This window comes from Girardinichthys multiradiatus, chromosome X, assembly GCF_021462225.1.
Source record: "Girardinichthys multiradiatus isolate DD_20200921_A chromosome X, DD_fGirMul_XY1, whole genome shotgun sequence".
NCBI classification, from domain to species: Eukaryota; Metazoa; Chordata; class Actinopteri; order Cyprinodontiformes; family Goodeidae; genus Girardinichthys; species Girardinichthys multiradiatus.
Window position 1 is genome coordinate 34265942 of NC_061817.1, and position 109320 is coordinate 34375261.

The window sequence follows — 109320 nt, forward strand, 5'->3', positions numbered from 1 at the left end:
CAGTAAATACTGCGGAAATGACAGCTAGTTATTTGGTTCATGTAACGTCTGATGCTCATCAGTGATCACAGCTATGTTTTGTTACCTTGCTCCATAAAATACAAAATCAGCAGACATTCATCACAGGATTGTTTGTTTTTCTGCTCAGGTAGTTCAGTCCTTTAGTGTGAGAAGATATGAGATGAGTAATATTATTATAGGAATGCTAAGTAGAATCCCAATCCCTGTTGCGATGGAGATGATGCCGTACTTTTTCGCCTGCTGCGCGTGTCTTTTTGCTTCATTTGGTCTGTTTGTGTATTCGGCCTGGGGAAAAAAAAAAAAACAGGATTTGTAATCAAAAGCTGAAGAAAGACTATTTGGAAGTGCTGCTGGGAATTTTCACTTTCATCTGCTGTGGTTTATGAAAATGGTGGCACCCCGTCAATCCTGGGTTTTATTTAATAGACCAACTGAAAGCAGTACATAACTGGAGGTGAAATGACTGCATTCAATTTATTTTTAGAAAACTCTGAATATGTGGTGTGGATTTGTATTTAGCCCTCTGAATACCCCTAAATTGAATCCAGTAAAACCAGCTGCCTCCAGAAGTAACCTGATTGTTAAGATCTACCTTGGATTAAATAAAGCCGTTCTGCAAAGGCCTCTGCTAGAGATCTTTAAGGAGCATGAAACACCAGACATGTCAGATAAATATTTTAAGCTGTGCTTTGTTTAATCCATCTGGAAAGAGAAAGAATATGGCACAGCTGAAAACCTACTTACAAGTGGATGTCTGCCTAAACTGAAAGGGATGCAGCCAAGAGTCCCAGGGTAACTCTGGAGGAGCTGCAAAGATCCCCTGGATGGGAGAATCTGTTGACAGGACAGCTATTATTTATGCTCATCACAAATCTATCCTTTGTGGAAGAGTGGCAAGAAGGAAACCACAAGACGTCTCGTGCAGTTTGTCACAAGCCATGTAGGAAACATGTGGAACAAGGTGCTCTGAACAATTTAGTCTCATCTGACCTGCGTCATGCAAAACTTTATGTGTGGCAAACCATCTTCAGGTTAAGACATGGTGGTGGTAGAATCATGTTGTGGGGCGTATTTCTTCAGCAGAGGACAAGGAAGCTATTTAGGGTTGATGGGAAGAGAGATGGAGCCACAGAGGTGTGAAAAATTGTTTGCCCCCTTCATGATTTTTTTTATGTTTGTCACACATAAATGTTTCAGATCAAACAAATGTAAATATACAAGGATAACACAAACAATCAGAAAATGCTGTGTTTCAATGAAGGTGTCTATTATAAGGAGAAAAATCCTAACCTGTATATGGTCCTGTGTGAAAATAACTGGCTGAGCCGCGCTTAGCAGCAACAACTGCAATGAAGTATTTGTGATAACTCTTAATGAGTCTTTTGCACCCCTGTGGATAAATGTTGGCCCACTCTGCTTTGCAGAATTTTTGGAATTCAGCCACATTTGAGGGTTAACGTTTTGTACGTTTGGAGTTTTTCCCCCTTCACAAAAAACACCTTCATTGAATCACTGCGTTTTGTGTTTACTTATGTTTTCTTCGTGTAATATTTAAATTTGTCTGATGATCTGAAATGTTTACATGTTCCAAAATTCATGAAGGGGACAAACACTTTTTCTCATCAATGTAAGTACACAGCAATCCTGACGAACAAACCTGGCCACAAGACCAAAGACTGGGATAGAGGTTCACCTTCCAGCTGGACAACCACCCTAAACATACAGCTAGAGGTGTGGTTCAGATCAACAAATGTTTGCAGGTTAAAATGGCCTAGTCCAAACCTAGATCCAATTGAGAACTGTTTACGGATGCTCCTCTCTTAGTTTTACTGACCTTGAACAATTTTGCGAAAAAGAATTAGCAAAAGATTTTGTACCTAGATTTGTAAAGCTGGTAGAAACATACCCCGAAGCAGATGCTATTTAAATTGATATTGATATAAATAGATATTTATTGGTAAAAAAATTGGAAACTATCCCTGTCCTTCCACTTTGTATCAATTTATCACATAAAATCCTAATGAAACAAACGTAATCCAAACGACTGTTAGGATTTAATGCAGTGGAGGCTCAGTATAAATTCATGCCACACTTTTCATATTTTTATTTATAAAGATAAAATTAACCATTTACATGAGATGGAGTTTAAAAAATGTATTAATATGCACGGCAATACAAATAAATTAGAAATTTATTTGTATTACCAATAATATTGTTAATAACGGATCCAAGAATTGTGAAGAGCTTTCTATGCAGTTTTGCTTCTGGATAGTGAAACATAAAACCAACAAAAACTGGATGTAAAAGGTAGAAATGAACCTAAGCAGTCTGAATCTGGATACCCGATCAACAACTGATGTTAAACATTTGGCAGGAACGTCAGGAGAAAATAGGAATACCTTCAGTGAATTTTCCAGCGCTTTGTATCCGATGCAGGAGCACCCACAGACGATGCTGCAGACGGCCAGTTTCCTGTAAAACTCTGTTTTTGGGTGATTGTCACAGTTCTGATTCCAATCTTCAGCTGACCCAGGTATTGGATTCAGCTGCAGCATGACTTCCCTTGTCCCATTCTCCACATTGTACAACGACATACCTGCAAAACAAGACAAGTTTAGGTATTTTGACTTGCACCAGGGGTGATGAAGAACATATCATTTAACGTATCATTAGCGTATCTAATTTCTATTGGATGCACTAAAAACCACCTAAAAATCTTTGTAAACTGTTTTGATGCATTTTTGTATCCAGTTCACTTGGATCAATGTGCTTGAGTTGCAAATAAATGTGTTCTGCAAGCCAAAGCATGTTCCTCAAAATGATCATGGGAGCTTTTGAGGTTGAGGGAGTTGGGGGTTGACACAAGATAGAAAACAAGCTGACAAACTTGAATGATAGCACCTTCTTACTGTCCAACACAGCCTGTTGGGCTGGTATGTCGTCATGGCAAAAGTGAAAACATGAATTCCAAGTTAGTATCTAATCTGTGCTTTGATCAGAGAACACAGGAACGCAACAGTGTTCTTGATCTTTTTGTTTGTTTGTTTTAAGAAAATGTATCCATAGTTCTGCTCTGAAATTGTATAATATTAAACAGTCGTGAATCATTTGTCATGAGACATAGTAATGTTGTGGCTTCTGTAAAAGTACTAGTAGTCTTTTACTACAGTGAACACAAGCCTATTCTCCAATGAGACTATTGTTTTTATTCAGCACTGATTTTCCATTTAAAGCTTCAATTAAATCACAAACCTGGTCAGATTTAAAGGGTTGTATCTTCAATGCACTCCTTAAGCCAAGTTAGTCCAATGTAAACAGATCAATAAAGAAAGATTGCTGATTTCCTCCTACAGGTGACCACTGCTGCTTCAAGTGTCCTCCTTCTAATGGGGAAAAATCTCAGCAACGTTTCCTCTCACAGACAACTGAACGTGATCAGTGTTGTGAAACCAGACGTCTCCTTGGAGGGTGACTCGTCTCTCTGAGAACCGGTGCCGTATGAGCAGTGGAATGACAGGAAGGGGAGCCTGGACTGAAACTCAGCAAGACACGTCAACACCTTCTTCACAGCCCAGACTTTTGCTTGCCTCTCGTCCACCCACACGTACACTTGTCACAATTTCCCCCTCTGACAATGTTGCATTACCACCCCTGGGTCTTCCCTTACTTCCTGTAAATCATGTCAGTTGCTGTGAAGGTACAGCCCTTTTTCTCCTTGTTCCACATTCCAGAGGCAATGGGAGAGGTGTGTCAGTACTTGTAACACCTTAAGATGAAACAGTGTACCTGGCCGACCGCGGTAAGGTTTCAAATGAAATATTTCCCATCTTTCTCACCAACCTTTTTCACTTTACAAAGTGCAGTGGCAACGTTTTCCTGATTTCGTGTCATTTATCTGCTCTCTAACCTAGAGATAAGATACTTTCACACCCCGTTGACTCAGTTATGACAAAGAGTCCGACTTTTGATAGACCGCTGTTCTATCAGGTAAACATTAGCATGGGAGGGACACTTATTAATCAGTTGCAGCCGGATGGACCAGATTCTACTGTCAGGTGGAGTCAGCTCTGCTTTGAAGAAAACCGCAAGCTTGTGCTCTTCAAAACAATAAAAGTTCTTTCGAAGATGTTTGATTGTTCCTACCAACAAAACTTGTATTGCCTTTCATTTTGTCACGTTACAACCACAAACTTCAATGTATTTTGATGGGATTTTATGGGATAGACCATCACAAACAAACACGTAGTTGTGACGTGGAGGGAAAATGTCACATGGTTTACTAAAAATAGAAATTTAAAAAGATAGTGTGCATTTGTATGCAACCCCTTTACTCTGCTTCTCCTACATAAAATCCAATAACCAGCTAAATGGTTATACTGGGTTACATTGCATGAAACAGTACTCCACAAATGCAATACTGCACTCACTGATATTGCTACGATGAATATGAATCAGATGATATGAAAGACCTAAGCCAAGTAGTGCATAACTGCAAAGTGGAAAGGAAATGTTACTTTTACAAATAAAGTTCTGAAAAGGGTTATGTGCATTCGTGTTTAGCCCTAAAGACTCAGGATTTTGTAGAACCAGTAAATGTTTTGTAGAAGGAGTTACAACTGCAGTGTTTTGTGGTACACCTCTAATAGCTTTGCACTCCTTGAGTCTGAAACTTTGCCCAGTCTTTTCTCTAAAAGGCTCCTGTGTGTCAACGTCAATTTTCAAGTCTGGCCACAGAATCTCAATTGGGCCATCCTAAGGCATGCATACCTTTGACCTAAACCATTCCATTGTAGTTCTGGCTGCCCGCTTTGGATCATTGTCCTGCTGGAAGGTAAACCTCCAATGCCATCTTAAGTCTTTTGCAGCTCTAACAAAATTTCTACCAGTATTGCCTTGTATTTACCTCCATCCATTTTCTCATCAACTCTGAACAGGTTTGGTGCCCCTGCTAAAGTAGAGCATCCCCACAGCATGACGTCGCCACCACTGTGTTTCACCGTGATGGTGGTGTGTTTAGACTGATGTGTAGTATTAGCTTCCTGATACATTTTGCATGTGGACCAAAAAGTTAATTTTTGGTCTCATCTGACCACAGCACCTTCTTCCTCACATGTTTTCTCTATCCCCTGTGTGGCCTCTGTCTCTATCTTTAAGCTGGGCTTCTTGATCCTTTCAAAAACTATTTTCTTTTTGCCACTATTGGCTGTTCAATAGAGCTGTAGATCTGTGCAGCTTCTCCAGAGTTCCCATGGGCCTCTTGGCTGCTTCTCTGATTAATGCTTACCTTGCCTGGCCTGCCAGTTTAGGCAGGCGGCCATGTCATGGTAGGTTTACAGTTGTGCCATACTCTTAATTAATTTTCAGATGATTGTTTGAACAGAGCTCTGTGACACTTGAAACTTCGGTACAACTCTCTCCCTGACCTGTCTGCCATGGTCCTTGACCTTCATGATTCTGCTTGTTTACTAATGTTCTTTAACAAACCTCTAAGGTCTTCACTGCACATCAGCGTTGACATTTACATTTGCTTACATATAAGTCGACATCTTAAGGCAGCTGGCTCCACTGGATTCTATTTCCAGAGAAAAAGGGGCTGAATGGAAATAAATATGAAAACATTCAGGGGTGTGAACATTTTTGCAGAGCACTGTGTGTATGAACACGTTGAGGGAAATGTTAAAATCTAAGAACTGGTAAAAGATAAAAGAATGTGTTTTAAAAAAATAGCACATTTATTACACTGACAGTAGACTGTTTCAGCATAACTCGCTCTTGTTTAGATACCAAAAAAGGGGCTCAAACCTCTGCCTAACATGGTAACCATGACGATAAAAGTTGTATAATACTGGAGTCGTTGCTTTTATAAATATAGTATGTTATGGGACGTTTTTCTGTTTCCAGAAAAGGTCCTGCTTCCTCCTTCTACATTCATTCTGAAAAAGGTCTTAAATTACCATAGGTCCTTTTAAAATAACAGTATTTATTAGTTAGTTAAGTAAATATTAGCTAATAAATAAAGATGTTTATTGGTTAACATTTTAAGAGATTCAGGGGATAGATCATGATGAGTGAGCAGCAATTTGGTTTCATGATATAAAGAGGAACAACAGATGTTCTATTTTGCTTTGAGAGTGTTGATGGAGAAGGTCAGTGGGAACTACGCTGTGTGATTGTGGGTATAGACAAAGAAGATTATAAACTTTCAAAAGTGGAACTGTAGTACTGTACAAGGTAGTCATGTGAGGGTTGTGCAGTGAGACAGTGGTAAGGCGTGTGGTAGGTGTGATATACGTTCATGGTAGGAGTGAAAATACATCAATCCTGAGCTCCATCTTTTCTGCAGGGAGGGCGGATGGACAGGTTCACAGATAAGATATTCCAATTGTTTGTGATGTTTCCAGATGATACTGTGATCTTTAGTGAGTAGGGAGCAGGTGAAAGAGAGCCTGGAAAGATGTAGGTATGAAGAGAGAGAAGAAGAATGAAATATGATAAAACATTTTGTTCCTCCTAAATGTGAAACAGTTAGAGGTGAAAAGTTACCCAAATAACTTTTACTGGTGTCTAAATGTCACTGAAAGATGGTTGGCTGATTTTCAGAGTTAATGAAAGTCGCTATTCCCAGCTAAATGTGGTAATAAGGATTTTTCAAATTAGCATGGACTTTTGAAATGATGGACAACCATGAATTTTCTCATATTTAGCAATGGGTATGAATAATTTTGGACATGTTCTTTTACATAAAATGTAAGGCAAAGGCAGAAATTGTAATTTTATTTTTTTTGCTGAAATCTATTGTACATTGTAGTATCATATTTCTAAACACATCTATATCTATTAAAGTAAGAAGAAACATGTTGATCAAGTTAAAAGATTACTGTAGATCTAAATCTGCCAGGAGCATAAATAATGTTAGGCTTAACTGTACCACATAATATACTATGTTGTAATATGTACACATTTTATGTATCACACTATTTTATATCTCTCACTGGTTTTGGAACTCACACATGGATTTTTATTTATTATATTGACATTTTTTATGTTATTTGTTTAAAATCTCCCATGACCAGCTTTAACAGAGCTAGTTTTCATCTGATTATTTGAGACAAAAGAAGTAAAATCTTAGTGAGCTGCGATTCTTGGGGATTTTCCGATGCTTTCATCATCTTGGAAATTTATATTAAACAGGAAGGAGATACTGAAAACAGAAAGAGAAAGTATCATCAGCGTCCCGCTTTTTCATTTAGCTTTCTACATGTTGTGCCTTGATATCTTTCAAGTACTTAAACATTCGAATACAGTTTTCTTGAAGAGGAAAAGGTTCACAAAATTGGCTGCTGTTTTGTCAAGTGCTGCATTGTGTTTACATATGTCTGTGCATGCATTGGGTGGAGTGCATTCATTGTCACATAGTAACAATCCTTCTTTGATCAGTAAAAAAATGCTAAATATACACTTCTGTCCTTCTCTGTAATGTTCCTGCGAATTGCTCCCAGGACAAACTGTCTGAAAATCCGTTATTATTATTTTATCTCCAACTTTTTTGTTCTATCAATATTACTTTAGTACTACTCAAAAAAACAAGTGTGAAGTCCCCAATAATGCAAAACATACCACACAAGCAAAATCATGTCAAAAAACACAGAAAAATGGCACCGCCTTCCTTCTAAACAACCTGTTAATGTGACTAAAATGTAAACGGTGACAAGTTGATTATACAAAGATGTCCAATGATGTCTAACTGTGAGTGAAAAGCTGCTTTGGACGTCAGTTTTTAGGCTAAATTGACTGAACATTCAGCTTGAAATATCCAGAAAACAGATGTTCAGAGGTGCTCGGTAACCAGTAACATTTATTTTGTATTTTGGTCTTTAAAATGCCAGAATGTGCTCATAATTTTAGATTTTTGTTTGTCTGATTCCATAATTTTTTCACAGATTTAATCAGATGTTATGATCAGTTACTCAAGACCTGAGAAGCCTTTTGGCCAAATACATCTTTTCTCCAACTTCAGTAACTTTTTGGATGGCTACTTTTACCTGAGTAAAGATATGTTGTAGTAATGCGACTTTTACTTGAGTACAATTTTTGGCTACTCTACCCAGCTCTAAAGACGTCCCTAGTCCAGCAGTGCTGTCCTCAGAAAATCTAGTTTTAGTCTTCAAGTCAATTGCTTTCCTCAGATAAGAGTTGATATCTTTTTGGTAGTCCATGTCTTCCTAACATTCAAGCATCGATAGATCTTTCTTTAGGCTGCATTTAATTTGGCTCAGAAGTTGGAATGACGTAATGTCCGACTAAACTGTGTTGCCGACTGCAGGAAAGAACAAACAAACAGTTGGATTTGCTTAATGTGGATTTGCTTAACAAAGTTTTCCTTTATATTTTATTCATTTAAACTCAAAAGGAACATTATAACATACAGACGTTATGCAATGCTATGTGTGTGACTTAATTGATTTAATAGGATAAAGAAATCAGAATTACATCTAAAACCTTAATATCTGCAACATTCATGAAGTTTTATATACAGACATATTTTCAGACATGGGTTTTTCTTAGACCAAAATAGAACATCTGGTTTTAAGTGCCGTTTATTTGATTTTTCCCAAATGTAGTTCTGGAATTGAAGAAACAAACATGCAAACAACCATGAACAAAACCAGCAAAAATGGAATAAATGCTATGGTAAGTAAATAAAATAATAATCATTAGATAGATATAATAAAATGCCATAGAAAATGCATCACTGAGGAAATGGAATCATAAATGAGGAAACACCAGAGACAATAAATAAAAACATTAAAACTCTTAAATTCTAAAAACACCTAAAATGTTTACCCTCCAGACAGATAGAGATAAAACATACAGTAATATTTTATTCATTATGAAATTAAAACAGGGCTACAAACAACATAAAAGATAAATAATATTAAAATCATATTTAAAGCGCCATAGGACAAAGCAATGATAAACTTACTTGGAATTTTGTCAACAGAAAAATAAAACTGAATAAAAGACTCATCAAACAAAGCATGACTGGCTAATTTAAGGTCATGTCACAGCATCTGGACTTTGACAAGGCCACTTCAACACCTTATCTCTTTTTGGAGTTGTTTTTGGGTCCTTCAGATGTATTGATTTATAAGATCTTTTTACCCTACTTCGTGTTGTCAGACTGGTTCTGTTTAAGTGATTTTTTAATTGTACAACTCTGGCAATAAATACTACTGGATGTGTGTGTGGGGAAGGGGCGATAGTTTGAATAGATTGAAGCAAATATTTCTGGGGAAGTGCAAACTGTTTTTTTTTTTTTTTTGTCTCAAGAACCTCTTTGCCAACTTTTCAGCTCAGAAGATAATTACAACTAAATGAAAGAAGAAAAAAACATGAAGTGAAAAATACAGAAATGCATTATTTCTTTTTATTTTGTGCATTTGTTTTCTTTTAAAAAGCTTATTTAGTTCAAGATTCATTTAGTTTTACTTTCACAATCAATTTTAAAAAATAAAGGATAAATCCATCATTGTAAGGGGTAAAATTAGAGCAGGAACATATGAAACAAAACTTGAAATAAAACCTGATTTCACAAAACGTATTTTCCTTTTCCTGCAGGAAACAGCCAAGTTTGCTTTTTCAAGCCCCGCCTTCCTGCTCCGACCCACCAATGAGAAAAGACGGCGGATGTAAACACGGAAATAGCATAAAAGATCTCAAAGCAGGAGAGGATGACACGTCGACAATGAACCAAAAATACTCTGTGTCCTCCCGAAATCACATTAAATGTTATATATTCCAGTCATTAACAGATTGTAGTATCTACTCCCAACTGGTCTCTCCTATAAACCTGCCATGGATAAAAACGCAGGTTTGGTTTTAGCCACAGAAAGATACGGCCGTGGTCAGGCTTGGAAGTATTTAGTAAATGATGGAGTGTTGGAGAGGAGGAGGGATGGGAGTGAAGCTGGATCAGGAGGCGACTACATTGTTGGACTCTTTAAAGTAAACATCTAATATATATGTATTGTGTTGTTACGTTTAGTTTACTTTAACTGAAATCCTGATGACTTCCGGTTGATTTCAGAGCGTCTTTCTGCCTCAAGGCTACCCAGAAAGTGTCAGTAGTGATTACCTTCAGTACCAGTTCTGGGATACTCTTCAGGTAAAGTAAATATTTCCAACCACATAGATTATCCAGAGCTATCAGACTGAAGCTTTCTGTAATTCCAGGCTTTCTCCAGTTCCCTGTCTGGGACTCTGGCCACTCAGGCTTCCCTTAAAGGCGTTGGAGTTGGAAACCAGGAGGCGACTGTAGCTGCAGCCACAGTTACCTGGTTATTAAGAGGTGCAACTTTAACATAGATTACTAAGAAGTCATATTAATTATTCATTATTCATGTTATCTTTCTGTCTTATTAAACCATTTATCTGCAGATGGAACTGGCATGTTGGGAAGAATCCTCTTTGCCTGGAGAAAAGGGTAGGTTAAGATTTGTGCTTTTGCAGCTCAACAAATGTTTTTGGAGCTTTAACTTAATTTCTTCCCTACATTCCAGGAGTAAACTGGACTCTGAGGCTAAAAAGTGGAGGTATAGACCCAACTTAAAGCACCTAAGCTCCCATTTGATAACAGATTTCATTGTAGTGATGGTTTCGTGTTGTAATTCCTTTCCAGGCTTTTTGCTGATGTTCTTAACGACATTGCAATGTTCATGGAAATCTTGGCTCCTCACTTTCCGGCCGGCTTCACTTTGATAGTTTGCACTGCAGGAATATTCAAGGTAAAAAAAAAAAAAAGTATTAATTTCAAGCCAGTGAAGCATCAATTTAATTTGCTGTTCTGTGATGTGCGGGTATCCAAGTGAGTAAAGCTTCAGGTTAGATTTGCTCAGCCTGTGCCACACTTTAAAATGTATTATTATTATTCTTTATTCTCCAGAAAGATATTACTGATTATTTTGGCTTAAAAATATATACTATGCGTTATGCGTATGTAGCTTGTCCTCTTCAGGTTGGAGGGGAGTTCCTGCCTCATGTGGAGGAGTTTAAGTATCTCGGGGTCTTGTTCACGAGTGAGGGAAAAATGGAGCGGGAGATCGACAGACGGATCAGTGCAGCTGCCGCAGTAATGGGGGCTCTGTGCCGGTCCGTTGTGGTGAAGAGAGCTGAGCTGAAAAGCGAAGCTCTCAATTTACCGGTCGGTCTACATTCCTACCCTCACCTATGGCCATGAACTTTGGGTCATGACTGAAAGAACGAGATCACGGATACAAGCGGCTGAAATGTGCTTCCTCCATAAGGTGGGCGGGCACTCCCTTAGAGATAGGGTGAGGAGCTCGGCCATTCGGGAGGGGCTCGGAGTAGAGCCGCTGCTCCTCCACATCGAGAGGAGCCAGTTGAGGTGGCTCGGGCATCTATACCGGATGCCTCCTGGACGCCTTCCTCGGGAGGTGTTCCAGGCACGTCCCACCGGGAGGAGGCCCAGGGGACGGCCCAGGACACGCTGGAGGGACTATGTCTCTCGGCTGGCCTGGGAACGCCTTGGGCTCCCCCCGGAGGAGCTGGAGGAGGTGACGTCTGGGAGTCTCTGCTGAGTCTGCTGCCCCTGCGACCCGGTCCCGGATAAAGCGAAAGACGACGAGTACAAATACAAATATATACTATGAGCCTAGGAATAGGCTTCATATTGGAAGTTTGTACTACTAAAGCTATTTTGTTATATCTGTTTGAGGCTGGGAGACATTGGGAGCTGGCTAATGAGGCTTTTTCCACAAAATAGTTAATCAGAGAACCCTCAGTGGTCCTTCATCATTTCCAGTTCATGTATGTTGTGTAATTCATAATATCTGGTTTTGAGTTTAGCTCGGGTTTTAAAGGGAAATAAATAAATTAGTTTACCACATTAGCTTGCTGCTTTAACTCAGACCAGTAACTCTACTTCGGATGCATCAGGATGCCTGAGCCCAGCAGGTATTTAAAAATCCCCACCGAATCAGTTATGGATACGTTTATGTTTCTTGACCAATAAAATTAAAAAGGGACTTCCTTCTGGAGCACAACATGGAAATAAATGTACAGTTCATGCATTGTGATTGGGTACTTTGTAAGACATTAGGCAGGGAAAACTGGGAATCTTCTAAATCCTGGAATCTTTGCCATGAATGGGACACAAGAAATAACTTGTTCTCATCAAAGTAAAATGAAAAGCTGGTACTGATAAACATGCAGAACTTACAGATAGAGAAAGTGTAATCTATTAGTCATAAACAGAACTTTCTTCCTGAATTGAGTTTGCTTGTTCTTGTCTTCTCAAGTCTATTGTTGGCGTCGCCGGAGGAGCGACTAGAGCTGCACTTACTGTTCATCAGGCTCGCAGGGATAACATGGCGGATATCTCTGCCAAAGATGGCAGTCAGGTAACCTCTGCTTTGGAAAAATCTGAATCATGATCAGATATGATGAAAATAAACATACAACAAACCAGTTTTTTTTTACTTAGGGGAAGGTGATAAATGCAGGTGAAGGTAGGAGACCTCATTGCTGGAAGGGCTTTTGATTCTTTTTCATAAAGATAGATAAAATTGTCTACACTTGTATAGGGCTTTATCAAGTCCGAGGACTCCAAAGTACTTTACACTACAATCAGTCATCCACCCCGTGACAGCGGTAGGCTACGTTGTAGACACAGCTGCCCTGGGGCAGACTGACAGATAGGACTATGAGTGACACTCCTCCCAGTCATTGTGTAAAGAGTGGTCCTGTTGACTACATTTGTTCTGATATGATGAATTCACAAATGTGATTTCAAAATTAAAAACTGCAGTGCGTCTGGAAAGTATTCACAGCGCTGTACTTTTCCACATTTAGTTATGTTTCAGCCTTATTCTAAATGGTATCAAATTACTCTGTTTCCTCAAAACTCTACACACAATACCCCATTATGATAATGTGAAAGATGTTGAGATTTTTACAAATTTATTCCAAATGGAAAACTAAGAAATTGATTTTACCTAAGTATTCACAGCCTTTGCCATGAGGCTCAAAATTAAGCTGAGGTGCCTAACTAAACGTGGAAAAAGTGCAGTGCTGTGAATACTTTCTGGATGCACTGTAATAATAAAAGTTAATGAACATAACATATTAAATTCAATCACTTTGCAAATACTTTCTTCACAGTGCCTTGTGAAAGTATTTATAAAATCACATTTTATCATGTTGTAAGCACAAACCTCAAAGTGTTTTATTGGGACTTTATTGTACTACTTAACACGAAGTAGCGCATAATTGTGAAGTGGAAGAAAAATGATTAATGGTTTCAACATTCTGCCCTAGTCTCAAGTCTTCTCCAGGATAGATAGATAGATAGATAGATAGATAGATAGATAGATAGATAGATAGATAGATAGATAGATAGATAGATAGATAGATAGATAGATAGATAGATAGATAGATAGATAGATAGATAGATAGATAGATAGATAGATAGATAGATAGATAGATAGATAGATAGATAGATAGATAGATAGATAGATAGATAGATAGATAGATAGATAGATAGATAGATAGATAGATAGATAGATAGATAGATAGAGTAACATTATAAATAAGTCTGTTTGTTTTTCTCGTGTTTTCTCCAGGAGACTTTAGTGAATCTTGCTGGACTGCTGGTTAGCCTTTTACTCATTCCTCTTGTCACTGATAATCCAGTGTAAGTGCTGCTGTTACTGCCAACATTTGCACGTTATGTGTCTTTTTAAAGGTTAAATAACTACCTTTTTTTTGCCTTTTAGCCTGACTCTTACCCTGTTCTTCCTCTTTACCATCCTTCACCTCTTCGCCAACTACAAGGCTGTGCGTTCGGTCATTATGGAAACCTTCAACGAGGCGCGGCTTTCCATCGTGTGGCAGCAATACCTGAAGGACGGACGACTCCTGAGTCCACTTGAGGCAAATCAGAGAGAACCCGTATTCCTACGTGTGTTTAAAAATAAAAAAAGTTTTTATTTTTGCTTTTGGAGCTGATTCTTGTAGTGTGAAAAATATTTCACGTGTTTTTCAGAGTTTGGAAACACCTCACAAATTAAACTTGGAGTTCGGTTACAGGATGTTGCACAGAGGTGACTACAGATATCAACCTTGACCACACACATTAAAAACTCAGACTAGTTTTTAGTCACTTTGTGTGTTTTGCAGCCCAGAGGAGCTGAATTTGGCTTTAAAAGAAAACAACATGCCCTTCCTGTTGGGAGTCAGAAATGGTATTTTACCTTCTTCCTCAGAATGGATCCTTGTTTAACTAAATTTCCAGTAATTTATTATCCTGTTTTGTTCCTTGCAGATTGTATTTGTGTTTGTTTGGGGACAGAAGCATCAGTCCATGATGAAATCAGAGCAGTGTGTCAGGCAGTGTGTATCAGCAACATGCTGGGTTGTCCAACGGCCACAGTACCAACATCTCAGAAACCAACGCAGCAACGTGAGTTAGCTTTTACTGTGTTGCATTTGCATTAGAATGTGTTTAAATACTTCACATTGCATTTCTTTCTGTAATTTAAGGTTTGTGGGAAATGGTGCATGAGAGTCACAAGCTGTTGGATGCACATTTCTCTCCATTTCTCAAAGGTGAGCTTGCACAGAAAAGTTTGAACTTGTGGTTTATTATGAGCATGATTTGTTAATAGATCTATAATATTTAGGTGTTAAAGCGGCAGGATGGGACACAAAAAGGACTTTGCTGGACTGGGATGAGTGGAGAGTGGAGTGGAAAACAAAAAACAGCTGAGCTGCTTTTGTAGCTTATTTTTTTGTTAATTAAACAGCTGTATTTCTACATGTTTTATCATTCTTTCCAAATGAAAATATAACAGCTTTGAGTCATTAGTGTGGGAGAAGGTAAATATTTTTGTATAATGGTAATTTGTTATTAAAAACTAAAAATTGAACAATTGATTTGTGATTTATTTCATGGCTTCACACACATATGTACAATTCCCGGCAACCAGCTAATCATGTGCATGAGTACCATATTTATGTAGGGTTTTTAATTAATTTTCTTAACCTTTCTGAACAGCTGTGATTTTTAAAAAAAACAACAAAAAAACTGGATGCGCAAGTTTGAATTCACGGTGGGTTTTCTCTAATCCACAAAGTCTCAAATATTTACACACATTCAGCTGAATTTTTAACTAGAATGTTCTTGGAGGTCTTTGAACTTGAAAAGACAGAGGCAGCTAACTTCTTTATTGTAAGAATGATTGAAATTATTCAGATGTGTCACAACTTTAGCAAAGTCTGAAAAAAGATCCAAACTGATGAAAGCAGTTGTTCATGATGTTCTGGAATGACCTGAAGAACCATCATGGCTCAAACCTACCATGTACTGGGAGCTGCAGGAACACCAGCGAAGAACATTGTGGTGAAGCTGGTTTGACATCACCATAGACTGAGAAGGTGCTGACCAAGAAAGGAGCCATCCATCTACTTTCTCAACCCACTTTATCCCTGTATATCCACAGTGGAACTGGTGCTTATCTCCAAAGGTCCCAAGGAGTCCTTGACTCCAAAACTGACACTTCCAAGTTTGACTGAAATTAGATGCTGCCAATCTCAACAAATGACTTCTGGAGAAACGTTTTGGTCTCAGATCAAACAGCATTTGAGCTATTTGTTCAGAAGAAGCATGTTTGTAGGAGTTAAAAGGAGGCTTTTAAACTTATTAGCCTCTACTAACATTTTCTAAAGAACACATTTAAAAACATGTACCAACTGTCAAGCATAGTGGTGTGAGTATCAGGCTGTGGGGCTCTTTCACTGCCAATTGTACTGGTGCACTGCACAGAGTGGATGGTGTAATGAAGCAGGTCGACCTTCAAATTCTGTAATTCCACCTCGAATCAGCAGTTAAATAGTTTAAAAAAAGAGAAACATTAAAACTGTTCTTGGAATAAATAAAACAGGCTAACATTTGATTTCTAAAAGCACATTTCCAACGCTTGAAACCTTTTGAACTAAGCTTAAAAAATGGGTCTGCGCCAAAAAACCCCAAAAACTGTTCAAACAATTCTGCTTAGATGATAAGCTTGTTTTATCACTTCAAAAAAATTGTATAATTGAAATGCAACTTGATTAGCAATAAAACGTATGGGCACATTTTTGTTTTTTTATGTTGTTACAGTTGCAAATTCCACCTCGACACAAGAACGGTCTAAAAAAATCATTAACGAGAGTGCGTGTAATTATTTGTTTGCTGCGCAGACGAAAAATAAATCTTTTAGTCTCTAGATGGCAGTGTTAAAGTATTATACAAGGCATAGAACACGAGGAAGAAACAACAGCATCCTTCTGTAAAGTTTTCATGTTAAGCTAACAACATCCAAAATGCTACAACAATAAAGGCAACCAGCTGAATTCAAGAAACACAATAACTACGATATTGCTTAATTCAAAGTATAAATTCCTCATGATTTTTGTCGTAGTTTTTTTCAGGAATATGTAAATATTTTGTTTTTTTGTCTTTTTGCTGCTGACGGTTATCGCTTTTATTTTGAAAATGTAAACCGGATGTCGAGTGTACGTTCTTGCCAATTTACACTTTTTCGTTTCTCATTTGTTAGCATTAGGAAAACTATAAGTTTTATCTGAATATTAACTCTATGCTGTAATAAATGGGAAGGTATAAGTGTGCCTACAACTGCGACCACTCAACTGACCCGGATGTTAAGTTCTTTAAGTGAGTTCTCAGTTTAAGAGAGTTTTATTACGAATAAACAAATAGCATGTAGCTAGCTGCTAAAGGTAGTTAATCCATTAAGATTAACATACAATCGTTCGTAACATTAATTAATTTGCTCCAAATGTAGTCTTTCCAACGTTATCTTAATCTGTAGAATTAAGACAACATGCATGTTTTCTTGTAGTTTACGAGGAGTTTAGTTGAGTTATGTAGTTAATGTCTCCAGAAAATCCTTTTTAGTTCGAAACCAGACAAACAGGCATGAAATAAACGACAGAATCAGTTTATCAGACTAAAAAATTTTATTTTAGCACCAGCGAGTGAGTCAGGAATACATTAAGTACAGCAGATGGAATTTAGCTGAAAAGCAAAGCATCTGAAGCAGAACAGAAAGAAACCAGACTGCTTCACATTCTCAGTGTTTCCCTACCTAACTGCACAATGCACTGCTGGACCGTGTCCCTACAATGTTTCACACAATTATAATAGTGCCACGTCAAATATTTATTTCTTTATTATGTAAAACGTGTTGCATATTATTTATGTTCTCATAAAGTGTTAATTTTGCATTGAAATCTCATTCTGGTATGCATTGCTTGGTCTGTAGTTTGAAGCATCGTGCATTGGAGAAGATGACCCTCATCCAACCATCTCTAACAATCAATCAATCAATCAGGTCCCGTGTCAAATCTTGGCTGTATCCTCTCTCCTTTCTCTTGAAGATGACGACTTACAGGCTGTTTATCTCATATAAACAGTTTTTTAGATCTGGTACTTTTACTGTTTACTTCTATTTTGTGTAACTGTAATTTTCACACTGTGTAATATGATCAGATGAAGGAGCTGGACAGAAATAAGTGACAAATCAGCTAAAGATCCAAGGAAAGACCTTCAGAAAGCCTGGAAACTATTGACCAAGACCTATTTAACAGCCTACAGGAAAGTCTCATGAAATGAAGTGTGATCCAAAATTTTATTAACAGTTTTACCCCCTTTTTTTTTAAAGAAAAAATACATTTACACATTATTCAATAGTCACATGGGACCAGGTAATATCAAGCAATGTTGAATGAAAGGACAATATATTCAATCAGCAGTAATGTGACTGACTTGCATCCAACTAACCAGGCCAGCATCTCAGGGGACTTTTCATGCTTTTTATGCATCATCAAAATGGAAGCATCTACTCAAATTTTCCCTAACTATGTGCTGTCATTTTATATAGTGGACCATTATACAGTTAAGGTTGTTCTAATGGCCTACATGTTACTCCAGGTTTCCGCTGTACAATCCCAGAAAACTTAGAAAATGGCTCTCCAACATGAAGTGGAAAGATTGGGCTCCGACTCGCTTCTCCGTGCTGTGCATTAATCACTTCGAGGAACAGTACATCGACAGAGCAGGGAAGTGTGTGACACTTCGAGAAGACGCGGTTCCCACGATATTTTCACCTCATGACAAACCGCAGAAAAACAAGGTTTGTGTGCACTGAACGTCTGTCAGATCAGATCTTCTGGTTGAACTGCATTGAACAGGGACTCATATAAATATATTTTAGACTGTTACGTTTTGAAAAAATCTAATTATATAACTTTACACGCAGGCTTCTGATGGCCCAGGACGTAGGAAACATAGGGTGAGATGTTAACAAATAGTTAATCAATTCTCCAACTATCTAACTAAATGTTTTGCTCAAAATGTGATCTGTAACTGCATAATAATAACTGACAGCTAAAACTAACATCTGGTTGACCTTTGTTTGATTCTCTTTGTGAATTCAGCCTCTTGCTGCTAAAACCCCAGAGAAAGAGCCCACTCCTTCTGCAACATCTCCTCCTGTCCCCACAAACAGCAGTGTTAAAATCAAAGAGCTCAACCAGAGAGAGGAACAGCATACAGGGTATGTCACTTTTTAATGTTTCTAACAGTGTTATAATAAATCAATAGTGGATCAACTTTCCAGGTGAATTAATTCATTTGCATACAGAAGACAGAGAGAATAAGCTGTCATTCTCTCATATTTCCGATAGACAGAACAAGAAGATATTTCAGTTCGGTTTATTTATATATTTCCAATTCGCAACAAATCTCTTCTTACCAACAGATCCATTTAATATACAGATATATTGTCAATTGAATGCAGTCATTTAGTCAGTTAGGTTTACGTACATACCCTATAATACAATACAGTAGTTGAAGTACAAGAATATAATAATACAAAGTTTTCTATTTAAGGAAACCCAGCTGATTGCATCAAGTCGTTGATTTTGCAGCAATCTGTCATACTGAGCATGCATGTGGCGACTGTGGAAAGGAACAACTGTCTTTTAACAGCATGTTCTGAAGAGCTCAGTGTAAGCAACCGTGTTTCACTGGGAGTTTAAGAAGACAGCGCGGACTCTTTAAAATCACCGAAGAACTGGTCCAGGAGTACTTTCCATGTAGAAAAAAAAAGTATCTATGTTCGTGGCTTCACTTTGGGAGAGAAACACAGCAAAATAGATAGTCTCTGAGCCAGTCACACAATCTATGGGGTGAAAAACAAAGTACATATTATTAGTGGCAGCAGCAGCTTCAGACATATGAGACTCAGTCATTGTTTATTACAGTGTCCATACAGCTAGACGGCAACTAAAAGCAGTAAGTAACAACATCATGTAGACATTTACGTTGCTCTATTAGCTAAATGTAGACATTTAGACTATTTTTAAAAAACCCATAAATGTAATGTGTTAAAACATTTATCATCCATCTATTTTCTCAGAAAATCCGGACAGGGAACCCAAAATTCCCTCAATTCAAACCAAGAATAAAAACGTTGCTGGACCGGTATTTCAGAAACTACTGATGTATCGGGATTTTCATGCTCTCAGGTTTACATCAAATGACCTGAAAACAGTATCAAGAGAGCAGCAGTTAGGCGCACCAAAAAGTGATGGACTGCAACAGCAGAGAAGCACACCAGGTGTCACACCTGTCTGCGTAGAGCAGGAAATGAAGGCTAGAGTTCACACAGACTCACCAAGGTGGACAAACATAGCTTGGAAAAATGTTGCCTGGTCCAAGGAGTTTCCATTTCAGATGGTAGGGTCAGAATTTGGAGTAAACAACAATAAAAGCATAGATCCATCCTGCCTTGTGTCAACACTTAGGCTGGTGGTGGTGTCAAGGTGTAGGGGATATTTTCTTGGCAGACCACACAGATAGACCAATTTTGATACAGAAGAGGAGCGGCTACACTTCGAGCTCCTCACCTTAAGTAAGGAAAGTCTGGACAATCAACAGGAAGCTCATTTTAGCATCTAGGCTCTTTTTTTTTTGGTCTTGAACCACCGGTGAGGGCGGGAACAAAACGGGACTCAGCATTGCCATTCATCTTAGGTCCTTTTTCTCGCTAAAACACTGGAGCTGTGCCCTCATTATGGCAGAGAAGGCACCAGTCTGATATCAGCTGTAAACAAGACACCAATGGGCTTTCACCCAGAGACTGACCCTGGACTCAAAGGTCATGGCATGACACTAATCACACACTGGGAATGTTCACACTTTTCCTGCTTTAATATACCGGGTGTTTTAATATTTTCCTTGCATTGTCTTAGCTCTAGACCACCTTGTAGTGCCAAGATTCCCCTCTGGCGACAATAAAGAGTTTTTAATTGATTTTTTTCTGATGTCTCTTCCGAGAGGTCACTTCATTTCTTGCCTTTTTTCTCTAATTTGTTTGTAGCGTAATTTCAGTGAATCAGTGGCACTGTTTTTTCCTACATTAGTTTTTCTGTCCTGCTGTTTCTTACTTTGGTGAGTATTTGGATTTTTACCTGTTTAATGTGCTTGACCTTTTCTGTGTTTATAATCAGAGATAAAGACCAGAAACATGTTGAAAAATGGAGGATCATAGTTGATGAGAGGCTGAGGAAGATCGACTCATTTCCACATTTCTTTCATGGAAATTACTGCGTACCACAGGTAGGCAGGGTTAGCAGTATTAAAGCCTGGTTATCTAACAAGTGTAGGGATGCATTTTTATCTTCTTTAATAATATTGATGAAACGATAATGGGTATAATTCCTGTATTATCACCTAAGTGATTTTTTGTTTCTATCGATGTGAAAATGTTTCTTTCACACGGATCAACAGAATATCCTGTGGGCTCCAGATGGAGATTTCAGTGTAAGTAGCTGGAAATATTTCAAAATAAAATAAGTTTTTATCTATAAGTATTTTTTAAAATCTCTATTATTTCTTCAGGCAGACTGTGAACACTCTGACGATGTTATTGAGGTATGGTCAGATTTATAATTACTTAAAAGCTGGACAGAAAATACAAGCAAACAAAAGTAACTCCTGACACTACATGGTGCCATGTTATGGTTCCAGGTGAAAGAGCCGTGGCAGTGGCTGGGATTAGACATCAGGGGGCCGCTGCCCCAGACGATGAATGGACACAGGTACATTTTAACATTGACAGACTTTTACTCCAGGTGGGTGGAGGCTGTTCCCATGAAGTCCTGCCTCCCTTCCGATGTGGCGAAGAACATCGCTGACATCATCGCACACTTCGGGTATCCGCTGAGAATCCTCTCCAGGTTGCCTCATGACATAGTCCACAGAGTGAGTTCATGTTGTAATCAGACTGCTGATACTGCAGTATGGAGCAGGAGGAGTCATTAAAGAAAGACTTAAGATGTACATGTGCATCTCAATAAATTAGATTATCTTTGAAATGTTAGTACCTTTCGGGTGATTAAATTCATAAAGTAAAACTCAGTAGTTTACTTCAAGCATGTTTTTTTTGGTTAATTTTAATGAGTATGGTGTGCTGCTATTGAAAACCTATTTTTAATTCAGTTTCTCTGAAAATTTGAATATTACATGAGACCAATGGAATACAATTTATAAACTCACCACATGATCGGGGCTCTTTTTGCATGAATTACCAAATCAATGCAGCATAGCAACCTGTGGTTCTGCTGAGGTGTTCAAGAAAGCCCAGTTTGCTTTAATAGTGGATTTCAGCTTGTCTGCACTGTTGGGTCTGGTGTCCCTCAGCTTCCTTTTAACAATACTCCATACATTCTCTAGAAGTTTAGGTCAGAGCAATCAAGCACAGTGATACCATGGTCATTAAAGCAGGTGTTGGTACTTTTGGGAGTGTGGAAAGGTACAACGTCCCACTGGAAAATAAAATCTGTAAGTGAAATGAAGTGCTGTAAATTTTCCCACAAGACATCCAGGCTCACCTAGCACCTAAGACCCTAGGACTTTGATTTCAACATGAAATGCAAAATTAACTTTCATCTTAAAAGAAGACTGAACCACTGAGAAAGAGTCCAGTCCTCCTCCTTCTGGCCTACACACCTATGAAGTTGTCTCTGGTTCAGGGGTGACTAAAAAACAAGAAATGTGACAGCTGTAGCCCAACTCCAGCTGCAGTTCACTTCTTGTGAATCTCCCCCAAACTCTTGGAATAGGCTTTGCTTCAAAATTCCCTGAAGGCAGTAATCCCAGTTGCTTTTGCACCTTTTTCTACAATTTCTTTCCTTCCTCTCAACTTTTCATTGGTATGTCTGCATACAGCCAGATTCTTCAGCCTTGACCTTTTGTGGCTTACCTTCCTTGTGGAGGGAGTCAGTGACCCTACATTGTCATGTCAGTGGTCTTCCCCCATGATTGTGCAGACCATAATATGGCATAAAATAGAGATTTTTGTGTTAAAAGATTTTATTTATTGGTCATCATCAAAATTATTTGAAATATGCTACTCTGTGTAATTAATCTCTCTCTCTCGTGATCCCCTTTTCACGTCAGATTAATTAAATTACGTTTCAATAAGAGTATTGCTTATATGTGCCTGTATTTTATTCTTTAGGTGGCCTAGTTTATCTGTGGTGCAGGTATTTACTATAATCTGATATTATATTGGTTTATTAAGGTGTTTTCTCACATCTATGTCTTGTTTGACCTTTACCAGATTAATCGAGATCTGAAAGATCACCTAAAGGACATCATTGCTCTTGTGGTTTATCATCAGCAGACCGGCAATGTGGATTTGACCACAACCCAGCTGATTGACAGGTCTGTTTAACATGTGCTTTGAAACTTGCACAATAGGTTTGCCGATATCTGCTTCATAGGTTACTGTTCATTAAAAAGACGTTAAGCACCCTGATGGAATGGTGGAAATGAAATGAAACAGCATGAAGTCAGAGGTTAGGTCACTGTGTTGCAATGATTAGAGTATGAGATCAGTCAGTTGGGTGTCCAACCCCTTTAGCGCAGATTGAAGCCATACATACAGTCATATTATCCTTAATATGAATTATCCTTAAATGACGCAAGTATTCCCAAAGCTGCTCTAACTGGGCCTCTAGATCCAGCACATTGGCACTGGGTTAAGGGTTAATATCTGTGCTAATCAGTCACATGGTCAGTTGGCTGCACCAGAGTGCTGTGAGACATGGAAACACAGGAGGTCACTGAGTCACTATCAAAGGTCAGGCCCCAAGACTGATGTGCATCTCCACAACATTGCCAGAGTTGGTCTTCTCGCCCCCTCCATATGCACACACCACATTCATGCATGTGTAGGAATTATTGGACTTCCTACACAGCCTTTGATTTGCCTATATTTTCAAGTCTGGATAAATATGGAAAAATATACAATATATACATTTCCAGACTTTATTACCTGTCCCATTGTTTACAGGAAAAATACATTTATTGTCCCTCATTGGGGGAATGAGCAGCAAAGCTACAGACAAATAGAAGCATGCAGATTCACTCAAGGTACAAATTTATAAACAACAAATAAGAAATAAGACAGCACAGTAAGGGCAAATTTACAGCATAAGAACAAAAAAAACATACAGCTATTAAAAATGACATACTCAGATTCAAAGAAATGTGTGAATAGGATCATTTAAAACATTTACAAACTGCGTACAAACTGCAAGTAGCCGCAGGGATGTAAACAGCTTTTTGACTTTGTTGGGAGCAGTGATGGTTCTAAAGTCTAACAGCAGGAAGGACCTGGGATAATGCTCCTTTGAGCACCTAGGATGCAGCTGTCTGCCACAGAAGGAGCTCTCCAGTTCTGCAACAGCTTCATTCATGGAGTGAGGAACATTTTCCAAGATCGTTATTTTTGTCAGAGTTCTTCTGTCTGTCTGCCACCACCTGCACTGGATCGAGGTGGCATCATAGTACACCGCTGACCTTCCTGGTGAGCTTATCCAGCCGCTTCCTCTTAGCTGTAGAAAAGGTGCTGCTCCAACATACTACACCATAGAAGAGGGCTGAAACCACCACAGAGTCAATAGAGGTCCTCAGGAGCACCCCTGCAGCTCCAAAACCTCTCAGCATGATTCCAAACGTCCTCATATCAGCCTTGGCATTAGTGGTGCCTCAGCAAGCAAAGATGAACCTGCAGTCCAGTTGATGCCAGTCGTTTAGACGTGTGTTGGAATGACACGGTGTTCTAAAGAGTCCAATACCCGTACAGATGTTATAGGGTTCTCCTTTGTCATTGAGTTCAATTTTGGAATTTCATGCCTGGTTTCCACTGATGATTTTCCCATTGAAACCTTTTTTCCACACTTAGACAGTTCAGCAGTTCATTATTCTGGTTACCTGTGCCAACTTTTTAATATCTTAACTTTTTTACGCCCCTAACAGGATGGTCGGTGATCTAACGGAGGAGCATTCAGCTGATTGGGATCTTTACTTGCCTGCAAAGGTTTTTAGTCTTTGCTTCAAACCGCATTTAGCAACTAAAGAGAGGCCCTTTTCTTTGCTGTGTTCTAAAGGACTAGAGCCAATTCAATCCCCCAGAGGACTGGATGTAAGTTATGAACATTTCAGCTTGATTATACCTTTATTTCATTTAATGTTTGATAATATCTCAATTTATTTTTATCTTTCTGTTTACTTAGTATGTTAACTCCAAGATCCAAGACAGTGCCTTTGTGGTTAGATCGAAGTTGGTACGTTTTTTGTTAAAGTTTCTTAATTTAATGTAATTGTTATTTTGCACATCTTCATTTACATAAATGAAGTTTAAAATCCAAATCTGAAAGATTCATTGAATGATTTAAGGTTTTCTAACTGTGGCGTCAAACTTAACTTTTTCTAACCTTTGTTTTCAGGTCATTTGAATCACGGACTCTTTTCCAAACCAGGAACAGGAATGGGGTTCCTGTGGAACGTCGTCACATTCCTGATGGATTGATCTGGATGAGACTTTATTAGCTGGACAGAAACTGCAGATGTGGATGAAAAACTTGAGGATCTACCAAGACGTTCCCTTCTGTCTGGATGTTATTTCTGGACATTAGTACGGGAAAATGCCCGCAAACTGAATGTTTTAAAGGTCACTTCGCAGAGTCTAAAGTCATCTCCCTAGACTCCAAACTGGTAGCATTTGTGGAACACAAACCCAAATCACAGAGTGCCTCAGTCCACAGCTCCATGCAGCATCCTGTGACTTTTTCATCTAACAGCCCAAAATATTTTTTTCTTATCTGGACTAAATATGTGGTCATATGAGATATAATTAGATAACTGCTCTGCTGTTATTAAAATTAGGAAAATCCAATTCAAGAGCTGACAGAAGTTTTTCTCATTTTTATTTTAAATATGAATAACTGAAATAGTGTAACACCTTATAAAAACATCATTAGGGAGATCCAGTTATCAACCTTTCGATGTATGACTTTATTACAGTGCCTAGATATATACTGTTGCGTTACATTTACAAACGTCTGTTTATTTTATTGGTATTTTATGTGACAGACCAACAAATAGAAGTTTATAATTGTGAAGTGGAAGGAAAAGGACACTTGGTTTTCTGATAAAATGTTGTTTTTTTTTTTTCTGAAAAGTAGTTTCAGATTGCCACAAGCCACACAGGAATCACACCAAACATGTGGAGAAAGGTGCTCTGGTTGGATAAAACCAAAATTAGACTGCAAACTCAATCTGCAGTGGAGGTCTAACACTAAATATCACCCTGAACTCATCATGCTAGTAATGAAGCATGGTGGTGGTAGCGTCAACCTGTGGGCATGCTTTTCTTCAGCAGGGACAGGGAGGAAGGTCAAACTCGATAGGAAGAGGAATGAAGTTAAATACAGGGAAATGCTGAAAAAAGCTGCAAAAGACTTGAGACTGGATTTTAAGTTCCTCTTCCAGTCAAAATACAGCCAGAATTACATGGTAATAGTTTAGATAAAAGCATAATTATGTCTCCAGTCAAAGTCCAGATCTAAATTCAATTGAGAATCTGTCAAAGCTTAAATATTTCTTTGGGAAACCTCCCTATCCAATCTAACTGAGCTGAAGCCATTTTCCAAAAAAGATTGGTAAAAAATTCAGTCTCTAGGTGTGCTGGTAGAGACATACATCAAAAAACTCAAAACCTATTAGTAAAAAAAGGCGATTCAAAAAGTATTGACTGAGGGCGCCTGAATACAGAGGCACACCACACTTTTTAAACTTTTATTTATGAAACAAAATGGGAAACGCATCTATCATTTCCATCCATTTCACAATTATGTAGTACTAAGCGTAAGTTTATCATATAGCTGCACAATACATGGTCATTGCAATGGTGCTATATTGCAGTTGCAAAGAACTGTGGATACAGTATTTGGTAGCCTGTTATATTTGTATTGGTGTGCATTCAAATTCTGCTTACCAGTATTATACTCAGCAATCTGGTTGCCTGCACCTAGACCTTAGTGACCAAGATCACAGAGTTCAGAGAGTCGTGAGCACTGAATGATATTAAGGAGAAAACTACAGAAGGATGTGAGTTTATCTCAGTCAATTTCGCCATTACAATATTCAACAATATCACTGCAATGTCACGTTTTCCTTACATTGAGCTGCCCCGGTATATCACTTAATATTTCCTTAAAATATATTAAGGCTTCTGGATTCAATGTTAATATACACCATCATTTTCAACAGCTACTATGTAGGTATCTGAAATACTGAATGAATATGAATACTAGAAATGTTCATTCATAAAACATATTCTGTGGATATGTGTAACATGAATGTGTGAACATCGGATATTGCCTAAACTATTTTTAATTAAATCTTGGTTTTCCCTAACCAACTCCCCGTTCTTGAAAAAAATGTTAGTAATATGGATGTCAATTAGTTAAGGAGGAATGACGTCAGCAAGGAGCCTATATTTTTACCTTCAATAACACTGCCGTCTGCTGGTAGACTGTGGTACTACACCCGAAGCTGCGCCCGCCTGTGACGTCACGGTTGTCGTGCAGTGGAGTTTTTTTTTTTTTTTTTTTTTAGTGTGCAGGCAACCGCAAGAAATGGTGAGTGAGGATAACAGACTCTGTGTGACGCCCGTTAAATTCGCTAAACCGTACTTGTTTTTGTCATCAAACCATTCTCGGAGTGGTTAACGGCCCGCTTTGTCTGTGGCCGTTAACCACTTTTGGCTCTGAGCCTCCATCTAAAAGCTGTTGTCTTTGTTAAGCTAACCCGTGCTAACAGCGGCTAGCTTCCGCTAAATAACGTCAACACACCACCAGGACGGAGCTGTTTATAGTTCTCTAATTTAAAGTAAACTCAACGACAGTTTGTTCTGCCCATGAACAGATGGTTTAACCACGTTGTACATATAGTGTCTAGTTAAACAAGATGGACACCTTAAACGTTTCTGCTAAATTAGGACGGGGAAGCTAAGCTGCTCGGCTAACCCAAACGGCTATTTATGTTGAAGAGGTTCTCAGAATCTTTTTCTGAGTGATTATATAACTCTAGAAGAGTCCAAACAATATATATGTTTTATTAACTGGTAGTTTAGGATGGTATAAGACTACCATTTAGATAAACGACTTGCTTATGCTAACAACTAAACTCTTTAGTCATGGTAAAACTAGCCGAGGCGCCGATCCTCTTTTATATAGGGATATTTAATAAACTATGGACAATCTTTGATTTGCTCTGGTTCAGTTCAACTTACTTAAATCTGTCATACCTGAACCGAATCATTTCAGACTGAACAATTATTCCAAAAAGTACAGTTTTTGACATGTGAACCCGGACTGAAATATTCACCATTGATTATAGATTCTCTGAAACACAGTTTGGAACTTGTGAAATATTTTTCTGTCTTTTTGGAAGCACAAAATAAGATTTCAATGCATAACCCTTTTGCAGACCATACCAATCTGTGATCAGTGTAGAACAATTTGGTCAAGAGGTGACTTTGAGGTTTTAAAGTTAGCAATGACTTAAGATGTCTACATTCTCACAGAAGCATTGAATTACATAAAAAAACAAAAAACAAACATATTTTGCAGATTTTTAGATCGACTTTTAAAGGATGTCTAATCAATGTAGAGTAATCTGGTCCAGATTGGAGCAGTTGTGGGTCAAAGATTCTGAGAACCTCTTTTCCAAGTTGACCCTGATCAAAGGTGGTGTAAATGCCTGAAAAAATGATTTTGTCTTTTGACACCTAAATTAAAACTTTTTCAGATTATAACCTGTATTTTTATGAGTAGCTGTTCATTATATAATAATCTTGTCCAGGTTTCTTTTCATTCTTAGTATATTCTAAGTAGTAACTTGAGTGTTTGTCAAAAACAACATTTGTCTTCAATCTTCCCATTGGATACACAGCTTGGTGTAGCAATAAGAAGTCTAAAACCTTGAGAATTTTACTAAATGAATTTAAATCTTACCCATTTATCATTTTTTGAAATCTGAAAATTTTTTGAGAATTTCCAGAGTAAATAAATGACATATAAGGAAATTCCTGTTCTTTAATCAAAATCAACTCAACTCCAGATCTGGATCAACAGACATGTAATTTTACATAAAGTGTCTCATTTCCGCTTTACTTTGCTTCATTTTAGGATGTGTTTTTAATGATCCGACGCCACAAGACAACCATCTTTACGGATGCCAAAGAGTCCACCACAGTCTATGAACTAAAGCGCATTGTCGAAGGCATTTTAAAGAGGCCACCTGAGGATCAAAGGCTTTACAAGGTGAAATATTCTTCCTGAGATACTTTTTTTTTACATCTGTTGATGTGAAATAATAAACAATTGACCATCAGTATGGATAGGCAACTCTTAGCAGGTTGGCAGAATAGGGTTTAAAGTAATCTTTTAGTTTTACCAACATGTTTGTTCTGACTAGAAGTAAGTAGTCTAGCCAGAGCCCTGGTTCGAATCTGATAACTTAGTCAGCATTTAAAAAAAGGGTTTGATTGCTGTAACGCCAATTAAATTTTATAACATACAAATAAAAATCAGTTATTTTTTCCCAAATTAATGCTCCTTTTTATTGTTATCTTTTGAGAGATGTCTTATTTCATATCAGAAACAAACTTCTCAGATGAATGAGGATAATGTTACATGTAAATCTGCAAGTGGTGTGAATCATTTTGGACTCAACTGTAAGTGTCCTTCAATGACATTACCCTGAAACTGACAAGATATATTTATATAAATAAACAAGCTGGTCCCTGTTTTAGTAAGCCATACATATAACTTTCAGATTAAATCTCATGCTAAAAGTTTGATACTTTTGTATGACTAAAAGTGTGATAGACCAGAATATTTTACAGCTGTTCTGTTCCTTTATAATGATGCAGTTTTTTTGTTTCACCCTCATTTAAGACTAGGATGAGAACCAAAACACTCAAATTCTAACAAATTATATGTATATTTATGGCATTGACCTGGGTTTCAATGTTGACACTCAGTAAATGCTTTGTTGCGATTCAGTTTGCATATAGGCTATTTTCCCAAATAGTTACTAATTACTAATTAGTTACTAATTACTAAAGTAACTGATGAAAGTGCGTGGCCATGGTGCAAATATTGCTGTGGAAATGAAAAAAAACAATGATGTCAGTTACAAAAGCAGATGTCTAGAGACAGGTCCGGTTTTATTAACTCGCAAGAAAGCAATAACGAGAAATGGGAAGCATGCAGATGTTTTAAAAATAAAAAAAAGGAACAATCTGGGTTGTTTTTACCGTAAGTGTTCAGCTTGAAGAAACACAACTTCAGCTTCATTTAACGTCTGTCAAGTTTCTCTTTTAAAGTCTTTGAAGAATGCACCACTGCCGTTGATTTATATTTGAATTTGCCAATAATTTATCAATAAATAGGCTGATAGTTTGTTTTTTTTAAATCTCCACCCATTTTCCTTTCTGAGAAAGCTTTCCCTCCTGACAGTTTTTGCAGTTTTTATTAACTCTGGATTAGTTCATAGTTTTGTTAGTAACAACCAGGAAATTTACAGGTTCTGTCTGCTCTCATGTCCTTCCAGGACGATGTGCTGCTTAACGACAGTCAGACTCTTGGAAATTGTGGCTTCACAAATCAAACAGCCCGACCTCAGGCTCCAGCCACAGTGGGATTAGCTTTTCGTCTCAGCGGTAAGATGTTCTCTCTCTCTCTCTCTCTCAGATCTGAAACAATACTTGTTCATTTTCACTCAGAGCCCAGACTCTATAGGTTCATCTGATGACATTAATCCTCATGATTTTCTTACGTCTTCGTTCGTCTGCCAGATGATTCATTTGAGCCGCTGAGGATCGAGTCCTTCTCCACTCCCCCAGAACTTCCTGACGTGATGAAGCCTCAGGATTCTGGAAGCACAGCCAACGAGCAGGCAGTACAGTGAAGGACGGAGCCATAAAACAAGAAGTCCACAGAAAGGGGTTCGAAGGGAGGGCGTAGGGGGACAGGGTGGGGAAGTGATGCCTCGGTGAATGACATTTTCCTATGCTGACAACAATTTTCAAGCGAGGCATAAATAATTAGATTTCCCTTAAATTTGAGGGGACTTTAAAGTAGTTTATTTGTCTTGAAGTTAATGAGGGCATGTTAAATAAAACATATATTTTTCACAAGATACCCTGCAGAGAAACCTGATGGACATGTCACAACACTGTCAGCCATCCATGGGATTAGTGACGGCTGAAACCAAGAAACGGACCTCTTATTTAATGAATTCTAGTCTTTATTTGGACTAAGGTTAGGTCTGCCTTGCTTGTGGTCTTTGTTTTGCTGGCTTTTTTTTTTTTTTTTTGGCTTTTTGTGTTTGTGTGTTTCTTTATTTACTATAAGTAGGATCGATATTTTGTTTTTGTCTTTTGCCTGGATATGTGTTGCATTCATAAATGGGAGTGTATGAATTTCTAAGTTACCGTTTGTATTTCAAAAACTTCTGAACAATACTCTAAAATAAAAAGAGATCCACTGGTTTTTATTACTCTGACCGATCAGTAGTTAATATTTTCATCAGCAGATACTGAAACTGAACCCATGTGTTGATGGAGGACTGAAGAACATTTCTGTCTCACATCGGACTGTAGTCCATGAAATTTTGGAGATTGTGGTTTTTAACATTTTAATGATGCATTAAATCACTCATTGCTGCAGTTTCTGTTAGTTCCCCCTAAGTTTAGAGCCAACATGTTTGTTTAAATGGACGTGAAACTCCTGGTCAAAGAAAATTGAAATCATAGTGGTTTTTTTTTACCTAAAGGAAAGAGTAATCTGACCTCTGAGATGTGGAATGAAAGTTTAACGCTTTGTTTAAGCATGTTTGCAAATTCAGGGTGTTAAACAGGTGGACATAACTAGAGTTACACTTGTAACTGATGTAACATTAAAACAATTGTTTTTCACCTCTGTGCACTGTGGTATTTTGATTTGCATTGAGCACTGGATAAACGGAGCTGAAAAATGATCAGACTGGGTAATCAATCCTTCATAGCTCCCGTCACCCCAAACCGGTGCAGAGTTGATCAAAACATTAACATATCTTTATCTAGACTGTCAAGTTAATGCATGTAGAACTTGAACCCAGAACCTTCTTGCAGCCAATAATAGACAATAAAGGTAATGCAGACATAGGGGATAGGTGCACCAAAATGTATAATTTAGGAGTGCTCATCCAACAAAATGTTCCACTTAAGATGAAGGACTCCCAACTCTCAACCCTCTGTTATAAAAGTTTGGGTGGTTGGTGAGAAAAAGACTGAGGTGATGGTCTTTGGAAGCTCCACGGAGATCCCCCATGTAGATAATGGTTCCCTGGCCTAGTACATCAGGTCAACTCCAACTAACCTAGGGGTCAAAGTGGATGCTGAACTAAAGTTAGAAAATCAAAACAGAGCAGTAGTTGAGTCCAGTTTTTTTCCATTTGAGGCAGCTGGCTAAAGTAAAGACATTTCTTACTGAGCGGCATTTTGAAACAGTAACCCATGCCTCTAACTACTAGGCTGGATTACTGTAATGCACTTAATAAAGGAATCAGCGATTTCTGTATCTTTCAGCTTCAGAAGGTAAAAAATACTGCTGCGAGTCTTAACTGGCACACAAAAGTTGTACCACATTTTCCCTATTTTAGCCATCCTGCACTGGCTGCCAGTACATCTTAGGACTCATTTAAAATTATTTTATTTGCTTATGATGGCCTTGCCTGTCCTACCTGTCCAAGCACCTTCATCCCTACACCCTCACCATCCCTCAGCTCACTTGATCAGCTGCTCCTGAGAAAAATCCCTTCTTAAAGCCCATCTTTTCTCCCTGACCTTTGCCCCCATCTTAAATGTTGGTTTTTAAATTGTTTTTAATGATTACATTTTTTTTTTTTCTATTTCCATTTTGCGTCATTCTGTCTGATTTTATGATTGTTTTATTATTTTAAAACTGGGCTGTTTTGTATTTAAAGGTCCTTTTGATTTTATTATTGGTTATTTTTAAATATGTGAACCCTGTTTCAGTTATTCTGTGTACAGCACTTTGCTTCTGTGTGTGTTTAAAGTGCTCTTTAAATAAAGCCGATACGGTATGATGGTAATGCTTGAAACCGATTTTAAAATATACACAATTATCTGTTCGTTATACCATAGGTTTTAAAATTACTTTTTTATTTGATTTCTATTTTTTGTGTGTTTCTGAAGCACTTAACAGTAGCCTAATAGGTTAAATTGGCTGTACTTTGATTCTTCCTGTTTTACTAACGCCTCAACGGTTCTTAAGAAATGTCCGACAGTCCTTGAAGGCATCAAACTTTAGCTCAGTGGTTAGCATAGTTCCGCTCGGGTTCGCTTCGTTGCGTCTGCGCTGTTCGGATAAACGGATGTGTTTCACTGATCAATGGCTCAGATGGACCTCAGACAGCATGTTTTATCTGCGGGCAGGGCGGTTCTGGACATGATGGAGCGGGAGTGGCAGCCTCTGTCAGCCGGAGAGCTGGAGCTTCGGCTGGACCAGGTGGTGGAGGGTATCTTGGAGTCTGACCTGGTTGGGAAAGTCGAAACGCAGCCTTCTTCAGATGTTTACGTACAGTTACTGCAGAGTAAACCGAGCCCCGGTCCCCAGGCTTTTCCCACAGCGGCTGCGTTAACTGGTCCCACCGAGGAAGGAGCGACAGCGTCCGAGGCGGACAGTGAAGCAGTCAGGGTGATTATGACATGTTACTCCTGGTTCGCATTTTAGATAAAAAAAAAAAAAAGAAAAATAGGACAGTTTTACAGTAATTTTCTAAAACACTAACAGGTTCTACTAAAATGGTTGAGCTTTAAATTAGAACAATGGATTTCATCAACTCATTAGCATTAATTTTATTATAACTGGGACATTTGTTTTTACATTAAAAAGCTATTTTTCCATGGTAGAAAGATTATACAGGAAACCACCTCAATTATTTTTAAAAACAAACATTTTATGCACGAGTTTTCTTATTTATTATTGACAGTGTCTAATCTACTCTGCCTCATGTATACACACAGGCTGAATATATATGCAGAAATTCACTTAACTCTTTTAATACGTGGTATTAAAGGGTCTAAAATGCTGTTTAACCTGACAAGACCAAAGCCTTTAACCTTTTTTAGTGATTATGATCTTAAAAAAGGATCTGTTTGACAGTACTTTTTTGGATTGACCAATACTTGGAGCAACGGGAATGTCCAAGAAACTCAGTGAAAAAGGGGAATTTACACAAATTTGTGTTTTAGTTTTTCAAAACAACTGCAGATTCCATGATAATCCCTTGAAACAACGATGCAAGTAAGAGTTATTCAGATGTATTCTCTAATTTGCTAAGTGCTGGAAGAAGACCCTCAGACAAAAGGAGATTGGTTAGGATGTTTCAAGCAGAGCCAACTAAGCCGCTGCTTAGGGCCCCCAAACCATCAGAGGCCCCCATTAAAGCTTATTCATCTATTTTTTTTTTGCTGCACTAGTGGCCTTTACTTTGTGTTTTTTTTTTTTTTTTAATAAAGAAGGCAGACAGGGAGTGAGGTAGAGAGACGGGGAAGACATGCAGCATATGTCTCTGGGATGGGAGTTAAACCCAAGACAGCTTCGTCTAGGACTGAGGTCTCTGTATAAAGGGCGCATGCTCTACTGCTACGCCACGGGCCGCACCCACAAAGACCATGGATCTATATTTGTTTATTGAGACGGAGAATACTATTAAATTTGATTTGAAGGTTTTAGCATAGATAAATTAAAAGATTTTAAATTGTTTAGAATTTAATTGTAAGATTTAAAGGAAATGGCATTTTTACTTGGTAAAAGTGCAATTAATCTTCATTGTGTTATAACTGTTTTAATCTGATGCTACATGTTTAATCGTCTCTCATGTCTGAGCTCAGTTTGTTCACTAATCCATCCCAGTAAATAATAACTAATGATCCATGATTGCTTTTAGGCTCAGCCAATTGAACTTGGCCCCCTCTCCCAGATTTCACCAAATCTGTATTGAAACCCTGTTAGTGGGGGCAATGGTCTTAATGGTTTCAGGAACAACTTTAAGCCCATATTGCCCTTCCTTAGTGTTTGAATATATTTTAACCTGTATGTATAATTTTGATCCTGGACGTAATCCAGTGTGACTGAAATATACATTTTATCTAATATATTGTGGATAAATTTCATGTGATGCATCATAGAGTCCACTGAATGACTAAGACAGGAACATTTATTGTGTTCCCAGTGCATCTCAGAGCTGCTTCAAAGCTCCAAATCCATGGCCCGATTGGCTGGACGGGCTCGCTTGTCTTTGTCCCACACTGTCCTCCTGTCTCTGTCCCTGCTCTCTGAACGGGTCAGCTACCGCTCCGTGTCCCGCCGCTTCCAGCTGGAGAAAGGAAATATCCACAGGATCTTCTTCTCTTTCTGCGAGCGGATCAGCAACCTCAAGGAGGAGCAAATCAGATGGCCAGTTGGTGCGTTCCTTCTGCTGTTATGTGTTTCTTTTCACTGTAAACGTTTTGGACGATGTCAAAGCGAAACTATTTTTAATAATTAAGGGTTGTGTGTTTCCAGGAGAGGAGGCTGCAGAGGCACTTTTCCCATTTTCCAGTCTGGTTGTAAAAAAAGAGCAGGATGATGGACGTTGTTTTCCTCAGGTTCTGGGAGTATTGGGACACACACAGATTCCTATCCGTCTACCTGTAGGAAAACATGCCCTGGAGAGCGTAGGACCTGCGGAGAAGAGAAAGAAGAAGAAAGCCCATCCTGACTGCTGGTTAAACCTGGAGCTTGTGTGCAGCTGTAGAGGTCAGTTCCTGCACTGCAGAGTCAGTAAAGGCTCTAATGTGGATCGAGGCAGAAGACTGAGAGACCGACTCAAACAGAACCCTGAACTGATGCCGCCGGGCTCCTGCCTTGTAGCCAGAGCCGGCTACCCCCTAACTGCACAGATTCTAACCCCTTACACACACAGCAACGGACCAGACCAGGAACTCTTTAACCAAACCTTGGAGGAACACTGTCAGATCCTGGATCAGGCGGTCAGCAGCCTGAAGGTCAGATTTAAGCGGCTCACCTATCTGGACATCGGAAACTACGACCGAGCCGGGACTGTCGTTTACACTGCATGTGTGTTACACAATGTGTTCGTGCAGATGGGACAAGAGCTTCAAGGGGGGTCTGAGACAGAGAGTACTGTAACCCTGGAGGAGGAGGAGCAGGAAGAAGATGAGGAGGGAGTACAGAGACGTGATGTAGTTGCAGATTTGCTGTTGACGAATGGTAATTCTGGAAGAACGTGATTTCGTGTTGACAAAAATACATGAGGTAATAAAGATTTATGCTGACAGAATGCCAGCTGTCTGAGTCACTGTTAATTAGCACATTTTCAGGGTTCCTACGAAGTCTGGAAAAAATATGACATTTGATTTCAGCATTTTTCAGCTCTGGATGAGTGTAGAACAAGAACGTATTCCCTATCCCACGTCTAAATGTTCTGACCTTCTTTTTGTCCCTCTTTTCTTCCTTCCTTCCTCACTGCCTTCCGGTTCTTCATTCATTCCTTCCTTTTTTCTTCTCGGTGTCCTACCATCCTTCCTTGTGTCCGTTTCTTTCATCTCATATCCTTCCTTCCTTGAGTCCTTCTTTTCTTCTTGCTTTGTGCTTCCTTCCCTCCTTTCCTTACTCGTGTCCTTTCATCCATCCATCCATCCATCTAAAATATCTATGAGAATGCCTTAAAAAGTATTTATAACCCCTGAACTTTGGCGTTTTGTCAACAACCACAGTCATTGGTTTATAATCCATCCCTGCTTTAACTCCACATCTTTTTCCCTGACCTCTCTGCTGCAGTTCTTGGTCTTCATGAAGCTGTTCGTTCTCTAATGTTCCCCAACGAAACTCTGAGGCCTGAAACAGAACAGCTGGATTTACAGTGAGGTAAATTAAACACAGCTGGACTCCATTTACAGATCAGGTGACTTCTCATGGAAACTGGTTCCACTGGAGTTTGTTTTAGGGTATTACAGCAAAAGAGGCTCATTATATATGTATATTTGTTTTACAAAATCAAGTATCTATTTTCTTCCACTTCAAAATATATTACAAAATCCCAATAAAATGCGTAGAAGTTTGCTGTTGTATCGTCACAAAATGTAAAAAGTTCAAGGCACTGCATCATAAAACAGCTTTATCTCCGTTTCTAACCAATCTACAAAGATTATTAATAATCTTTACTAATCTTTAATCATTTAATCATCTTAAATTTAAATATAACACTTTTTACTGTGGCAATAATTTGGGATAATGAGATGTTTTTAAACCACAGCCTTGATTAAAACGTCTAAAATTGTATTGAGTTTCTAAAACAAAAAGTAAAATTGATTATATTATATTGCCTCAGATTCAAATTCAAAAATACTTTATTAATCCCAAAGGGAAATTAAATGTTGTTGTAGCTCATTATGAAGGTTTCTTCAAAGAACCGTTGTAGATGCTGATTGCTGTAGGCAGGAAGGATCTCCTGTAGCGCTCCGTCTTACAGCAGATCTGAAGAAGCCTCTGACTGAAGACACTGTTGTTGTAGGACAGTCTCATGAGAGGAGAACCCTGAGGAGAACCCTGAGCATCCTCTGCTCAGGGTTCTCCATAATGTTCTTCATTTTATGAAGAATCCGTCTTTCCACAATGATCTCCAGAGGTTCCAGAGGAGTCCCCAGAACAGAACCAGACTTTTTTATCAGCTTGTTGAGTTTTTTTAAGTCCCTGGTTCTGATGCTGCTTCCCCAGCAGATGATGGTAGAAGAGATCACACTTTCCACAACAGATAACACTTCTTTCTCTGACCCGGTGTTCAAAAGTTGTATCCTTATGTGTATCTATACATCCTTCCATCTGTTTTTTCTATTCATGCACTAATTATTCCATCCTGTTTTTGTTGAAATATGTGCAAAATGTGTCTGAACCCTGACCCACAGTGACGGTTTCCCGGTTACCCAAGACAGATCAAACCAGAACAGAACCCCTTGCTATCTGTGCCTGCTATTCAGACTCTGGTGTTAGACTCTTTAGAACCCAAACATCAACTCGAACCTGGTTCTGATCGGTTGGATCTCACAGACCAGACTTTATCTATTTTAATTTTCCCCTATAACAAGCAAAATAAAGTCAGGTTGCCTTTTTAAGATGTCCAGTTACATTTAATTCTTACTACTCTGTTGGGGGTAATTTTCTTTTGTTAGTAAGCAGATTTACTGCAAGGTTAATTATTGTCCTCCACATTAAAAATGACTTTAAAATAAAAATGTAATACCATTAATAATACTGAAGCCATTAGTATTTAATTGTGTGGAGATGGATATGCTGGCATGATCTGAAGGAGCAGCAGACCCACAAACATGAAGTTATTGTAAGACAATAATGTAAGAAACACGTGTTACAGACCTTATATGTCAGGGATCATTCTGATTATTTATAGAAATCATGTTCACCTTTTTTTTTTTGGTGCAGAAATGATTGGACACATTATTTGCTTGTTATTTATGTTCCATAGTATTCAGAGTTCCACATTACTTTTGTATTCAAGTAGAAAAATAAAGGAGACAACTCTGTTATCAGGCAGTTGCAGGAACATCCTCCTGTCTGTCTAAACAAAGAGTGAAGGTAAGCAGACACAGATGATGCATGAATAAGACAAAAAGTTATCAAATATTCCAATAAAGTCAATTGTGTCTGTATACAATATAGGCTTGAGGTTCTTTTGTTATTTGACACACAGCTTTTTTCTCTTGAGGACACACCAGACATGTTTCGATGGAGGCTTCATCAGATGAGTCACTAGATGGTGTCAAAATCGGATGTCGTTCCAGGTGTAGGAAATCTGGAAACCCCGTCGTCCTGGTTAATAGCTGCGGGGGCTCGCTTTCTAATCTCCACTGTCTCCATGATGCAATGCTTGTGTCTGTTTACTTAAAATCAGCGATAGCGTCTCACTTCAAACAGGAAAACCAAATTATGGATTGGGAAGAGCCAAAATCATACACTTGGAAAACAACAGAGATCAGCGTTGGATCATGGAGACAGTGGAGAGGAAGCGAGACCATGCAGCTATGAACTGGGACGAACAGGCCTTCAGGCGTTCTTACACCTGGAACGACATCCGATTTTGACACCATCTAGTGACACCTCTGACCTCTGATGAAAACGGACGTCTGCGTTGAAACATGTCAGGTATGTCCTCAGAGACAAAAGGGTTGTGTGTCTAATAACAAAAGAACCAAAAGACTAAAAAATTATCAAAACAAAAGGTCTGTGTTGGAATTCTGTTGGTTCGCTGCACCTCTACAGACTGTAACAATAAAAGTGACGTTTCAGATGAAAACATTCATGCATTATGAAAGTTCCTGGTAAATGGCCTAAAGTCCATCCTTTGATGTCTGTGGGCTGTTCGTCTGAGCCAGACTGGAGATGGCCTGGGCCAGGTTATTAATGGCTTCTATTTTCCTCTCCTCCAGTGCTTTCTGTTGAGCCCACATGTTCAGCTTCCTCTCCTGCAGCTCCATGTACAGCTGCAGGATGTCCTGCGGGGGCCTGCTGATGCAGGCAGCAGCTGTTGCAGGGGGCGTAGGAAGGATAGGTGTGAACCTCTTGCTGGCTATGGCCTTGCCCACTCTGGTTCCACTGAGCTTGGCCTGGCGCTGGGCCTCGATCTCCTCCCTGCTCTTGCCCAGCACGTCATGCATGGCTTTGAAGAACTCCCAGTGGACACTGGCCACCCCCAATCGCCTGGCCCTGTCGGTGTTCTTCCTGTACGTGGCCAGCATGTTTCTCCACTTCAGATCACATTCGTAGGCCTTAACAGTGATGCCTGTGACCCCTGACTCCCTCAGTTTGGCATTTACCTTCTCTGCAACCACTTCCCAGAGCTTCTTTTTCTTGCACACTGGCTGGTCAAACGCCTGATCCATTTCCAGTCGGGTATTAACAAGGTGCCAGGTAGCTTGCAGTGTCCAGATGAATTCTACAAACAAAAAAAAACAAAAAAAGATAATTTTTGTTTATTACAAGCAGAGCATTTTTCCCTGAGCTTGATTACATAAAGATACTATCCAGTGGGTTTTTTCATTAAGAAATGTACACTGACTGTTTGGTAAATATCAGTTTACAGTGCAGTATTTTAGAAAATACACTGAAGTTTAAACAACAAATGCACCAAAGAAAAAAGCCTTGCAGATTCCAGTTTGTTTGTATTTGGGTCGATGAATCAAGCTGATCACCTTGCATTAGTAAATAATCAGAATCAGCTTTACTGGCCATGATTAGGTGCATAAACAAGGACTTTGACACACTCCCAGTGCACAGACATTAAACATAAATATATACATTTTAGAGGAAATAAAATAAACATAAAATATGTACATATATGAGTATGTGCATCCAATATTTAGTTGTTTTTTTTAATGCAGTTGTAGTGTAGTAAATATGCTTATTTATTTTGTTTCACAGTAAAACCTGGATGGGTGATATTTCTCTTTTTTTAGGCAACTGCAGGCTGTGACTGCATGTCACAGCCATACAAATGAAAATACTGCTCTTAAAAACACCCATTTTGAAACAGGCTTCTTCAGGACACCAGTTACATAAAGAATAGTGATTTTTATCATTAAACTGCACACGGTAACTGAATATAATCCTATTTTTTGATTTAATAATATTTATTGATGCTTTTATGGAACCAAATGCAAACAGACTGAATTTAAATGCTATTTTGTAGTCATACCAAACACTCAAAGCTACTAATACACAGATCAGTAAGCAGCATGAGGTAAAGTGCCTTGCCCAGGGACACACTGACATGCTGCAGGAGGACGTTGGCCTCAAGCTCAATACTTTCAGTCTGCAAGACAACTACTGTTCCCATAGAGCCACAGTCGCTGCACAGTGGAGCAAATAGTAAAAGCAACAGTCGCGACCATACTGTCAGTTTTGAAACATTTTATCGTTGGAAACACAATTTATTATTGTCACCTGATGTCTTATGCCTGTGTGAGTGTGAAGAAATGTGCTTAATCTTGTATTATTTATTTTTATTCTGGTAATTTTGTCTGTTTTGTCTTTCTCCATGTTTAGAAGAAAAGAATGGACGGTTACAAACAGCAGTGTGGAAATGCTTGGAGGGAGATTTATCTGAGCAGAGCAGGGGAGGAAAAGCTTAAACCTCACTCCAGCAGAGTTGTTCTACTTGTGACAAAATATATCTAAAGTGAAATTTCTTGACTTAATAGAAAGCTCTTGCATGTACCTTTTTTTGTACAGTCTGATAAGATACCATTTGGAAGTAGAAAGTTCCCACATATTAAAAACATATAAGGTTAATGTGACATTTAAAATGGGGGTACGTTGCGCACTCATCAGTCCTTCCTCGCATCATGCGATGACTGGTCCAAACTCTCTGTTACTAACCTGCTTTTGTCTTATCGCTGTCCACACTGCTGGGCGCAGCCGGGTCCTTTCCGTCCGCATCAGCTATCACTATCGCGTCGATTACTTCCATATTTTTATATAACGTACCGCAATAACATTAAAGTTTGTATTCATCAACGGTGTATCTATCGCGGAATTTAACAACCTTACAGATACATCGATGGATTTTCTGGCGTCGAGAAAACGATTGCTTTTATCACAATCATTGGAAGTTTGGTATTTGTAGTCTTTTATAGCTATTTTAAACCTTTAATAACCCCATCACGAACTACAATGCCTAAAAGTGTTTGGTTGTGTCGCTCGAACTGCTGCTCAGTGTCGCTATGGACAATGTAGTTTTTAGAGGCATAACGTGCGTAAGAATGGTCGACTTGAAACCGAGCTCAAACTACAAATCCCTGAATTTTGTGAACGATCCACCTCTTCGGCCCCTGCTCTCCTTCAGAGACCGCCCCCGTTTTGTTGTTTGGCTAAAGATGGCGTTAGCGGCTAACGCAGACGATTACACTTTTTTTCACAAAATATATTCGGCCTCTGGTAATACAGCAATGCTAAAATAGAACATTTTTCACCATTTGAATTAGCAAAAAAAATAAATAACTTGCGCAGATACACGTTTGTTACGTCGAGTAGCGCTTTCTAAGCCTTGGCAAGCGGCAGGCCTTTTTTTAAGGGAGCGGACCTGTGATTGGAGACTCCGTTTCCCGTCAGGGAGTGCGGCGTCAGGTGATACAACTTTCCATTGTCTTGTTGGTATTTGTAGTTTGTGTGCAGCACGTTAAGACGTTTAAACAAAAAGTTTTTTAAAGCGTTGATGATTAATTGGCAAGTCGCTAATCGTTCTAAGTGAAGAAAGATGCTCTTTTGTGTCCTATTACTTCACTGGCGATGCACAGTGATGCCTCACGGTGTCGGTGATATCAGTCTAAGCATCGCAAAGTTAAGATAAGTGAACGCGCGGCCTGCCAGTTTCATCAGTCATGGCTTCATCAACCGTGAAAGCTGACGGGAAGCAGCCGAGAGTAAGCCCCAAAGCAGGCCAACCATCTTCACCAGAGTCCTCACTTACCTGGTGCTTGACCCACCTCTGCAAACCTGGACCACCTGGAGGGGCCGAGCATCAGACAGGTTCATGCAGAGACACTGACAAGCGCTCTAAAATGTGTCAGTGGCGAGCCCTAGTTGCCATCAGGACGCAGCACATCAAGGGCGACAAGGCTGGCATCGCCAGATTTAGAGCAAAAGGTGGTCTGAAGATCCTGCTGAACCTGCTCCAACACCCGGAGTGCTCCAGGAAAACTCTGGACCTGGCTCTCAGCATCCTGGCCAACTGCTGCACTGAGCTGGAGACACGCGTAGAGGTGAGATCTCACTAACAAAGCAGCCCACTAATCTAATCTTTTTATGCACTTATTGAAATTTTAATTTTTTCCACTTAAGGTGCGCAAGCTTGAAGGAATAAACATTGTTGGTCAGTAAAAAGCATTTCTATATCATATTTGATTTGCTGCTATATCTTCTGCAAATTCCACTAAAGTCATCAGTTTTTAATAAATATAAACAAATTATTCTTAACTTTCATAGTGGACATAATGAAGAGAAACGTGGCGCTAGATACGGTCCAAAACCGGGCTGCCAGAGCTTTAGGGAACTTGGCCATGGATCCAGAGAGCTCTGCACTCATCCACTCTGCTGGTAATTATGAAATGTTTCTGTCTCTCTAAAAAGCATTTAATTTGTAATAATAATAATACATGGACCAGAAATTCCACATATAACCATACAGTGCATTGAAAAAGTATTTATGCCTCATGAACATTTTTTATTCAGTGTGTTTTATTTTGGTTTATGTGATAGAACAAAACAAAGTAATCTCTATCTGGGAATTATAAGCTAAACCGTACATGGTAAGGTTGCACAATATATCAAAATTATATGGACATTGCAATGTCAGCGTTGGAGAGGACTGGTTGGAATACAATCAAAATGTCCACACTTTCCTAGCCAAAGTAATATGCAGCCTGTTGGCTGACGTCTCACTGCAGTAAATGCCCACATCTAACAAAGATAACGGTGGCCAAAATGCTAAATGACTTACTATTAGGAGCAAAGATGTGAAAGAGAGGAGTGAGAACAATATGGATTTATAGCAACTGATAACAGGATATTTACCAGTACTATTTCAGTTGCCTGGTTTTCTAATACTGTGCAGCTTTTCTATGAGGTAATACACATTTAACAATAGCAATCTGAAAATTGCGATGTGCATTTACATTCTTTGATATCCTTAAATAAAATCCAGAGCAACCAAAGTCACCTAATTAGTAGGTCAGATGAAAACACACGGGAACTTTTTGCAAATAAGCTGGTCAGAGTTGATGGAGCTAAATGCATCGCAGTCCTGAAAGAAAAGTAATCTTAGAAAACGGCTGGAGTCTGGTGTTTTTACTTTAGACTCTCCCAGTCAGAGACATTTGCAAGCCAAACGTATGAAATGTTCAGTCAACAAAATCTGAACCCATTTATAATTTTCCTTTTCCTTCACATTTATGTCCTCCTTTGTGTTGATCTGTCAAATAAGAGCCCAATAAAACACACTGCTTCTTTTGCTAATTATGTCGGTCATTATTAGAGCACTTTCATCAGTTACTAGCTGCACCCAAAGACATAATAACTTGAGTTGGCTTCATAAAAATATTATAAAACAAAGTTGGCACCTTTGCCCATCCCTGATCTACACCAGGATACCTGAATAACATTTCAAAATGTTTCCAACTCTTCTTTTAATGAGTTGTTTGGTTTTCCAGGTGGTATTCCTCTTCTCCTCCTTTGTGTGTCCCTGTCGTCTGCTCCGTCATCTCCCACAGTCACTCCACCCTCAGACTCCTGTCCCAAACTTGAATGCGCTCAGTCAGCTGCTCGGGCCCTCCTGTACCTCTCAGACTCACCAACAAACCGCCTCTCCTTGCTCACCCAAGGGACGTTATCTGCCCTCGCCCCTCTTATTGCCCCAGAATACCCTCAAGGACTGAGGCGTGCAGCCCTTAGGACCCTCCATGAGCTGACTAGGGGCTGTGGAGTCGAATGTGCCAGAGAGATTTCTCGTTCTGGTGTCTTGACTCAGCTTGCTGTCATAGCATCAGGGGAGTCTGGTGAACATTTCGAAGAGCTTGCCCTGAAAACGCTGGCTAACATGTGCTCTCAAGGCTGCCTGCGACCTCTTGTGGGCTCTCTGGGGGTCATTCAGAAGTTCACAGAGGAAGTTAAAAGGGACCCGCTGAAGTCAGGAGTCTTCCTCAAGGCTTTATGCTTGTGCTGCAAAGAGGCGGTGAACCGGGCCAAGGTGAAAGAGAATGGCGGTTTGGAGGTCCTGATGAAATTTTTGTCCTCTCACCAGAATCATCCACTTTCCAGGTTCGCTATTCTTGCCTGTGTAGACTTTGTTTTTGATGAATCTGCCTTGGAACAGCTGCAAGAGTTGGGGCTGGTCCCTGTTCTGGTTGCGCTTCTGGTGAAGCTCACCAGAGGAGAGGAACATACAATGGAGAAGATGGATGTGAGCGTCTCCTCTAACATGTCTCACAATGAGCTTCTGTCCTCTTCATGTTTGGAGTCATTTGACTTTCCTCCTCCTGAGGGATCCAGGAGGGAGGAAGCTGGGAGGGAACAAGGTTCATCAAGCTTCTTAAGTCTCAGGTATGGAAAAAAAGCTAATATTAAAGCCTTTTTTAAAGTGAATATTATCTGTATTCCATGTTATTTAGATTGAATGTCATCTCTCTCTGTAGGTCCTGGTTGCTTTCTGAGGGATTAATATCGTCTGAAGGGGATCTGCTGGATTCCTCCTGTGCTGATGCTGAATGGGCGAGTCTTAATCCCTCATCTTCATCCCCTCAAACCTCTTCCCCAAACCCAGACTCCAGCCACTCGCCTAAAACTTCCTGTTCATCCAGCTCTGTTTCGAGGAAGGCAGCTTCACCTCTATCACCTGTCTCCTCCTCATCGTCTTCCTGGAGCATCCCCGATCCACCTTCCTCTAGTCGGATCACTCCCCAAACCCTGACTGCTTCCTCCGTCGTCTGCTCTTCCAATAATACACCCGTCTCCCCATCAACAGTCTCTTCTTCACAGAAAAGGAGACGGTCTCCTTCAGCAGCTTCCCTGACTAAAGTTACACTCGATAGCCCCCCTGGTGTACCCCGAACCAGCACTTACCATCATCCCTATCACCCCGAACCCTGGACACCAGAGTCACCCATCCTGCTGCTGCTGTCCCGTTTCTCGCACGCCAGCGACCCCAGTGCCGCCCTGGTGAGCTCCAGCGTTGTGTCCGGCTTGCTCTGCTACCTCACCCAACACCAGGACCCCAGCAGCAGGTGTTTCCGCATGCTTTGCCGACTGAGCTGCAACCCAAGCTGTTTGCAGGCACTGGTCCGAACCGGTTCCGTGGCGCTTATTCGCCACCGTCTCTGCTTGAGTGACGACGGATCAGAGAGACGGCAAAAGCAGACGGATCGAGTGAAGGCCAAAGTAAAACAGCTGGGTAAGAGGAACACAGCCTGGAGGCCCTTTTTAACCATGTCTTGTTAAAACCATGCACTTAATGCAGTTAATGACCATTACCTTCAGTACTGAGTCGATCAATTTGGTCGATTCATTGCTGCATAAGTGTTTTTTATTATTATTATGAATCATTAGTTTTAAATATATTGCTGGTTGTCTCCTACTAGGAAGTTACCACTAAAAGAGTTAGTTTAATAATCTAATCAATATTTCAGCACCTTTTCTACTCACCCAGTGTTTTATACATAAATGAACTAAACAGAAAGTAACATTTCATGCATTAAATACATTTGCTTCATATAAAAGGAAGTTACCACGTAAAGATGCCAGTATGAATAAGTGAAGTACCATGGACTGGCCTTTATGCGTTCTGCTTGCTGACTCTGTAGGTGATGCTCTTCTGAATAATCTGCGGGTCCAGTGTGAGTCTGGGTTTGGTTCTGGTGTTCTCACTCATGTGATGTTGTCAGGCTCTGAGTCAGACAAGATGAGCTGTGCTCTGTCCCTGCCATTCATCAGCAGGTGAGTAGCACAACATTAATCATTTTAGTTTTGTTTTTACATTGGAATTTTTAAACCACCTTTAATTTGTTATGATTGTCCTTCCTAATATTATAGTATTCTCCATCAGGAGCTCTTGAGCCTTTTTTAGCTCTTCAACAGTTTCTGTTTGGATTTTGGCTGCTTTTTCACCTATTTTCTGTCCGGTTCTTTTCTGACCACAAATGCATATTTTGCAGAACGTTCCTAGAAAAATATGAAAATGAATAAGTTGCTTACGAAAGTGTCAGACAGGATCTGAGCGCTATTTTCCAGTTTTCCAGGATGTATGTGTTTATTTCATGAAACTTTTTAAAGAAATAAAAACAAAAATAATACTCAAAAGTATTAGTATTTGCTGGTGTTATTGCTTATCCTATTTTATAAACCATATATCCGTCCATACATAATTGGCCTATTAAAATAGTATGAAAAACTCTGGAGATTTAAGCCTAGAAAAGTGTGGAGTTTAGAGTTTTTAACATGTAGGAAGCCTATAGATGGGAAATGAAATCAGTATGATCACCTGAGGGATCATCATCCTCCGGTTGGTTGTCTAATTTATGCCAGGTTTTCACCTAATTGCTCTTTGAGCTAAAATCCTTGTTTTCCTGTCTAAATGTGTTGGACTTTGGTGTTTTTTCTTAAACAATAGTCCAACATCCAATTAAAATGTTGACCTTAACAACACTGAACAGTTCTTTCAGTAAATCGAGGAGCCTTCTAATTTAGAGTTAAGTGGCTTTACGAAGAAAAGAAAATAATTTATGTGGATCTGTTCAGGTTCAGAAATAAACACATGTTAAAAAGCAGCCAATGAAAGTTACAAACAGTTTTTAAAGGAAAATCTCACTATATATGAGTTATGTTAAGTTTCTCTTTGTCCAACAGCAACAAATCCCTGTTAAGGAAGCTTCTCTTGGATTGTGGTGGTCTCCCCGCAGCGCTGCGACCTCTTGACTGCGGATATGATGACGATGAGGATGAAGACCACCGTGGAAGGCCTCTCTCTGACTTGTTTAATTCACCCCGTTCAGATGCGACCTCTCAGCCATATCTTCTGTATTTGTCACTCCTGCTTGAATGCTTATCTGCTATGACGGGTGCCGTTAAAACCGGACTGGTAGAAAAGAACACAAACCCAACTCCAGTCAGCGGCGCTGACAGAGATTCTCCTCCTCCATTGAAAAAGCCTCGCCTCGCTGACTCATGTCCTTATGGGAGTTCAAACTTCGACCTGGTCTTGCTGCTTGATGATGGGACCCGGATTCCAGCCAACAGGGAGGCTGTGGCTGGGGTGGAGGGCGCAGATGGAGTTGGATCTGAATACTTCAGGGCTCTGTTGAGAGGTGGGTTCGGAGAGGCTCAGAGTAATGCAGAAGAAGGTATTCGTATCAAAGATGTCAGCACAGGTATGTTGCTGCCGCTGCTGCATTACCTGCATGGATGCCGCTTCAGTTTGGACACAGAAACTAAAAGGGGGAACGAACAAGGAACCAGAGGGCAGTGTCAGACTTTAGACTCGCTGGTTCTGGGTGGACTAGGTGTCTTCCAAAAGGTGACAGAGGAGGTATCAACAGAAAGCTTCCAGAAAACACCTTTATGTGAAACAATGATTGGGGCATGCAGGTTTTTGGTGAATGACCTCCAGAGAGAGTTGGAGGATATTTTTGTGTCATTTCTACTGTCCAGCGCCAACGCCGGTCAACCCAGGCAAGCTGATAAACAAGACGATGCTAAAAAGAAAGATAGGGACCAGAAAGGTACTGACCCTGCAGAGGACAACCTGGCTAATCTAACATCTGAACTAGAACAGTCTGAACAACTGAACAGTTTCCTTCAACAAGTTGAAGGTAGGGAAACTTTCACTGGAACCATACAGAAGGTTATCAGGGGACTCAACAGAGGTTTAGATGAGAACACAATCAAAAAAGTCATTTCTGTTTCCAAATCTGTCAACGCGTCAGAGGACCAATTAGAAGAGGAGTCGTTGGCACCAAAGAACCTGCTGAAGGATGCAGAGCGGGGCTCCTGTTCTTCCTCAGAAACCACCCTGGCTGCTTTGCTTCCCCAGCTGTACTGGTTTTCCCAGCGGTACGGCTATCCAGCTCTGGGTCGGGCCTGCCTCGCTCTGCTGCTGGGTTTCCAGGACTGTCCTCGTCCGTTTGCATCCTCCGTTGCTGCGGATTGCCTTCGCAGACTAGTCAGAGAGGCAGACTGTACAGAGACTCTAAAGCAGGACCTGCTGAGCCTGGTCTCAGCGGCTTTAGGCTGAGCAAGGGCAGATCTTGCCATTATCTTACTTGGACTACAACTAGTTTAAAACAAAAAGCAAAACCCAGTCATCCGCCAACAGAAGTGTTGCATTATTTCCATCATTTTGAAGCACTCATTATTTAAAAAATTTTGAGTTGAGGAAGAATGTCCGTTTGACAAAATTCTGTTAAAATGTCAAAATTAATTACGTTGGTGTTAATTTTGTACATAAAGATGATATTGAATGGAAGACATTTGTTGCACTCCTTGAGCTGTCCTATATAAATATGCTGTCACATGACTTTGCTGTCAGTCGTTGGTGTTTTTTCCTCCCATAAAGGATCCATTCAGTGCTTTGAATTGGATGCCGTTTCCCTTAAATATCAAGAACTTTGGTAAATTGCAGTGAAAATCTTTACATTTCACCCAGGGAACATTTGGAATGCAGATGTGGCACAAGTTAACTAAAGAGTAAGGTTTTATGAAAGAAATCAGTCATGTGCCAAACATGTCCTCTCTTCTGGTGTGTGGTGATAAGTGAATTTTACACTGAACTGTCCAAAGCCCTTCAGCATCTTGCGGTCTGCTCTCCGGGTTATGGCCAGATGTTTTGAATGAAACGGTTCAAACCTGCTTCAAAATACTGACGCCTTTGTGTAATTTCAGCCATTTTAAGTGGGAGGAAATGTGAGGGTGTCCTAATTTAACCAAAAAATCGATTGTGTATCAGCTAATCAAATGTTTGAGACCATTAGCCTTAAAAGTCAACATCTGTGCATAAATCTGGCTTTAATGTCTTTTGTCCAACATTCACGCTACCCCATCCCTCTGATGGCAGAGGCAAAAAGGCTTTTTGTCTTTGAACGTTGCCAGATTGTTTAGATGCCGAGACCAAGGATCCAACACTGCTACTGATGCTGAGTTCAACACAAAAACATAAGATTGCATCTGTAAGAGAAGGAATCAGAGACCAAAAAAACCTGTTCATGGGCCACGTCTCCTCCCACACAGCAAAGCACCAAACATGGGAGATTAAAAGATGGAATTAAGTTTTATTTTCTCACCAGAACAAATCATTTTGGACGGTCCTGATGGTACTTGGCGTTACTGGCATTACGATGAAAGCTCACTGGAGAAGTTATGATCTGGCTTTGTGGAGATGTTGCTGTGTCCCTCTGTGATCTGGAGATTCAGTCTCTGAACAGGACAACCCTGTAGTTGACATCTGTCTGACAAACGATTTCTTTTCGAAGAAAAATGCCCCTCTTTTGGACCATCCTGTTCCCCTGATTTAGATGCCATTGAAAACATTGAGGCATGGTTGTTGAAGACGGTTTACAAAAATGGAAGCCGGCTCAAGAACTCAGGAGAGCTTTGTCCAGCCATCTTCACTTCATGGAGTCTAGTTAAAACACATTAATCAGTAATCGACAATATACATTCATTCATCCCAACTATCATTGTTTGCATTTTGTGCTTTTTGAACAGTTCATTTGGAGTGAACTGATAATAAAGCTTACATCTTTGGTTTTTGCAGATTTTATATGTTGTAGTCCAGCAGCAGTGCATCATTATCATCGTTTCAATGAAGTTCTCAGCACACTGTTCTTAAACTAATCTGAAGGCATATGAGGCCTTTAGTTATTGACTCTGCAGAAAGCTGGTGACCTCTGGGGACTCTACGCCTTAGCACCCGCTGACCCACCACCTCCGTCTGGTTTTTGAATGCAGTGCAGAAATTAAGTCATGGGTTTGGGAAGACGAAGATAATAGCTTTCTTTATCCGTAAAGAAGGCTAACATTAAGCTAACCTATCCCAGACATGGAGCAGAACCCATTGTGGTGGATGTTTGGGTTCACTGTCCTCTTCGAAGAACCATGTAGCTGTTGATTTCTGGTGAAGTTGAAGATTTTGAAGACTGTCCTCCATTATAAATACAATTTTTGCAATGCACAAGCACCAATATCAGCAGAACAACCCCACAGCATGATCCACAAACAGATATCATCCCATTTGCACCACATTTCTCACAATTCGTATTAGTTCAGATTTCATTGTAAGTTTTAGTAAGCATCTTCCACTGCTGTGACGCAGACTTGTTAAACTTGGTACATGACCTTGAGGGAATGCAGAAGGTTTTGCTTTCACGCTTCACTCTTATTGATTGAGACAAAGATATGTAAACGCATTTTTTCTTATGAATTAAGAAAAAAAGCAGCAGCTGTCGTTTTAATCCAGCATGAAGTTGTTTTATTACTGTTGCTTTTGCTGATGGCGGCGCAGGTCTCCCTTTGGTCAGTGTATTTAAAGCAGATACAGCACAGACTGCAGCTTAAAGCATGCAGCTGAGATAAATAGTGATCATCTCAATGATCTGAGCTCTCGTAGCCTTTGGGAAGAGCGTTGGTATGAGAGTTGTGGAACAGAGTGTGGTCTCCATCGCCCCAGGGGAATCTCTGAAAGCATACACGTTAGTATAAAACTTACTGTTTTAAAAACAAATCTAAATGTAAAAACCGTTTACAGAATCACCTTGGTGCGGATACGCAGGTGTGAATATGGCACAAATTCTGGCTGGCCATGGGAGTGGGCCTGGGCCTTCATGTAGGCGTTGGCCATGCAGATACCGACGCCAGGGATGGCCAGAACGATTGTCAGGATCTTCCAGGTTCTTGCTGTGGAAGAAAACAACCAACAAGTATGGTCATACGACCCAGTTCTCTGTTCCCCAGAGATGATGATTATTCAGAGTGCTACAGGCTGGCTGCCAGTTCTGCAGCCATTTCAGTTCATCTTCAACCAAACCCTAAGCCTGTTTGTGGTGCTCTTACAAAGACTTTACTCAGGAAGTTGTTGAAGCATGTGGTTGCGTTTGGTTTAAAAGGTCAGTAAAGACACGCTCACCTCCTCCCTCGTGGCTCGAGTGTGACGCAGCAGCGAGCAGCCGGTGAGCAGCAACAGCAGCTGGAGACAGCGACATCTGCAGAGCAGGAGGGGGAGAAATTCAATCATTTACACTGGGTAATGTAGGGTAAAATAAAACCTTAACAACTTAAACACAGCTATTATACAGCTAAATGAAATGTCTACTGTAACCTAAGATGGCCTAAATTTATGATCTGGTCTAAAGAGAAACAGAAATCAGCAGTTAATTCGAATGGCAGACCAACCATAACAAACCTTGTCAGTAAACATTTCAGATCTGATATCTGTTCCCCTGCAAAAAAAAAAAACTGGACTATAGTTGAGCCTACTAGGACAAAAAGCAAATAAAGATAATAATAAAGATAACATCTTGTATCTACTCACTGTTTCAGGTGGTCTGTACTCAGAGTTTTCCTTTTCCTTTAATGTTCCTACAAATGCTCCTTTCTGCTTGTTTGTCCTTCAGTCCGTCCTGAGCTGAACCAACTGTGTCGGACTCCTCCCCATTTCAGTCTGTCACCCGGCCAAGAAACTCAGTTTATATTTGGCAAAGTGCAACGTCGTTGCTGATAGGTGACAGCAAAGAAGGAAGGAGCTGCTTTATAAGGACGAAAACAGGAAGGGTTTGGGTTAGAGACCCTCCACGAGTTCACATTAATCGAGACACTGGCAGTGTGATAACTTTCAATTTTGGTTCGATCTGAACCGCTGCTGTGGATTGTAGTCACTGCACAGAGTTGTTTACTGAAAAGGGAGGTCTGTAGGTCAAAGGTTTATATATAATATGAGGCGTATTTCTTCTTTTACTGGTCAATGTTTTTTTTTTTTTTTTTCCTCCTAAATACTTGTATTAAGTAATGCATTTGCCTACATGCTTGAAAGAGAACAATAGCGATGCCCTTAAGAAAGTAGCTTAATACTGTAGAGTCACAAAAACACAACATTTAATTGTTGACATTTTATTCAGCTTTCCACAACATCTCTAAAATGTCCAGTCTCCTTTGTCCTCTTTTGTGCTCTCTTCAGTTCACCCCACAGGCTTTCTGTAGGATAGAGACAGAGGACGCCAGATATTTACTTAAAACACCCAGATGTTTCAAAGAGTATATGTTGCCACGCAATCTAACAAGGTTCCTATGGGCTTTAGAAGATAAACAGACCCACAGCATCACAGATCCTCCACTGTACTCAACAATGGGCATGAGGTGCTTTTCCATCTGGAGTGTTTGTTCACTCTTGTTCTCATCTGACCAAAGCTGTATTGTAAAATGTTGCATTGGGGTTTAGTGTCTTTGTGTCTCTGAAGGTTCATTCATAACGACTTGTTACAATTCAAGTGTTTTTGAAGAGGTTTTGCAGAACTTCACATTTTTACGTTTGTGAAAATGTGGCGTTCGACCGGGGATGCCTCTTGAATATTTGACGGCACTCTATCTTTTCAAAGCCACATCAACAACATCACCTGCTCCACCTACTTTCACCTACGTAGTATTAGTCACCTCCGCCCTTCTCTCACTCCTGCCACCGCTGCAATCCTGGTCCACACTCTGGTCACATCTCGCCTGGACTACTGTAACTGTCTCCACTTTGGTCTCCCCCCATAAATCCACTCATAAACTCCAGCTGGTCCAGAACGCTGCTGCCCGGGTCATCTCCAGAACATCACCCACCAGTCACATTTCACCTGTACTTCAACAGCTCCACTGGCTCCCAATCAGAGACCGCCTGGAACTCAAAGTTTTGCTCTATACATTTAAGGCGATCACCTCGCTCCTTCATATCTTTCTGACCTCCATTTTAATAATCCCTCCCGGTCTCTTAGGTCAGCCTCTTAGGTCTTTATTCAGGTTCACCGCTCTTTTTTTTCTTGTCCTTAGAGTTTATTGTTTCTTTAGAGCGGCTCTGTCCTCTCAATGGGTCCACTCCTTCACAGTCAGCCGGTGTACGACTTGGTTCAAACTCATGAGCAACAAGGGAAGAGTTTTGCCCTTAAATAAAGGGCAAAATGTTTGTTGGTGGGAGGCGGTGTCACATTGAGCCAGAAACGGTCCATTAGAGCAACCTGAGTGCATGTAAGCAATGCATGTAATGGACTAATAAAAGCACAATTATTGAAATATAAACTACTGAAGATCGTTTGCTAATTAATGCAAAGCCTTTCCCTCATAATCTGCAGAATTATTTGCTGTATTCATTAATGTACATTTATTTTGACCTCAGCATCAAAATAAGCCTGTTATTTATTTTAACCACAGGATTGAATTAGGTGTCTGCTGCTGGATCTATTTGCTGGCTGAAAAAACATTTCATAGTGCCGATGTGCTGCTGGCCTCGGTTTTTAAACAATCCAGAGCAACTCTGAGTTTATTTTTAACGCTGAAGTGACTGTATATGCTTAGATTATGGCAGCTCTGTGTGCACAAATCCAGGATTGAAGTTTCTTTCCCATCTTTCTAGAGTAAAACAAAACAACCTTTTGCTTTCGTGGTTTGAGTGTTCTAATATGTTTTTCAGGTATCTTTTAGTTTTTTTCTGTTCTCTCCACCCTTCTCATGGGTATATATTTGCAGTGTTCTCCCCACGTTTTGTCATTTCTGTCTGGACAGCTCCTGGCACAAGGATAAACTGAAGCAGGAGCCAGCGGTGAAGTCAGACAGTCATGCAGCCGGTTGTCTGAAAGGCTTTTTTTTCCCCAAACAGAAGTGAATTTCCGTCTCAGTTTTACGACTGGCTACTAGACTCACACGGGTTTGAATGTGCTGCTTTTGGTAAAAAAAAGACCTAAACTTCAGTTATGTTCAAATAAATGTATTTCTTTTCAATAATAATTACTTTTAGGTGGTTTCTGACGATTACTTTCTGCAATAAATGTCTCTTCTGTGGTTCCAGGCAGCTAGACGGATGCTCTAATGTGCTTGCAGACTCTAACCTGTACCTAATCCTAGGTCGGCTGCATCATTGTTTTTAGGGCACAGTACCTTTAGGGAGGTGAAGAACCACAAGCATTAACAAGTGACGGGGTGTGTTAGGGATTGCGTTTGGGGTTTGCATGAGTCCAGATGGTCGTATCGTGCAATTACCTTGCAAGACTGTGCAAGAACTGCCCTCTTGTGCCCACTGGTTCCAAGGTGATGCTTCTCTGACTTCTGTTTGGCCCACATGCCAGCCAGTAGAACAATGTGACCACATGTTCAACCAAAATACAAACACCACTATGTGATGATGATGATGCCGTATCATGGGTTTAGGAGGCATCCTTTGTGTCTGCAGACCTTCCCTCATTCCTTAGACTGGCTGATATTTCAGCAACTGTCTGATAACAATATGATGCCACCACTGATACCTTTTCTCCTGTCTTTGTGGGCTTAGATGGTTTGATAACTGAGGACTATTTTGTTTTTAAAAGATGAATCGCATTCAAAATCAAATTACAGCATTGCCTCTTGGTATATCAGCAGTGTCATCAGCCCTGATTTAAGTTTCTGTGCATTTTTGCTGCGCTATGATCAAGAGCCATGTACAAAAAAAACACTTTAGCAGGTTTTCTGTTTAAACTAAAAGAGCAGCTTTTCCACGCAACAGCTGAGGAAAGCCTTACAGACTCAACACAACAATGTGCATAGGACAAACTTACAGAGGAATCTACAAGTTTAAGGGAAGATAGATTTACTTCTGCAGTGTGAACAGTTACCATCTTTCTATAGGGGCAAACTGCTTTTCAAATAAAACCTGACTCAAACTAGTTTCGCTCTTAACCCCTACCTAAGGCTGTGTGCATTTCATGCCAGGAGAAAGAAAACTGTTGATAGTATGCGAGGCAGTAAGTGTGTGTGATGTTGGACTCAGGTGAAGGGCTCCTCTGTCAGTTCCCGAAGTTTTGGCCCGACTCTCCCTCGTAAAGCTGAGACTCTTTTGATATTTGAGTGTCTTAGATCTGGGCTGTTTATTGAGTTTATAATCTCCAGGGCAACAGTTTCTTTGATGTTTGTTATGCAGACAGTCTCAAGATGTTTCAGGCAGACTCGGGTAAAACCCCGCTGAAAATGAGTCTATAATAATAATAATAATAAAAAGAATATTCCCTTTAAAAAAATGTTTGCTGTTCTTTTTTTCTTAATTTAGAAACTGAATGATTGGTGATGCTGTGGGCCTGTTTCACAGAACTTTGTCAGAGTGCATGGCAACATGAACTCTTTGAAATATCAGAACTTTTTAAATAAAGTAATAAAGATAATTATCCAAAACAAATTACCAAATCAACACAGAAAGGGTTGATCAGACACAATATTCTTCCACCCCCATCCCAGTCTTCAGAGCTACAGTAAGTCCTGTATAAAACCTGTTGGATGAGCTGAAAAGAGATCTAGACAGATCGTGCAGAGAGGAATAATCTATCCATATGCTCCAACCTTGTAAAATAAAACAGCACAAGATAAGTTACTGTCCTGTTGACAAGATGTAAAATCTTTCTGTATTAGTATAAAATCTAAATTGATTGTTGGGGCTAATATATCGGAGGGTACTGTGACTACTGCCTCCTAAAATTGTTTCCAGACGCACAAAACAATGCAACATACTGTACCATATCTGCTAAGGGGAGTAAAAGCAGTTTGGCCTGAACCTGTGTAGAGGAGTCATTGAGACTTGTACAGGCTTATGAGGTAACTCTAGCATGCAGACTCTTGAACAAACCACAAGGATTTCACGGTCAATAATTTCTTGACTTGATGAAGACTGCAGGTGATGCTGAGTATGGTGCACAGTGTTCCCCTGCAGTGGAAACTTCCACATACTGTCGATCACAGGAGCAGGTCCCGTGCAGACGGAGCAAATGGAGTGCCGATCATCTTCTGTGTTTATTTACTGTCTGACATGGTAAGTTTCACTTAAGCACACCTCCAAAGTTTTACAGTATGTGACTTGTTCGAGGTAAGTTTTAGTTTCCAACCCGTGCAAGTGGAAATCTTCAGTATAACTAGCTGCTGCTGACTGAGTAGTACTAATGTTAGGTAACCCTCCACTCAAAACCCATGCTTAAGATTTATAGGGCCAGCTCAGTTCCCCCTGGAGGTCTTTAGGTCTTTCTTATAGTTTGCATGCTACATGGAGATGAACACAAACACGGAGCCCCCTGCAGGTGGCCCAAAGAGCTTTCCAAGCTGCATACAGAAAAGCATAACACCTTAGATAAACAGTGCAGTTCAGTGCTCAAGCTAAAATAAATAAAATTACCACAGCCTCATTTTAACTGGGACCTGTTGTGTTTAGATAACGTAAATTCATAAATTCAGCAAATAGATACTTGTGGTGAAAGAATGTTTTTCTACAATGCTTTTGCACACTGGCTATCAATCTGCTGCCAGCAGAATTTAAGCCCCAGGACTTATGCTGTTGTCCATTCATCTTAGAAGTCAGGAAATCTGGCTTCTTCACATCTAACCAACTGTGTTTGGACTGCAAGTTGGACAACCAGCAGGATATGGTCAATGTGTTTAATGACTGGGCTGGATATTGTTAGCAATACACGTTAGCAATGTGTTCAACTGAATTATGTGCATTGCAAAAGACTCTAACTGCAGTTATCACTAGTTTTATACTGAAGGTGGCCATCTTGGATTTTAAAGCTGGAGCTGATGGGAAACCACCAACTTTCCGACATCTCGGTGTGTTCCAGTTGATTTTTCCCACTTGGCAAGATTCTAAGTACAAATTGAGTGCACCATTAACACTCTTGTTAACAAGAGCAACAATAAAATAAAATTGTTATTATTATGTTCCTGGAAAACCTTCTAAATTCATTTTATGCATATTCTCTGATGGCCAAATCCACTACAGGTTACATCTATATATATAATCTTCAACTGAGAAAGCTGTAATAAAGCTCCAGCCTCAGAAAGGAAAAATAGAAATAAAATACTCACAGGTGTTATCCTAATCTACAGAGATTAAAACTAAAGATTTAACCTGTGTGAAGGTGTTTATATGGAGAAAAACTGCTCAAGATTTAAAATTCAGCTGAAACGAATCTACAGAACAGTTCTGGTTTCCGTTTGAAAGTTGTAAATTACTTCTAAACATGTTGTCTGAATTTTAAAATCACAATTGAAGATGGGTTTAACAGTAGGTTATTTAGTCTGGTAGGTCCAAAACAGTCCTTGATAAAGGCAATATGGCTCTCTACTCGGGACGGCACGGGCTTAGGGGCGGCGCAAAGCAGTCATTTGTGACTGAACCAACATTCTGTTGTGTTTTTGGAGGTGAAGTGAATTTGGACTGGGCGACTCTTTTGTTGTGCAGTATAAACACCAAAAGCAAATATGGCCGTAGATTTCTGAGTGGGTAATTAGTTGTAATTGGGCTGTTGGGGGTTGATTAGACTATGGAAGCAGAAGTAGAGGGCTCAAGAACTGTAGATGAAATAGAGAAATAAGATAATACACTACACACAATGCGGAATCTATCTTTTCAACTTTAGTCTACATGCGTGGCGTTCCTCCTCAATTCCAGTCAGAGGATTACATCCACTCCCAATAAGCAGACGTTTATTGATGTTCCGTATTAAAAGGGAAATATATTTGCTACATACAACTTAAATGAATGTAAAAATCCAGGGAAAATTTTATTCTGTATTTTCTCCAATCAACACAGCCAATTACTATGACATCATTGCTTAAAAAGAGGCCTTTGTTGCCTTTAGCAAGGTCCTGGTATATTTCTGTTTGAATGTTTCAGTAGGGCTAAGGTTATAACTTTGGGACGCCCATTCTGAAAGTCCAATAAGAGCGGGCTTTATCCAATCCAAACCAGTTCTAAAGTGGGTTTGGGGTAATGCTCCTGCTGGAAAACTCTAATGTGTCCATGTGTTTCAACCATCCAGCTGATTTAAAGTGAAGTTGCCGAACTTGGAGGTAGTTTTTCTTCTGCATCATTCTATCCATGTGCAGTGTACCTCTAACAGCATGATTCTGCCACTACCATGCTTCACATCTGGTTCAGTTTTCCTCAACAAACTTATTTTTTATCATACACAATTTCTGTCTTATCCGACCATGAAGGTTTTTCTCCTGAACTCATTTGGTCATCTGAGTTTCACAGCTTGGGTCGAATGGTTGTTTTTTTATGGATAAATGAGTTCAACATTAGGGTCCTGGTTTAGCATTTCCTCAACCCTATTGAAAATGGGTGAGGTATGCTTCAAAGCTAGGTCTGTGCCAGGAAAAGCCTCCAGTTCTGATATCACTTTAACTGAGCCAGCAGAATCAGCACCACCATCGTTTAAAAAGCTGACCCACCTCTTATAGCTTAGACAGACGCAGACAGACAAATGTTTAGAGGTGAATCATGGTTGAAGGAGTCATGACTCAAACAGGGGTTGTGTTATTGTCTTGTGCTCGGTACCACCAGGGAAGATGATGTGGTGGTCCACATGTGACTAAAGTTTTCCTGGGGCTGCATGACAACAACTGCCTTCTCTCAGAGGTAAATCATAATATGTGGTTCTATACTTTCCATTCAGTGCTGCTGTGCACACGTTTAAGACACAAACTTCACATTAAGGAAAGGCTGTTAGGACCTACCACAGTATAACATAAAGAGGACCATAAAGGCTCTCTATACTACCTTTGTCTAATGCCTCCCTACAATCTATAAAAACGTCGATTGGTACTTCAGAGAGCCCATTTACTGCACAGATTGGAGTTTTTTTTTAAGGAAACTGCATTAAATTGCCTTGTATTTACATTTTAATGATGTGTGGGCTACTGGCTTTTTCCTACAACTATAGTATCCATGTTTTTTCTTTGCATCTTGTTTTTTCTCTGATTGTACCATTTTTTTCATTTAACAATAAAAACAACCTAAAGAGAGTCCCATTTATTTAGTTTTTCATTCTAACATGCGTGATGATCAACTAGAACCATTAACACCGGTAACAGAATTTAAAACAGGACCGGAAATAAAAAAGAAGGATGTTTTTTCTGTTGTTGCTTATCCATTTTAGGATTGCAGATGAAATGACTAAAAAGAAAGTAAAAACGATGAAAAAAAAAGTGTTAAAAATATCAACAATAAAGTCAAAATGACAATGGTGCAAAGACTTGTGAAAGCCATGCCTTGTGTAAATGAGCAAAGAACTTTACAGAATAAGATTAAATAATAAAAAAATTATTTTTCTTTAACCATTTTACCATCCTGTGGCCTTGAACACAGCAGTTGCAGTCATCTGCCTTATCTTCAAGATATTAGTTACACTTTATTCTCAAGATTTTGACTTTGTTCTGAAGAGAAGATAAATCCACCAAAAATCATCTTCAATCATCAATCATCATCAAATCCTTTTGGTCCTCTAAGTGATGCTAATACTCCTTCGTATTCTTAACAGCAAACTCATCTTTACGCTTCTTTAAAGTTCTGATTTCTGTTGGGATCTACACAGTTAGAGAAATGCATGCATGTACAGGGAATTCATTCAAGCATGGTATGAGCGTGGAGTAGAAGTTTTAAACCAGTCCTAACAGACTTATGTATCTTCCAACGAGCGAAAGTTTTGGGTTGAACTTTGGGGACTTGTTCATTTATTTTCCGGTCCATCACCTGCCTATTTTCAGATAAAGTTTGTTTTGTTTGTTTGTTGTTTGGACCGTTCCCTCTGGGTTGATCAGTTTCTGCCTCAGTTGGAGGAGTTTAAGTATCTTGGTGTCTTGTTCACGAATCATGGTAGGCTGGAACAGGAGATAGACAGATGGACTGGGGCTTCGTATGCAGAAACAGGGGCACTGCTCCAGTCTGCTGTGGTGAAGAAAGAGCTGAACTAAAAAGCAATGCTCTCACTTCACCAGTCCGTCTACGTTCCGACCCTCATCTATGATCATAAGATATGGATCATGACCAAAAGAACCAGATCCAAGTGGCCAAAATGAGCTTCCTCTGTAGGGTGGCTGGTCTCAGCCTTAGAGATTGGGTGACAAGCTCAGTCATCCAGGGAGAGGGTGAAGTAGAGCCAATGCTTCTCCACATTGAAAGGAGTCAGTTGAGCTGGTTCTGGCATCTGATCCGGATGCCTCCTGGGCACTTCCCTTGGAAGGTTTTCCGGACACGTCCTACTGGAAGGAGCCCCTGGGGAAGACCCAGTACTCGCCGTCTGGCCTGGGACTACCTTGGGATGATCCAGAATGAGCTGGAGGATGTCGGTGGGCAAAGAGACGTCTGGGGTGTAACTGTTGTGTTAACACAACAGTTCAATTCAATAACTAAAAACAAATAATAATAGATGGGATCTTTAGGCTCTTTTTAGTTGTTTTTACAACAGTCTGCCACAAAAAACAGTATGTTCACATTTTTGGTAATACATATAAACATTTTTTTTGGATTTCCAACTAGTTCATTCCTAAAGGGCTGTTAGCTGACAACTTGACATACAGAGACGGTCATCTGAACCATGATGCATTTTGTAGGTCCTGTGGCGGGTCTTGTTTTTTCTGTTTCTTATATACATTTAAAACATTCTTCTTCTTTTGTCCTCCAAGTGCTTGTTTTTTAAAGCACACACTGCACTACAGGCTGTCATAGTCAGTTACAAGGGGTGGACAGAAAATATGTGTAAAGGCAATTAAAGCATTTCTAAGAGCTTAATAAAGCCTGGAGAACTGTTGATAAACCCACTTCACCTGAAAACAAGAACATCTAACTCTTTGGAAGCAATATATAAAGAAATTAGCGTGGTTTAAAATGTTTGAATGTTACTCCATGTGTTTGCATCTGTGCATCCTGAGCTTATGGAAACACGTCCCTGTTAAAGGCGTTTGTGTGTTCAGTCTTGGACTGCTCAGCAGTGGGAGTGTATCATAGGAAAAAATACAGCATATATAAGAGCTGACAGGCAGTGATGCTTTAAGAACCAGCTTTCTGTGTGTCCTTCTGTCCGTTCCAGTGCTGCTGTCTCTCTGACCCAGTCGGCTCCATCATGCTGCTCCACGCTCTGCTGCAGACTTCACTGGTTCTCTGGCTGGCTCAGCAAACTCTGCAAGGAGGTGAGAAATGCAGCTTTACAGCAAACGTTTAAAACTTCTGTTAAATTACAGAGCATGTTTCAAGCCCACATTTCTACTGTTTTGGCATTTTGTAACATTTCCCCCATGTTCAATTTTCTCTTTAGCATTAAAGTTGATTAAGACAAAAATAATTTTCACAGTTAGCTTGTTTTTCTGTGTTTGGTGATTCAAATAAGGTTTTTTCCTACGCAGTATTTGCTTAAAGCAATATCAATTAGGTTAATACAAAATAAAATGCTTAAAAAATTTGCTAAATTTGCAAAAGGATATAGAAAAAACCCAGATACTAAGATAAAAACACATGCAGTCCATAATTTCAGTTAGAGCTTGATTAATGATTCGGCATCTTCAGTGACTTGCTCTCACTTACCTGTTAAATATCATGTCTGTGAGACTGAGGAAGAAAAAACAAAGCACTGAATATGCGGCTTCATGACTGCCGCCACCTTGGCTTGGTTTATATTGTCTGTTTTCACCAAATCAAAGGATGCTACGAGGAGGCGGCAGAGGCAGGAAAAATCTGACATCGGATCGTGAGAAGAACTTAGATCTCCACAGAGTGGCTGCATTTTATCCTTCGTCTCCATCCAGTGGACCGCTGCCATTGAATCCCTCTCTTTATTTTCACACATTTAATTTCACTTTTCTAATAGAAACAGGGTTTACATGCATGTTTTTGTCCACTATGCGATAATAATTGTACCGCAATAATGTGCATGTTTATTTCTTTCATGCTCTCCTCAAGGCTTTTGATTTTTCTGTTGTAATTTAATAGGAAATTAGCAACGCTTTTACTGTCACAATGTATTGATGCATTCTCAATATTGCAGGAGTTAGGCCTCAAAATGTTGCCTATGGGAGAGCACTGCCAGCTCGAGGTAACATACTTCCTAAAATATATATATATTTTTTAATTAAAATGTTAAATCCTTAAAAAAAAGCTCAAATATAGGAAATCTGAATTTGTTGTCAACTGTTATTTGAACAACCTTGTTTCTCATTTCTGTTTTTATTATTTTTTAGGTGTTGGTATTGGAGTAAAACCTGGAGGTCAGTCTTTCAGTCTCTCTCCTGTCATGTATTCACAGATAATTATTGTCTCAATTAATTCGAGTAATATAAGTATTATAAACATGATTTAATTTATTTTATTTGAAGCAGGAATAAGGAACAATTATTCCTACTGCTGCGATAATAATATAACACAGTGTAAGAATAATGTTGTCCATGACATTTATTTATCAAAATATTAATTTTGATAAATGGACTGAAGCAAAACTATGGGATAAACAGTGGCAACAGTTAGTAGTAGTTTTAAAGTGTGCAGAATATATACCCTTGTGCTGCTTTGCTCTTTATAATCTAACAAGTTTAAAAAGTTTAGCCTGTTTGCACAGGTGGTTGATGCAGACAGAGACATTTCTTTTTAAATTAGGAAAATATTATTACCGACCAATTAAAATCTTCTTACTAGGGAGCAGGTTAGGTATGACACAGTATTTGTCTTTTAATAACCCTGCATGTTGGACTTTAATTTCATAGTAAATAAGACCACATCTATCCACTGACTAAACTTGGCTAAATACAGCAACAGTGACTCAAAAGAGTGACCCAGACCCGGTTCTTATCGCTGAGAATTGACAAAACTTTTGAAAAATGTTTTTATTTAGCCCAAATTTCCAAAATTGATGACTTTTTAAGTTTTGGATCTACAATGACATCCCTTTTCTGCAAAAATCAGACTACTGTATTTTTTAAATAAAATATTTCATGCTTGGTTTATTGTTGAGCTGACAATTAAATTTTTGATATTAGTTATTGTAGAAATAATATTTTTTCCACCCGAGAATACTTGACTTGACGACATTGGCCCAGTTGTCAAAAAGTTTGGACACCCCTGGATTAGAGTAACCCTGTTAGCTAGCCTGGCCTCTCCATCTTAGCTTGTGGGTAGGTTTTTCCTAAGGCAGATGTGGTTATGTTTACTTCTTTTTTCCATGTATATGTAATTTTTTACAAATGACTAAAGCAAAACAAAACCCTGTACACATTAGGACAGATATTTTGCAATGAGATAATTTTCTGCTCATCGCCAAATAAATGCATTCAACAATAAGTTTATGGGAACCCCTACCAACCTAACCCTACTTTGTGAATTCCCAGCATTGATTTATGTGCTGGAAAACATTCAACAACTGGGTCTTAATGAATACATGAGTCACAGTTGTTTTGGGAGAATTTGCTTTTATCATGGTAAAACATTTTTCCCCCTTTGAAGTTTTGTTGTTAATATTGACAATATCGCCACCTACTGGCAAAGCATGAGTATTGCAGCATTTTATTTTCTGTCTCAGTACCCATTCCGACAGATTTCTTTCTTCTTTTTTTTTTTTTGCAAATGGATGCCAAACTACTTGTTTACAAAAAAGAAAGCAACAATAGGGCATAAAAACAAACAAGTCAATCTTCTTTTCCTTTCAGATACCGGAGCCCTTGGAGCAGTTGGAAGCCGATATGGCACAAAAGCAATGAAGACTGGGAGTATGTCATCCTTTTTCAGACAATAGCCATTTTATATTAATGAATAACTTTAAAAAGAACAATTTTCATGTGTTTATTATTATTATTTTTTACCTCAGTTGGACGTTATCCTGGGGCTCATCTTGGTGTTGGTAAGTTAAGATCAAGATTTTTACAATAGGCATAGCAAATCCAAAATAATGCATTTTAAAGGTTTAATTTATTATTACTATTATTACTATTGCCCTATTTATACAATTGTTGTTTTACAGAAAGCCAAATAATAGTGGCATGTTATATTTCACCATTTGGGCCAAGTTTTTGAACCGAGCTGTCTAAACACGTTAGTAAAACTGGCTGTGAAAGAGTCACACACTGTAGTTTCTACTGTTCTCCAGGAGGCTACAGATCTCTTGGATTAGGAGGAAGGGGAGGCCTGAAGCAAGGTGGATATGGAACCCAGGGGGGCTATGGTAGGTGATCAGGCCCTAAAAGCCTCGTTCCTTTTCACAGCTTTGTCTTGTGTCTCTTATTTATGCCTCACTCATGCGCTTGCAGGTGCCAGTCTGGGAACAGGAATGGGATTGGATACCGGACTTACAAACGGACTGGGACTAGGCCAGGGAGGGAAACGTGGTAGGAGTGGCAGTGACAAAGATGTGTCCTACTAGATGATATTTGATATGAGCAATGATAGTGAATCATCTCAGACTCACTGAGTGGATCATGTCTGCTTGGCAGGAAACTCTTTACATCTGATTGTAGTTTGATTTGCAAAAGGTGTCAAACCACTGAGACTTGCATCACTAGTTTTATTTTCTACAGTATTTCTTTTAGATTTGTAATAAAACATTTGATCTGTGTGCTTAAAGTCACAGATTTCATGCAGGAAATATTTTAACACAAGGCATCTTTTTTTAACTCTTTGTTTCTTGTAACTTTGCAGTTTACGGTGCAGGCCTCGGCCCTCTTCCAGGTAAATAAATATGTTGCTTCTTCCATAATGTCTTCATGTTAATTACTTAAATAAATCCTAATGAACCACCCTCTGTTTGCATGTAGTGTACTGTTAACATGATTCTTGAAGATGATTTGATGCAGCAGGCAGTATGTCTGAAAACACAGATGCAGTCTGTGTCCTAGTCAGACAGAAAGGGCTCGTCTGATTTAAATGTAAAATATCCTGTTATCTTTTCTGCCAGGATATGGAGCTTTTCCAGGGATTGGATACCCAGGCATACGACCAGGTTAGTGTTGAATCATGGGTCCAACTCAGAACCAAACCCTCATCCTCTGCAGCTATGGGTTGCAGGATATTGTGTTATTTCCTGCATATTCTGTAATTTCAGCATTTTGTATATAAATAAAACTTCCAATGTCTTCTTCTTTTATTTTCTTCTGATATTGGAGCATTCTGTCCTCATGCTTGCTGTTGCAATGGTTCTCTGCAACAATACCTTTCTATTATCAATGCACATAGTCAGTACTGTAGGTTAAACACAGACATCTGTCATATCTGCTTTGATTTAAAGTTTTAGTGAAGGGTCTCATTGATTGGGGGTTGCAAGGATCTAAAAGAAAATGAAATCTCATCAAGACAGTTGTGTGTGTCTCAATATTTCTTTGTTTTGTCTTTGTGCACCACTTACACATTTACAAATGTGTCGTTCTCTGATTCACTCAAACTAAATTCCTGCTTCTTCTTTGTTTTCTTACACAAAATCCCATCTGTCCACCTTAACCTGACCACCGATTGCTGGTGTTTAACCATGTTTGTTTGTCTGCTGCATCTTTGCATTGGTAATGGTGGATTTCTGTTGATGTCGCTTAAAAGAACCTTGGGGGTAAGAAAGCAAGATTCATGTTTTTCAGTAATTTAGCCTTCATTTGTGGGGACTGAGCATACATGAAAACTTCACCTGAGGAGTGATAATCAGGATTGACTCTGTATTATGTGTTTAAAGATGCCTTTTTTAAACTTTTAAAGTATTTCATTCATAATGGCAAAATAGACAAATAAATAAGAAGCAGTATCATTACACAGTAGGTGATTTGTAGGACTTTGTGAATGAGCCGTCTGTCAAACACAGCCAGTTGTTTTTTTCCTGTGCTCGAACTTTCTTGGCACTGACACAGGTTGTTTTGACATTACCATGCACTGACCCATGAAAATAACTTTCACTGTACTTGTGAAGTTTTCTTTGTCTATTTATTCACAATTTTCTAAATATACCAAGAAAACCGGATCTCCAAGTTAGACTAATTTCAGACCATAAAGGATTTGGACTTTCACCCGTTAGTTAAAGCCTTTGAAGCACTGATTATTGTCTGGAGGAGGAGTTTAGCTCTACTCGTTAGTTTAAAAATCAGTTTTTGTTTAAATATACAGGACGGTCATTGTGTCTGCCCTTACGGAAACACACTGACTGTCTCCGAGCCCAAAAGGAAGTTGTGAATGCATGATGATATTTCTCCGCCAGGTGTGTCTGCAGCAGATTTGGGTGGACCTGAAGGGGCCAATCTGGCACAAGCAGCTCAAGATCTTAAAAGAGAAACGAGCAGAGCTGTAGATCAGTTGCTTGGAGAACAAGAAAGATTACATGGAGCTGGATTGAGGAGAAGCAGCGTGTTTGGTTCAACTGTTCCCAGAATACATGCAAGAATCGAAGTCAAAAGACTCATTCCGGGCATGCAGTCATCAAATCTTAGACCTACATTGTCTCTTGATAAACCGAATAAAATGTTTGGCGTTTCAGCTTTGCAAAGACAAGAAAAATATAAACCTGGAGGTTCTGAAACTGTAGGTCATGAGGCCATGTTAGCAGGTGTCGATACAAGTAGGCAGCTTCCTGTTGATCAAGACATCAGAAGTCTGGATTCCTACAGTTCTCAAATTCACAGTCCCAGAGATCCATCAATGCGAGGAAATCAAGATGCTAGGAACTGTAGACCTACTGCTGATTTGTCAGAGCTGTTGGACATTAATCCCTTAGATGAAAAAATGGGCAAACACTTTGGGTGTAAAAACCGTCCTGCACAGAGCCAAGATGTCAAAAGCTATTTATTCCCCACTGTGCAGCATCAGGCAGGCATAAATCCTTTATCTGCACCTGCAAACAGTCAAGATATCAAAGGACCTCAAGCTCAAGACAAAATCAGGCTCAAAGATGGATTCCAGCTTTACCATCCTGTCACCCCAGGTGCAAGTCGGACCCAGAGTCTGGGTATCGCCTTAATTGGAGAGGAACAGGAAGCTGGACGTTTTACTCCAGAAGATGCCAGACACCTTTCTGAAGCTGAACATGTAAACAGAAAGTCAAAACCTCTTCGTATGCCAGGGCAGACTGAGAGGAATGCGCAGGCAGCAAGTAAGAGAAAAGCTTTGTCTTTTTCACCATTTTCATGTTTCTGTAGATCATATTTACCTTTTTAGTTGTTCCGGTAAAATCTATAACAATCTTATTTTTTGTAATCGCACATAATTTTAATATACTTCTAAAATTTTCAGTTTTTTAATATAGCAATTTTCTTGCATACTTAATCTTGCTTTCTCTTCAGCAGCAGCCCAATTACGATATAGCACCCCTCAGAGTTCTAGTTTTGGCCCTCTTCTGTTTTTATTTTGTGAATGCTGCCTCTTTTCTTTTTATTGCTTTTTGAATAACCTTTAAATTACCTCCTTCTGATGATCAAAAGTAAGGACATTACTAACTTGCAAAACTGTCTTCAAGACTGTAAATCATGGATGGAGATAAACTCTCCAAGCCTCATAGAAAATAAAACTGACATTGTTAATCTTTGGTAAAGCCTCTGTGTCTTCTAGACGGAGTTAATCGTGTCCTTGGTTCACTTACCTCATATTGTTTTATATTGTCCTTCTGTTGGAAATCTTGTGGTTTTCTTGATAGGGGATTTTAGCCAACTAAAGTCTCAAATCTGCATTCATGACATCTTTTTGAAGCTATTTCAGTTCTTTGTACTGTAGGTTAAATCAGTTATTCCCTCATTGCCTGGAAGTGGTGCAAAATACAGCAACTCACAGCAGTGTTGATCATTCCAGTATTGGTCTCTCCAGACTTGCTTCTGGGGATTTTTTTAGGATCCATTAAGAATTTTACACTTGTTTTTGAAACGGAAACAGTGTACACAAAATGTGTACATAAAACTGATATGTTGCACCACTACAACTGCAACAGGTCCTTGGGTCGTAACTAAAAATGAGAGGTCCTGCTCCTGCATCCTTGAATGCTCTTCATCTCCATGTCAGACATGCTCAGACCCTGAGAAATTGAAATTCTTAGGACACACTTTCTCTGTTGGCTTTTAACCTCCGTTGTTTGTGGCATTAATTATAATTAATCCTTTACATGTATTTATATGAATTTAATTTGCCCTTTTTTGATTCATTTTCCGTTTACTCATATATGTCTGTTGCTTTCACCCAACCTTGGTGTTGATTCTTTTTACTGTATGCAACAGCAACAAGCTGTTTACAAAGGTCAAGGTCAAAGACATTTGACCTTGACCTGAGTCTTTGGTGTACAAAAGAATGAATACTTAAAAAAGCAAGTTTTACCCATTGTTAAGTACGGCGGACGATCTGTGATGTTGTGGGTCTGTTTCTCTTCCAAAGGTCCTGGACATGGGTGGTTCTAGACAGGGGCCAATTGGGCCCAGTGGCCCTGCAGAACTGGTCCTGGCCCCTGTTATGACCCCAGTACTGAAGACATAATACCAAATCAATTTCTTATGATGATATGAGCTGGCACTGAAACCTTAACTGATTGGTCTTTTTGACCAACATTTTTTTTTACCTATATAGTTTTACTTTAACAATGTATTAAAAATTAAGGAGTGGCACTTTTAACGCAGAAAATCAAGACCACATCCAGTTTCTACCATGACATTTTATCTTTGTGCTGTCATACGTATATACTGCATTTCAGGTGGTTCAGCATCTGTTTTTCTGAATTCTCTGAATTTATTTCAGGAGAGTTTTCACCCAGTGGAAAAAGTGCAAATAAAACAAATTTCTTTCACACAAGCTTACAGAAAATTGATGGTTTCTAGTGTTTTTCTTAAAAACATTCACACCATGCATTATTCACTCTGTTTGAAGAAACTCCAGACTGATTACAGTCTCCTAGATGAACTATGGATAAGCACAAAATAAGTTTCTCAGTTTCTGTTGGATTTCTCTGCAGGTTATATCGGAGGAGCAGGAAACTATCTTGGAGCAAGCCTGGGTGCTGCAGGCTATGGCACAGGTAAAGTCTGGCCTTCCACACAGGTAGTTACCATCCTTTTCAGCACTGATTATGTAAATTTGATAAATATTTTTTGTGTTTTGCTCACAGGTTTAGGACAGGGAGCTTATCTGGGAGGTGCTGCTGGAAAACTTGGTGGTTAGTCTATAAATATTTATTTATGATAAAAAAATTTGTTTTTCTTTTGGATGTTTAACTTCTACCTTTTTCTGTCTACTGAATCTCAAATCCTAGCTGCTGCTGCGCTTGGACAGGGCGCTTATCCCCAAGGTGTTGCAGGGAAATCAAATGGTGAGGATGTGCAATTATTCTTGCATCTTTCTTTACACTTTTTTGGGTTTCATTGGAAACTTAAAGGAGCGGTATGACATTCAGAGAGGAAGCTTTGTGCAATTTTTTTGTAAGCTGGATAGGAACATTTATGCTGCATTATACAGGGTGACCAGATCCAACAAACTGTGGAACATGATGTAAATTAGCAAAACGTAGCATGCAAAGTTCTCATTATAAGATCAGATTTAAACACAGTTGGTATCTACAGTTCTACAGGCTTTTTAAGGTCTTGCAAAGCCTTTCTTTGAACTTTGGCTGCTTTTTCTTTTATTTTCTTCCCTGTAATTGATCAAGTGTTTTTTTTTAGCTATTTAATTTAGCCTTTAGCATCATTCAGGCATAAAAAGCCTTGTTAACCTATGGGTTTAACCATTATTTTGTCTGTAACAGACAAATATGTAAAAAAACAAAAAGCTATTGATAGACATGACGATTAGGCTGACACTTCAGATGATCAGATCACTGCAAGATTTTTTAGATGTTCAGATATGGTCCATCTGCTGCACACAAAGCAATGCACGCTGTCAAAAATGTAACATGTCAAATTTCGTGAAATTGCTACAAAGGTTAAAAATGCAATGGAATTCCTTATGTTTTAGGTCAGTCAGTATGAAATATTAATGGTTCTATGTCAAGTGGTTTTGATTTTAGTTGTTTCATTTGACTCCTGGAAAAATAACTGTCTTCTAAGAATTTCTCTTTATTTAGCAGCTTGAACCTGAGGCCAGGTTAGGACTCACAGTACGTCAGCAGAAAATCTGATGCTACAGCTCATTTGCCTTGTAAACTCATTATTTGCCTGTAAACCAAAAAGCTTCGTCTTTTTTGCTGTACTCCATCGTGTGTTTGTCTTTGTGGGTAGCTTTACTGCTTCCGAAAGTGAAAATATCTTCTTTCTGTTTTAAAAACCTGTGACCCTTTCACGTGGATTTGAAACCAATCCGCTTTCCAAACCAAAATAAAGTCTTTCTTGAGCAAACCCATATTGCATTCAAAACAAACTGTTTAATCTGTTATGACAGGATACGGTGATGGACTGACAGGATATCTTGGTGCAATGGCGGGTAACGGCTTCGGTAAGTCTAAACACATCACCGCAGAAGCTGAGAAACTGCAGTTCCTGAAGACAGTTTTAAAGACAGCTTGCATTAAAGTACTCGCTTCTTCAGCTGATGTTCAATTAAAACAGGTTGATATTTTGTCTCAAGGGTTTTTGTTCTGACTGTAGGCAGAGATGCTGGTGAAGGTTTTCACATGCATGCACGGCCTTCATCTTTAAATATTTCAACATTTCTTCATCATCTTTCAACAGGTTATGGAAATGGATATGGCGATGGTTACGGAGCAGGTGAGTAAGTTCATATTTGACTGGGGAAAAAAGTTGGTTTAGTCAGAGTATTTAGCTCACAGACATAATTAGCACTAATTAGAACTATGTTTCAGGGCTTGGTTACCCTGCAGACTTAGCTGATGGTGCTGAGAGCAAATCAGGAAAGATTGAAGGTAACAATAACCTGTTGAAAACCTCCAACAGATGATGACACTAACCAGCAGATGCCTAACCTGCAATGTATGAATGACAGCTTAAAAAATAATAGGCTGTCTGTCTATGGCTGCTGTGGTAACAAATCCACTCGGTCTAGCTTTAGTATCTTTATCACAGAAACTGACCAGATTATTCTGGTGGTTTTGAATTACATTTTTTAAGGTTTTGCTATTAATAATTTTATGATTGAGCAGTTATTGACTTACATGTTTTTGTTTTCTGATGTTTCAGCACTGAGTACAGGAGGCTATGCAGGACAGGTCCAGGGAGGATATGGTAAGAACTGATCCATCAATGGAAATTACTGGTACATAATCGTCAGGTCATATTTTTTGAGCATTAAAACCAACACAATTTTCTTTTATAGTCCCAAGTGGGGTTGTGCAAAGTAGATATTAGCAGTCACTATCTTTCCTGCAGTAGACAGGAGTTAGAGTAATATTTGTACTTGAAATGCAGAATGTGTCACTTCAAAATAGGGCTGCACGATATTAGAAAATCTTGTGATGACGATAATATTGGCTAATATTGCAATGACAACATCAGTTGTAATCTACGCCTGTTTTATTTATTCCTCTCCTTCTCATTTGGACTTCAGTCTGTGACCTTTTTTGCATTTTACGCAATGTCATTTGTGTCCATTGTGAGCATCTGCTGCCATTAAATGGCAAAATGCTACATTAGTTTGTGAAATGCAAGTTAATAAGGCTTGCAATATATTAGCCAGCAATATGAATATTGCACACACTGATATTGCAATGAAGATACAGTACGTTTGTGATATATTGAGCAGCCTTACTTCCATGTCAGAAAAATCAATCAACTTGAACAATGAAATCAGGATTCACACCTGAAAGGTTGGAGGATTCTTTCCAACCCTGACGTAAACATCCAATATGGCTGCCATGCATATGAAATGTAGTTCTTGCTGATGGTTTATTTGTCATTATAAACCATCAGCTCAAGAAGTGCTGAAGAAGTACAACCTTCCACAGAAGTTGCTGGTCATTTTCTACACTGCCACACTGTGCGGTTTGGCTCAACTACAAAATAGAACAGGTCCCAACTACTACTGCAGCAAGGATCATCAGGGCTGATCTTCCCTTCATCCTGGACCTATACAGGTCTAGGGTCAGGAAAAGGGCAACTAACATCTCTGCAGCACCCTCACAGTTTGTTTGGGGTCTGCAGACACAAACTGTTTAGACTTTTACCGTCACTTCAGTGCTACTGAGCGCTATTTGCCAAAACCAGCTGCCACAGAGAGTTTCTTCCCCTAGGCTGTTTCTCTGATGAACACTTAACAGTCAGAGCGCCCATACCATGCATATTTATACAAATTCAAACTTGTCTTCCTCCTGTAAAAACATTGTATATATACAATATTTATATATAATATTTATTTACAACCCCCCCGCCCACCACTCCCTTACCCTCCCAATTTCCATATCTAGGTATTAAAACATAGCTAAAACACATTGTTTAAAATGGACATTTCCACTGAACCGTTTTTCATCTTGGTGCAGGAGCACTTGGTGCAGGACTGGAATCAACTGGTGGCAAATATGGTAAGTGCTGCATAAACCACCTCGTCCTCCTGTCTCAATAAATAAACGTTGCTCTGCAAGTGACTCAGAAATCAAGCATGCTGGATAGCAAGGAGTTGATACAGCATGTAGGCTAAAGGATAAGAAGACAATGAGTCACTATGATCAGGTGTTGCTTTTCTTTCAGGAGGAGCTGCTCATGTTCCTTATGGTAATGCTCCTTTGATCCCTGCTGGACTGGAAGGTAGGAGCTGGATATTGTTGAGGCTTTAGTTGCAACCATTATCACAGTTGTATATAGCTCTACAGAGCATGGAGAACCCAGCTTTCATTTGTCTTCAACCATCATTTTTTTCATCCTAGTCTCACCATTTTAAATATAATGCTTTTATTATTGTTTGTGCAATAGAGAAAACGTTTTTGTGACTTCCTCCCTATCACATCTATCACACTTTTACAGCTTTCACAACTGTTAAACGTCATTTCTTTCTTTAGGTGATGGAGGCTACCCGTATGCTTCTCAGCAGCTCAGCCTTGCTGCTCAAAGCGCCAAAACCGCTAACAAATACGGTAAGAGAGAGCGACTAGATGTGAGCAAAAGTGTGAGAAGCTGTGCGTGACGGAAAAAGGCAGTTGCTGTGGGATGTTAGTTAGGTTTTCTTTAACCAGATGTACTACCACTGAGGTTAGAACAAAAACAAGATGAAAAACAATAATACGATGGCATTTCACATTGTCTTTTTTACCACCTAATTTTAACAATGTTCTTGTTGTCTTAGGTGCTGCTGCAGGATATGGGACCCAGCAAGCAGGTGAATTTGCATTAACTGCTATTTAGCAAAAAATCCCACAGATTCGAGTAAATTCCAGGTCCACATTATACTCCTTCTGACATGCAGACATGGCAACATATGCATACTGCTAAGCTTTGCACAATCTCTTTTTTGCATAGATTATCTACTCTTAATTGCGACATTAATTGCTTTGTTCCTGTTTGTTCTCAAAAATATGACTTTTTGTTGCATTTCCTTGCTAAGGTTACGGAGCACAGCTCGGAGCCACTCAGGATGCTTTGGGTAAGTCAGAAAAACCAGAGACTTCCTCTTCAGTGTTCAACTTCCACTCACTGGTTTTAGTGTTTCTGTCTGGCTCAACTGCTCAATTTTCAAACATTAAAACTCAAACAAAGCAAAACAAAGTGTCTTTAAAAAGTTTTGTTTGAAAATGATACTCTTTATGCATAGTTAGCTTCTGTTGTTTACATCTTCATAATAAAATCATGCATTATACATTATATTTAGGTTTCTACCTAAGACATAAGGCGTCTGTAATGTCTTGTTGTCAAATTCCCTTTGTTTTAGACTTTTTCCCTTTAAAAGACTAAACTGGGATGTTTAATTTTCACAGTGGAACAGGCTGGCAAATATGATGGAGTGAATGCTGCCCTTGGTAACGGGTACAAAGGTGAGGATAATGAAACCTTGCAACTAAAACAAGAAACATAATAAGGAAATTAATTAATTAGGGAATTAACCCTTTATTCTACCACTAAAAACACAAACTTCAATTCGTTATATTAGGATTTTAAGTGACAAACCAACACAAAATATCACAATAAATATGTATTTATGGTTTTCAAACTTTTTTACTCAAAGGAAATTCTAAAAAAATTTCACCTGCATTGGTATTTAGCACCCTTTACCCTGATACATGTGAATAAAGTCTCATGAAGGCCTCAGAGGTTTGTTAGAGAACATGAGAGAGCAACAACATCATGAAGACCAAGGAACAGCAGTCATGGATGTGGTTGTGGAGAAGCTTAAAGCACGATTAGGTTATAACATGATAACTCAGGAGGAGCTGTAGAGATCCACAGCTCTGGTGGTACAATCTGTCAGGAGGACAGCTATAAGTTGTTGCAGGAAGGTGCTCTCTTCAGTAACGCTGGACTGAACCTTTTGGCCACCTCCTCTGCCAGAGCTGAGCTCTGCAGCTACGAAGGAGAAAGATAAACTAAGTCTGTTCTCACACTGACTTACTGAGAAGTTACTTCTCACAGCCTGGCCGGTAAATATTTTCACACTTCTCTGTCCTTTAGAATAAAAGAACAGAGCAACATTCTGACACTGCCGGATGCTTTTGCTCCCATCTTATGAAAGATTACATTAATAAACCTCACTGATACATTCTTATCAAAACAGTGGTTGAATGATGGAATGAACAGCCAGAACATACAACACCCAATGTGAAACATGGTGGTGGCAGCATCATGCTGTGGGAATGCTTGTCTTCAGTAGGGACAAGGTTGCTGATCAGAACTAATGGGAGGGTGGGTGGAGCTAATCACAGGGCCGTCCAGGGAGAGAACCTGGTAGAGATTCAAGTGGAGCTTCAGGTTTCTAGTAAAATCCAGCCAGAGCTTCACTCGTTTGGGCCAAAGCATGTTCATTTTTTATAATGGTCAAAATCCCGGCCTAAGGGGAGGATCTGTGGTAAAGCGTGAAAATCAAGGTTTGCAAATGGTCTCCGTCCAATGGGACTGAGCTTGATTACTTTGCAAATACAAATGGGCAAAATTTAGAGTTTCTAGATGTGCAAAGCTGGTAGAGAGAGACCCCAATGAACTGTAATTGCAGCAATATTTGGTTCTGCAAAATATTAATTTAGGAAGAATAAACACAAATTCATGTCACACTTTCAAATTTTCATAAAAAATATGAAAACTATGCATAATTTTCCTACACTTCATGACTATGCACTACTTTTGTTGGTATATTACGTACAATTAGTGGTTTGTGGCAAATTCTATCAATACTTTCACAAGACAGTAAAAGTAAACAGTGATTTTCTCTTTTAACACTGTGTCTCTGTCTTTAACCAGGTTAGGAAAGGTGATGTGGACCTCTTCTGGTGGATCTTCTTTTGTTCCTTCTGTTTGACTTTTGATATATATATTTCTTCATCTCTCTGTGTTACATATTTGTCTTGACCCCGACCAAACCTTATGGTTGATGATGAACATAAATAGGTGCGAAGAGCAAGAAATGTTTGTTTATGTTTTGAAAATGAAGATGTGCCTGATGATCTTATTGTTTCCGACCAAAAAAATCATCATGTCATATAAAGTTAAATAAAAAAACTTCTGTCAGTATGACCTGGCTTCATGTTTGAACACATTCTCTTAAATAGACATAATGAAACCTCATCTGCACACAGGAAACTTTACCACTTCCTTTTTCACGTTGCCCAACACTGAATTTTAAAGTGAACTCTGCGTCTTTACAAGTGAGTGAAATAGATCAAAGATCAGACACCACAAAACAATTCAGAAGATATGCTTTTACTCTGGATAAATATGAGGAAAAAAAGCTTTCAGAATAATATTTCAGAATCTGTACATAAAACAGTAAAAAGGTATAAATGAGGTTATAATTAGAAGGACGCCAGCAAACACACACATAACTACTTTAACATGTAAAGTACATATAGGCAGGTTGTTACTCATTAATATTCAAATAGGCTGCAATATTAATAAAATACTAATTAAACTCTCAAGAGTATCTGTATATGGAAATGACAGAACTGAGTCCAGATCAAACTGAGATGAAATCAGATATTGGAGAGTTAAAATTCATGCAAACCGATGATGCTAACACACTAATCTAAATAAATGGTTAATGTTGCTGTTGAAGCCTTAGTAAAGCAGCCGGAGGAAGGTATCATGCCAAGGTTTTCACAGCCAGGCTCTCGTTTCTGTTTGAGCTTCTTTCGTCCACAAACACACCCATCTTCACCAGGATGGATTTTGGGATGGGATGGGCGTGACGGGACGTGTAAAGGCCCCTCAGGCTTTGACTCATGCGTGACGGGTTATAGTCCAAGCACAAATCTCCGGTCAGACTTGGAATACACTTCACCTCCCATTTGAAGAAAAATCGGCCGTGCTGGAGAGCGCACACATCTTGTAAGACACCAGCAGACAGACGTCGCGTACATTCCCCCAGCAGATCATCATCCCAGTTGTTGTCCTGATCCCAAACTTCAAATCGCACTACGTTCCCAGAGGAGATGTCCCTGGTGTCCAGGTCAACGATGGAGTCCCAGTGTGGGTTGTTGTTGTTTTCAATAACTGAAGTACGGTGAACTTGCTGTTTATCAACAAATACCTTGATGTAGCCATCTGTGGCAGTGCTGTGGTCTCCCCACAGATCTGAAGCCTTCAGCACCGTTATGATTACACGGGCCATTCCCTTGCGGGTCGGGCAGCAGTCCGGGTTCACAGCAGGTTCGTTGTGGCACTGGCAGACGCAGGAATCCATGGAGTCAGACCTTATTCCGGCATGACAGCGCTCACTGCAGTTCCTCCACAGACCTTTCTCCAGGATGTAATGGCTGATGGCCTTGCGCAGGTTTTTCCTGACCGGAGTGTTTTCAGGTAGCAATCCGTGAAGTGATGCAAGGGAATATGAAGTGATATCTGGATGCTGTGGTACTGAACGGAGCCATTCTGCGTAGGCTTCTGGGTTTTTGTTGGCAGAAAAAAGAAGGTCTGCATCTGTAGTTAACCCTCCTTTTATTTCTGTGAACCTGGGGACAGAAACATTTCAGCAGCTGAACCAAAAAGTGGTTTCTGTTTTGCTAGGGAACAATGTAACAAGATAAACGTTCTTTACCTGTCACTGAACCTGTCAGAGAAGGATTTCTGATTGTCCATTTTGTCTGTAATCGTTTGGCAGTGCTTTACTTCTGCTTTAGCGCTAACTCTGACGCTTGCAGATGCTTCGGCCTCCAGACACATTTGAATCTCCTCTGTATTTACACCCTGCAGGCTAGCTTCACACTGCCTGATGCTGGTCACAGTATCAGCTTGTCCTCCCAGCTTCACCTGGAAAAACACATTGTGAACACACTCAGCTCACCTATCTCTTTGTGTCGTGTTCCTTTCACTGATGTTTGCTCTTCCTACTCACCTTGGTGAGGTAATGGGTGCCAAAGTCATCAATCAGTTTGTAAAATCTTTGCTTGTATTCTGGGCTGTAGACTTTAGGAAGCTTTTTCACTGCTTTGTTGAAATCTTTGTTCAGCTTGGGAGTGCTGGACACTCTGTAGCTGCAGTGAAAATGGGAGACCAGAATGAAATAGGAATGGGATAAAAATGGATTTGCAGTGTAAATATAGATATTTTTTATTTGTTTGGGCCTTCATATTTCTTTTTTTTTACTTTTTGATTTTATTAAAAACATTTAAGCACAGCTGCAGATACAAAAACACAGTAAAACGTGCTATCGGTGAGGTTATAAACTATTTAACTCAAAGAAAAACCAAACTCTGTCTCAGTATGCATCTAGACAAAAACCCATTATATTTTAGACTTGATGGGTCTTAAAAGTACCCCAGGCACCACATATGCCTGCAGCAACTCCCACTAAAGGGCATGGGCATAATCCTTCGTTAGATCCACAAACATAAACATAAAGTAGAAATTCTGTTTAAGCTTTTATTTTTATTTTACTTTACTCCTCTATAACAGAGCAGGAATATTTCATGAAGAGACACACAATGTTTCTGGCTGCTATCTGTCAGCAACTACAAGGGCGAGTGAACCACATGTCCGCATAGATGAACAATACTATCATTACCAGAGCTTTTACTGGTAGGTCTGTGGTTATTTTATTTTAAGAAATTGCTAAACCTCTATCTACTTGGTTCATGCAAGGACAAAAAAGAAAGAACATGTCACTACTAATGTCTTTATTTAGGCAGATTCAAAAACCTCACTATGAAACTGTTTAAGGTGGGAGAGGAATAACATTTAGAAAATAATCAGCTGTTTTAAAAAAACTATTTAAAGATCTCTTCTATTTTTGTTTTTTAGTCACACATAAATGATTTAGACCATAAAGCTAATTTTAATTTCATGGAACAGTGGAGAACCTTCTAGGAGTGGCTGGCCTACCAAAATTACTCCAACAGAGCATCAACGACTCATCCAGGAGGTCACTAAAGAAGCCAGAACAACATCTTCAGCTATCACTTGCCTCAGTTAAGTAAGTGTTCATGATTCAACAATAAGAAAAGACAAAAATAGCCTCCATGGACAGGTTTCAGGACCAAGATCACTGCCGACCCAAAAGGAACATAAAGGCAAAAGTGGAATGTATTGGAAGGTGTGTGCCAGTACATCTGGCGTAAAACTAGCGTGGCATTTCAGGAAAGGGACATCATACCAACAGTCAATCACTGTGGTGGTAGTATGAAAGTAGGGGGCTGCTTTGCTGCTTCAGGACCTGGATGACTTGCAGTGACCGATGGAACAATGATTTCTGCTCTCTAGCAGATCATTGTGAAACAATATCCAACCAACAAGCACACTTGGGTTATACAGCAAGCAATGACCCAAAGCACAGTAAACAGTAAGTTCACCTCTGAATGGCTCATAAAAGAAGGTCTTGGAGTGGCCTAGTCAAAGCAAACAATCAATTTAGATGCTTTGACAAGACCTTTAACAGGGTGTCCATGGTCAGAAACCTTTTTATGTGGCTGAATTTAAAATAATTTTGCAAAAAAAGTTAGTCAAAACTGCTCATTGCCAGTTATTGCAGCTGTTGCTGCAAAGTGTGGAAAACCAAGTTATTAGGTTTAATGGCTACTTTCATATCAGGCAAGGTCCCCCCAGAGAACTTTTATTCATTAATTAATAAAATCACCTTTTGAGAACTACTTTTTGTATTTACTCAGGTTTTCTAAGCCTGGTATAAAATTTAGTTTCATCATCTAAAGCACAGGCTGGACGATGACACAGTTGGCAGCACTGTTGCCTTAAGTGGCACCAGCCCCCCCACAACCCTGCAGGTATAGACAGTGGATGAATGATCTGAAAGTGTGTGACAAAAAACCAAATCAGAAGAAATGGCAGTAAATTAGGCATTTCTAAAACTTTTTGCAATGCTTTTGAAATTTCGGTTTGTCCTGAAAACATATTTAAGGTTTTGTAGAAAGTCTTCTTACCTGTAGTACTCACAGGACATGCTGATACTGGCGAAGCTGAACTTGTCATTCTTTGTTTTTTCCATGGAGTATTCTGCCAGTTTAGAGTTGCTCCCAGCCAGCATGAAGTTGGCAGATTTACCCTTCGCTTCAACTTCTAACTCTGCTTTCCAGTTGTTTTCAACAGAAGAGGTGCTGGAGCTGACCAGAGCCTCGCTGGATTTATGAAGTTTAGAGGATACCTTAGTGCTGCAGGACTGTTTGGCCCTCCAGTCCAACACAGACAGGGGCAGCTTTTGCTTTTTGCCCTCCAGAAAGGGGTTAACACAGAGGGTGCAAGTCTTGTCCTTGCGTTTCCACTGATTCATGTCGAGCACAAACGCCGCTTTACGCTCCATCTTGGTAATGTCAAAGCCTTCCCCAGCCAAATTTGAACCTGGGGCGAATTCGGCATCCAGACACTCTCTGGGTGTCCCATCAGTGCACCCTCCAGTCGAGCACCAAGGGAAGCAGAGCAGAAGGCCAGAGCAGATGTAAAGATTCAACAGGGACATGTTGCTGTCGGTGAAAGTGGACTGAAAGAGAAAAATTGTTTCTCAGCAAGCAAGTTGAACTGGTATTAAAAACAATCATGCCCTGATTTTCAGTTTCTCCTTCATTCACCCAACGCTGCCGATCAGACGTTGTGTAAATTCATTATTTTATGCAACATATTTAGTTGCTTTTTTTATGTTTTTTGCAGCACTAGTGGCCATTATTAATCTCTTTTTTTTCTCAACAATAAGCTGACAGGAAAGAAGTGGAGAGAGGGGGAAGACCTGCAGCAAAGGTTACCTGGGACAGGAGTCGAACCTGCGACGGGCTGCGTAAAGAAGCCTCTGAATATGGGTCTGGCATTTTACCCCTGCGCCTCCTCTGTGCCTAATTTAATGCAACATTCAGTTCATAATAAAGATGATAAAATCTCTTTGTGGTTTGAGTTATATCTGCATCTGTTTCAGCTATGACTTTTAGACTTTTATCTCATTTTTGTTTCATGTGGTGCACGAAGAAGTTGCAGAGCTGCTTTCCTTTGTTTGTTCACGAAGACAACTTTTTAAGATTTATTTAATTGTCTTCTGTCAGAGCTTTAATCAACATTCCCAGAAAGCAAACAAAAGGAGTTTCTGTTGAAGCATTTAACTTCGTGAATACATTTTTACCTCTGAAACTCTTTGTGGGTTGAAAAAGCTGTTGCTCATTAGTAAACAGTGTGTCGTAATTTCTGAAATGACTGAGACCCACTGCTGCTGTTAAGAAAGTATACAAGTCCACTATTGCATCCATCAAACAAGCATTTTTAGGTTTTAGATTTAATTTACAGCTTTTTCTCTCCTTATAAACTATTAACCTCAAGCTTTTTTGTAACTTTATGTAAGTCCAAAATAATTATGGGCAGATTTAGGTTAATTTGACCAGCATATTACTTCTAAATGGACTAGAAACGCTTTTACATTGATTCTTGAGAACAGTATAAATCTTTTGTTACAATCTTGAACAATGATTACCCTTCTACATTGTCTTATATTGCTTGTGTCAGGGAAAACAAACCTCCTTTGAATGAAAATAAATCTAAATCTGCCAGCTGTATGAATAATTTTTGCCGTCACTGTATATACACATTAATAAAAGCATTAAATCCTATTTTACTGTCTGTAAAAATTGTCACAAGCAAATCTACAAAATTAACCAAATAAACCAATTACCACATCATATTTTAGACCGTGTCTTCAGCCAGAAATATGAGAACATGTGGAGAAATCTTCAGATCCAGGCCCAAGAGCTTAAATCATGTTCAAACACAACACCTTGAAGCAGTTTCTTTCCTAGTTGTTTTGAATGATTAAATTTTACACGCAGTGGTTTTGGGGAGCTCCTTTAGCGTCGCTTGCTGGTTTTGCCTCAGGTTGAGGTCTGGATTTTAAAACAATGTGATTGTTTCTGTTTTTTTCTGCTTGGTTGCTCATTGTCTTGCCAAAGTTGCAGGGGGAAGGAGGCTGGGCTGGAGTACAGAGATCAGTGGGAGCAGGAGTTCTTCTGGCTGAGGAGGGAGATGTTCTGCGACATGTGTAAAAAGCCAATATGAGAAGCGGATTTCTCCAAGGATATTTTATTTCTTATTTTAGGTGCTATCATTTAATATTATTGTTTATAAGTAGCGGGACCACAGTCAGGGTTTTTTGTCACTGCAGAGAAAAAGTTGCATGTATTTATCTGGTTGATCAGTCAAAATGACAGACAACGAAAATGTCTAGTGCAAGCTCTAACAAAATGTCTTAAATATTTTACACTTGTAAATAATCTTTCCTGCTGTAGAATGAAGGATACATAGTTTGGAAAAAGTCTCATAAACCCTCTCGGAGCAGCTCTTAGGTTATTGCTTTTGTCTTTCTGCTCTGGCATTGTGTTAACACAAACCTCCAGAGCTGCAAACTAATAATCAGTTAAATAAGTGGATATGATAAGCAGTATCCAGCTGCTATTTCTTTAAAAGCATTCAGGGTTTACTTATTATTTTTTTAAATTGTTTGCAGTTTCACTTTATTTCTGTTAAATAAATAAAAACACCATATAAATACCATATTTTGTTCTGTATATAGACCCTTGTAGGGTCAGATCTTTCCACATAATGTGGCATTTATCCTGTATAATTCAACAGAAAACATATAATTTTGTGTTGGTTGCCGAAATGTGCACACCACCCATAAACTAAACCTTTGTCAAAGCACCATTTGTTTTAATTTCAGCATTCAGTCTCTCATCAGCACATCTTGATTTTACAGCATTTGCTGACTCCACTTAACCAAAGTTTTCAGAATCCTTCAGATTGTGAGGGCGTTTCTTGTTCTCGGCCCTCGTTCGGTGTCTGGCTAGGGTAAATCTGTCCCTCTTTAGGTCGTTCTTTTGCTGAGTTGGATGTATGCTTGCATCCATTCAGTCAGTCATTTTCTACCACTTATTCCATAGTGGGTTGCGGGGGAGCTGGTGCCTATCTCCAGCAGTCTATGGGCGAGAGGCGGGGTACACCCTGGACAGGTCACCAGTCCATTGCAGGGCAACACACAAACAACCAAGCACACACTCATTCATACACCTAAGGGCAATTGAGAGTGACCAATTAACCTAACAGTCATGTCTTTGAACTGTGGAAGGAAGCCCGAGTACCCGGTGAGAACCCACGCATGCACAGGGAGAACATGCAAACTCCATGCAGAAAGACCCCAGGCTGGGAATTGAACCCAGGACCTTCTTGCTGCAAGGCAACAGTGCTACCAACTGCACCACCGTGCAGCTTGCATCCATTCAGATGCAGAAAAATGAGACCCGTCTTCATCTTTAGCTCTCCAACAGACACCTAAAAGTTTCAGTATTTAAACCTATTCACAATTTCACCCACCTTGATAAATTCCCCTGACTTATACCTTTTTACAATGAGATCCATTTAACTGTTTGAAACTCTTCTGCAAACTTTGGCTTCAGCTAAAGGATGCTAATTAACTGTTGGTGTGAAGTCAAGACGGCTGAATGCTGAAGCTGAAGGTGCTTCAACGCAGTAGGAGTAATGCAGTTCAGTTATCACACCTTTTCAGTCTTTCACATTGCCCCCCTAACAGATTTGCAGTTTTCATGTTGAATTGGACAGGATGTATGACGTATTAAGGACAGAAGTTTTAAAATTGTATTTATCATGGTAAATATTTCTTAGATCGGTGTTTAGACCTTTTAGAGCTGCTGTATGTAAAACTCTCAGTCCTCACTATAGTTATTGTACATTATGTCACACTATTATACAGCCTATTCAGTATAAAACTGAATCCTTGTACTGTTCCACATTTTCCCAGACTTTTCCATAAAGTTTTGAAAGAAATGTGGAGTACAGATCATCCACTGAAGATGGACACCAAATGACTAAACTTCTTGTAAATAAAAATGAAGATTACTACTCTCCAGTTTTGTCACCCGTCTTTTTCAGTGTAGCAGACAAGTTGGTCCTGGAAACAGCAAATAGTTGGCATTTAAATAAACGTTACGTGCATAAGATCCAAAGCTACGAGTCGACCTATGTTTCTTTTTCCTTATACATTGAGAGAATACAGCTTAGTTTAGTCATTTAGAATGATTTAGCATAAACCTAGCTTCTTTCTTTTTTCCATATGTGTCCAGAACTGGAGAATGCCACGAGGAAAATGTCAAACTTAACTTTCCAGGCCTATCAATGTCAGAAAACTTTATTTTTATTGATTTCGTGATACTTGAAATGTTACTAAAGAATCAGACTTGTTGTCCTTTCTCTGTCCGTAGTTAAATCCAAGGGTACACTGATTTTCTTCGCTTTCTGCTGTATTTTACTGTTACCTCTCTCTAGCAAACACAAAACATTCTGTGTTTATATCCACTGACATTATATCTCTTCAATAAAAACAGTGTTTAAACAGCGAGTTTCTTTTCAGGAGGTTGGCCAGGTTTCTTTCTTCTCAACTGTGGTTTATAATGAAACTAACACATCATTAGAGCTTACTGAAAACAGTGTCAAATGTCACAAGTTTGACACAGATATATTTTTAGCCCTAGTAAAGATATAAAGTGACCCTCAAAGTCTTGGATAAGTTAAAGCACACAAAGAAAAGAATCGATCTCGAAGCACATCAGGGAAGACTCACCGATCTCTTGTGTGTCCCCTCTGCAGTTGTGAAACTGAGTGAATGCATGTCGATGCGTGCTGTTTAACGCTCAGAAAAGCAGGCAAGGAGGCGTTGAGAGGGCTGAGGTGACAGTGGTCTTTAAGCAAGTGCAGGAAAGACAAAAAAAAAAAGTGTGGCTAAACAGTTTCAACTGCTTTAATTCAAAGGAACAAGTGGTTGAAATGAACTCATAAAGGATGATGAGAAGAGGAAAATCAGTCCAGTTTATCAGTCAGAGAGAAACTAGAGACCACAACCATGTCGTTTCTCTGAAAAGGTGGGGGGATACTGTCATATTTGATGAGAAGAGAGAAAATTTAAATCAGACAGCAGAGGAACACGTTGGACTCCATTAAATCAGCCAATACTAACAGGAGAAATTATAAATACATAAAACAAACCCAGAATGAAGCCAAAAAAATTACCATTTGAAAGATTCAACATCGTTTATTCTTATTTTTATTTTATAGAAATCAAGCCATTATAGTTACAAAATAATATGAACATTTCCTCCAAGAAGCGACATTACAACAAAAAAACCAAAGAAGCTACAGTAAAACACGATCAGATTAAAAAATTTTAATTATTGCTCTAACTTGTCGAGGTTAGAAGCTATTTCCTTGCAGCCATTTCCTAAGTTAAGATCAACACCATCTTTATTGTGAAAAGTGTCAAAGTCACATTTACACACCATTTTTATCAAGTTTTAAAATTAAATATAAAAATGCTTTAGTTGACAGAGCAGTTAGTTGGTTTGGGGACTAACTTCCCCTTTTTGTTACATTTTAATGTTTCCGATCATGAAACAAACATTAACATCAGACAAAGATACACCACTGTGGACTCCTTTTTTTTAAATTGCCTTATTTCTGTCACATTGGAGGGTTTTCAATCACGAAGAGTCACGCTACAGCATCTGAGCCGGATTTTAAAGTCCAAAATTTTCTTCTTACTGCCATTCAGAGATAGACTTGCTGTTGTGTTTCAGATCATTATCCTGCTGATTTTCCCAAATTCACTCAAGGTCACAAAATGATGGTGGGGTATTCTCCTTTAGGATTTTCTGGTACAGAGCAGAATTCATCGGGCCACTTCACAAAACACTTCCAGATGGGATTAAAGTGCCTTCTTGCCATATCTCTGTGTTTTGTGAAGGGGCCAATGCAGTGAGAGGGGGCAGAAATAAGCCTGTCCTGGTTACATCCCTGACTTACAAAGCAATTGCCAACTTTACTTGTGATTTATGAATGATCAGAAGGAATTCAGAGGTGCACATTTTTTGTGGGTTTATTAAATGTTTAGTGAAAGAGGCTATTGTAATTCAACCCAGGTCCTGAAGATATAAAGCAGCCCCAGACCACCACACTGCCACCATTATGTTTGACTATTGGTATGATGTCTTTTTCCAAAATTCTGTGATACTTTTACATCAGATGAAAAAGGAAAGTCCACCTTATCCGTCCACTAAATATTTTTCTGAAAGTCTTGGGGATCATCATTACTGAGCTTAACTGAGGCACGCGGGTCCTGCAGAACTTTAGATGTTGTGTCTTCTTCTGTGACCTCCTGGATGAGCCATCAATGCACTTTTTTTGGTATTTGGTAGGTTGGCCACTCTAAGGAAGGTTCACCACTGTGTAGTCCCAAAGCCTTAGAGATGTCTCCTTAACCCTTCCCAGACTGATATATGTCAGTGACATTCTTTATATTTCAAATGTGTTCTTGAATTTCTTCAGATTGAGGCGTGATGTGTTGTTCTTTAGATCTTTTGACCCTACTTCCTGTTGTCAGACTGCCTCTGTTTAAATGTTCTCTAAGTGAGGTCAGGAAATAATCAGGCCTAGGTCTGGCTAGCAAAACTAAAATTAATTATTCAAACAAATGTGGTTAATCTTGGTTATTTCATGATTTAACAAGATTGGAGATTGCTTTTCACGTTGTGCCACGTTAGTTTGAATAGCTTTCTCCTCTTAATAAACGAGGTCATTACTTGAAAACAAGATTTTGTATTTACTTACATTATATTTTTTACTGATATAAAAAATAATCTGAAACATGCTTGTGTTAGGAGCTGAATACCTTTTCACTGCACTGTATAAGAGAGTCTGTAGCCACTGGAGGAAAGGTCATCATAAGGTGTGATGCCTGCTCAAACAAAAGTAGCAGAGAATTTTAAGCATTACGCATTTAAAATAGGACTGTTACATAAAATCAAATTATGAATGTCTATTATATGAATACAACAGTATTTTGTTATGCTATGATCATGTTAGGGACCCAAATAAGAGGATGGGAGATGGATGATGAAAACTACTTTTAACGGAGAAGCACTTGGAGACAGTGATCCATGTCTTTGTGACCACATTACTAGATTACTGCAACGCCCTTTATTTTGGTGTCAGCAGGTTTTTAATCACATGCCTGCAGAAGGTGCAAATGCTGCTGCGCCAGTTAATGAATCTTTTGCTCTTTTACTTATTTTCAGTAGACAGATGTTGATAAGTAGCTTTAGCTTTGAACATTTTCCTTATTTAAAATCATATGTTTGCATTTTTGCAGTAAGAGTCTGGTTCCTCCAAACGGCTAATTTAGCAGACGCAGATTTGTTCACAAACACCCCCATCTCAAGCAGCATGGGCTTAGGAATAGGATGGGCATGACGGGACACGTAAAGCTTCTTTAGCCTTGGATTCATGGGCGTCTGTACATATTCTGTGCACAAATTACCACTCAGACTCGGAGCACATTTCACTTCCCATTTGAAGTAAAGTCGGCCGTGGTTCAGATTACAGACATCCTCCTTGATGCCGTTTGCAAGAACCGGCTCGCATGCTCCCAACAGGTCATCATCCCAGCCGTTATCCTGGTCCCAGACTTCAATTCTCAGTTTGCTTGCAGTAGACAGGTCCTGCGAACCCAGATCAACCACCATGCCCCAGTGTGGGTTGTTGTTGTTGTTGATGACAGGTGAACGGCGGAACTCAACTTTGTGGTGGAAGACTTTCACAAAGCCATCTGTGGAAGTGAAGTAGTCTCCCCGCAGACCAGTGGCCCTCTGTACTGTTAAAATGATCCGGGCCATGCCCTTACGGGTTGGGCAGCAGTCTGAATTTACAGCCGGGTCATTGTGGCACTGGCAGACGCAGTGATCCCTCGAATCTTTTCTACAACGCTCGGTGCAGTTTATTACCAGGCCCTTTTCCAGGATGTAATGGCTGATGGCCGAGCGCAGATTAAACCATGTTGTTGTATTAGCAGGCAGTAACTCATGCAGAGAGCCCACAGAATATGAGATAATGTCAGGATTCTGGGGAATCGTGTTGAGCCATTCCTTGTAAGCCGATGGGTTTTTATCAGCAGAGAAGAGAAGGTCTGGGTCTGTGGAATGGCCCCCTTTGATTTCTGTGAACCTGTGGAGAAGTTTTTTGAACAATTGAGTCAAAGATTGTATATATAACACCAGGGATACCTGTTTGTTTAAGGAGTTTAAATGTTATAAAATAACACAATTACATTTTCGGATCATCAAGCAGTTGTTAATATAAGAAAACCTGATAGAATGTAAAATGTAGTTTTAAAATGATGACTTCATTTATTTAGGAGGAATATCCCAGGCCTGGTCACTGCTATGTCTGTGGAATCAAGAAATTACCTAAACAGAACCTGTTTGACAACACAAAGTAGGCTAAAAGATCTCATAGAGTAACACATCATGCCCTGATCTAAAGAAATTCATGAATAGATGAGCCTCTATCAGTCTGGAAAGGGTTACAAAGTCATTCCAGTCAACCACGGCAAGAACCAGTAACCACAAATGGAGAAAACATGAACCAATGGCAAAAACATTGTGTGCAAGAAAGTGATTATGTATACCTGTCATTGAAGAGGTCGGAGAATGCTGATTTGCTCTCTGACTTCTGTATGTCCTTCTTGCAGTGTTTTGATTCACTTTTTACTGTGACCCTGAAGCTTGCAGATGCCTCGACCTCCAGGCACATCTGTACCTCCTCTGCACTGAGCCCCTGCAGGCTGGCCTGACACTGACGGATGCTGGTGACAGACTGAATCTTTCCGCCTACCTTCACCTAGGAAAACACATTTAAACACAGTTTGCGGAGGTATTATTCATATTAATAATTTCACCTGTAAGAGGTAAGGGTTTGGGTTGTTAAAGTCCGGAGCATTGCTGTGTGTCACCTTGCTGATGTAATGGGTGCCGAAGGTGTCAATGAGTGTGTAAAACTGTTCCTTGCTTTCTTGGCTGTACACTGGAGGAAGCTGTTTCACTGCTCTGCTGAATTCCTTGTGCAACTTGGCTGAGCTGGACACTCGGTAGCTGATTTCAGTGAGGCAGAAACAAATAAACCCATAGAACATGTGTGTTTTTGAATTTATCTCCAACAGGAAAATGTGTGGGAAGAGAAAAGTTTCCAGTGAGTTCTTGTCTTCCTACCTGTAGTACTCACAGGACATGCAGAGGCTTGCGAAGCTGAATTTGTCATTCTTTGTTTTCTTCATGGAGTAATCAGCCACTTTAGAGTTGGTTCCAGCCAACATCAGCGAGGCGCCTGTTTTCACCGTTTGAAATTCTAAGCTTGCTTTCCAGTTGTTTTCAACAGAAGAAGAAGTGGAGGTGACCAGAGCCTCGCTGGATTTGTGCAGGTTGGATGACACCTTTGAGCTGCAGGATTGCTTTGCCCTCCAGTCCACCACGGACAGGGGCAGCTTTTGCCTTTTGTTCATCATGTAGGGGTTAACACACAGGGTGCATTTTTTATTCTTGTGTTTCCACCGATCCATGTTGAGAACGAAGGCGCCTTTAAGCTCCATTTTGGTAATATCAAAGCCCTCACCTGCTAGATTGGAGCCTGGAACGAAATCTGCTTCCTGGCACTGTTTGGCTGTCCCCTCAGTGCACACACCTATCGTGCACTGAGGGAAGGACAGCTGAAGGCCAGCAAAGATGCCCAAATGCAACAGCAACATAGTTCTGTTTACCTGGACAGTGGATGCCGACTGTAAAGTAATGCATTTTTAGTTAAAATAACGACAAAGCATCTAAAAGCACTAGAAAACTGTCATCAACTAGTTTCTATTTACTAACATCCAGTTTTTTTCCAATGATGTCCTTATTTTATAAAGCTCTCTGTCATGATCCCTGAGATGTTCATTTTGTGGTTTTGTTTTGTGCTTTAAGTTTCTTTAACGTTTTAGACTTAGTTGGCTTTTTCAATACTTTGAATCCCGTTTCATGCCTGTAAACAAGCCAACTCATACCCTGGTACTTAAACCACGGTGTATGCTTTTTCCTTAATTGTATTTAATGTTTTCTGATGTTCTTAAAATAAATATTCAGAAAAATGCTCAAATCTCATTTATAGTTTAATGTTAGGATTTACTCATTCCTAAAAACTTTGTTTTCTCATTTATTTTGATTCTGATCCCAGTTTTTCCAGATGACTCCAATGAAATATGCCAGATTATGGCCCCCTTGAATAAATCAATATAACTTTTAATTGACCTTCTGCTGGTAGATGTTTTTCATAAATCCATATTTCTTATAGTAGACTGACAAACTAACCACAGGATATACAATTGAGTTGTTTACTGATAAGAAAATGAAGTAAGAAAAGATGAAATAGAAATGATTGGGTATGAATTGGGCAAATTAAGTCCAAGGCAAGCAAGCTTATTTAGAGAGCACCATTAATGCACAAGGCAACCTAAAGTATTTACATGACTTTAAAGGAAAGAAAAGAAGAAAACAATAAAGCTAAGGCTTTAAAAGCATTGCATAAAAGAAATAAATGCTTCAAATAGTTTGTTACTCTATTTGACTGCTGAAAAAAATAATATTTTAATTTCTTTATTTAAAGGAAAAACCATTTCCACCCATCTCAGGTTTTCAGGGAGTTTGTTCCAGAGCTCATCAGAATAAAAACTAATTGCAGCCTCATCTTGTTTAATTGAAAAATTGCCTTATTTCTGTCACATTGGAAGGTTTTCAATCACGAAGAGTGATTAAGAAGTGAGTAAGAAAGTCACTGAAGACCTGAGGGGTCTGCATGGCTTATATTTGACAAGCAACGCAGAAATGAATTTCGGCCCAAAACCATTTAGCGCTTCAGAGACCAACAGCAGAATTTTCAAATCTGTTATTTGACAAGAATGGAGCCAGTGCCGGGATTTAAGAACTGGTGTGATAGGATCCATTTTTCAGGTGCTGGTCAGGACTCTGGCAGCAGTATTTCAGATGACCTGCAGCTGCCTGATATATTTTCTACAGACACCAGTAATGACACTGTTGTCGTAATCAGATCTACTGAAAAAAGAGATAAGCATCAGATTTTGTTTCCTATCTAACAGGAAACCTTTTATTCTATCAAGGTTTTTAAGACGATAGTAAGCAGATTTACTAACAGACTTTCTGTGGTTGCTAATATTGATATCCGAGTTTAAAACGACCCTGCTGAGTCTAGTGGAGTGCTGATCTTGAGCCTCGAATGTCTGGACAACAAATAATGAGCTCGTCATTCGGTGCAACATAAGGATATATAAACATATATCAAACTTTTGGACTTAAATGATGAGATTAAATATACAAGTCCTTTTCAAAATATTAGCATATTGTGATAAAGTTCATTATTTTCCATAATGTCATGATGAAAATTTAACATTAATATATTTTAGATTCATTGCACACTAACTGAAATATTTCAGGTCTTTTATTGTCTTAATACGGATGATTTTGGCATACAGCTCATGAAAACCCAAAATTCCTATCTCACAAAATTAGCATATCATTAAAAGGGTCTCTAAACGAGCTATGAACCTAATCATCTAAATCAACGAGTTAACTCTAAACACCTGCAAATGATTCCTGAGGCCTTTAAAACTCCCAGCCTGGTTCATCACTCAAAACCCCAATCATGGGTAAGACTGCCGACCTGACTGCTGTCCAGAAGGCCACTATTGACGCCCTCAAGCAAGAGGGTAAGACACAGAAAGAAATTTCTGAACGAATAGGCTGTTCCCAGAGTGCTGTATCAAGGCACCTCAGTGGGAAGTCTGTGGGAAAGAAAAAGTGTGGCAGAAAACGCTGCACAACGAGAAGAGGTGACCGGACCCTGAGGAAGATTGTGGAGAAGGGCCGATTCCAGACCTTGGGGGACCTGCGGAAGCAGTGGACTGAGTCTGGAGTAGAAACATCCAGAGCCACCGTGCACAGGCGTGTGCAGGAAATGGGCTACAGGTGCCGCATTCCCCAGGTCAAGCCACTTTTGAACCAGAAACAGCGGCAGAAGCGCCTGACCTGGGCTACAGAGAAGCAGCACTGGACTGTTGCTCAGTGGTCCAAAGTACTTTTTTCGGATGAAAGCAAATTCTGCATGTCATTCGGAAATCAAGGTGCTTTGGAGGAAGACTGGGGAGAAGGAAATGCCAAAATGCCAGAAGTCCAGTGTCAAGTACCCACAGTCAGTGATGGTCTGGGGTGCCGTGTCAGCTGCTGGTGTTGGTCCACTGTGTTTTATCAAGGGCAGGGTCAATGCAGCTAGCTATCAGGAGATTTTGGAGCACTTCATGCTTCCATCTGCTGAAAAGCTTTATGGAGATGAAGATTTCATTTTTCAGCACGACCTGGCACCTGCTCACAGTGCCAAAACCACTGGTAAATGGTTTACTGACCATGGTATCACTGTGCTCAATTGGCCTGCCAACTCTCCTGACCTGAACCCCATAGAGAATCTGTGGGATATTGTGAAGAGAACGTTGAGAGACTCAAGACCCAACACTCTGGATGAGCTAAAGGCCGCTATCGAAGCATCCTGGGCCTCCATAAGACCTCAGCAGTGCCACAGGCTGATTGCCTCCATGCCACGCCGCATTGAAGCAGTCATTTCTGCCAAAGGATTCCCGACCAAGTATTGAGTGCATAACTGTACATGATTATTTGAAGGTTGACATTTTTTGTATTAAAAACACTTTTCTTTTATTGGTCGGATGAAATATGCTACTTTTGTGAGATAGGAATTTTGGGTTTTCATGAGCTGTATGCCAAAATCATCCGTATTAAGACAATAAAAGACCTGAAATATTTCAGTTAGTGTGCAACGAATCTAAAATATATGAATGTTAAATTTTCATCATGACATTATGGAAAATAATGAACTTTATCACAATATGCTAATATTTTGAGAAGGACCTGTATTGTATTTCAACTTTGTTCAAAACCAACATTTTAAGGTAACAAGGAAGTTTTTTGAAGCAAATAATGGTTTGGAAAGCACATTTAAAATATGAATCCTTGTATTGGACGGGTAGACAACAAACACCTCAAACCCTTCAGAGAACTCATCTTTTATTTAAGTTGCTGTTTCACTTTCAGTCACTGTTTAGCAGAGTTTAAAAACATATTTTAATGTAGAAACAGTAAAAAGTGGTTGTTTATGGTTACAAAAACCTCTGGGCATCTGTTAAAACACAATATTTCATCATAATACTACTTACAAACTCCCCCCCCTTCTCTACAGTGTTTAATTTTATTTACAATAGTTAACAGTTCATTTCTTTAATCTGTTTAAAAATGTCAATGTACATTTTCCTTTTTTATATATTTTAACAAATATCATTTAGAATTGTAGTTATTCTTATTTGTCATCTTTACAGCTTTTAATTACCGTAAGTGTTCAATAAAAACAAAATGTTTTCAAATGGAAAATGTTTTAAAGGAAGTACTGTGCCGTAGACTTACCTTTTGTATGAGGCGTTCACGCTGCATGCATTAGCTTAACACTGAGCATCAGAAGCAGGGCTTTGTCATTTAAGAAGTGTTGAGCGGATGCAAAGAGCAGCCCCTTTCAACTGATCAGTTCGTTTTTTATCACCTGGTTGTGGTCTATGACCCTACGTGTCAAAAAGGAGAAACACAAAGATATCTTTTTCATAGTGTTAACCCATATGGAAAACTGGGGGACTAACAAGTACACCACCTACGGTCATATGGTGTGAAAACCAGCAGAGCTTATTTTCTGCTCAGAAATTCAAGATATTTACCGACAAATATTCACGTAAACAGATGTGCAATATAAAATAATGCTGGCTTTTTACTGTTGCAGGATATTGGGTAATGCTAAAGATTCGTACTGCTACATGGACTTTAATTTTTACCTGTAACCATATACGGAATTTGCAAAAAATAAGATATTAATTAGTCAGAGACACACAGACCAAAGAGAAAATGGATTTAGCAAGAAAATAACAGTAGAGACACAATCCATTGCATGCATAGAGATACATACATTTGATTGATGATAAATATTTGATATTTTAAAAATATATTGCTCCAACTAGAGCACTTTCTATTTTGATTTTGGTTGCACATCTATAACCATCAGTAGATCCACCATCAATCCATATTTCTATTTTCACCTTATTGCCAAAAGTAATGGGTCAACCCTCCAAATCCTTGAATTCAGCAGTTCCAATCACGCCCATGGCCACAGGTGTATAATTTCCAGCAGGTAGGCATGCAGACTGCTTCTACAAACATTTGTGGAAGAATGGGTTGCTCTCAGGAGCTCGGTAAATCTTTGCATTCAGCCATGATAGAATGCCACCTGTGCAATAAGTCTAGTTTTCTGAGATTTTCTGATTACTATATATTCCACAGCCAGCTGTTAGTGGTATTATAACAAAATGGGAATGATTAGGACAACTCAGCTACTAAGTGGCAGGCCACATAAAATACCAGAGTGGGGTCGGTAGGTGCTGAAGGTCATAGCACGCAGAGGTCACCAACTTCCTGCAAGGTCAATAGCTACAGAGCTCAGAATTTTATGTAGTCTTCAGATTATCTCAATAATAATTTGTAGAGATGTTCATGGAAAGGGTTTCCATGACTGAGCAGCTACATCCATGCCAAACATGACCAGGTGCAATGCAAAATGTGGGTTGCTGTGGTGTAAAGCACACTGACTCTGGACTCTGGACTCTGGAGCCATGGAGACATTGTGGAGATCTGAATCACACCTCTCTGTCTATAAATGCAATGGATAAGCTTGGGTTTGGCAGTTACCAGGAGAACTGTGCTTGCCTGACTGCACTGTGTCAGGTGTGAAGTTTGGTGCAGAGGGCATTATGGTGTTGGGCTGCTTATCTTTCCCTTAGTGCCAATAAAAGGAACTCTTAGAGCTGCAGTACACCAAGACATTTTGGACAATTTCATGCTCCCAGTTTGGGAAAAGCTTATATCTGTTTCAAGATGACTACTAACCAGTGCACTGTTGGGACCCACAGCCATGGATTACAACATGAAAGTCCGGTACAAACTTTTCTGGAACTTTCAAAATGAATCGCATTAATCTACTTCTTGCACAGCCAGAAAAAGGGTAATGGTGGACTCCCCGTAACGTCACTGTTTTGAATAAAACCCACGCCTTTCCAATGAATCGATCTCTTCCACACCGGTCTCTAGAGGATCGGGACAGGAGAGGCACAGCGCGCCAGTGTCTCTTTACAGGCAAACAGACATAACTCTTCAAAATAGATCCAAGAGTGTCATATGATCAGCCAATCATATGCACTAAGTTAAATCTGTAGAAGCGAACTGTTTCCAGAGAGTTCCCAGCAAGCCGAGTGAAGCAGTTTCCCAAAGGAAGGACCAAGGGACGCATCACCGTGCTTACGGCAGTAACTTTGCAGTTTGGTCGGCGGACAGCGCGAGCCGCTCCACCCAACAGCTACGGAGATTAGCTGAAGCTAATCTTTTGTTCACAGAGTTTCTTCAAACTTCGTTGTCGCCCGGTTTGGGAAGAGTGATAGAAGTATTTTAGAATGAAATAATCTAAACATTTTTTGTTTCATGAAGTTTGGTTTTGTTTGTGTTGAACTCAGCTATCTTGGTGCTAGCAGGCTATCTGCTCAGCATGTGCTCAGTTTTATGTTCTGAGTTTGTGTGTTTTTAAAATTAAGACAAACTTTATTTAGAGAATGATTTTAAACAGACTTGATAACTAAGTAAACAACATTAAGGCCCATTTCTCCAGAAAGATTTGGTTCTTTTTCAAAATGTTTCCTTAAATATTTTACTATTTCCTAAATAATATTTCTATAAATATTATTTTAATAAATAAAGGCAGCTAATGAGACACCATTGAGAATTAGTCATCCAGAAGGTTGGTTTTATTCAGCAGATCATTCTTTAAAACATTATTTTATGAAAATAATATTTTACTCGGATCTTGCATTGTGAATGGTTGTCTAAACATTAGCTGATTATTGCCTAAGTTGGTTCCAAGACTAACTTAACTTCATTTCCAGATTCTTCAAGATAATCCTTGGTTCTCACACAAAAACATTGCATGGTAATGTTGCATCACTCTTTTGGTCATGGTTTCAACCATCTTTAATCAACTTGTTTATATTGTACAGGTCCTTCTCAAAATATTAGCATATTGTGATAAAGTTCATTATTTTCCATATTGTCATGATGAAAATTTAACATTCATATATTTTAGATTCATTGCACACTAACTGAAATATTTCAGGTCTTTCATTGTCTTAATACGGATGATTTTGGCATACAGCTCATGAAAACCCAAAATTCCTATCTCACAAAATTAGCATATCATTAAAAGGGTCTCTAAACGAGCTATGAACCTAATCATCTGAATCAACGAGTTAACTCTAAACACCTGCAAAAGATTCCTGAGGCCTTTAAAACTCCCAGCCTGGTTCATCACTCAAAACCCCAATCATGGGTAAGACTGCCGACCTGACTGCTGTCCAGAAGGCCACTATTGACACCCTCAAGCAAGAGGGTAAGACACAGAAAGACATTTCTGAACGAATAGGCTGTTACCAGAGTGCTGTATCAAGGCACCTCAGTGGGAAGTCTGTGGGAAGGAAAAAGTGTGGCAGAAAACGCTGCACAACGAGAAGAGGTGACCGGACCCTGAGGAAGATTGTGGAGAAGGGCCGATTCCAGACCTTGGGGGACCTGCGGAAGCAGTGGACTGAGTCTGGAGTAGAAACATCCAGAGCCACCGTGCACCGGCGTGTGCAGGAAATGGGCTACAGGTGCCGCATTCCCCAGGTCAAGCCACTTTTGAACCAGAAACAGCGGCAGAAGCGCCTGACCTGGGCTACAGAGAAGCAGCACTGGACTGTTGCTCAGTGGTCCAAAGTACTTTTTTCGGATGAAAGCAAATTCTGCATGTCATTCGGAAATCAAGGTGCCAGAGTCTGGAGGAAGACTGGGGAGAAGAAAATGCCAAAAGTCCAGTGTCAAGTACCCACAATCAGTGATGGTCTGGGTTGCCGTGTCAGCTGCTGGTGTTGGTCCACTGTGTTTTATCAAGGGCAGGGTCAATGCAGCTAGCTATCAGGAGATTTTGGAGCACTTCATGCTTCCATCTGCTGAAAAGCTTTATGGAGATGAAGATTTCATTTTTCAGCACGACCTGGCACCTGCTCACAGTGCCAAAACCACTGGTAAATGGTTTACTGACCATGGTATCACTGTGCTCAATTGGCCTGCCAACTCTCCTGACCTGAACCCCATAGAGAATCTGTGGGATATTGTGAAGAGAACGTTGAGAGACTCAAGACCCAACACTCTGGATGAGCTAAAGGCCGCTATCGAAGCATCCTGGGCCTCCATTAGACCTCAGCAGTGCCACAGGCTGATTGCCTCCATGCCACGCCGCATTGAAGCAGTCATTTCTGCAAAAGGATTCCCGACCAAGTATTGAGTGCATAACTGTACATGATTATTTGAAGGTTGACGTTTTTTGTATTAAAAACACTTTTCTTTTATTTGTCGGATGAAATATGCTAATTTTGTGAGATAGGAATTTTGGTTTTTCATGAGCTGTATGCCAAAATCATCCGTATTAAGACAATAAAAGACCTGAAATATTTCAGTTAGTGTGCAATGAATCTAAAATATATGAATGTTAAATTTTTATCATGACATTATGGAAAATAATGAACTTTATCACAATATGCTAATATTTTGAGAAGGACCTGTACATAGCCTATTATGTTTAGCTTGTTTCCTTTATTCCTGTTTCCCTGTGTTTTAGTTTTGTGTCAGTCATTTTCAAACCAGCTTCTTCAGTTATGTTCCCAAAGGAGCTGCGGAGCATTCAGATGATTAGATTCCCTGGTGTCTCACCTTGAGTCAACAGAATCCTAACCTTGCCTCAAGCCCCACCTGTGTTGACTGGATGGGAGTGAACTAAGGTTCAGAACAGCAAATTAGAGGATTAACAAGTTTACCACCTAACTTCATTATGTTTGAAAAGAAGGCTGTTGCTGAGAAATTCAAGAGGTTTACTGACAAATGTTTTTGCACTTTACATGCAATGTAAAAACATTGTATTATACAGGTCCTTCTCAAAATATTAGCATATTGTGATAAAGTTCATTATTTTCCATAATGTAATGATGAAAATTTAACATTCATATATTTTAGATTCATTGCACACTAACTGAAATATTTCAGGTCTTTTATTGTCTTAATACGGATGATTTTGGCATACAGCTCATGAAAACCCAAAATTCCTATCTCACAAAATTAGCATATTTCATCCGACAAATAAAAGAAAAGTGTTTTTAATACAAAAAACGTCAACCTTCAAATAATCATGTACAGTTATGCACTCAATACTTGGTCGGGAATCCTTTTGCAGAAATGACTGCTTCAATGCGGCGTGGCATGGAGGCAATCAGCCTGTGGCACTGCTGAGGTCTAATGGAGGCCCAGGATGCTTCGATAGCGGCCTTTAGCTCATCCAGAGTGTTGGGTCTTGAGTCTCTCAACGTTCTCTTCACAATATCCCACAGATTCTCTATGGGGTTCAGGTCAGGAGAGTTGGCAGGCCAATTGAGCACAGTGATACCATGGTCAGTAAACCATTTACCAGTGGTTTTGGCACTGTGAGCAGGTGCCAGGTCGTGCTGAAAAATGAAATCTTCATCTCCATAAAGCTTTTCAGCAGATGGAAGCATGAATTGCTCCAAAATCTCCTGATAGCTAGCTGCATTGACCCTGCCCTTGATAAAACACAGTGGACCAACACCAGCAGCTGACACGGCACCCCAGACCATCACTGACTGTGGGTACTTGACACTGGACTTTTGGCATTTTCTTCTCCCCAGTCTTCCTCCAGACTCTGGCACCTTGATTTCCGAATGACATGCAGAATTTGCTTTAATCTGAAAAAAGTACTTTGGACCACTGAGCAACAGTCCAGTGCTGCTTCTCTGTAGCCCAGGTCAGGCGCTTCTGCCGCTGTTTCTGGTTCAAAAGTGGCCTGACCTGGGGAATGCGGCACCTGTAGCCCATTTCCTGCACACGCCTGTGCACAGTGGCTCTGGATGTTTCTACTCCAGACTCAGTCCACTGCTTCCGCAGGTCCCCCAAGGTCTGGAATCGGTCCTTCTCCACAATCTTCCTCAGGGTCCGGTCACCTCTTCTCGTTGTGCAGCGTTTTCTGCCACACTTTTTCCTTCCCACAGACTTCCCACTGAGGTGCCTTGATACAGCACTCTGGGAACAGCCTATTCGTTCAGAAATGTCTTTCTGTGTCTTACCCTCTTGCTTGAGGGTGTCAATAGTGGCCTTCTGGACAGCAGTCAGGTCGGCAGTCTTACCCATGATTGGGGTTTTGAGTGATGAACCAGGCTGGGAGTTTTAAAGGCCTCAGGAATCTTTTGCAGGTGTTTAGAGTTAACTCGTTGATTCAGATGATTAGGTTCATAGCTCGTTTAGAGACCTTTTTAATGATATGCTAATTTTGTGAGATAGGAATTTTGGGTTTTCATGAGCTGTATGCCAAAATCATCTGTATTAAGACAATAAAATACCTGAAATATTTCAGTTAGTGTGCAATGAATCTAAAATATATGAATGTTACATTTTCATCATGACATTATGGAAAATAATGAACTTTATCACAATATGCTAATATTTTGAGAAGGACCTGTACTTGTTTTTTTATTTATTGCTGCAGGATCTGTAATATGGCAACTCCATCCATCCATCCATTCATGAAACATTCCATCCATGTATCTACGCTGACAGATTTAGATTTAGTTATTTTTAATCAACAAGTTGATTGGAAAGGGCAACCTCAGCTATATATAGTGTCTAAGGGATGTCATGTTTGAAAAAACAAAAAGAGTTTATACACCTCTATATATACACATTTATATATATATATATATATATATATATATAAATGTGTGTGTGTGTATGTGTGTGTATGTGTGCGTTTCTCAGGTTTTATTGATATTTTAACAAAAATGGCTTGTCAAAAATTATTTACCTTTTCAATAATCAGTAAAAAAGCCTTTGCTTCTTGCTGCCTTTTTATGTCTCCCCTGTTTTTTTTTGTTTTTTTTTGGAGTCTTTAAGGTTTGAAGGCCTCATTGCTATTCCCTTAATCTTTAGCTTACACAGATTCTCAATCAGATTCAAGTTTCTATATGACTGGGCAGCTCCGAAACATGAATATTATACTCCAGTCACAAGAAACATGTTGGTAAAATTAAAAGATTACTTTAAAACTAATTCTGACAAGAGTACGAGTGAGTTTGAGACAAAATGTCTCAAAATGGCTATCAACAGAAGAAAGATTAGCAGAAGGATTAAAAGAGTGGCTAAAATAGTAAATGATCCATATACATTGTTATAAATTCTAAAGACTGTTCCAAGAGACACAAGAGATTTTAAAAAAGGAGCAACAATGAGAAAATGGTAACTTTTGATCATGTGAAAAAAGCAACTCAATTACAATTGAAAAGAAATCAACAAATTTATGAATATTCATCATGACTTGTGTTTATAGAAATTTGTCAGTGTAGAGTCTGTAGAAGCAGGAGTCAGAGTACAAGCCTAACCTAACCACATCTGATTAACATGCAACATTTGTTTTGTCCAGAGAATGAGGATCTTGATTTTCTGTGTTTACTAGTAATACAAGTACGAGTCATCTGGTCCAGGAAACAGAAGGAGGTGAGAGCAGGGGGTGGTGTGATACATCCAAATTTTCAACGATGTCCTCTTTTTAGACAATTATGAGCCATCACTTTCTGCTTTTAGACAGCCCTTAGAAGTTCAAGTTCTTATCTTTAATCGGTAAAAGTAGCTTATTGTAAATAATCTATATAAAAACTTATCTGCATTCTGAGAAAACAAAACACCTTTTGGGCATGTTTTTCCTCGTTTGTATACCTGTTTGTACTAAGTAGAATATGAGTAGAAGTTACTATTATTAGTGTAAAGTATAAATAAAATTCCATCCATGACACATTTGGGTTTATATTGTATCAAATACCAAATGTTTCCGCCATGAAAAAAATTACTTAATAAAATTTAAGTTGTTCAGGCATCATTATCTCATATGTTGACTATGTATTTGCTATTACTTTGATATTGTCCTAACAATACATATCAAAAAGATTTTGGTTCCTCTCGATGTTTTATGTTCGCTGTCATATTTAGTTTTTGCTCTTTGATACAGAACCAGTGATTTTGCTTTCCTATTTAAACAGACATGCCGCTTATAAGTGAGGCTCATAGGCCACACTGACTGTTTAAACGGTTCAAGTATTTGTTTATGTAAGATCTTTTTCCATGCTTTCTAGGATCCTGTTGCATGGAGACCATATGTGTCTCCAAATGATTTTATTCTGGCATGTTCCACAGTGAGTGCTTTACTTTGAAAAGGAAGAACCGGAAGTAGTGTTCTCGGCTATCTAGCTTGATTGTTGGAGGCGATGCAGCGGATCTAAGGCCGACAGACGGGGAGCCGCTTTATAAGGAATGTTGTCTGCTGGAATTACTGTTGGGAGATAACTGGATCAGGAATAAGATGGAGAAAATTAAAATGAATGGACCGAGCTATGAGAATGCAAAAAAGGCCGGTTCAGACACCAGCTTCCTCACCCCCTGTCACCGGACGTCGGTAGCCTCCAGCCCGGCATGCTAGCCCGTAGTCCTTCAAAATCTCCGCTGGAAAATTTCGGATCTCCTCCGTTTTTAAAAAGCTCAACTAAAGACAATCAGAATCCGGCAGAATCGAGATAATTTCCCTCATAGGTCTAGAGCTCTAACGTGTTTGTCCTCCGCTGCAAATCTGACCGCTGGAATCAAGCTAGCATCATCTGGAGTCGGATGGACCTGCGGCTCTCGCAGCATCAGCGCCCGAGAATCCTTCAAGCCTGCCCTGCCGCACCGGAGCGTTGAGTAATAACCAAGAAGCGGCTTTAAGATGACCGGAAACATTCCGTCTCTCACGCTTCAAGGTGCTGCACGCACATTTCATAAATGTCAAATAAAGTGATGACCGTCCGGAGCTTACACCATCATGCGTATGGTTGGCCGCTTCCGCCTCCATCCCTGCGGATGACACTCGCACGGGCACCGGGGGTTCAGAACAAGCAGCGCCGAGGCGGACGCACCGTTGCCGGGTAGCGCTCAGAGAATTGACGTGAGCTCATACACAACAACAAAACAAACAAAACAAACAAAACCGACACCAATGGTATCTCATAAGGTTTTGGTCGCAATAATCCTGCTGAACGTGTACATAGGGGTGCAGTCTGTGTTTTATTTGTTCGGTGGCGTCCTTTTAACGGTCCTGTTTGCTATGGCATTCTTAAACGGACCGAGGCTGCTGGACTGGGCCAGCTCCCCGCCACATCTTCAGTTCAATAAATACGTCCTGACAGGATACCGGCCCATCTCCTCCGTGCAGGACTGCATCAGAAGCCTGTTTTACCTCCACAATGAACTTGGGAACATATACACACACGGTGAGTGAAATGAATCTGCATGTCAGAACAGGTGAGATCACTCAAGGTTGAGGAGAAATCCTCCTCTGGTCGAGTATTGGACCTGCAGGGCCACAGTCTGCACATTCCAGCCTTGAGAGCTCCAGAAAAACCTCTGACCACGCAAAAGTTTAGTTCACAATAATTATATAAAATAAGTGCAGATTTGGAGATCCTATTAAAGAAATTATTTGATCTTCCATGTGTTCTTGATTTGAGCAGCAGAGCAAATATGCAAATATAGTCAAGGCTCAGAGTTGCACAAACTCAGCACCATGTGAGAGGCTGGAACGTTGAATATCTAACATTTTTAGGAGGACTCGGTCATGAATGTTAGACTCTGGGTTAGATTTGCTTCAAACTGACAAGCGAAAATATTTTGTGCAATAATTTAGGGTACTGTGTTAAAGAAGAGTATATTACTTCTTTTTATTACTGCAGGGATTTAATTTGGAGTTTTTAATCCTGTACTCTTATATTAATAATAGCAAAATATCTTCCTATGAAGGCATATAAACTCTATGAAGTGTGTGTGATAAAGGATCATTGGATCAGTAGATTGTTGCAGCCTCCGCCCGTCCCTCTAGACAGAGCATATCACAGCCAAACTAAAGAGTAAACCTAAAACTAAATCAATAACTCAATAAATGTTTTAATATGGACGTATGATACATAGGAATTTAAACATTTCCATTAGCTTGTATTAAGACAGAACGTGCAAGAAGGAAATCATACAGATAGCAGTTTACAGATAAATGTAAAAATGCTAAATCATTTCAAATAATAATTATAATAGATAATTTTATATAAATAAAAATGGAAATTAAGGAGAAATTAAGGGATTAAATGTATTTTGAACCAATTATACTCACTTCTGTGAGTGGCGGGGTTTTCACGTTTCTGTTTTTGTGTGTTGGACTATTATTTATCATCCTGTTTAGTTACAGTTTGGTTAATAATTATTAAATGCATCTCATTACAGTATAGTTTTATTGTGTGATCACGTGCATTTACATTATTTTCCATTTGTAATCACATTATGCATTTATGTGTTTTTCTTATTTTGTGGGCCACATGACTTTAACACGAAATAACACATTTCTGCCTTTTGTAAAGAGAGAAATATAGATTTTTGTCATTTTTTGAAATCTAATCATTAGATCTGATTTATTGCTAAGTGATTTATTATGCAAAAGTTTAACTAGTTGTTGAACTGAAACACACTTTGTGAAAATTACCTGCAGTGGCTTTTACATAAGGTCCTAAATGTCACAGTTACACAATATGCTATTCCTTTTTTTAGTTTCTTTTTTGCTGAAATTAATTTCAATAATGCGTTAATCTCTGCAGCCAGACTCACTTCTCATCTTTTTATCCATCTGTTTAGTGTTTTCAGTGTTGTGCCATAAGGAGCCAATAACGTGGCTCTTGTTTCTCAAGTTTTCTCTTGTGTTTTCTCCTCTCCTAATAACATGCATCCTGGTCAGCTCATCATCTCCGCGCTCACAGGCTTAAACTGTAACAGCTTCCTCGTTCTGAAGGTCATCAGCTCGTGGTGTTCCAGCCTCACAGATTAAACAGCCGTTGTATCATAAAGAGACGCCTCGGCTGACCTCGTCTGTACCATAGTAATCACACAACATTGAAAGGTTTTAAGGTTTTTATCTACCTCTGGATGCAGTTGTTGTTGCATGTGTGACATTTCTTTGTGTAAGGCTTGAGCTGTGTTTCATCTTGCCCAGGCCTGCTTTGCATAGGAGCTGAAAACATTCTGCCCTCTGCTCAGGTCTCAGACACGTTTCATGCTGCAGGCGTTCAGAGGAGGTCCTCTCCACTCTGTCCATGCCTTAGTTCAGTTGGTCGGCTCCTACGAGGTGGGGCAAGCGGAGGAGATAACACGCCTAAAATAGAAGTTATGTGGACGGCTTTGTGAGGGTGAAAAATGTGTCTTTTAATTGCGTGGGAGGGTTAAAAAAGGCCAAAAGAGCTGCCAGCTCCATTGAGTGAGACAGACGTTTGAGACAGGTTGGTAAACCCTTACTTCGACGCAGCCTCTGAGCCTCAAACATCAACAAACTATCTGAATAACGGCAACAAGACGGTCTGACCAGCGGGAATCAAGGTTAACCCAAAACTGAATACAAATATACTCAGATTTAAATGTGTAAAATAAAGAGCATGTATGCATTTTCTTTACATTTCCCAATTATCTGCCATTTTTTTGTTGGTCTGTCACAAAGATTCCCGATAAAATAAATTGCAGTTTGTGATTGTAATGTGTGAACGTGGAAAGGGGGGATCAATGCTTTGGCAAGGCGCCGCAGGTATAACTAAAGAGCTATTACAGAGTCTATTCTCAATATGGGAAAAGGAAACGGAGTTTGAGAAAAGTTTCAGTTCCAATTTAACCAAAACATGTCAGAAACTGCTGAAAGGTGAACAGAGAATCCAGGAAACATGAGTTTGCAGAAGCTGGAATTTTGACACGGGATATTTGTAGGAACCCAGCAGGTTTGGATTTTTCTCCATGTAGCAGTGACCTTCTTGCCAAGTAGAGAACCTGTGCAAGTAGCTGAACGGCCTTTGGCTGCATTAGGATGCGCTCTTAGTGGGGCCCTTGTCTTTCCCTCAGGAGGGAGCACTGATAAGTAGGTTTCCCTCCTCTGCTCTTCTTGCTGGTGTCTGCACTCACTCAGCAGATCCCGAAGCCCCTCACAGCTTCTCATTCCTGTTCACTTCCAGAAACAGCGTCCGCGGGCTCCCAAAGTCCTGAGCCAGATAATCCATCACGGCAAACATGACACCTTAATTTGGTTTTGTCAGAGTGGCTGCGTTATTTTTTGAGTGGATGCTTCTGGTGCCAGCGTGTTCATTCCCTCAGGCTGTTCCCAGTCATTCTCTAAATGACCACAGGAAGCGACTTCACACCAGAAGAGATTTCTGCGTAATTTCACCACACTTACAAAGCACATGGCAAGCTTTTCTTCTTGAAAAAGCCTTTGTTTCAGGTGTGTTTCTTGATGTTTCTAGTCTTGTGTTGACCTGAGCTGTTCTGTGATTAAATCAACCCTCCAACAGTTTCGAATGAGCAATCATTTCTATTTCCCCGTCCTCCAGGCATCCCATTGGTTTGCTTCCTGGTGCTGCTGCCGCTCAACATCCCCTGGTCTCAGATCAGCGTTACTTGGCTGGGCGTGGTTCACTTCCTGGCCTGCCTGTCGCCCCAGCTGGGCTCCGTGGTCTACCACCTGTTCATGAACCATGAAGGAGGCGAGCCCGTCTACCACACCCTCCTGAAGCTGGACGTCTGTGGAATCTGCATGATCAACACGCTGGGTAAGCCTTCCCTCCTCGGTCATTCTAGCTTTATTTCATCAGCTGTAGTTCTTTCATGGCTGCTGTGTTTGCTTTCAGGCTGCTGATCACTTACCAGGAGGTGTAGCTGTATTGATTTGTCAGAGCACATTTCACTACAGTCAGTGGTGCTTGTAGAAGCAATACTCCAACATCTGAGATGATTAGTGATCTTTCGATGCTCTTTGCATTATCCTGTTGTGATAAAACTGCCAACAGTTTGATTTTTCATTTATTTTTTATGTGCTTGAAAATGGGAATCGATTCCTCTGCTTTACATGTACCGATTCCAATACATTAATAATTTATCTGAGAGCTTTATTGACTGAATTTCCTTATTGTTCAAAATTAGCTGAGCACATATTAAAATCTGGACCACGTTTGAACTCTTTTACTATTCAAACAACTGGGAATTCTGGGAGTTTGAGTCTGGAAGTTTGTCATTTTGACCTGAACGCTGCATTGGAAGCCTGCGTGAGGCTGACTTCTGTATTCTGACTTTGTTTATCTTCCTTCCTCAGGGGCGCTTCCTATCGTCTACATCACGCTGTGGTGCTACCCCTTCATCCGCACAGTGTCCCTGCTCGTCTACATCCTGCTGTCCGTTTACGGCATCTACTGCGCCGTCACGGCTCGGAGCAGCGTGCGCCGGCTGCGCTCCTTCGCCTGGCAGGCCTTATTCCGCCTCTCCTTCTTCCTGCTCCGATGGGTGGGCATGGGCGGCGGCAGCCCCACCTCGCTCCGCCACTTCCTCATGATGGACGCGTTGGCCGTGCTGGGCGGGGTCATCAACATCACACGCATCCCAGAGCGCTTCCGGCCGGGCCTCTTTGACTACTGGTGCAACAGCCACCAGATCATGCACGTACTGGTGGTGGGCTCCATCCTTTACCTGCACTGGGGCGTCCTGGACGACCTGCTGTGGATCAACAGCTACAACTGTCCCTCCAACTGACCCCCACCACAGCCCCCAGTCCCTTATGAGGACCTCTGGGGGGGTCTGGGGGTCTCTGCATGTGTTAAACTCAGAATGTTTATATCTTCATCCATCCTAGAACTTTCTGTAAAGTCAGATAAAAGAATTAAGACACACAGAAATGTGGAGAAAACCTCACACACACTCCAGCCACAGAATAGTGGAAACATTTAAACAGTAAAGGGATTAACTGAGTACACTACTGTGCAAAAGTCTTTATTATCCCTCATATATTCATGTTTTGGTAAGCAGACAGACTTTATAGTAATCTTGGGAGGTCTTCATCAAAAGTTATTTTTTCTCCAAAGTTTCCTTTGGATTTCTGCTGCTTTTTAACTTCACTGTTGATCTCTAAAGGTTTCAAGGAGAATCTGACTCCTTGGAAGCAGAGCATGAAGAAATGAGGAATGGTTTGAAACTTTTGCACAGCCCTAAAGTTGGTGACGATATTTTAGATGATATCCGACGGATTCTCTCAGATGTCACTGTTGCTACCTATGCAGCACATCCATATCTTGACCCATCCACATCACAGCACACAGTCGGACTCCCTCTCTCCGACTTTTCTACTAAACGTTCATGCTGGAGTCGCTGTGCGAAGCACCGCAGGATTCCTGCTCTGATTACGGAGTTTCACTGTTTATTTCCTGGTTTTCTGCCTGTTTCCGTCTCTTTGCGTTAGGCTGAGTCGTCCTTAAATGACACCAGACGAAGACAAAACATGGGTGAGGAGTTCATTCCTGAGTCTACTGCACTTTTTACGTGGCCGCGACCACAGAGCATCGATGTCTGATTGGTTTGCGCCGGATCTCAGTGCCATTAAAATTCAGGAACTATTTATGAGACAAGAAACCGTGAGTTTACAAATTGAATCCTTACACTGAGCAAAGTTTGAATCATTTCCACAACTTTACAAAGTTTGGAAGATTGAAAGCACTGTTCTCATTCACAGAGGTCCGTAGCTTACGATGCTTTGCAAAAAATATGAGGTTTTTCACATTTTATCCCATTTAGACCAAAGACTTCAGTGTATTTTAGTGGGATTTTATTTGATAGACCATCACCAAATAGCTTATACTTTAAAGTAAAGAGGAAATGCTGCATTGCTTTCAACATGTTTGTGTTCAACCTCCTTTACTCTGACCGGCTTCTCTCTCCCTCCTGAAGACAAGTATCCGCACAGCATCATGCTGCCACCACCATGTGTTGTAGTGGGGACGGTATGTTCAGGGTGACGTGCAGTGTTACTTTTATTGCACAACAACGGCTTTCTTCTTGTCACTGTCCTGCAAAGGCCAGATCTGTGGCGTGCACAACTGCAACAGATTCTCCCACCTGGGCTGTGGATCTCTGTAGCTCCTTCAGAGTTACTGTAACTGTCTTTATTACTTCTGATTAATGCTCCTTTTGCCCAAGTCTCATCAGCTCAGGTGTTTCTTGGTCTTCATGATGCTGTCGGTTCACCAATGTTCTCTAACAAACCCCTAAAGCACAGAACAGCTGCAATTACTCTGAGATTAAAATATATACAGGGGTTTTATTTAGGGTTGTCAGATTAAAGGGGGTTGAATACAAATGCACACCACACTTTTCAGATTTGTAATGAAATGCTTACAGCCGTGTATTGTTTTCCTTCCACTGCGTTGGTCTGTCACATAAAACCTGAGTAAAAAACCCTGAAGTTTGTGGCTGTAATGTGATGAAAATTGAAACTGTTCAACGGGTGTAAACACTTTCGCAAAGCACTTTTAAAAGTTAGAACTCGCTTTTTTGGTTTTGGTTTTTGCACATTTCTTTAACCTCAGGTTCTTGTGAAGGTCTAATTGACCGTGTTCCTCCGTGGGCTCTTTCAATTTGGATGTTTATGTGGCAACAAAAGGCGCCTAAACTAAAATGCTGAAAATATATTTTTACAGGGTAGGCAAAAGTTCTTTGTTTGTTAAGAGAACGATTATTAATATGATTGTTCTATTTATTACTATGTTTTTATTCGGGTTTTATTTATTTTAAAGCAAATTTGTTGATCTGTTGTTGCTGAAACAGTTGGAGAATCAGATCAGTTTAGTCACAATTATATATATATAAGGATTCTCTCTCTGTTTATTTTCTTGCTTATTTTAGCAGCAGTTGTGGGGAAACTGTCTGTATCCTGCTGTTGGTTCATGTTTACATTACGTTCTGTCATTTCCGCCGCTAAACAGGCAAATAAATGCCACTTTAAAATGTTTGTGTAAATGCACTGCAGCCATATGTATGTTTTATGATGACTTTCACTTTATTTTTGACACTACACGGTGATTTCAGTCGGTTTGAATGCGTTTCTGAATGTGCATATTTAGCTGCTGTAAACAGGAATGAACCTCCTCACCCTCTTCTCCTACACAACGTGCAGCAGCTCTGTTTTATTAGTCCTTTTCCACGCTAACCGTCACAGCCGCTGTTCTTCTCGACAGATTAGGTGTAGCCCACCACCTTGCTTCCCGTGTTGACACTGACTCAGAGGTGAAAGAAGGACCTCCCAGAGTGGTTTTGTCACGCACGCTAACCTCGGAGGCATTTTACTTCTGCAAGCCTCCCGCCCTGATAGTGGTTATTACCTGCTGTAAGTAGAGTTTGCAATGTAAAAGCAGAAACTAATGTATGTTGGCCATTGAATGAAGCTAAAACTTTGCATGAACGTAGCTCTGAAGCAGAAGCTGATGTCTCATAGTGTTTGCCAATCATCTGATTATCTCCTGGATGTTACTGCACTGATCGCTAATCTTCAAAGGGCTCTGGATTGGACGGAAACACATTTCGAGATCATACAGATAATGTAAATACATGTATGTAGACTAAATGAGCGTACGGTACGGGAAGGACGAAGATGGGGTTATTTCAGAAGCAGATG

The 109320-nt window shown here is 39.7% G+C and overlaps 11 protein-coding genes across 20 annotated transcripts; 7 read left to right on the plus strand and 4 right to left on the minus strand.

The window, feature by feature from the left end:
- The first annotated feature begins 9704 nt into the window (after window positions 1-9704).
- On the plus strand, window positions 9705-14966 carry LOC124863017 (RUS family member 1-like). Its single transcript, XM_047357250.1, has 14 exons — window positions 9705-10026; window positions 10109-10186; window positions 10255-10369; window positions 10459-10504; window positions 10581-10613; window positions 10700-10805; window positions 12339-12440; window positions 13662-13732; window positions 13815-13999; window positions 14084-14141; window positions 14218-14282; window positions 14363-14500; window positions 14581-14646; window positions 14721-14966. The coding sequence occupies exons 1-14, from the start codon at window positions 9877-9879 to the stop codon at window positions 14804-14806; spliced, it is 1299 nt and encodes a 432-aa protein (XP_047213206.1). The 5' UTR covers window positions 9705-9876; the 3' UTR covers window positions 14807-14966.
- Window positions 14967-16594: 1628 nt separating this feature from the next.
- LOC124862750 lies at window positions 16595-25354 on the plus strand. 4 transcript variants are annotated; one of them, XM_047356850.1, is made up of 13 exons: window positions 16595-16753; window positions 17364-17432; window positions 18032-18233; window positions 18360-18392; window positions 18538-18656; window positions 20614-20722; window positions 20894-20926; window positions 21005-21037; window positions 21134-21367; window positions 22728-22831; window positions 24431-24596; window positions 24688-24738; window positions 24901-25354. In XM_047356850.1, the coding sequence occupies exons 1-13, from the start codon at window positions 16689-16691 to the stop codon at window positions 24907-24909; spliced, it is 1227 nt and encodes a 408-aa protein (XP_047212806.1). In that variant the 5' UTR covers window positions 16595-16688; the 3' UTR covers window positions 24910-25354. The 4 variants fall into 4 exon arrangements, with proteins under 4 accessions (XP_047212806.1, XP_047212808.1, XP_047212807.1 ...); XM_047356852.1 differs by having other exon boundaries at window positions 21009-21037; window positions 21238-21367; XM_047356851.1 differs by lacking the exon at window positions 17364-17432.
- A 1594-nt stretch (window positions 25355-26948) lies between these two features.
- LOC124862751 (elongin-B) lies at window positions 26949-31442 on the plus strand. The gene is made up of 4 exons (XM_047356854.1): window positions 26949-27096; window positions 28648-28782; window positions 30077-30185; window positions 30321-31442. The coding sequence occupies exons 1-4, from the start codon at window positions 27094-27096 to the stop codon at window positions 30431-30433; spliced, it is 360 nt and encodes a 119-aa protein (XP_047212810.1). The 5' UTR covers window positions 26949-27093; the 3' UTR covers window positions 30434-31442.
- Window positions 31443-32719: 1277 nt separating this feature from the next.
- On the plus strand, window positions 32720-35875 carry LOC124862749 (protein ALP1-like). The gene is made up of 3 exons (XM_047356849.1): window positions 32720-33225; window positions 34766-34997; window positions 35098-35875. The coding sequence occupies exons 1-3, from the start codon at window positions 32920-32922 to the stop codon at window positions 35823-35825; spliced, it is 1266 nt and encodes a 421-aa protein (XP_047212805.1). The 5' UTR covers window positions 32720-32919; the 3' UTR covers window positions 35826-35875.
- Window positions 35876-37840: 1965 nt separating this feature from the next.
- On the minus strand, window positions 37841-41237 carry LOC124862793. The gene is made up of 2 exons (XM_047356920.1): window positions 40984-41237; window positions 37841-39541 (listed from the first exon to the last, which is right to left on the minus strand). Exons 1-2 carry the CDS (start codon window positions 41072-41074, stop codon window positions 38937-38939), a joined length of 696 nt encoding a protein of 231 aa, XP_047212876.1. The 5' UTR covers window positions 41075-41237; the 3' UTR covers window positions 37841-38936.
- A 252-nt stretch (window positions 41238-41489) lies between these two features.
- LOC124862791 (armadillo repeat-containing protein 5-like) lies at window positions 41490-48664 on the plus strand. The gene is made up of 7 exons (XM_047356919.1): window positions 41490-42365; window positions 42445-42475; window positions 42589-42699; window positions 43812-44700; window positions 44793-45547; window positions 45957-46089; window positions 46999-48664. The coding sequence occupies exons 1-7, from the start codon at window positions 41985-41987 to the stop codon at window positions 48380-48382; spliced, it is 3684 nt and encodes a 1227-aa protein (XP_047212875.1). The 5' UTR covers window positions 41490-41984; the 3' UTR covers window positions 48383-48664.
- Window positions 48665-50591: 1927 nt separating this feature from the next.
- LOC124862794 (cytochrome c oxidase subunit 6A, mitochondrial-like) lies at window positions 50592-51867 on the minus strand. Of its 2 annotated transcripts, XM_047356921.1 has the most exons (5): window positions 51674-51867; window positions 51545-51581; window positions 51269-51344; window positions 50897-51039; window positions 50592-50820 (listed from the first exon to the last, which is right to left on the minus strand). In XM_047356921.1, the coding sequence occupies exons 2-5, from the start codon at window positions 51557-51559 to the stop codon at window positions 50731-50733; spliced, it is 324 nt and encodes a 107-aa protein (XP_047212877.1). In that variant the 5' UTR covers window positions 51560-51581; window positions 51674-51867; the 3' UTR covers window positions 50592-50730. The 2 variants fall into 2 exon arrangements, with proteins under 2 accessions (XP_047212877.1, XP_047212878.1); XM_047356922.1 differs by lacking the exon at window positions 51545-51581 and having other exon boundaries at window positions 51674-51833.
- A 9293-nt stretch (window positions 51868-61160) lies between these two features.
- Window positions 61161-75702, plus strand: LOC124862310 (glycine-rich cell wall structural protein 1.0-like). Of its 5 annotated transcripts, none has more exons than XM_047356148.1 (24): window positions 61161-61317; window positions 62169-62216; window positions 62362-62388; window positions 63820-63879; window positions 63978-64010; window positions 64257-64331; window positions 64417-64494; window positions 64805-64834; window positions 65061-65105; window positions 66339-67226; window positions 69063-69125; window positions 69216-69263; window positions 69360-69416; window positions 70481-70534; window positions 70771-70806; window positions 70902-70961; window positions 71236-71280; window positions 72531-72572; window positions 72739-72762; window positions 73047-73121; window positions 73331-73363; window positions 73589-73627; window positions 73959-74015; window positions 75433-75702. In XM_047356148.1, the coding sequence occupies exons 1-24, from the start codon at window positions 61251-61253 to the stop codon at window positions 75435-75437; spliced, it is 1989 nt and encodes a 662-aa protein (XP_047212104.1). In that variant the 5' UTR covers window positions 61161-61250; the 3' UTR covers window positions 75438-75702. The 5 variants fall into 5 exon arrangements, with proteins under 5 accessions (XP_047212104.1, XP_047212106.1, XP_047212102.1 ...); XM_047356146.1 differs by having other exon boundaries at window positions 61162-61317; window positions 72739-72795; XM_047356150.1 differs by lacking the exon at window positions 70902-70961.
- Window positions 75703-75964: 262 nt separating this feature from the next.
- LOC124863168 (perforin-1-like) lies at window positions 75965-84317 on the minus strand. Its single transcript, XM_047357434.1, has 5 exons — window positions 84239-84317; window positions 79560-80113; window positions 77522-77660; window positions 77225-77436; window positions 75965-77138 (listed from the first exon to the last, which is right to left on the minus strand). Exons 1-5 carry the CDS (start codon window positions 84284-84286, stop codon window positions 76271-76273), a joined length of 1821 nt encoding a protein of 606 aa, XP_047213390.1. The 5' UTR covers window positions 84287-84317; the 3' UTR covers window positions 75965-76270.
- Window positions 84318-84721: 404 nt separating this feature from the next.
- LOC124862826 (perforin-1-like) lies at window positions 84722-90894 on the minus strand. The gene is made up of 4 exons (XM_047356971.1): window positions 88713-90894; window positions 88457-88595; window positions 88133-88344; window positions 84722-87669 (listed from the first exon to the last, which is right to left on the minus strand). Exons 1-4 carry the CDS (start codon window positions 89243-89245, stop codon window positions 86787-86789), a joined length of 1767 nt encoding a protein of 588 aa, XP_047212927.1. The 5' UTR covers window positions 89246-90894; the 3' UTR covers window positions 84722-86786.
- A 10137-nt stretch (window positions 90895-101031) lies between these two features.
- Window positions 101032-107985, plus strand: LOC124862827 (progestin and adipoQ receptor family member 4-like). Of its 2 annotated transcripts, none has more exons than XM_047356972.1 (3): window positions 101032-102082; window positions 105218-105436; window positions 105976-107985. In XM_047356972.1, the coding sequence occupies exons 1-3, from the start codon at window positions 101809-101811 to the stop codon at window positions 106407-106409; spliced, it is 927 nt and encodes a 308-aa protein (XP_047212928.1). In that variant the 5' UTR covers window positions 101032-101808; the 3' UTR covers window positions 106410-107985. The 2 variants fall into 2 exon arrangements, with proteins under 2 accessions (XP_047212928.1, XP_047212930.1); XM_047356974.1 differs by lacking the exon at window positions 101032-102082 and adding an exon at window positions 103764-105108.
- The last annotated feature ends 1335 nt before the right edge of the window (window positions 107986-109320 follow it).

Excerpts from the sequence above, each read along its gene's own strand:
- LOC124862826 (XM_047356971.1), bottom strand. The coding sequence starts at position 89,245 with ATGTTGCTGTTGCATTTGGGCATCTTTGCTGGCCTTCAGCTGTCCTTC. Across the intron at positions 88,596-88,712 it reads ATGTCCTGTGAGTACTACAG|CTACCGAGTGTCCAGCTCAG; the intron begins GTAGGAAGACAA and ends CACTGAAATCAG. Across the intron at positions 88,345-88,456 it reads GCACCCATTACATCAGCAAG|GTGAAGGTAGGCGGAAAGAT; the intron begins GTGACACACAGC and ends GTGTTTTCCTAG.
- LOC124862310 (XM_047356146.1), top strand. The coding sequence starts at position 61,251 with ATGCTGCTCCACGCTCTGCTGCAGACTTCACTGGTTCTCTGGCTGGCT. Across the intron at positions 67,227-69,062 it reads GAGGAATGCGCAGGCAGCAA|GTTATATCGGAGGAGCAGGA; the intron begins GTAAGAGAAAAG and ends ATTTCTCTGCAG. Across the intron at positions 71,281-72,530 it reads ACAGGTCCAGGGAGGATATG|GAGCACTTGGTGCAGGACTG; the intron begins GTAAGAACTGAT and ends ATCTTGGTGCAG.
- LOC124862791 (XM_047356919.1), top strand. The coding sequence starts at position 41,985 with ATGGCTTCATCAACCGTGAAAGCTGACGGGAAGCAGCCGAGAGTAAGC. Across the intron at positions 42,366-42,444 it reads AGCTGGAGACACGCGTAGAG|GTGCGCAAGCTTGAAGGAAT; the intron begins GTGAGATCTCAC and ends TTTCCACTTAAG. Across the intron at positions 42,700-43,811 it reads TGCACTCATCCACTCTGCTG|GTGGTATTCCTCTTCTCCTC; the intron begins GTAATTATGAAA and ends TTGGTTTTCCAG.
- LOC124862793 (XM_047356920.1), bottom strand. The coding sequence starts at position 41,074 with ATGGAAGTAATCGACGCGATAGTGATAGCTGATGCGGACGGAAAGGAC. Across the intron at positions 39,542-40,983 it reads CAGCGATAAGACAAAAGCAG|AATTCATCTGGACACTGCAA; the intron begins GTTAGTAACAGA and ends TTTTGTTTGTAG.
- LOC124862749 (XM_047356849.1), top strand. The coding sequence starts at position 32,920 with ATGGCTCAGATGGACCTCAGACAGCATGTTTTATCTGCGGGCAGGGCG. Across the intron at positions 33,226-34,765 it reads CGGACAGTGAAGCAGTCAGG|TGCATCTCAGAGCTGCTTCA; the intron begins GTGATTATGACA and ends TTGTGTTCCCAG. Across the intron at positions 34,998-35,097 it reads GCAAATCAGATGGCCAGTTG|GAGAGGAGGCTGCAGAGGCA; the intron begins GTGCGTTCCTTC and ends GTGTGTTTCCAG.
- LOC124863017 (XM_047357250.1), top strand. The coding sequence starts at position 9,877 with ATGGATAAAAACGCAGGTTTGGTTTTAGCCACAGAAAGATACGGCCGT. Across the intron at positions 10,505-10,580 it reads CTCTTTGCCTGGAGAAAAGG|GAGTAAACTGGACTCTGAGG; the intron begins GTAGGTTAAGAT and ends CCTACATTCCAG. Across the intron at positions 14,647-14,720 it reads TTTCTCTCCATTTCTCAAAG|GTGTTAAAGCGGCAGGATGG; the intron begins GTGAGCTTGCAC and ends TATAATATTTAG.
- LOC124862750 (XM_047356850.1), top strand. The coding sequence starts at position 16,689 with ATGGGAAGGTATAAGTGTGCCTACAACTGCGACCACTCAACTGACCCG. Across the intron at positions 18,234-18,359 it reads ACAAACCGCAGAAAAACAAG|GCTTCTGATGGCCCAGGACG; the intron begins GTTTGTGTGCAC and ends CTTTACACGCAG. Across the intron at positions 21,368-22,727 it reads CTCATGACATAGTCCACAGA|ATTAATCGAGATCTGAAAGA; the intron begins GTGAGTTCATGT and ends GACCTTTACCAG.
- LOC124862794 (XM_047356921.1), bottom strand. Across the intron at positions 51,040-51,268 it reads CTCGAGCCACGAGGGAGGAG|CAAGAACCTGGAAGATCCTG; the intron begins GTGAGCGTGTCT and ends TTTCTTCCACAG. Across the intron at positions 50,821-50,896 it reads ACCTGCGTATCCGCACCAAG|AGATTCCCCTGGGGCGATGG; the intron begins GTGATTCTGTAA and ends GTATGCTTTCAG.
- LOC124862751 (XM_047356854.1), top strand. Across the intron at positions 28,783-30,076 it reads AGGATCAAAGGCTTTACAAG|GACGATGTGCTGCTTAACGA; the intron begins GTGAAATATTCT and ends ATGTCCTTCCAG. Across the intron at positions 30,186-30,320 it reads ATTAGCTTTTCGTCTCAGCG|ATGATTCATTTGAGCCGCTG; the intron begins GTAAGATGTTCT and ends TTCGTCTGCCAG.
- LOC124863168 (XM_047357434.1), bottom strand. The coding sequence starts at position 84,286 with ATGCATTCACTCAGTTTCACAACTGCAGAGGGGACACACAAGAGATCG. Across the intron at positions 77,661-79,559 it reads ATGTCCTGTGAGTACTACAG|CTACAGAGTGTCCAGCACTC; the intron begins GTAAGAAGACTT and ends TTTTCACTGCAG. Across the intron at positions 77,139-77,224 it reads TCTGACAGGTTCAGTGACAG|GTTCACAGAAATAAAAGGAG; the intron begins GTAAAGAACGTT and ends TTCTGTCCCCAG.
- LOC124862827 (XM_047356972.1), top strand. The coding sequence starts at position 101,809 with ATGGTATCTCATAAGGTTTTGGTCGCAATAATCCTGCTGAACGTGTAC. Across the intron at positions 102,083-105,217 it reads TGGGAACATATACACACACG|GCATCCCATTGGTTTGCTTC; the intron begins GTGAGTGAAATG and ends CCCGTCCTCCAG. Across the intron at positions 105,437-105,975 it reads CTGCATGATCAACACGCTGG|GGGCGCTTCCTATCGTCTAC; the intron begins GTAAGCCTTCCC and ends TTCCTTCCTCAG.